The sequence below is a fragment of the Geotrypetes seraphini genome, chromosome 19, assembly GCF_902459505.1.
Source record: "Geotrypetes seraphini chromosome 19, aGeoSer1.1, whole genome shotgun sequence".
Classification (NCBI taxonomy): Eukaryota; Metazoa; Chordata; class Amphibia; order Gymnophiona; family Dermophiidae; genus Geotrypetes; species Geotrypetes seraphini.
The window spans coordinates 31884146-32028324 of record NC_047102.1 but is presented as its reverse complement, the minus strand read 5'-3'; the positions used below and the strand labels follow the sequence as shown (position 1 = coordinate 32028324).

At 42.4% G+C, this 144179-nt stretch overlaps 1 protein-coding gene and 1 long non-coding RNA gene across 5 annotated transcripts; one reads left to right on the top strand and one right to left on the bottom strand.

Moving 5' to 3' along the window:
* Positions 1-38523: 38523 nt before the first annotated feature.
* Positions 38524-124597, bottom strand: LOC117352293. Of its 2 annotated transcripts, none has more exons than XR_004537642.1 (4): positions 124475-124597; positions 95574-95993; positions 91570-91651; positions 38524-38631 (listed from the first exon to the last, which is right to left on the bottom strand). It is a non-coding gene; the product is annotated as an uncharacterized LOC117352293 (long non-coding RNA). The 2 variants fall into 2 exon arrangements; XR_004537641.1 differs by lacking the exon at positions 38524-38631 and adding an exon at positions 90805-91056.
* A 284-nt stretch (positions 124598-124881) lies between these two features.
* Positions 124882-130769, top strand: POLR2L (RNA polymerase II subunit L). 3 transcript variants are annotated; one of them, XM_033928677.1, is made up of 3 exons: positions 124882-125023; positions 128658-128768; positions 130348-130769. In XM_033928677.1, exons 2-3 carry the CDS (start codon positions 128674-128676, stop codon positions 130454-130456), a joined length of 204 nt encoding a protein of 67 aa, XP_033784568.1. In that variant the 5' UTR covers positions 124882-125023; positions 128658-128673; the 3' UTR covers positions 130457-130769. The 3 variants fall into 3 exon arrangements, with proteins under 3 accessions (XP_033784568.1, XP_033784569.1, XP_033784570.1); XM_033928678.1 differs by lacking the exon at positions 124882-125023 and adding an exon at positions 125258-125392; XM_033928679.1 differs by lacking the exon at positions 124882-125023 and adding an exon at positions 125543-125587.
* Positions 130770-144179: the final 13410 nt, after the last annotated feature.

Sequence of the window (144179 nt, the reverse complement as noted above, 5' to 3'; positions counted from 1 at the left end):
ATCAAATAACTAATTTTCTGAAGGAGTAGTAAGATGAAACACATGGAATAATTTTACAAAGCCAGTCGTTCATTTTGATTGCCTGAAAAGCAAGAGTTCTACCAAGAAATCTGTTAAAACGACAGGATTTTATAGTAGGATATGCAAATAAATGAACTCTACATGTTGGAATAATTGTTGGAATAATCCAGGAAGAAAGAATTGGGGTAGTGCCACAGCAATTAAGATGGAAACTCCACAAAACATGGCGAGCCTGTCAGTGCCTTCACATGGGTAGCAGTGATCTCATCAGAAGTCAAGGCAGCTCTTGAGGTGATTCTAGATAAGCGACTTCTGCCATTGATAAAAACATAGAAACAAGATGGCAGATAAAGGCCAAATGGCCCATCCAGTCTTCCCATCCACAATAACCATTATCTCTTCATCTTTCTAAGAGATCCCACGCTTTCTTGAATTCAGTCACTGTCTCCACCATTGCATCCGGGAGACTGTTCCATAAATCTACCACCATTTCTATAAAACAGTATTTCCTTAGATTATGCCTCAGCCTATCACCTCTTAACTTCATCCTCTAATTCCAGAGCTTCCTTTCAAATGAAAGACTCGACTCACGTGCATTTATGCGCATAGGTATTTAAACATCTCTATCATATCTTCCCTCTCCTGCCTTTCCTCTAAAGTATACGTATTGAGATCTTATGATGAAGACCACACACCATTTTAGTAGCCTTCCTCTGGACCGACTCCATCCTTTTTATATATTTTTGAAGGTATGACCTCCAGAATTGTACACAATATTCTAAATGAGGTCTCAAAAGAGGCATCAATACCCCCTTTTTTCCTACTGTCCGTACCTCTCCCTATGCAACCTAGCAACCTTCTAGCTTTCAATGTCACCTTTTCAACCTGTTTGGCCACCTTAACATTATCACATACAATCACACCCAAGTCCCCCCTCTTCTATCGTGCACATAAGTTCTTCCCCCACTAAACTGTACCGTTCCCTCTGGTTTTTGCAGCCCAAATGCATGACCTTGCATTTCTTAGCATTAAATTTTAGCTGCCAAATTTCAGACTATCGTTCAAGCTTCGCCAGGTCTTTCTTCATGTTATTCACACCATCTGGCGTGTCTACTCTATTGCAGATTTTGGTATCATCTGCAAAGAGGCAAATCTTGCCTAACAACCCTTCAGCAATATTATTTATAAAAATGTTAAAAAGAACAGGCCCAAGAACAGAATCTTGAGGCACACTGGTAACATCCCTTTCCTCAGAGCAATCTCCACTGATCACTACCCTCTATCGCCTTCCATTGAAACAGTTTCTGACCCAGCCCGTCACTTTGGGACCCATCCCAAAGGATCTCAGTTTATTTATCAGACGTCTGTGTGGAACACTGTGAAAAGCTCATCTCATCTGACCTTACCAAGGTAGAACAATGGACTACACATTCTAAATTAAAACTGAATCCCCAAAAAACAAGATTTTTTTGGCAAGTCCCAATAACAAGATTGTGAACACCACCTTGAGATTAAATGGGTCAGACAACCCAATTAATCCTACAACCAAAATCCTTGGCATCAACCTGGACCGAAGCCTGACTTTTGAAGATCACGCTAATGCTCAAGTCAAAAAATGTTTTCTTACTTTATGGAAACTTCGTACCATTATACATTACTTTGATTTCTTCTCCTTTTGACTGCTGGTTCAATCTCTGATCTTAAGTACCTTAGGCTATTGTAATATTATATTCTTGGGATCCCTCAAGAAAACTATCAAATGATTGAGAATCGTCCAAAATGCTGCAGCCCGTCTCATTTTTGGCCTCATAAAATTGGACCATGTAAGACTACAAAAAACTACATTGGCTGCCTGTGGAAGCAAGGGTCATCTTTAAGTTTGCTTGCCTTTGCTTCAAAACCATGACAGGTTCATCCCCAACCTGTCTCATCAATTCAAATTTCCAGGCACAACTAATACACGCAGTGCCTACTTGTTCGCTTTTCCATCCCTAAAGGGCTGTACCTACAAGAGATACCTTGATAGAACATTATCATTCCAAGCAGGCAAATGGAACAAATGTTTAACCAACTTTATCTCAAACGTACTCCCGTGTCAAACTTTTAGGAAGTCAATCAAAACTTATCTCTTTGACAAATTTCTCTGACCCCACTTCAACCTTGATGTACTTCCAAATAAACTTGACTAATCTTAACATGCCAATGTAATTTCAAAAGTTCTCTGTAATGTCACTGTCTGTATACAGTCTCTTCCCCTGTAAACCGCTTTGAACTGCTTGTGGTATGGCGGTATATAAAAATAAAGTTATTATTATTATTATTTTCTAGTCACAAACCATTCTTTCAGTAGGCAAAATGATGTAGCAGCCAGGAAGTTAAAAGCAAAATTCTGTTGCCTGGCACTGATGTTAAGACACTCCAAGCTCGGGAAGGGCATCCTATGCAGAATCGGGCCTAAGCCCACCAAAAATAAACCCGATTCTGTACCGACATCCATGTTACAGACGCCGGTTACAGAACCGGGTTACTGTAGACGCGGCCGCTATACTTATCGCCATAGGAGGGTCTTAGGCGCCTGGGCCAATCAGATCCTGGGCTCCTGTGGGTTGGGCAGGGGAGGGGTAGGCCTGCCTCATTTGGATGGAGTCTGTGCAATATTCTAAATGAGCGTTAAGCACATCAAGAAGAAGCATTGCTCACTACTTCTCTGTGAATGCAAGCCACTTAAATAATAATAAAAATTTATATACCGCAGGACTGTGAAGTTCTATGCGGTTTACAATGATTAAAGATGTTACAGATTGAGTGGAATAAACAAAGTACAGACTTAGTGATTAACAGTTCTAGAGATCGTTTGTTGAGGACTAAGATTGTATAGGTTGGTTTCCTAAGTATTTCAGGAACAGATGTGTTTTTAGGCGTTTCCTGAATTCCCTATAAGTAATAGGCACTAGTAATTGTTCTAGATCTTTACCCCATAGTGCTGCTTGATGTGAGAAAAGATGTTGGTGATGACTTTTAAATTTACAACCTCTAACCGGTGGAGAAAATAATGGGGTCCTGGTGCTTCAGATAACATGGCTCACAAGATCTCAACTATAAGCAATGCATTTGTTGCTACATATGCATAAAAGAATCTATTCTACTTGCAAGCATACTCAAAGGCTGATTATACACTACTATTTAATGCCTATAAAGCCTCTTCCTAGCTGCATGTACCTGCTTATGGTAGACTGTACAATAAAGATTAACCAAATGACTCAAAATAAATTAGTCCAGATTTTTCCATATAATCAATCACATTATAAACATATAGTTTACACAAATTCATTCTCAAAATCCCGAGACAAGATACACATTCTGGCACAATATTGCTGATATGGTCATTTAACCCTTTTTTTTAAACTCTCCTTTTAATGGCCAGCAGAATAAGAGGTATGAAACTGACTGGAAAAATAATGAATTAAAACAGGTCCTATAAAAAAAAATAAATAAAGTTAACACTTTCAGTACATCCAGATTTATCATTGCACAGCATTTTGGCTTCAGATATGGAGCTTTCCTCAGTGCCCAGTACCTCATTGAAGAAAAGGGGACAATCATTTGCGCTCCTGACTGACTAAAGTAAACCATTATACAAAATCTAAAATTGTTTTTATTATCGATATTATCAGCCCTCAAACTGCCTGTTACAGAGACAGACTGCAAGGTATAGGCGGAATAGAAGTCCCTAATGTAATGTAAAGCCTAGGCTCAACATGTACCTGGATCCAACCATGAAACAGCCTCATTGATGGCCATCAGTAAACAACATAACATTCATCACATTTTTCTTTTTTTTGTTTACATATATCAATTATTTTGAATTCTCCATCTGTTATCCAGAAGTGACATTGCAGGGGTTATTGTAAGCAAAAGTCTGAAGGATACTGTAGAAGGAATCATCCTGTACTATGCCAGGAATGCATACCTCAGCTGCCTTGCATGCCTGCAGTATGTGCCAGCTGCTGGGATAACACCATGAGCCATCCTCAGGCACTCGGAATATCCCATCAGCTGATTAACAAATGACATCATCACAACCAGGCAGCTCGACTTAACCTCTAGACTCAGAAGCATATTCTCTTCATCATTCCTTCTATTTATAGATAATTCAACAGACCTCGAACTCTACATAAGCATCCATGCAATATCATTTGTTACTTTAGACAGAAGCAAGCCTATGTTATAGCTTTCTTATTTAGCTGGTTTCAAACTGGGATTTGAATTTTACTGAAAACACATTTACACATACTATTGTGAGCTCTGGAATTAGAGTGATGAAAGGTGTATACATAGAAACATGACGGCAGATAAAGGCCAAATGGCCCATCTAGTCTGCCCATCCGCAGTAACCATTATCTCTTTCTCTCTCCAAGAGATCCCACATGCCTATCCAAGGCTTTCTTGAATTCAGACATAGTCTCTGTTTCCATCACCTCTTCCGGGAGACTGTTCCATGCATCTACCACCCTTTCTGTAAAAAAAATATTTCCTCAGATTACGCCAGAGCCTATCACATCTTAACTTCATCCTATGCCATTGCATTGCAGAGTTTCCTTTCAAATGAAAGAGACTCGACTCATGTATTTATAATACGTAGGTATGTAAACGTCTCTATCGTATTTCCCCTCTCCCGCCTTTCCTCCAAAGTATACAAATTGAGATTTTTAAGTCTGTTTCCATACGCCTTATCATGAAGACCACACACCATTTTAGCAGCCTTCCTCTGGATCGACTCCATCCTTTTTATATCTTTTTGAAGATGTGGCCTCCAGAATTGTACACAATATTCTAAATGAGGTCTCACCAGAGTCATATACAGAGGCATCAATCCCTTTCGACGTCACCTTTTCAACCTGTTTGGCCACCTTAAGATAATCACATACAATCACACCCAAGTCCCGCTCTTCCATCATGCACATAATTTCTTCACCCCCTAAACTGTACCATTCCTTTGGGTTTTTGCAGCCCAAATGCATGACCTTGATTTCTTAGCATTAAATTTCAGACCATTCTTCAAGCTTCACCAGGACTTTCTTCATGTTATTCATACCATCCGGCGTGTCTACTCTATTGCAAACTTTGGTATCATCCACAAAGAGGCAAATCTTACCTGACAACCCTTCAGCAAAATCATTTATAAAAATGTTAAAAAGAACAGGCCCAAGAACAGAACCATGAGGCACACTACTGGTAACATCCCTTTCCTTAGAGCCATCTCCATTGATCACTACCCTCTGTCACCTTCCACTAAACCAGTTCCTGACCCAGCCCGTCACTTTTAGACCTATCCCAAGGGCACTCAGTTTATTTATCAGACATCTGTGTAGAACACTGTCAAAGGCTTTGCTAAAATCTAAATACATCACATCTAGTGCACATCCTCTATTCAATTCTCTTGTCACCCAGTCAAAGAAATTGACCTCTAGTGAATCCATGTTGCTTCTAGTCCTGTAATTCACAGGATTCCAGAAACTTGACCATTCTCTGTTTTAAAGGTGTTTCCATTAATTTGCTTACCACAGAAGTCAGACTTACCGGCCTGTAATTCCCTACTTCTTCCTCACTTCCACTTTTGTGGAGAGGGACCACATCCACCCTTCTCCAGTTCTCTGGTACAACTCCTGACTCTAGAGACTCATTGAAAAGGACAGTCAGCGGAGCTACCAGAACTTCCCTAAGTTCCTTCAGCACTCTTGGTTGTACACCATCCAGCCCCATCGCTTTGTCTACATTTATTTTAGTTCCTCACGAACACAACCCTCTGAAAATCGATCAGGGTCTATTAATCCTCCATCCCTATTCCAAGTTTGTCTTCTGTGGTCCCACTCCCGGCGCTTCAGCCGTGAACACAGAACAGAAATATTTGTTAAGCAATTTGGCCTTTTCTTTATCAGCTTCTACATATTTCTCCCCTTCACCTTGGAGTCTCACAATGTCACTTTGGCACTTCTTCCTATCACTAATATATCTAAAAAATATCTTGTCTCCCTGTTCTTCCATTTGCATCTTTGCTTTCCTGACTACACGACCAGCCCCTCTTAACTTTTCCAGATATTTTTGCCTGTCTTCCTCTTTCTGCGATCTTTTCTAGTTTATGAAAGCTTACCTTCTCAGCTACTACTTTTGAGAACCAAAGTGGCCTTCTTTTCCTCTTACTTTTACTTATTTGCCTCACAAAAAGGTTTGTCGCCCTTACAATCGCTCCTTTCACTTTTTCCCACCGCACTTCCACTCCTTCCAGATGTTACCATCCAGACAACAATTCCTTGATATAAACCCACATCTGAACAAAGTCAGCTTTTTTTAAAGTCTAAAACCTTTGCTTTTGAATGAGCCCTCTCTATACCCATCTTAATATTAAACCGTACCATGCAGTGATCACTGGATGCCAGATGATCACCCACTGTAACATCAGAAACACTTTCCCCTTTTGAATGCACTAAATCCAGTATGACCCCATCCCGTGTAGGTTCCATTACCAACTCCTGAAACAGTTCTCCTTGTAGAAAATCCAGGATCTCCCTACTTCTAGAAGACCCCGCAATAAGGATGCCCCAATCAACATCCGGCATGTTGAAATCACCTATTAGGAAGACTTCCCCTTTTTAGAGATATTTTGAATGTCTATTATTAAACCTCTATCTACTTCTTCCATCTGTGAAGGAGGCCTGTATATCACACCAATGTAGATATATTCACCATTCCCTCTTTCCAAATTGATCCACAATGCCTCTTCCTTGCCCTGCAGATCCTGCAATTGTGTGGCTTTAATATGATCTTTAACATATAACGCTACTCCCCCTCCTTTTCTTCCTACCCTATCTTTCCTGAACAGATTTTAGCCCGGTATAACTACATCCTAGTCATAGTTCTCCTTGATCGCCACTATATCTAACTCCTCTTCTTACATCACAGCTTCTAGATCCAGAATCTTGTTTCCCATACTTCGAGCATTAGTATATACTGCTTTCCAGAAATTGCCCCCTTTTTCCATCAGTGTAGAGGTATTCAGTGATTTACTTACCTGAGGGCTTATACTTGATCACCCTGCCCCATCACTTCTAGTTTAAAGAACCTCTTCAGTAGATTGGCCAGTCTGCCGGCAAAGACACTTCTTCCCTTCTTTGACAGATGCACACCATCCCTGCTCAGCAGCCCTTGGAAAATCATCCCATGGTCCAGGAAGCCAAAACGCTCTTGACGACACCATCCATGTAGCCATGCATTCATCTCCAGGATGCAAGTTTCTCTGCCCTAACCTTTACCCTTGGCAAGGAGGATGAACGAGAATACCACCTGTGCACCTGACTGCTTCACCTTCTCTCCCAGAGCCACAAAGTCACTTTTGATACATTCGCAGGGGTACCTGGCTGTAGCGTTAGTGCCAATGTGGATGAGCAGCATCGTATAATAGTCATCAGACTTGATGAGTCTCAGCAAGCTCTCCATAACATCATGGATTTTGGCACCAGGCAGACAGCATACCTCTCATGACATCATGTCTGGTCTGCAGATGGACGCTTCTGTACCCCTTAGAAGGGAATCGCCAACTACCACAACCTTACACTTCCTAGTGGTCACGGATCCAGTAATTATTAGGATCTCAAGCTTTAGTCCTTCCTCTCTTTGGGATGCTCTTATCTCCTCCACTTCCAGGACAGCATACCAGTTCTTCAATTCAAGGGCGGGGAAAGTCACAGTACTAATCTTGCAGTGTTCCATAATCTGAGTCCAGCTGCCTTCCCTCAGCACAGCCTCTTCCTTCCCCACTGCTGGAAATCTTTGACGCCTCATGAACCATTTCATTGATGTACCTCTCATTCTCACAGATGCTTTTTAGTCTTGCCACCTCCTCTCTCAGTTCTTTAACTTCCTTCAAAAGGAATTCAAGCTGAAGACAGCTTGTACATGGAACTATTCCCTCTGCCTGGGTAACATTTTCTGTCTGCACAGAGACAGAAGTTGTAACCTGAGCAGCAGCTTTGGTGATACGATGTTTCGCAGCCATACTGTGGTGTAGAAGCACTTACACCTGGAAGAAAAAAAAAAATAAGAAAGGGCAGAAAAATCCTACCAAAGTAATTCCCTGTTCCTGGTTGGCTGGAGAGCCTATAAATCAAAAAGCTCTGCCCTGGGATGGATGGGAGGGAATTAAATTCCTCAACAGCCTTTCCTCAACAGCTATTTGTGTCCTAATCTGATGTTATGCAACCTAAATCATTAATCTAGGCAGATAGTTCACAGGTATGGTCCTTCATAGACCCCAGCATAGCCCAATCCCATAGCATCATGCATAGTTTGGTTCTGAAGGGTTTAGACCTTGTTTGTAACACTTTTGGGGGGGAATACTTGTGTATTCCTGTTGTGTGATTTTCAGTTCATATCTTCTCACTATACTAGGTAGGAAGTACACTCACTCACTGCACAGGGAAATTGGCGGGGGAAGCCTGTGTTATCCTTGCTTATAACTTTAGACCAGAATATGCAAACCTTTTGGACAGAGGGCCACAATGAGGGCATGATTGGATCGGGGACCAGTGGAAGTCTGAGAAACCCTAGGCAAATATTAAAGAAGTGGTGGAGAACTGAAGGAAAGAATAGTGAACTTTCTTGAATCCAATGCTAGAGCCAGGGCAACATGGCTCTACCAAAGAAAGATTGAGCCAAAAGAATCTGACCAATTTTTTTGACTGGGTGACAAAAGATCTAGATCAAAGGTATGCACTGGATGAGATCTATTTAAATTTCAGCAAAGTCTTTAATACTGTTCCTCATAGAAGGCTCATGAATAAAACAAGCAGCTTGAGGACAGGACCCAAGGAGGTAAACTGGATCAGAAACTGGCGACAGAAGGAAGTGGTAAATGGAACTCACTCAGAGGAAAGAAAGGAGAGTAATGGAGTTCCTTAGAGATCTGTCCTGGAGCAAATTTTGTTCAGCATCTGTGAGTAATATTGCCAAAGTGTTAGAAGGAAAAGTATGCCTTTTGGCGGATGATTGAAAGATTAACAACCAAGTTGACACTCTGGAGGAAATGAAAAGCAAGAGAAGTCCATCTATGAAAATTAGAAGCTTGGGCTAATGCTTGCTTGGCAGTTAAACTTGAATATAAGAAATGTAGAATGACATAGTTGGGGAGCTGAAATCCAAAGGAGGTGTATGTGATAGGACTCCTCGGAGTGATAATGTCTGAGGATTTTATGGTGACGAAACAATATGACAAGTTGGTGGCCAAGGCTCAGCTGTAAGGAGCACAAAGAAGGTGATAATGCTCCTGTACAAATCACCAGTGAGTCCTCACTTGGAATACTGTGCTCAGTTTTAGAGGCTATATCATACCAAGGACATAAAAAGATTTGTACACCATTTTGATTCTCAAGTTTCAAGTTTATTAGTGTTTTTGATTAATCGCTTAATCATACTTCAAAGCGATGAACATACATAAAAAAAACATTTAAAATTACAATATTAAAAAGTAATACAATATTTAACATAAACATAAAAATAAACTAGACTATATACAAACTTAACAAACAAGAAAAAAAAAGGGCGAAGGGGATTTGAACTACAAATTATTATAGAAAGAGTAGTCGGGGAAAAACACAAGGTCGGGGATATAAGATGCAGTTTATACATTTTTTAAAATAAATAAATATAAATATGTATACCCAAGAGCAGTGTTCTCAACTTGGTCCTAGAGTACACCCTTGCCAGTCAGGTTTTCAGGATATTCACAATGAATATTCATAAACTTGATTTGCATACACTGCCTCCTTTGCATACACTGCTTCCTTTGCATGCAGATTTCTTTCATGCATATTTATTGTAGATATCCTGAAAACCTGACTGGCAAGGGAGTACTTCAGAACCAAGTTGAGAAACAATGCTCTAGAGAAAAGAAGGGACAGACGAGAAGATATAGACATTTAAATACTTGGAAGATATTAATGAACAAATAGATAATTACCAAAAATTGGAGGGCTCTAGTACTAGAGACATGAAATGAAGTGGCAAGTAGTGAAACCTAAAAGCAACATAAGAAAATACTTTTTCACAGAAAGGGTGGTGAATGCCTGGAATGCTCTTTCACAAAAGATGGCATTCACATAAACAGTGACAGATTTTGAAAAGGCATGGGATAAACATCAGCAAGAATATGAAATACAGTATAGAGCTTTTCCATTCAACCTAAGACTAAATAACTTTCACAATTTTATAAAAGAATAGAGAGAAGTAACCTGCACGGAGCGACTGTATATCAAGTTTAGTTTCAAGTTTCAAGTTTATTCCGGTTTTTGATTAAACGCTTGTTCAAAATGCAAAGCGATTTATATCCCAAAAACTAAAAAGGGGAGGAGGCAAGAAGATTCCTTTCTGGGCAAACTAGATGGGTTATGCTAGTCTATCTACCATCATTTACTACATTACTATGAGTTGGGAGGTGGATGAAATCCAAAACCTGAGAAATGAGGGTATGCAGATTGTAAATCATGGTTTTTAACACTATCACAAATTCCCTAGCATCCTTCTAGCTAGAGTCATCGCCTTATCACACTGTTTAAATGCCTTTAGATCCTCAGACACAATCACCCCATGTCCCTCTCTCCATCTGTGCTTATCAGCCTCTCATCTCCCAGTACATATGGTTCCCTCAAATTTCTACCCCATAAATGCATTATTCTGCACTTCTTCACATTGAATTTTAGCTGCCAGACCATTCTTCTAAATTTTGCAGATCCTTTTTCATGTTTTCCACTCTCTCCGGGGTGTCCACTCTGTTACAAATCTTGGTATCATCTACAAAAAGGCTAACCTTACCTTCTAACCCTTCAGCAATGTCACACACAAACATATTGAACAGAATCGGTCCCAGCACCAATCCTTGAGGAACTCCACTACTCACCTTTCCCTCCTCCAAGCAAATTCCATTAACCACCACTCTCTGGTATCTGTCCATCAACCAGTTTCTACTCCAGTTCAGCACTTTGGGACCTAACTTCAGTCCTTGGAGTTTATTTAAGAGCATCCTATAAGGAACCGTATCAAAGGCTTTGCTGAATTCTAAGTAAATTACATCTAGTGGATGTCCTTGATCCAATTCTCTGGTTATTCAGTCAAAGAATTCAATCTGATTCGTTTTGGCATGATTTAACTTTAGTAAACCCATGTTGCTTCAGATCTTGTAATAAATTAGATTAAGAATTTCAATATCCTTTCCTTCAGCAACATTTTCATTATTTTTCCAATAACTGAAGTGAGGCTTACCGGCCTGTAGTTCCCCGCTTCATCTCTGCGACCACTTTTGTAAAGAGGGACCACATCCATTCTTCTCTAGTCCTGTGGAACCTCTCCCATGTCTAAAGTTTATTGAAGAAATCTTTAAGAGGACCTGCCAAACTTCTCTGAGCTCCCTCAATATCCTGGGATGGATCATGTTCGGTCCCATAGCTTTGTCCACCTTCAATTTTTCAAGTTGTTCATAAACACTTTCTTCTGTAAACAGCACAGTATCCACTCCATTCTCAGGTGTAACTTTGCTAGCCAATCATGGCCCTTCTCCAGGTTTTTCTTCCATGAACACCAAACAGAAGTATTGGTTTAGCATGTTTGCATTGACCTTATCACTCTCCATATGGTGGTTCATACTTTCTTTCAGTCTCGTAGAGGATGAGGCTCAGGTGGCAGAGGTGGAGGACGTGTCACAGGTGGAGGCGGACCATGAGCATGTGGTTGTTGAGCAGGGAGCATGGGAGGTCCCTGATCTCTGAGGACATGCCCCCACTTGAAGGGGATGAGGAGGTGATCATGGAGACAGCAGCCCCGGCCCCATGCTCTGATGTGCATCTAGAGGCCCCAATAGTTACTCCCCCCCCCCCCCCCGAGGCATATGGAGAGCTGCTGAACATAGAGGGGCAAATGCAAAGTGAACTGCAGGAGGGGAGGAGGGAAACCATGCAGGAGATTGTGAGTCTTCTGAAGCAGCTGGTTGCCATTTTTAAGGAGCCTGTGTAGGTGATGAAGGGTCAAAAGTTAAGGGCATGCTGCTAATGGGCCATTGAGGCCCCAATCATGTTACCAACAGTGTCCCTGACAGTTCACAATTAGTTGGCAGAAACCCAATGACTGAAAGGACATCACACAGCCTCTCCTTCACATATTCAGGAGACTTTACCTACTGCATCTCATTGGGACATACTTGGATGTTGTCAACCTACTTGATGTTACTGACTGTTGTGTACAATGCTGTTACCATATTCTCTGCCAATGATTGCAAGTGTTCTGATGTGATGTAGAGATGCAAACTGTACAGTGATGGTTAAGGTGTGCAATAGTTGCACTAAATGTGTGTTCAAATCCCATGACTAGGGTAGGAAGACATGCATATGGTGGGATGTGGACGTGCTTGTCAATAAAAATGTCTAACTTCATATTATCAAATGTGTAGGTACTTTGACACTATGGCTCCCAAACCAGTCAAACCTCTGTCCCGAAAGCCAAACTTTTCCCAGGCTGAGACAGAAATGCTGGTGCAGGAGGTGCACACACACACCACCAGCAGCTCTTCTCACCCCAAGGAGAAAGACTTGAGGCATGCTCCAAGAGCAAAGTCTGGGCGGGAATAGCTGAGCGCCTAAATGCAGTCCACCGCCATAACCGAGATGTGGAGGACTGCAAGACAAAATGGAGAGCCATCAAAAAGGAAGTCCGAGCTAAGGTGGGCAACCAGCCTCCAGATGCTGACATGGAGCCCCATGGAGCAGCTGGTGCTCACCTTTGTGTCACCAACCTCCACCTATGGTGTGAGTACACAGGATACATCAGCTGCCGCACCTGCACAGCCTTCTAGCATGTACTTGTCTTAATCCGCAGTCTCACAGCTATGTCCCATATTCTGAAAGACCTCTCTTTCATCCTTCTTCTCCTACTCCTCTAATGGGGCAGTGAGTACACCTGCTGTTCAAACCTTTAAATAATACCTGTTTGGTACTGCTCCATGTGCTGGTGCCAGAGCATGTTGATGGATGGAATTAGATTCGTACACCCTTATACTGACAGTTTGGAACATTTGCTATGATCAGCAGGTGTGCTCAGGCAAGGTGTCTGTACATACACTCCTTCCATCCCCTTCATAATGTCACCAACACACCTCCCTATGGTAGCTGGGTATGTAGTCACACACCTTTGGGATGCATGCTACTGCCAACTCATCTCACCTAGACACAGGTAGCGCACCTGGAATGTGTAGGACAAACTGTGGTATGCTATGACTTCCATATGTGCTTTTCCCCTATGCAGATGGCAGCTCCGAAGAGGATCAGCCAGGATGTAGTGCCATCAACGCACTAACTGTGCAGGGACAGCAAGATGAGGCAGGTGTGCAGGCAGCTGCAACACTCATCCAGCAGGAGCCTCACGAGTCCCAGGACACCCAAACACAGGAGCCTGCCAATGGGGATGAGGACCTGCTAATTCTCCCACCGCCTCAGCAGTTTGCTGATGTGGCTGCGAATACTGAGGAGGGCAGTGAGGGAGCACAGCCTGGCTGCTGGAGGGCATCCAGTTGCCAGCGTCGCCACCTACTTAGGCTGGCCAAGAAGCTACTGGGCACAACCCCAGACCCTAGAGGAATATCGGCAGCAGCAGCTCCAACTGCTGAGACAGGGTGTGGAGGCAAAACAGCAGTCATTGGAGGCCCAACATTGGAGAGCAATGAACTTCAGAGGCAGCTTTTGCATGCCAACACTGGCATCGTTGCAAAGCTGGAAGGCCTCCAGAGTGAGCTCAGAGCTAGGAACCGTCCTCCCTCCACAAGCCTGCACACTCATCAGGTGCCTGCACCACCCTCCAGCATTGGCTCAGTGGCAACACGACACAAAGCCACGGAGAAAAGAAACCACCCCCAGATCGTGGGGCCTGTTCCACGCCTGCCTTCCTCCACTCCAGTAAAATGGTCAGCTTTTGTACAGCAGGCACATCAGGACAATGACTCCAGCAGTGATAGTGTCAGCTCAGACACTGTGGCCCCAGTTGATCCAGAAGCTTCAGCTCTATCTAGAGAGAGAGCTGGGAGGGCTGTCAGGGACCATGGGAGACCACGTGTGTAAGGGAAGGGGAAGTAGGTAAGGGGCTTGTGTTGTTGGGGTATTTGGGTGGGGGTGGGTTTGGTGAGGATGTGTGTATGTAGGGGTGGTGTTGTGCACAAAATTTAGGAAAATAAAGGTGTTGGTTTAAAAGAACCTATTGTCCATGCTGTTTACCAGCTTCAGTTTATCTACACTGAAGCTGACTATTTTCCATGCTATTTATCAGCTTCAGCTTATCTACACTGAAGCTCACAATAGTGTGTGGTGTTTTTGCAGTCCAGTTAAGTAGCACTGAACTATACTGTTAGGTGGCTAGGGTAGTGTCCATTTCACATGAAGTGGGTCTGTATTAAATGGTGCCTGATGTTGACCCCTTCCTGAAAGGCTCTCTGCTCGGCTCTGTGCTTTGGGGGTTGGGGAGGCTCTTCATTGTCGGTATGAGGTGGCTGCTGAAGATATTGCTGTGGGGGATCTGGCAGTGGCTGGTGTTTGCGTACTGCAAGGTGGTTATGCAGCATGCCACCTTCTCGGAGTTGTACAGCAGCTGGCCCCCTGATCGATCCAGGCATCAAAATTGTTTTTTTAACTGGCCAAACATCCGCTCGACGATGCTCCTGGTGACTCTGTGACGGCGATTGTATTTCTCCTCAGCTGGAGTGTGAGGGTGGACAATTGAGGTCATGAGCCACACTCGCTAAGGATACCCCCTGTCACCTATGAGAGATACAGAAACAGAGAGAGAGAGGGAACAATGATGAGTGGCAATATTTGCAGGTGCAGGAAGAGAGTGTTGGGATGGAAGGGAACAGGGTAGCTGTGTCCCTGAGGTGCTTACCGAGAAGCCAACCGCCATTGAATTCACCCTGGATTACTCTCCTGTGGAGGTCAGAATGCTGGAGAATGTAGGCGTCGTGTGTTGAGCCAGGGTATCTGGCACATACATCCAGCATCTCTCCCTGTGCATTGCACACCACCTGCATGTTCATTGAGTGGTAGGCCTTTCTATTCCTGTAACTGGCCTCATCTGCCCGAGGGGGTCTCTGATGGTAATATGGGTGCACTCTTCCACCCCGATGACAGAGCGGAATTGGGCCACATTGTAGAACTGCTTCATACTGCCCTGTAGAGCCTGGGGAATAGTGGGGAGGGAGATGTAGTCATGGGTTAGGAAGGTACGAAGAAATTGGGTGAGGCAGTTTGAAATGGCAGGCTGAGTGAGCCTAGTGTTGGCTCCCATTGGAAGCTCCCAGTTGCCAGGAAAGTAAAGGCTGCTGTTACTTTTAAATGGACTGGGATTGGGTAATTGCACCGAGTGCAGGCCTGTAGCAGAGGGTACAATTGGAGGCAGAGATCCTGGATGATGGCTTTGTCAAAGCGGTATCACTCCAGGCACTGCTGGTCCGTCAGGTCAAGGAAGCAAAAGCGAGGTCTAAAGACCCTCCTGTGGTGGGCTCGGTGATGGTGCCTCTCATGCTCCCACTCCTCTTCCTGCAGAAGGATTTCCACCGCAACCAAAGCATTGAGCCCTTCCATTGCCCACAGAGGTGCAGGCCACTACCACTTGCCAAAGAAAACAGAGGTCATTAGAGTCTAAACAGGCCCCAGCCAGGCAGTCACCTGATACCCCCCTCACCCCCCCAGGGATTAAGCCAGATATTGAAACAGAGCACTCACTCCTGTGCAGCTCCTGACATACGATAGAGACCACAGTGAATGAATAAGATGGAAGATAAAGAGCTGGTGATGCTGATAGGAGGTAAGTGGGATGAGAGAGGATTTTTTTCAGAGGTCAGAGAAATGTGGGGAGACAAACGGCAGTGAGAAAATAAGTAGGGAGGTTCAGATAGAGATGTTCAGAGTGAGGGGCTACACACACGAAATTGCACACTCTTCCATTACCTGTACAGAGGACTCACTCAGTAACAGCTTAGACATTTTGGAAGTAGGTCTAAGTGGAAATGCTACTTAGAACGCATAGAGCAAACTGATTTAGTTTTGGTTATCGTATTTGTATATTTGTGGCCTAAACCCGCTCTCGGGATGCCCACAGAACACCTCCATGTTGTATGACTTACACTGGACGTATTGTAGCATAGGAAGTACAGCTGGTCGACTTTTGATTATGGCCGCTTGTACGTTTTGCTGGGTAAAACGTCCAAACTCCGACTTGTGCGGGTTTTTCTGACATCTTTGCTTTTTAATTATGAGCCCCTTAAGGTTTAGTTTAGTTTTGTCCCAGGTTGCATAGAAATCAATTGGGTCAGAGAATTCTTCAAAGTTTTTGAATTTGGCCCAGAAGGAGGATAGTTCAATGTGACTCCTTGTAACATAGGTTTTTATTGATTAGGGTACAAGTTGTTTGGCTTTCTTCCATAGTGAGTTAAAACTGAACATAAAGTAAGCTAAAACTGAACATGAAGTAGGAAATATAGAGTCAACTTCCAGAGTGGTCTAGGTGATGGCCCTTCTGGTTCGTGTGTGTCGGTGTAGGGACATAGAAAATTGAAGAGGTTCTTAATAGCCTGGGAGTATGTGAGTTCCAGGTGTAAATTAATATCCCCTAGCAGAAGGCAGTATGAGGAGGACAGTGAGTTTGTGAGTATGAAGTCTAAGAAGTCATGTTGGGCCTCTGTCCACTTCCTGGAGAGGAACATAATATAGGATGCAAGTGAGTTGGTCCTTCAGTGCATTATCCTTGAGTTAGCATGATAGAATTTCCAAATTGCCCGTTTATACGGAGTCGAGGATTGTGAATTTGAAAGAGAGCTTGAATACAATGGTCAGCCTCCTGCTCTTTTGTGTTGCCTGCACAGGAAGATTATCCTTAAACGTTGATAAGTCTAAAGTCATCACCTTTCCATTCAAAGAAGGATTATCCATACAGACCCCTTTTGAAATTTGATTATTCACTCATAAAATCTGTACCTTCATTAAAACTGTTAGGGTATCACTTTAGATAGCAAATTTTCTTATCATCTCCATATTAATACGGTTGGTCCAGCGATGTTTTCATCGGCTAAGAATGATTAGATCAATTTCTAAACTTTTGGATACTGCATCTTTGAACATCCTAATCCATTTCCTTGTTATTTCATGTATAGATTATTGCAAGGCCCTCATTAAAGGAATAACAAAAAAAGAACTTAGGCAACTTCAGATTGTGCAGAATACAGCAGTAAAAATCATTTATAATGCAAAGAAATAGGACCACGTTTCCCCTCTTCTGCATAAGGCACATTGGCTACCTTACCAAGCACCAAATCAGTTACAAACTTCTTATTTTAAAACCTTCAAACCCAATTATACAATCAACCAGAATTTATTGATAAACTACTTATTCCATATAGCCCATCCAGATCTCTCCATTCTGCAGCTCACAATCTCAACATTCATCCTTAAAATATATTAATACTTTAAGATCCAATAATTTTACCGTGACAGCACCTTCCCTTTGGAATTCCATTCCCAACTATATAAGGGAAGAAACTTCCGTAGACCCTTTCAAGATTAAGTTGAAGACTTTCCTATTCATAGACGCTTTTGAGACATAACTGCCCTCGTTAGGGCAACAATTTCTTTGTTATTTTTCAGGTCAACCCTTTCCTTATTGTTCTTCCCTTATTTGTTCTTTTCTTTACTGATTGTAGTTCTCCCCTTCTTCCTCTTGTTACTTTTGTTTGGCTGGTGTATGTACATTTGTTTTTACTGACATATGTTTTTACTGACATAGCCCCCATAATGATATGTTCTGTTTTTAATCAATTGTTTTTATGTCATTGTATGCTGATAATGAATTTTATTGTACACCGCTTTGAATTTCAGATTAAGCGGTATAACAAATTTTTAATAAACCTTGAAATCTTGATCCTAGGGGGCAAAATTCTCTAATTAGAGGGTCGTCTGGGGATGGAAGCCAAGCTTCTGTTAGGAACAGACAGCCCAGTTGTTCAGTTATGAGCGTCTTTCACCAAGGTTGCTTTTTTTCCTAATAGACCAAATGTTGATGTAGGTGCAGAGGAGTGGGATAGCCTTGCGGTTGAGAATACATCTTAGTAAATAAGAGCTCCTTTTACAAAGCTGCAGTAAGAATTCTCACATGGTAAATGTGACTCAGCTGTCTGGTTTCTTTTTCAGCAGGCCCATAGGAGACAATGCGCAGGAGAGTCAGCAGGGACATGTGCGACTGGTCCTCAGCAGTCGCTTCTTTTGTGATCGGCCAGCCCAGTCAGTCTTCCTTAATTTTTTTTGTGAATCTCTGCCTTCCTACTTTTGGATGCTCTTCCCCTCATTTGCATGCATGGATTGAAATCGGATCATGAGAAAAGTTAGTGAATCGGGTCCGGGATGCAAAGGGGTCACTAAGTGGTCGGGACTTGATTGGTGGGCTTAGTGAATCTAGCCCTTTTTGCAGACTGGTTAAACGTTTACTTGAAAGAGAAAACTCTGCTTACTTTCTACTTAGCAGACTTGCCAGTTTATCACTTTCAATTGTTCAGAATGTAGTTTTAATATGAAAGAACATTAACATTATTATCCTGAAAATGTAAATGCTTTTAATTTGTTAGCTGGTATCTTTGAAAGATTTTTTTTTTTTTTTTTTTGCTATTCTTCTCCAGCTATCAGACTCAGTCCAAACTGTGACAGCATTGATAAAATAAATTAAATCATGTTTCATTACCTTTAAATCTCATTAGAATTTGAGCCACATTTGGTATCCCTTGATATTTTTGTTTCCAAATTAACTGTAGACATACTGTATGTCTGTTTAGATGTGTATATGTGTGTATAGTTGCAAGCTGATCACTCTAGATAAGGATCTCAGGAAAATCTCAAGACATTCTTATATTTGTTTACAAAATTAGGTGGGTGCTTCACCATGAACTTCTATCAACAACTTTCACCACTAACATTTATTCCCTCGTGCCACTTAATCCAAAGTAGAATTCCAAATGGGCTAAAAAGATGTCCCATCTACCAGTTCGCCTGACCTTTAACAGTACAAACTACTGCCTATGGGCTTTAATATACCATTTAATTTCATTACTTCTAATATACAGATCTTGGCTTGTCTGTTTATACAAAGAACAGAACTTAACCTTTCAACATTAATTTATCAGCAGAAAATTTCTTCCTGGACTCCGTGGTCAAGTTTCCAAATCACTGTACAACTGTCTAGCACAACTTTAATAAAAGATGTGTTTCTAATGGTAATGAGATTATCTCTTTCAGCTTGTCTGACTTTCTACCAGTTTAGCACTGTTCCCTCTAAATTGAGCGGGAGTCCTCGACCTGGTCCTGCCAGAGGGTGGTACTCTTTCACTATCACATTTTCAATAGCGAAGGACAGGCAAGCTCTGCAGGACTCCAGGGAACTTGCTTGAAAACACAGTAATAAAGCAGCAAACACCATTGGTAGCAATGCAATTGAAGGACTCTGGCTCAGCTTAGAGCAGGGGTATCAAATGTCAGTCTTCAAGGACCGCAATCCAGTCAGGTTTTCAGGATTTCCCCAATGAATATGCATGAGATCTATTTACGTGCATATTCTAATAGATTGGGGAAATCCTGAAACCCCAAATGGATTGTGGCCCTCGAGGACCGACCTTTGACACCCCTGGCTTAGAGGGAACAGTGCAGTACATGCTTTTCTTCTCTAGTAGTTCAATATACATTGTGGATATACTGTTATGGTTTCTAATAAAGACCTTTCTAAGCAAATGAACTTTCTACTAGCTTTTCAAAACACTGACAGCTTCTTAATTTATTAATATATTTTACAGCAGCATTCTATCTTTCAAGCTCCTTGTAAGGGAATGTATAGGATGCTGCTACATTCCCTTTAGGATACTTCTTCACATTGTCAAAGCCACCTTAAAACCCATAGTCCCATGCAAGGAGGAAGTGACACAGGACATGTGAAGCCAGAAGGGCATGATCCAGGAAGTATAAAAGACTGGGGCTTGGCTAGGTTAAAGAAGCCTAGAAGGAAACAGCAATGCCCAACTGCATTTCCCTCCATCCCCAAGTGTGACATGCAACTGCTATAGTAAGGTAGGCCAAGTTCAACTTGGTCTCTTGCAACTTTTGATTTTAACTCAAGTAATTGCTAGAGTCTGTGTAACTCTGGGAAGCCAGGCCAGAGACAAGTAAAGTGTACTGCCATGCTGAGAAACAGAACACATATGTCATAGCACCAGCTGTTACCGAAGAAGGTCCTGGAAAATAACCCAGACGTTTTCCTGATAGATTTTGAGAGAACCGCCTACCTTGCTGGTTGGCTGAAAACAGCTGACTGACTGGTAGCAGCCAAACTGTGTTTCAAGTCATTAACTCCAGAGAGACAGCCATCTAAGGTGGAAGTGAATGCTTTCATCCTGGAAAGGGCAGGCTGCACCTCAAACACCTACCAGCAGTGATTTCAGAAGGGGTCCTTACACTTTGAAGAGAATCTCCAGAATTTCTTTTGCAGGCTCAACAGGTAGCCTGGAGATGGCTCTAACCAGAAGGCAAGACTGGGCTGGAGATATCAAGAGTTGTCCTCCTTGAACAATTTCTTGAGGGACTACTCCCATCAATGAAACAGTGGGTAAAGTGTCTCTCTCTAAGTCAGGGGTATCAAAGTTGGTCCTCAAGGGCCGCAATCCAGTCAGGTTTTCAAGATTTCCCGAATGAATATGCATGAGATCTATTTGCATGCACTGCTTTCAATGCATATTCATTGGGGAAATCCTGAAAACCCGACTGGATTGCTGCCCTTGAGGACCGACTTTGACACCTGTGCTCTAAGTTGATAGTAGAGAACACTTTGGAAGCTGCTGAAGCTTTTTACTAAGCACAACCAAAATATGAACCCTATAACCCTGATGTAAACCGCTTTGATGGCTGTACCCTAGGTAGTCAATAAAGTAAATAAACCTTGAACTTTGAACCTTGACAAAGAGAGGAAGTGAACTTGGATTCCTGGGAGAAGAGAGACCCAGAATACAAAGACCAGAAATTGTCTTCTAGCCCAGTGGTTCCCAACCCTGTCCTGAACGACCACCAGGCCAATCGGGTTTTCAGGCTAGCCCTAATGAATATGCATGAGAGAGATTTGCATATAATGGAAGTGACAGGCATGCAAATCTGCTCCATGCATATTCATTAGGGTTAGCCTGAAAACCCGATTGGCCTGGTGGTCCTCCAGGACAGGGTTGGGAACCACTGTTCTAGCCTACTGTCTCTGAGGAAATGGTTGGAGCAATGGATCTTTTCTTGACCCTACACCAACCAAAGCAAACCCTTCTCTTTTTACTATGCCCCTCACATCCAGTCTCTTCAGAACATTCATCTGTGGGAACCAGGGTTCATTTTTTACTAAGAGTTTGATAGAAAATCACAATGGGTATGTGGGTCTTTTCCATTATTTGAGATGGTTATCACCTCAGATTCATCATCATGCTCTAGATTACCCGCTATAAGGGACAAAACCTACTTTGAGCCATCTAGCTCTGTTACAGAAAAAGTAATGGTTAGGTATTGCCTACAGATACAGGAGCACATGGCTTTATCTGTACTCATAATACCCTTAGCCTGCCTGAAATTCTAGCAACCTCAACGAGATCTCAAGTTCTAGCAAAATTGTATCCACTTCTTGGCTTTGCCTTATGTTAATTTGGTAAATGCCAGACCCAACCTAGTAGTAAGAATATAAGAATTGGAACAGACTGAAGATCCATCAAGCCAGTATCCTTTTTCCAACAGTGGCCAACCTAGGTCCTAAGCACCTAGGCTCAGGGCTGTCCAAGTCCGGTCCTTGAGATCTACTGGCAGGCCAGGTTTTCAGGATATCCAGAATGAATATGCATAAGAGAGATTTGCCTGCACTGCCTTCTTGGTATGCAAATCTCTCCCATGCAAATCTTTCCCATGCATATTCATTGTGGATATCCTGAAAATCTGGCCTGCCAGTAGATCTCGAGGACTGGACTTGGGCAGTCCTGACCTAGCTAGATCTCAAGTAGTAAAACAGATTTTATGCTGCTTATCCTAGGAATAAGCAGTGGATTACCCCAAGCCATCCCAATACTGGCCTATGGACTTCTCTTTTAGGAAATTATCCAAGCCTTTTTTAAACCCCACTAAGCTAACTGATTTCACCACATTCTCTGTCAATGAATTAGAGTTTAATTACATATTGTTCGAAGAAATATTTTCTCCAATTTGTTAGTAGCATCCTCACAATGCCTCTAGTCCTAGAATTTTTGGAAAGAGTGAACAAGCAATTCACATCTACCCTTTCCACGCCACTAAGTATTTTATAGACCTCTATCATATCACCCTTGAGCTGTCTCTTCTCCAAGCCAAAGAGCCCTAGTTGCTTTATCCTTTCCTCATAGGGAAGTCATCCCAAACCTTTTATCATTTTTAGGACCCTTCTCTATACCTTTTCTAATTCCACTATATCTTTTTTGAGATACGGCGATCAGAACTGCACATAGTATTCAAGTTGCAGCTGTACCACAGAATGATACAAGGGCATTATAACATTTTCATCTTTGTTTGCCATTCCTTTCCTGATAATTCCTAAAGCACAGTTACTTATCGTAACAGGTGTTATCCAGGGACAGCAGGCAGATATTCTCACACATGGGTGACATCATCGAAGGAACCCCGGTACTGACACTTGAAAAGTGAATCACAACTTGAAAGTTTAGAAAGTTTGCAATCAGCCTGCACCGTGCATGCATGAGTGCCTTCCCGCCCAACCTAAGCGCACAGTCCCTCAGTTAAGCCAGCTAAGAAGCCAACTAGGGGAGGTGGGTGGGTTGTGAGAATATCTGCCTGCTGTCCCTGGATAACACCTGTTAAGGTAAGTAATTGTGCTTTATCCCAGGACAAGCAGGCAGCATATTCTCACATATGGGTGATCTCCAAGCTAACTAGAATGGTATGGTGGGAGTACTGGTCTTTAAGAAAATAAATTTTGTAATACTGACTGGCCGAAATGCCCATCCCATCTGGAGAAAGACTCCAGACAATAATGCGAGGTGAATGTATGAACTGAGGTCCCGGTGGCAGCTTTACAGATTTCCTCAATAGGAGTAGATCTAAGGAAAGCTACAGAAGCTGCCATAACTTGGACTTTGTGAGCTGTGACACGACTCTCCAGGTGCAGTCCAGTCTGAGCATAACAGAACGATAAACAGGCAGCTACCCAGTTGGAAATTGTTCTCTTGGAAACAGGATGCCCCAACTTATTAGGATCAAATGAGACGAACAATCAAGGGGAGATTTCTTTGTGGAGATTTCTGTCGATGTAATAGGCCAAAGAACATTTACAGTCCAGAGTGTGCAGCGCCGGAAGTACAATCAACTGGTTGAGATGAAACTCCATGACCACTTCTGGTAGAAACTTTGGATGGTGCGAAGAACCACTTTATCATGGTGAAAAACTGTGAAGGGTGAATCTGCCACCAATGCTTGTAACTTCCTAGCAGAAGTGAGCGAGATAAGAAGAACTTTCCAGGTGAGAAACTTGAGATGAGCTGTGACCACTGGTTCAAATGGAGGCTTCATTAACCTGAAAAGAACCACATTAAGGTCCCAAACCACATTAAAAAGTCCTTTCATAAATCTGGAGACCAAAGGATGAGCAGTAAAAGGCTTTCCCTCTACTGGCAGGTGAAATGCTGTAATAGCACTGAAATGGACTCTAATAGATTTGAGACCAGAGTCAGACAGATGGAGTAGATAATCCAACAGCAATTCCACTGACAAGGAAGTTGGATCGTGATGATGAAGGAGCCACCAGGAAGAAAACCGAGTCCACTTTTGTTGATAACATTGTTGAGTGGCTGGTTTCCTGGCGGCGTCAATAATATTGCGTACAGGCTGAGAAAGATGTAACTGAGACGGATTCAGCCTGAGAGAAACCAAGCTGTCATACTGGCATAGGAGGAGAGAGCCCATACCTCCTTGCTTGCTTATGTAGTACATTGCTACTTGATTGGCTGTGCGAAGGAGGAGTACTTGAAGACTCAAATGATGTTGAAAAGCCTTGAGGGCATAATACATCGCTCTGAGCTCTAGGACATTAATGTGAAATTTCCGTTCCCTGTTGGACCAATGACCTAGATTCTGAAGACCTTCCTTATGTGCTCCCCAAGCATAAGGAGATGCATCAGTCGTGATCACCTTTTGATGAGGAAGTAAATGAAAAAGAAGACCTCTGGGTAGTTTGGAGGAGGTCATCCACCAGTGAAGCAACTGCAGAAGATATGATGTTACAGAAATATGCTGTGAGACACGATCTGTCGCTTGAGACCACTGAGACGCAAGGGTCCACTGAGGAGTACGAAGATGTACTCTTGCCAGTGATGACACATGTACTGTGGAAGCCATGTGGCCCAGGAGAACTATCATGTGCCTCGCCGAGATGGTTTGAACAGAGAACATCTGTTGACAGAGGCTGAAGAGAGCTTGTAGATGGATCTAAAGGGAGAAATGCTCTCATGAGAATAATGTCTAGGACAGCCCCAATGAACTGAAGACATTGAGACAGATTGAGGTGGGACTTAAGGAAAATGACTTCGAATCCCAAAATTTGGAGAAAGGATATGGTCTGAGATGTTACCAGAGCCACCTCCTGAGCCAAAGAAGCTTTTATCAACCAGTTGCCCAGGTAAGGAAAGACTTGAAGACCGTAGGATCAAAGAGATGCAGCTACCACTATCAGGCACTTCGTGAAAACCCTGGGAGAAGATGCCAGTCTGAAGGGAAGGACCTTGTACTGATAGTGACATTGATTTACCAGAAAACGGAGATACTTCCTGAAAGCCCGATGGATTGGAATATGTGTAAAGGCTTCTTTGAGATCCAGCGAGCATAGCCAGGTGTTCTGATCCAGAAGTGGATAAAGAAGAGCTTATTTCGCTTTTCTGCATTTAGCAGCCCTCCATACCTTTGAGGCCAACCCCTCCCCCACACTCTGCAAACTCCACACTGCAAGGTTCTGGGGCTTCCACATTACAACATCCTCATAAGAAAAAGTAGGATCCAAATGATAGGACTGTACCTGAGTCTTGGGTGAGATGACTGCTTGCTGCTTTCCCGCCCTATGCTGGAATAGACTTTCTTCAGAACCATTCAGTCTGTAGTTGGGAGCTAGGATGAGCTTTCCCTAGGTGAACTCCCTGCTCCCTTTAGTTCCCTGGGACTGATTAGCATTCCAATCACCTGAGCTCCCCTGGCTCAGGATATCCACACTCAGCATCCGAGCAGCTTGAGCTACCCATTCCAACCCTGGAGTATGCTGGGCCTGGTAGTTCCTGCCTTTTCCCTATGGTTTGCTATTTAGGGAAAGCACTTGGGATAATTAGACTACCCACTCCAGCCTTGGTTTGCCTTGATCCCATCCTGGGACATTCTGGGACTGGTAGTTCATGCTCTTTCCGTTAGCTTTTTAGGGAGATTAGAACAGGCTTTGACTAACTTATCAGTTTTAGAACTGGTGGGTAAAGAGTTCTGCTGGTACTGCAGTGCTCTGTACCTAACTCTGGGGACAGGTATTGCATCTCTCATAGTCCAGTCCGTGTTTCCATCCCTGTTTCTTGGGCTCTGCAGGGTTTCCTTTACCAGCACAGGGGTGACACTGTGGCAGAGTGCAGCGGCTCCTTGCGCCTGAACTGGAAGCCTTCTCTCTGATGTTGCAATGTCAGAGGGAAAGTTTCTAGATGAGGTGCGGAACACGCAAGGAGCCACTGCACGCGGCTTCATGCACACTGTGGCTGTGAGGAAGAGGGAGCCAGCCACAAGATAACACCAAGTGCATCGGACCACGGGCCACATAAAATGGCCAGGTGGGCCGGATTCAGCCCACCAGCCTTGAGTTTGACACCTGTGCTTTGAACGGAAAAGGATGGAGACCACTGACAGGGCATCCAAGCCAAACAGACACATATTTAATATTCTTTTTATTGAAATCAAGGAAAAGTACAAACATCCATAGAACAATAATTTCTGTAACAATGAATCATGCCCACCATGTCCCCAAACTCACAACCCCTACAGAACCACACTTCCCCTCGGTCCCCCCCCCCCCCACTCCCTTCCCAACCCTCCTGTCATCTAACAAAAAAAAAAAACAGTATAGTAACCCATACACATAACCCAAGAAATCAAATTACAAATTGTTCAAGACCTGACTTTGACTTCTCGGAGCCAGCAAACAGACACGTATAGTGCTGATATTCAAGATCTTTGCTGCTTCTACATATAATTTTTCATATAAGTTACAGTAGTATATCCAGCAGCATAGAAACATAGAAACTGACGGCAGAAAAGGGCCACGGCCCATCTAGTCTGCCCATACCACTGTTCCACCCCCTAACTCCCTCCGTGAAGAGATCCCATGTGCCAATCCCATTTTTTCTTAAAATCTGACACGCTGCTGGCCTCAATTACCTCTAGTGGAAGAGTATTCCAGCGATCAACCACTCTTTCGGTGAAGAAATATTTTCTGGTGTCACCATGAAATTTCCCAACCCTGAGTTTCAACGGATGCCCTCTTGTTGCCATGTGACCTTTAAGAAAAAAGATATCTTCCTCCACCTCGATACGGCCCGTGACATATTTGAACGTCTCGATCATGTCCCCCCTCTCTCTGTGTTCCTCGAGTGAATATAGCTGCAACTTATCCAGCTGTTCCCCAAACGGGAGATCCTTGAGTCCTGAGACCATCCGGGTGGCCATTCTCTGAACCGACTCAACTCTCCGCACATCTTTGTAGTAATGTGGCCTCCAGAATTGTACACAGTATTCCAGATGGGGTCTCACCATGGATCTGTACAAAGGCATTATGACCTCGGGTTTACGGCTGACGAAGCTCCTACAGATACAACCCATGATTTGTCTAGCTTTTGATGAAGCTTTCTCTACTTGATTGGCAGACTTCATGTCTTCACTAATGATCACCCCCAAATCTCGTTCTGCTACAGTCCTTGCTAGGGTCTCACCATTCAGAGTATAAGACGTGCATGGATTTTTGCTGCCAAGGTGCATGACCTTGCATTTTTTGGCATTGAAACTTAGTTGCCAGGTCCTTGACCAATGTTCCAGTAGGAGCAGGTCATGTGTCATACTGTCGGATATTGAGCCTGTGCTTTTGTCTGTTGTGCTCTTGCCCACTATGTTGCATAGTTTGGCGTCATCGGCGAATAACGTAATTTTACCTTGAAGACCCTTAGCCAAGTCACTTACAAAGATGTTGAATAGGATTGGGCCCAAGACCGAGCCCTGTGGCACTCCGCTGATCACCTCCGTCGTTTCTGAGGGGGTGCAGTTAATGTGTCGCCTAATCCCATCAAACTCATCTTGTTCAATAACCTGCGGTGTGGGACGCTATCAAATGCTTTGCTGAAGTCCAAGTACACGATGTCTAGGGATTCCCCCGTATCCAGCTTTCTTGTTACCCAGTCAAAGAAGCTGATCTGATTGGATTGGCAGGACTTTCCCTTTGTAAATCCGTGTTGATGGGGATCTCATAGATACTCCTCAGACAGGATCGTGTCCAATTGACGTTGATTAGAGTTTCCATTAGTTTGCTCACTATCGATGTGAGACTCACCGGTCTGTAGTTCGCAGCCTCCATCTTGCATCCCTTTTTGTGGAGCGGGACTCTTCCATTACTTAGGGAAATATTGAAGAGTGCGGATAACGGTTCTGCCAGGATATCACTCAACTCCCTGAGCACCCTGGGGTGTAGTTTGTCTGGTCCCAGAGCTTTGTTCACCTCGAATCTTGATAGCTCATAGTAGACACTGCTGGGCATAAACACAAAATTTTGAAATGGGTCTTCCATGCTTTCCCTTGTCTGCAGCTGAGGGCCGGATCCCAATGCCTCGCAAGTGAAGACTGAGCAGAAGTATTCATTTAAGATTTTGGCTTTATCGGAGTCTGATTCTACATAGTTCCCCTCAGGTTTCTTAAGGCGTACTGCTATTTATATGCAGCTGCTGAATATAGGAATAATCTGAAATATCTACATTAGATGTTTCACGTCTCCAAAGGTATTTTACTGAAAATTGACCTGCTGTTTATTTTGCAGATAGTTAAGGCTCTTTGAATAACTACTGCTTATCAGTGTTTGTGTGTCACTTGTGCCAGTGGAATCAAATACAGTCAAACCTCGGTTTGCGAGTGTTTTGCAAGACGAGCAAAACATTCTCACAAAGCTTGTCTCGCAAACCGAGTGTTGACTCGATTTGTGAGCACCCCCTCCCCCCGATAACAAACATCGCTCCCCCTGCTCGCAAAGGGCCCCCCCACCCAAACAACTTGAACTTACTCCCCCTCCCGGTCTGGCACCGGCACGCAGCCCACAGGACGAGCCGGTGCCACTAGAAGATCTTCCTACCTCTGCCGGGCCTTGAGCATGCATCTACGCATGCTCAAGGCCTTCTAATACTCGGCGAGAGGGAGAATTAGAAGGCCTTGAGCATGCGCAGATGTATGCTCAAGGCCCGGCAGAGGCAGGAAGATCTTCAAGCGGCACCGGCACGTCCTGTGTGCTGCGTGCCAGACGGGGGGGTAAGTTCAAGTTGTTCGGGCGGGGGGTGCCGGTTCAAGCAGGGGGGGGCTTTGCGAGCGGGGGGGGGAGCAATGCCGGTTCTTGGGGGGGAGGTGCTCGCAAATCGAGTCAACACTCGGTTTGCGAGACAAGTTTTGCGAGAATGTTTTGCTCATCTTGCAATACACTCGCAAACCAGAATACTCGCAAACCGAGGTTTGACTGTACATATATTTGTGCACATGAGGAAACATCAATGCCAAAAAGGCACAAAACCAGAGTAGAAGATTCAAGGTAGGCAAGGGAAAAAGTTAGAAAAATATAAGGGGAAGGGGTGGTTCTGATTTATCTAATGAAAAGCTATTTTTTTACACCAAGGATGGGGGTTTCATCAGCATTTATCAGTTAAAATCTAATATCATAGCTTCATCCATTCCTTATTCTTATTTCTATTTATGGAAGAAGCTGGAATCTCTATGTAGCCTAGTTTTAATCACTGTATTTCCTTCTCCAAGTGAGTGTGGAGAGCTATGGAGCCAGAGTGAAAAGTTAATAGCCTACAGGGAAAACCAGAGCTCCAGAAATCACTTGAGATCCAAGAGGCTGGAGAGCATCTCTTGTCAGCTCTTAGTGACAAAAAAACCTCATCTCCTTCTGCTAACAGTCCCAGAGCTGCAGTTTATGGGCCAGTAAAAAACTTTAAAATTTATGAGTTAACGAGAACATTTCCCTCTGAGAGAGACATAAATTCCCACACTGCAAATGTTTATATACCATAAATAAGTGCATTTTGTCCTTTATGTTTCAGTATTTGCTGCAGTGCTAATGTTCCCTCCTTTGACTAAACATGCCATGTACAAGTTATGCCCCTGTTACACATGCCACTATAGGCAGATTTATTTATCTGCTTTAGGCAGCTAGTATGCCCTGAACAATCAGATAGCCTTAAGATTTTTTTTTTTTCCTAGCGCCACCGGGCCGGCGTGGGAGCCCTGCTCCGCCCCCCCGAACCCGCAGGAGGACTACATACTTAAAAGGACACTACAACAGCACTCGCCATTTTCCTAGCGCCACCGGGCCGGCGTGGGAGCCCTGCTCCGCCCCCCCGAACCCGCAGGAGGACTACATACTTAAAAGGACACTACAACAGCACTCGCCATTTTCCTAGCGCCACCGGGCCGGCGTGGGAGCCCTGCTCCGCCCCCCCGAACCCGCAGGAGGACTACATACTTAAAAGGACACTACAACAGCACTCGCCATTTTCCTAGCGCCACCGGGCCGGCGTGGGAGCCCTGCTCCGCCCCCCCGAACCCGCAAGAGGACTACATACTTAAAAGGACACTACAACAGCACTCGCCATTTTCCTAGCGCCACCGGGCCGGCGTGGGAGCCCTGCTCCGCCCCCCCGAACCCGCAGGAGGACTACATACTTAAAAGGACACTACAACAGCACTCGCCATTTTCCTAGCGCCACCGGGCCGGCGTGGGAGCCCTGCTCCGCCCCCCCGAACCCGCAGGAGGACTACATACTTAAAAGGACACTACAACAGCACTCGCCATTTTCCTAGCGCCACCGGGCCGGCGTGGGAGCCCTGCTCCGCCCCCCCGAACCCGCAGGAGGACTACATACTTAAAAGGACACTACAACAGCACTCGCCATTTTCCTAGCGCCACCGGGCCGGCGTGGGAGCCCTGCTCCGCCCCCCCGAACCCGCAGGAGGACTACATACTTAAAAGGACACTACAACAGCACTCGCCATTTTCCTAGCGCCACCGGGCCGGCGTGGGAGCCCTGCTCCGCCCCCCCGAACCCGCAGGAGGACTACATACTTAAAAGGACACTACAACAGCACTCGCCATTTTCCTAGCGCCACCGGGCCGGCGTGGGAGCCCTGCTCCGCCCCCCCGAACCCGCAGGAGGACTACATACTTAAAAGGACACTACAACAGCACTCGCCATTTTCCTAGCGCCACCGGGCCGGCGTGGGAGCCCTGCTCCGCCCCCCCGAACCCGCAGGAGGACTACATACTTAAAAGGACACTACAACAGCACTCGCCATTTTCCTAGCGCCACCGGGCCGGCGTGGGAGCCCTGCTCCGCCCCCCCGAACCCGCAGGAGGACTACATACTTAAAAGGACACTACAACAGCACTCGCCATTTTCCTAGCGCCACCGGGCCGGCGTGGGAGCCCTGCTCCGCCCCCCCGAACCCGCAGGAGGACTACATACTTAAAAGGACACTACAACAGCACTCGCCATTTTCCTAGCGCCACCGGGCCGGCGTGGGAGCCCTGCTCCGCCCCCCCGAACCCGCAGGAGGACTACATACTTAAAAGGACACAGCGCCAACGGCGCGCCGCCGTTCGGCGTGCCGACGAAGGCGCACGACAAAGGCGCATGCGCCTTAGTGGGCGCCTTCGTGGAGCACCTGAGAGGAGCACCGGAGAGGAGCACCAGCGAGGAGCACCTGAGAGCAGCACCGGAGAGGAGCACCAGCGAACCTTAGAGTTGCGAACACATACGCCCCGGAGACCACTCCACCGGACCTCCTGCCTACCTCCACTATAAGGTAAGGAGCGAAAGATCCCCCGCTCCTCCCCCTCCAACCAGGACTCTAAGAGAGAAACACTCCCTCTATCTAACAACACAAACACTCCAAACCAGACATCAAACATGAAGCCCTCCCGAAACACATACAAAACAGCCACCATCCTGATAATCCTCCTCATTTCTAGCTGGAAAACAACAGCAAACAACCAACCCACCACAACCTCAACCGCAAGTACAACCAACTTCCAAATCCCCAACAGAAGAATACTCACACCAAGAATCCCAAACCACCACTCCAACACTCAACACCCCATCACTGTTTTCTGGAGAAGAAGATCAACACCCCCGAAAACAAAATCTCACACAACCCCCACAACACTCATTTACCCGGAAACAACCTACAGTCCACAGACCAACACGACCTCCCTTACATGTGCCTATGTCAACATCAGATCTCTAGGACCCAAAACAGAAAACATAAAAAACTGGATAATAACAGAAAAACTTGACTGCCTATTCCTCACTGAAACCTGGCTAACCTCAGACACAGACCCTAGAATAAAAGAAGTATGCCCACCGGGATACAAAATAACAGTAACCTGCAGAGAGAAAAAAAGAGGAGGTGGACTAGCAATAATATTCAAGAACTCCCTAACTCTAAACACACTTGAGAAAGTATCCACTCCACAATTGGATTTCCTAGCATGCCAACTCACAAACACAACACAAAAAAACTCCCTAAACTGCCTGCTCTGCTACATAACACCAGGAAACTGGACCACAGTGAGACCCGAATTTGAAAACTTCATCTACCAAAACTCATTAACAGCCGATTTTAACCTCATCCTAGGAGACCTAAACCTACACCTAGAAGACCCAACCTCCACTCCAGCAAACAATTGTCTATCATTCCTCAATGCATTATCCTTCCAGATCCTAAACCCACAAACCACTCATGAAAAAGGTCATCAACTAGACATTGCAGCATTCATGTCTCACAATCCATCCAATCAAGAAATCCAAACCCCTAACGGAACATGGTCCCCATCCCTATGGTCAGACCACTACATCTATAACTTCAACATCAAATGGACCAAAACCAAATACACACCTCAATCAAAAAAAACCACATATACCTCACGCAAACACATCGACCCAACCATCTTCTGGTCACATGTAGATGAAAACATCCAAGAAGGCGACCCAAAAAACTTCATCTCCCACTGGAAAAATGAATCCACCAACGCCCTTGACAATCTGGCACCCCTACAAACCAAAACCAGAACCAGCAGGAAATCAGACCAATGGTTTGACAGTGAATTACTCCAACTCAAAAGACAGTGTAGAAGATTAGAAAGAAAATGGAGAAAAAAGAACCAAGAACAAACAAAAACCGACTGGAAAAAAATCAACAAACAATACAAAAATCTACTAAAAGACAAAAGGAAAAGCTACTACACCAATCTCATAGGCACAGAAACACAAGATTCCAAAAAAATATTCCAAATCCTGAAAGAATTAACAGACACCAAACCATACACTAACTCCACGGACACACCTCCACCATCACCCACCATCTTAGCAGAACACTTCAAGAATAAAATCACCAATACCAGAGCCACTCTCATCCTCAACCCATCCAATCTAAATCCTATCACAATCCACCCTACAGGAAAAGAGGCAACCGCAGCAGACAGAATCTGGACTAAATTCCCAAACATACAATGGGCAGAATTCAACAAACTCTACAAAAAATACAGCCATGCCTCCTGTGACCTCAACCATTGCCCCTCATATCTCCTTACCACCTCTAGTGTAAAGTTCCGCACCATAACTCTACAATGGATCCAATACACGCTCACAGAGGGCACATTCCCTAACAACCTCAGCGAAATTGTCATCACCCCAATACAAAAAGATCCAAAGGCACCACAAAACCTCCCATCCAACTACAGACCTATAGCCTCAATCCCGCTATATGTCAAAATTATAGAAGGCCTAGTAGCCAAACTCCTCACCAATTACATAGAGGACCATAACCTACTCCACCCCATGCAATCAGGATTCAGAACAAACTTCAGCACAGAGACATTACTAGGCTCCCTCATGGATACCGTCAGACAACAACTTAGTACAGGGAAAAAGATGCTACTCATACAACTGGACCTATCGGCGGCATTCGATCTAGTAGACCACAACATCCTTCTTCAGATCTTAGATGCAATAGGCATCTCAGATAAAGTATACTCATGGTTCGAAGGATTCCTAAAACTCAGAACCTACAGAGTAAAATCAAATAACGAAAAATCAGAATCCTGGTCAAACCCCTGCGGCGTACCACAAGGATCTCCACTATCCCCCATCCTCTTCAATCTATACACTGCCTCTCTAGGAACTCATCTGGATAATCTAAGTATAACATCCTATAGCTATGCGGATGACATCACCATCCTCATCCCATACGATCACTCCAAACCTACCATGACAGACGAACTTCACCAAACACTGGAAGCAATCACAACCTGGATGGAAAATCACAAACTTAAACTCAACCAAGACAAAACCAAATTCATCCTCCTAGAAAATGACAAGATCCAAACCACAACCACCCTAGACATAAACGCAACCAAATATCCAATCCAAACAACCATAAAACTACTAGGCATGACCATAGACAGACGCTGCACAATGCAACCCCAAATAAACAAAACAACCCAAAAATCATTCGCAATCATGAGAAACCTGAGACAAGTCCGAAAATTCTTTGAAAGTACACAATTCCTACTTATAGTACAATCCCTAATTCTAAGTATATTGGACTACTGTAACATACTCTTCCTCCCATGTCCGGCAACCACGATAAGACAACTCCAAACAATCCAAAATACAGCCTTAAGACTCGTCTATTCATTGAAAAAACACGACCACATCACTGAGGCCTTCATCAACTCACACTGGCTCCCAATCCAAGAAAGAATCCAATTCAAATTCTACTACATTTTATTTAAAACCCTACACGGAGACAGTCCATCATACCTGAACAATCGCCTCATACAAGCAACCAATACCAGACACAGAAAAACGCACTCCCCATTCATACCCCCCCCATCCAAAGAAGTAAAAAGAACTAAACTACATGACGGCCTCCTAGCCACACAAGCTGCAAGACTGGACAACCAGATCACCAACCTTCTGATGACCACTCCAGACTACAAGACTTTCAGAAAAGAAATAAAAACCACCCTTTTCAAGAAATTCCTAAAACAACAATAACAACACGACCTCTAAAAACCCTTAAGATCTACATCTTACCCCTCAAGCTATTCATTATAACTCATATAACTCTACAATCCTGCAATTCTGTAATTCGGTAATTCTGTAATTCACTGCAACTCCGCTATCCTGTAATTCTATAATTCATTATAATTCTGTTCTTTAATTTAACCTTTTGTAATCCGCCTTGAACCGCAAGGTAATGGCGGAATAGAAATCCCTAATGTAATGTAATGTAATGTAATGTAATTTTGCCCAAGACATACTGGCATACACATATGTGGAAATCCTAATGTTAATCTAAATATTTATGTACAAAATGTCCCCGGGGTATTAAATGCTGCTTTTGACCAAGCTCACACATGTGAAGTATTGCCAATCTAATGATTTCATTCAGCAGGTAAATTTGACAAGACATAATAAATCTCTCATTTTCGACATTCCTTGGTACCTTATTTACTCCTCATTTGCTAGATGGTTTTTGCTTCATGTGATTCTTTCTCATATGTTTTGCTCTTGTATAAGACTTTTAAATTATTGCTATAAGATTACTGCTTATTTTAGAAGAATAATTGATAACCATATCACATATAGGAGGTAGTACATTACTAAATGTGTTACTGTAGCTAGAATGTATATTTTGCCTTGTTGAGGAATCCATATCCTCTTATGGTGGTACAGTGGAAAAATGAGATTTATCACCTAGTAAAATGGTCTTTATCTGTCATCATGTTGCTACCCTTAATTTCAAAGTGAATTTCAACACAAGATGAATATCCTCAATAATTATAGCCACATTTTCGTGTGGCTATAGTTACCCTTAATTTGCCATCATGTTTCTATATTTCAATTATAAGATATGACCTAGAACCTCTTAAATTACAGACACAACTTAGTCTTCAACAATTTCCAAGGTCAGGGAGTTCAGTGGCCATAAGGGGTAACTTAACACTAGCAGTAAACAGTGGCTCCAGAAGCCAAATATTTACCTAACAAGTTTCCAAGTTTATTGGTTTTTGATATACGTTTATCTAAAATTGGCTAAACGGTTTACAATAAGTTTCATAAAATCTAACTTAAAATAAGCATAAAATTAAAGGCATATCAAACAAAAAAAAGAGTTACAAGACAGACATAACGCATATGACTAATAAGGAAGAACAATATGGAGTAAAAATTACATCGAGATGAAAAATAAAATAAAAGGGAGGGAGGGGAAGGGGAGGGGGAGATACAAGAAGGACGGTGGGGGTTACTTCTTTGTGGATCTCTGCCAAAATGTTTATACTTATCAGGAGAAGAAAAAGGTTTCAGGTATTAAGGCGTCTTCGAATAGAAATTTCTTAACTTTGGACCCATATTTGTCTAAGATAATTCTAATTTAGGGGGTCTTTTACAAAGGCATGCTAGCTGATTTAGCATGCGCTAAATGCTAACATTACATTACATTACATTAGTGATTTCTATTCCGCCTGTGCCTTGCGGTTCTAGGCGGATTACAAATTAGAAGAGATCTGGACATTACCGAGAGAATTACGTAACAATGATTACCACAGAATATAATGGGCGCGTTAGCATTTAGCGCACACTAATATTTAGTGCATGTTAAATCAGCTAGCGCACCTTAGTAAAAGACTCCCTTAATGTGTAATGGGAGAGAGTTCCAGAATGAGGGAGCGGTGACTGAGAAGATAGCCTTTTGAGTAGTGTCATAGAGTTCCTGGACTGATGGAATTACTAATAGGTGATGGTGGTTGGATCGGAGCGTTCGAACGGAAGAGTATGGAATCAAATGTTTGCCAATGAAAGCTGAGATATGTGAGTGTTTAGTTTTGTAGATGAGGAGGAGTATTTTAAATGTGTTACGGTGTGTAATGGGAAGCCAATGGGCATCATGGAGAAGGGGGGGGTGTCGTGATTGAACTTTTTCGCTTTGCAGATGAATTTTCAGCTGTATTTTGTAAAATTTGGAGTCGACAAATTTCTTTCATTGTAATTCCTTGGTAGTTATAGTAGTCAATATGTGAGATGATTAGTGAGTGGACAAGGAAAAAACTTTTGAACGACCGAACTGATCTGATTATAGAAGGTAAAATTATTATCCAAGATTATTCCTAGTAGTTTAAATTTTGATTCCATTTGAGTTGATGTAGTGTCTATGCAGTTTGGGAATGTGAGGTCTTCTTTGTCAGAGGTTGGAAATAGAATGTCTTTTGTTTTTGAGATGTTTAGGGCCAGCATGTTCTGCCGTAGCCAAGCACTGATTTTAGTTGCCCCAGGTACATTAGGTAGATTGTGAGTCTGCCGGGACAGACAGGGAAAAATGATTGAATACCTGAATAAATTCATGTAAACCGTACTGAACTCCCCTGGGAGAACGGTATAGAAAAATTGAAAATAAATAGTTAGTTTTAAATTGATTTCTTGGATTTCTTCTTTAATTTTTGGGTTGATAGGGTGAAGAAATTGGATATCATCTGCATAGGCGAATGCAATGAAAGCTGCTGTGAGGTCTAGTGATATCAGTAGGACTGATTTATGATGGTCTCTGAAGTAGTGGATAGTGATTATTAGCAAATGTTCTGTAGAACAATGTTGTCAGAAGTGGAGAATGCACCAGTGATAGAATGGTTAACAAGCTTGTTATCCTACTATATTTCACAGATATTATAACTATACATTATTATCCTTTCATACTATTGTATAAAAGATTTTATACAATAGTATGAAAGGATAAGAATGTATAGTTATAATATCTGTGAAATATAGTAGGATACTAATTGCAGTTATTCACAGAGTAATATTGTATATTTCCCAATTATTGTTCAGTTTAACAAGCTTGTTAGGCATGATATCAGAAGTTGTCATGTAGATACACCTTATTAGCAGGTATTCCAAGTTTCCAAGTTCATTTATAGTTTGATATAACAACCATCTACATGTATCTGGTCAGTTTACAATGCTAAAAATTTAGATAATAAAATGAAAAATTAAAATGGTTGGGGTGACTGACACAGATAGATACGAGAGGGGTTTGGGTAGGGGAAGTTTTGAAATTACATCAAAAAATAAAATTAAAGGGAGGTACGAGGGGAAGGTGAAAAACAGAGAGGAGAAAGGGGTCGCTTCATAGAAGCGGTTCTCATGGCTAGGTAAGCTTAAAGGAACATAAGAGGTTCAGTGGTGAAAGTACTGCAGTCTCCAATTTCTTTTATGTTGTTATGGTTATCTGCCACCTGGCTATTACTAGTTATTAAGGGTGAACTTTACCACATGATAATATTCCAGTGTACAGCACCACTGGCTGCAAATTATATTCCCCCTCCCAGTATCACTTCAGCATACAGCACTGCCAGTTCCAAGTTTCCATCCTCCCACCACCTCATCAACAAGCTAGTTTATAGCCCCACCGTTTCCAAGTTTCAGTGATTCTTTAACATTCAGATCCCAAATTACACAAACATGGAGACACATCATCCACGCTACAAATTATATAAATACCCACAAGGCAGTTCCCAAAGTGCTATGCGACACACACACACACTACCCCCATCCCTACCCCTGTAGTCCCTCAGCTTATGGCCTCATGAGTTTGATCTCTCGCATGAATTTCTACTGGAGATTTGTTCACATCACAAATCCAGCATTAGCTTCTGCCTTGAAAATCAAAAAGAAAAAATTATAATCAAGTCCGTTTATTTCTAGAATCCTCTGAAATTAAGTAAGTAAATGTCAATACATTGGAAAGCTTGCTCTCTTTTCTTTAAAAACCCAAATGTCTTATCTGGACTTTCTGAATCACAAGCAGCATAGAACCATGTCATCGTGCTTTCTGAAACATAAAGCCACCTGTATCTCTTTCTAAGGCAGTAGGATTTATACGAGTATATGAGTTGGAGACGGCACATTTTCTGGCTTGAGTCAGAGAGATTTTTTCTTTTTTATAAGCTCTGTAAGAAAGGCATTTAAAGCACATTTTAGAACCTTGGAACACTAGAAACTGAAGTGTGTACCTGTAGTCCTTGAAGCTAGGAAGGCTGTCTTCTGCTATAAGTACTTCACGCTGTACCGTAGTGGAAAAACAGATTCAGCCTGTTCACAGCCAATACCTATTAAAAAATAAACATGCCTAAATCTCAAACCACCAATGCAGTTAATTAAACCTGATTACCAAAATAAACTATCAGAAACAATTACTACAGCAGTCCCTGTTAATGACTTTATTGCACTGTGTTATAATGTATGACACAAACATTTGGGGGATTCTTTCAGTAGTCACAGAAAAGGGATTTTATACAATTATTCCAGATGTGGAGAATTTGAGTGTGTGGTGCAGTGGTTAAAGCTACAGCCTCAGCCCACGCTGTTCCCTGTGACCCTGGGCAAGTCACTTAATCCTCCATTGCCCCAGGTACATTAGACAGATTGTGATCCCACCAGGACAGACAGGGAAAATGCTTGAAGTACCTGTATGTAAACTGCTTTGAGTGTGGTTGTAAAACTACAAAAAGGCAGTCTACAAGTCCTAATCTCTTTCCCCTTTCCCTAAAAAAGCACCCAGTGTATGGCTAATAATCTATTATGAAATTCTTCTCAAAAAAATGGTCCAGATCATTTTTAAATTCAGCTGTAGTACCAGCCTTGATCACATTCCCTAACAACAAATCCAATAAATTTATTGAGTTAAAAATATTTTTCAGAACTTGAATTAAATCTGCATCTTATTAGTTTGACAAAATCTCCTCTAACCTTAGTTTTGCTGACAGAGAAAATAACCATTCCCCATTCACTTGTCCTGCAACATTCATGCTTTTGTGCATTTACAGCATGGGTCCCCTATCAGTCAACTCTGCTCCTACCTAGACTCCTACCCTATTCAGCCTTTCATCATAAGAGCTGCTCTATTACCTTTTGCCCTTCTCTGCGGATTTTTCAAGATGAGATGAACAGAAATACACAATACTCAAGATATAATTGCAGGGCTACCCTTTGGGGGGGTTGGGGGTGTCCAGCAGGAGAGACTAGGAATCCCTCCTGCCGGCAAACTTTCAGGAGGAGTGGGGGGTTTTCAGCAGGAGAGATTGTTGCCGGGGGGGGGGGGGGGGTCGAGGCAGGTTCTGGCAGAAGTCTTCGTGGGGGAGAAGAGGGGGCATGGGTTGCCTGGGATACTAAACTGATGCTTTAGCAATTGGAGGAATTGATTCAGATGATATTTGCAATGTCTCTCCCAGATATTTCTTCAATATTTCTTTTTTTTTTAATTATTTATTTATATTTTTCAATTTACAATTCAAGTTATCACTTGTACAGAAAAATAAAGATAAGCCAATAAAGTACTAATATAAACATTTCTGCTCCCAAACTTGTTACAAGAAAAATCATTATAGCTTAACTTCAACTCTAGTCCACTATATGGATCCAAGGCATACATAGAGGATGATTAAAGTAATTTTAACAAACTAAGTTGTTATATAAAAGAAAATAGGCCCTTTAGGCAGAGACAGGTCAACAATAATCAATTATCCTCTTATTCCCCCTTAAACCTGAGGTGCTGTAGACAAAAATGTTGTCAATTGGCTTGGATCAAAGAAAACATATTTTTTCATACTATATTGTATAACACATTTACAAGGGTGTCGAAGATAAAAAGTCGCCCCCAAAGCTATAACCCCTGGTTTTAGAAGAAGAAATTCACGTCTCCTTTTTTGTGTTTCTCGAGCCAGATCTGGAAAAATCAATATTTTAAGTCCCATAAATTTCTTAAGTCTATTTTTGAAGAAAAGCCTAAGCAACCAGTTTTTATCCAGTGTCGCTGGAGTAACCATTTCTATATCAGAACGCTCCAATATTGCAGTAACATCTAACGGTTGCTGGTCCTTTTCTTGTAAGCGCTGCTGTTCCTCTCTTTTAATAGGTAGATAATAAGCCTGCGTAAGAGGTGGCAACATATCTTCAGAAATTTCCAATATTTCCATCATGTAACGTTTCACTATGTCTCTCGGTGATATTGTTGCAATCCTCGGAAAGTTAATTAATCTGAGGTTATTATTTCTAGAGGAATTTTCTAAGGATTCCAGCTTCCTTCTCAAGTTAGTATTATCTTTTATTAGTGTTTCTCTAATTTGTTTAGAAACTTTTAACTCCTGATGAATATTTTCTATGGAGCTTTTAGACTCATCAAATTCAACTTTTAAATTCCCCATTGTAACCTCTTGAACTTTAAGTCTTTCTTCCAACTGGCTCAGTTGGGGTTTCACAGATTTTGCCAAATCTGCCACCAGATCCCAAAGAGAGTCCAGGGTTACCTCTCTGGGTTTTTCAATATGAAATGCATTAATAAAATGAGAAGTCTCACCAGTTGAAGTTGATGTTCTTTCTTGAACAGCATTTCTCTGGTTCCAAATTACCCCTTCAGTTGTTGTACTCTCAGTCTCTTCCAAACTCTCCTGAAAAGAAGAGTTAGTCTCCAGTCTCCCCTCTCTGATATCTGTGGCCTCCGGAGGATAGCACTGCTCATGCTCCAACAGCACTTCCTCTCGTGGGGAGCTGGTAACCTGAGGCGGAGGGGGAGGTACTCTGGCGTCGGGGCTTAATGTTGTTTCTAAGCCCAAGGAGTTGGCATCCGTTCCGCTCCGGCGCGACTCCAGCGGGACCCTCGACGCCCGGGGTGTCTCCTGCATACGTCGGAGGATCTCCTCAATGTTGCCGAACACCGCTGCACCAGGCTGCCGCGAGGCTCCAGCGGCACTGCGTCCTCTTCGTTTCGGCATGAAGAAGGGAGCAGATATCTCGGGCAGCGGATTAAAAGTTGTTGGAGGTGAGACTCTTCGGCGTGTTACTCAGCCGGTAGGGTCTGCGGCCATCTTGGATCTGTCATTTCTTCAATATTTCAACAGGCGATAACATTGGTGATTGTGGAAAATTCAATATCCTCAAGTTCAATCTGTGTTCACAATTTTCCAATCTCTCCAATTCTTGATGAATATTCAAATTATCTTTGATAACAACTGATTGAACAGATTGCTGGGCTTGATGGACCATTGGTCTGATCCAGGAAGGCTGTTCTTATGTTCTTATCATATCACCCCTGAGCCATCTCTTCTCCCAGCTGAAGAGCTCTAGCCACTTTAGCCTTTCCTTTCAGTTGTAGGCACTGATGGTTTCTTCCTGCAGGATCACAGCAGCACAGTGGACCAGATTTACCTGGGATATCATTATACTTCAGACATGGTACACACAGATCCACAACATAATTACAGTACAATGAATAATAAATCTTTATTTTTATACTGCAACACCTCTCAGTTCTATGCGGTTTTCAATAAAGAGAAGTTGTACAACGTAGTGATAGTACATCAGTAACATGAAAATTCAATACAAAATCGATAAAAACATCAGACAAATTTATCAAATAGTCAAGTCAATGTAACACACACAAACACTGCTCCCCCTGAAGGATAGGGGGATTGAGGGGTACAGATACAAGTAGATATAGATTAGGAAGAGTATAGATAGAAGAAAAAGGGTATTAAAGGGCTAAGTCAAGGAACACTTGACAGGTCATGGACCTGATGGGCCGCCGCGGGTGCGGACTGCTGGGCGCGATGGACCTTTGGTCTGACTCAGCGGAGGCAAATTCTTATGTTCTTATGTTCTCTCCAAACACTACTAAAATGCAATATTTGAAGGTGTAGCACAGGTCACTTGAAACAGCTACAGTTAGGGCAGCAAGGCGGCAAAAACATTATTAAAATAAAATAAATACAAAAAACTGATATGCATGACTTGAGGCAAAATTCATAAGCTGGTAAAAAGAATAAAACTTGTTATAGTCATTAACAATGGAAGATCAGGCTTATCACTCTTTCTGGCATTTAATTAACCAGTAGTTTAAGAGGGACATTACCACACTTATGAATAATCCACAGCCTTCCACCATATAGCAATATTCTTAATTTTATCACTGCTATGTGCATAAATTTTGAAAGACGTTATTAACAAAACAAAAATTACATCTTTAGCATAAAACAAAATTATGTTTTCATACCTTTTAGCCAAATGAAAAATGGTTATAATGAACATGAAATATAAATGCATTTATTTTTATAAGTTCTAATGCTGCTTTTGCAAGGTTAGAAATATAATTCTGGCTGTTATGTTTGTTTACTTAATGTGCAAGCCTCTGTCAAGCACAATTGGAATATTCAGGAATAGGTAGAGATAAACATACATTCTGTTCTTTTTTTAACTGATGGGTGGTTATGGAGATAAAAAGCCACTACAAAGGATGTAACCAATAGCAAAAATGTGGAACTCACTTCCCATTGTAATTTGCACATGAAACTGTTTCTCAAAAATTTAAAACATGGATTTTTAAGACATACCTACCAGGGATTCAAAAAGACTTGAGCCAGATGCACTAAAGCCAGTGATCGTCGCTAAACCTGTTTTAACAGTTTTAGTGACAAATGTATTTGTCGACCCGATGCAGAAAATGGCTTACCGCCTGGATTTCTGCATGATCGCTTATTCCTAAGGTGACCATACGTCCCGTTTTACACGAGACTGTCCTGTTTTAGATTCCCTGTCACATTGTCCCCACACATAGCTTCGGGACACCAAAATGTCCAGTTTTCAAGGACAGCATCCCAAAGCTGTACACGGGGACAACGGAACAGGCAATCGTTTACCATCCCTTCCTGCCGCACACAAAAAAAAGCCTTCCTCCTTCCCTAATAAGAACATAAGAATTGCCGCTGCTGGGTCAGACCAGTGGTCCGTCTTGCCCAGCAGTCCTCTCACGTGACGGCCCTCAGGTCAAAGACAAGTGTTTTAAATGAGTCCAGCCTCACTTGCGTACGTTCCAGTTTAGCAGGAACTTGTCCAACTTAGTCTTGAATCCCTGGAGAGTGTTCTCCCCTATAACAGACTCCGGAAGAGCGTTTCAATTGTCTACCACTCTCTGGGTGAAGAATAACTTTCTTACGTTTGTACGGAATCTATCCCCTTTCAGCTTTAAGGAGTGCCCTCTCATTCTCCCTACCTTGGAACAATCAGTCTTTATCTACTAAGTCTATTCCCTTCAGTATCTTGAATGTTTCGATCATGTCCCCTCTCAGTCTCCTCTTTTCAAGGGAGAAGAGGCCCAGTTTCTCCAATCTCTCACTGTACGGCAACTCCTCCAGCCCATTAACCATTTTAGTCACTCTTCTATGGACCATTTTGAGTAGTACCATGTCCTTCTTCATGTAAGGCGACCAGTGCTGGATGCAGCACTCCAGGTGAGGATGCACCATGGCCTGGTACAGCGGCATGATAACCTTCTCTGATCTGTTTGTGATCCTCTTCTTTATCATTCCTAGCATTCTGTTTGCCCTTTTCGCCACCACCGCGCATGGCTTCATCAACTTGTCAATCAGAACTCCCTCCAGTACGGTAGCCTCTCTCCTTGCCTCCCTCCAGCGCCGATTCAACAACACCCCCCTCCCCCACTGCTGCTGCTAATTGCCACCCAGAAGCCTTCTTCCCAATGTCAATTCCGACATCGGAGAGGAAGTTCCGAGCCAGCCAGGCAGCCAGGCTCCGATCTGATTCCCACTCACCTACTCAGTGCTATCTCGCCCTCTGTCATCCCTCCTATCTGTCACATCCTCAACCTATTGCTCTCCACTGCAACTGTCCCTGATGACTTCAAACATGCCATTATCACACCCCTCCTCAAGAAACCCTCACTGGGCCCCACATGTCCATGCCACTATCGCCCCATCTCCTGCCTCCCCTTCTTATCCAAGTTACTTGAACATGCTGTTCACCGCCATTACATGGACTTCCTCTTATCCCATGCTATTCTGAATCCGCTTCAATCAGGCTTTCGCCCGCTGCATTCCACAGAAACTGCCCTTACTAAAGTTTCCAAAGACCTGTTCTTAGCCAGATCCAAAGGCCTCTACTCTTATCGTCATCCTTCTCGATCCATCTGCCGCCTTTGATATTGTTGATCATCACCTTCTCCTCGATACGCTGTTCTTGTTGGGATTCCAGGGTTCTGCCCTCTCCTGGTTTTCTTTCTATCTCTCACATCGCACCTTCAGTGTATGCAATGGTGGTTCCTCCTCCACAGCCTGCCCACTATCAATTGGTGTACCTCAAGGCTCTGTCCTGGGACCACTCCTTTTCTCAATCTACACTTGCTCACTTGGAGCGCTGATCTCCTCCCATGGTTTCCAGTATCACCTCTATGCTGACGACTCCCAGATCTAACTCTCTGTGCCAAATATCTCTACTGAAACCCAGACCAGAGTCTCAGCTTGTCTGTCCAACATTGCTACCTAGATGTCTCGTTGGCATCTAAATTTGAATATGGCTAAAACAGAGCTGTTCATCTTCCCACTTAAACCCACCTCTCCACTTCCCTCATTCTCCGTCTCTGCGGACAACACTCTCATCATTCCTGTTTTGTCTCCTTGTAATCGTGGGGTCATCTTTTACTCCTCTCTCTCCTTCACCGCCCAGGTACAACATATTGTTAAAACCTGCCGCTTCTTTTTCTATAATATTACCAAAATCCAACCCTTCTTCCGTGAGCTCATGTTACCCCTCTCCTAAAGTCACTTCATTGGCTTTCCATCTGTTTCAGACTACAATTCAAACTCCCCTTACTGACCTACAAATGTCCTCATTCAGCTGCCCCTCACTATCTCTCTTCACTTATCTCTCCCAATGATCCACCCCCATTAGCTCCGCTCAGCTGGTAAGTCCCTCTTATCTGTGCCCTTCTCTTCAACTGCCAACTCCAGACTCCATCTCTTCTGCCTTGCTGCGCCTTATGCTTGGAACAAACTGCTCAAGTCCCCACGGCAGGCTCCATTTCTGATAGTGTTCAAGGCCCAGTTTAAAGCCCACCTTTTTGAGAGTGCTTTCAACTCCTAAATCCTTTCACCTTAGGTTCTGTATCCCTAACCCTATATGTCATGTCTGTCTGTCCAAGTTTGGTTGTAAGCTCATATGAGCAGAAACTGTCTATAAATGTCAGAATGTACAACGCTGCATGTGCCTTTCAGCAATATATATAAGTGATAAGCAGTAGTAGTAATAGATAATGCTTTCTACAAACCCACAAATAAAGGATAATAACCCACTGGTTTAAGACTCATATGGCTTTTGCACTGGAAACACTGCTGGACTCAGAGTTCCATTTATAGAACAGCACTCTGTGCAGATTTCTTTCAGCACCAGTTTTTGAGCACCATTTACAGAATCTAGTCCTGTGTGTGTGTTGCCGTATTCAGCATAAGTAAATGCAATAAAGCGTATTATAGAATGTGTTAAAATTCATTCAATTTTTTCATATCCACTATGGTTTGCATTTCAATTAAGGAAAAACCTAAGGGATTATTTGGTGCATTCAAAGGAATGGTTTCCTCTGAATATCCCATTCACAAAACCTGGCCATTACAAGTCTGTTAACTGCATAGTATATCCTCATGTGATGGAAATTGTTGAATGTACCTCTCCAAATTTAAAATTTACTTATAGACAAGGGATTCTCAATGCAATCCTTGGGACAAACCCAGTCATTTGTTTATCAGGATACCTACAATGAATATGAATGAGATAGATTTACATATCCGCCTAGAACCGCAAGGCACAGGCGGAATAGAAATCCCTAATGTAATGTAATGTAATGTAATAAAATGTAGGTAGTGCATGCAAATTTATCTCAAGCATATTAATTGTGGATATTCTGAAAACCTGACTGGGTAGTTGTGTCCCACGGACTGGGTTGAAAACCCCTGTTATAGACTGTATCTACTGGCATGGATAATTTGTCCCTATAATAAACGTTATATTGGGAAAACTACTCAACCAGTTAAGCAGAGTATTACAAAACATTGTTCAGCTTTATGAATGAACAAGAGCATGTTCCTTCACTACAGAAGTGGATACAGACCTTTCAGACCATTGCTGAAATAGCTTTTTTTAATGATCGAGCAACAAACTAATTGGAAGTGAAAATTTATCCTGCTGCTTGTTACAGTGAGAACATGAATTACTTTATAGATGGAAAATTGTGATCCCAGTAACTTAAAACCAAGAGAATGAAGTGCATTTTATTAAGAATATGAGTTAGCCCTGCTATATTTGAATGAGAGCATTCATAGCATTGTTAGGGTAAAGCCATGCCACCCTAGAGTGCTATACAATGAAGGAAATTAATGTGCATATCCAAGCATGCATTGTGAAAAGAGTGCCATATTGAAAAAGTATTATTCTAATGAGTGATCTATGGCAAAGCTGCTATGCAATTTTATTTGAATATTTTGTATTTCTTGGAGAATGTTCAAAAATATTATCTTCTTTTTTTCAGTATGAAAAGTCCATGAAAAAGCCTGAATATTTAGTGAGCAGAAAAACAGCAGAAGTCCATAAAATCCAAAGGCAAAATAAACACAGTGAAGAGACCCAGGAAGGGTATGCCACTGTCCTTCCTGGTAATCTCTATCATGTGTGTTCTGCCTTTTAATATTTAGTGAAACACCCAAGGTCAGATGCAAATGTCAAGACATTGTTTATGTGGATTATGATTATAAACAAGTGTTTTTGCTGTTTTTCATCAGTGACCTAAAATCATCATGTTTCTCTTAAGGGAAAGGATAAGACAGTTCTTCTAGCTTATGCAGAATGCTTTGGATTCATTATTAAGAGTTGGTAAAGTGCTTTGTGAGTTGCGTGAACAGCATTCTGGAACAACATCTTCCCAGGTAAATAGAGGGTATGTTATCCTTCCCTCTGGGCACCAATAAGTGTGATCTCTTCATCCTGGCCTTTTTGATGAGTTGATCCAATCAGCATGAGTGTTGTTCAAATTTGGAACCCTTCTGGATTCTATACATGGAAAATACCTTCTTACATTCTCCCACATTCTCATTTACATATTCTTCAGGATCTTTTCAACAGCACCATCATGCCTTCTGTTTTTGGTTTAAGTTGTCAGAGCAAGCTCAATATCTCTGCCTTAGGCTCTTCCTCCTTCCCCAGCTGAGAAAAAATTATCTCTTCCATTTCCTTTCAAACAGATCAGTGAAGAACAGATTTTCTGGAGGAGACTATCTCATTTAATGCAGAGGAGATAGATTAGATGGGAGGTCCTTGGACAACTCCAGGACCTCTGAGACTCTGCATCATAGTACTGAGATTTAAAATTTTTGAGTTTGGAGTCAGCTAGTAGACAAGGTCTCTGTGGTGATCTCCTCTACAGTAACCAGTATTTCAGAAGAATTGCCTCACCTAATGCTTTAAAATTTGCTGGCTTATATCAGCATTGTGCCTCTTAACAGCAACAAAGTATCCAGGATATGTTCATTGTCCATACAGTTGGTGGCAGTGTAAGTACCAAGACAGAAGATATTTAAAGACCACAGAATCTTACATCCTATATAATAAAAGGCTAACTCGCGCATGCGCACTCCTATTTGTGTGCTTCCATGATCAGTAGTTCCGTGGCCTCATGAGTGCGCATGCGCGAATCCCCAGCACTTCCCTACACTCGCCGGAAGGACTGCACTGTATGAGTCCCCAGCACAAGCGTGTGGCCGACCCAGGATCGCGAGAGGATGCACCGTGCAAAGTGCTGCACACTACTGGAAGGGGAAGGACATACCGGCACAAACCTCCCGCCAGAGAGGAAGGGCTGAAGCCAGCAACAGCAGCGAATTGTAAACGCTGCTGTTGCCTGAAGCACCCGAGGCAGACGCTTCTCTCCCAGCGAGATGACTTTAATATCAAACCTCCCTCCAGCATTGGCAGCCGCAGCACGCTAAACAGGCTTTCTCCTGCAGTTGAGTCCCTCTGTTGCGTCATTCATGATGTCATCAGTGACGCGGCAGAGGGACTCAACTGCAGGAGAAAGCCCGAAGCAGCCTGTTTAGCGTGCTGCGGCTGCCAACGCTGGAGGGAGGTTTGATATTAAAGTCATCTTGCTGGGAGGGTCGCAGAGTCAGCGGGGGTTGGGCTGGGAGGGGAGAGAATCGTCTGCCTCGGGTGCTTCAGGCAGCAGCAGCGTTTACAATTCGCTGCTGTTGCTGGCTTCAGGCCTTCCTCTCTGGCCGGTCCTGCCTATTTCCTGCTTTCATGAAGACAGGACCGGCCAGAGAGAAAGACCTGAAGCCAGCAACAGCAATGAATTGTGAATGCTGCTGCTGACCAATTAAGTAGTTAAATGAGGAAAGGGAGCAGAGGGGGAGAGAATGGCTTGGAGGGAAGGAGGAAGGTATGCCAGACCAAGGCAAAAGGAAGGAGGAGATGGAGAGAGGCCATATGGAACAGAGAGAGAGAGAGAGGGCGGACACTGGATGGAAAGAGAAGAGAGGGGCAAGACAGAGGGTGAACAGTAGATGGAAGGGGTAGAGAGAGGGAGACACACCGAATGGAAGTGTGGAGGACAGGGGGAGCAGACGTTGGAAGGAGGGGGCCAGGGAAAGACACAGACAAAGAATGACAGCGTCCAAGGAGAGAGAGACAAATTAAAAAAACCAAAACAGACAGACAGACATCTACTCTAGCACCCGTTAATGTAACGGGCTAAAACACTAGTAATAATATAATTGCCATACTGGGACAGACTGAAGGTATATCAAGCCCAGTATCCTGTTTCCAACAGTGGCTAACCCAGGTCCCAAGCACCTAGCTATATCTCAAGTAGCATAACAGATTCTGTGCTACTTATCCTAGGAATAAGTAGTGGATTTCCCCAAGCCATCTCAATAATGGCCTATGGACTTCTCTTTTAGGAAATTATCCAAACATTTTATAAACCTCACTAAACTAATTGATTTCACCACATTCTCTGGCAACAGAATTTAATTACACATTGTGTGAAGAAATATGCTTTAAATCTACTACTTAGTAGCTTCATCACATGTCCCCTAGTCCTAGCGATTCACATCTACCCTATCTACTCCACTAATTATTTTATAGACCTCTATCATATCACCCCTGAGCCATCTCTTCTCCAAGCTGAAGAGCCCTAGCTGCTTTAGCCTTCCTCATAGGGAAGTCATCCCATCACTTTTATCATTTTTTTCACCCTTCTCGGTACCTCTGTAAGAAACTGAATCAAGATCAGAAAGACTACAAGGAGGGTTATGTGTATAGTTGAATGAAAACTAAAGTTGATGATGCAGGCAAAGGAGGATCTAAAAAAGTTTGGGTGGAACTTCAGAGGGTACCAGTGGATATGATGAGGAAAGTGATAAAGAGGGGCAAGCAACTTTACGAGAAAGGGTTATTCAGTCCCATGGGCTCAATAGTAGCTTAAAAATCCAGAATTGTTCATGTTGTTTATAGCTCAGAAAACTTGGTATTCTGTTTTCCACAAAGAAAATCTTCAGGCACATTTTTCTTTATGGTTTCAAGAATCTAGCTATATTGCTTCTATTACTTAAAATGGTCTATTAGTAAGTAGTATATTTGGACATTCAGGCATCACTACTGCAGTCACAGTTGCTGCCTCAGTTATCAGAGCAGAAAATTATTCTAAATGTTTCAGGATCCCTAAAGGCCAATAAACTTGACAAGACAAACGGTAGAGCCAAATGACATTTTGGGAAAGAAAGGAACCCAGATGCTTGCTATTTGTTAATGACCTGTCCATGAGTAGCAAATGATATTCAGGTATAAAATAATAAAATGAGAATCAATGAAAAACAAAGCCCAGATGTTGTCTTACTATATGATAAGAATGATATCACATATATTAAAGTGAGAACTGCAGAAGAGAGGGCTGGTGGTATCCCAAGTCATCTTTTGTGTTTCTGAATCAATGATCTAGAGATAGGAGTAACTAATGAGATAATCAAATTTGCTGATGACAAATTCTTGAAAAAGATAGGTCTTTAGGTATTTTTTGAAACATTTAACATTAGATTGCTGGTTAATATTAGTTGTTAATGCTTTCCACAGTTTTGCTGCTTGATGTGCCCATGTAGAGTTAAAAGTTCTATTGTATCTAATGTTCCTAATAACTGGATACCGAAAAATATCATTGTTTCTTAGGTTCAAAGATGGGTTATTAGAAAATTTAATGAGATATGGCATAGGATCAGGAGTTTCTCCAAACCGTACAGCTCCAAAGTATGTCTGCACCTTGAATACTTTGTACAATTCTGGTTGCGGCATCTCAAAAAATATATAGTGGAATTAGAAAAGGTGCAGAGAAGGGTAATAAAAATTATCAAAGGGATGGGATGGCTTCCCTATGAGAAAAGGCTAAATTGGCTTGAGCTCTTCAGCCTGAAGAGACAGCTCAGGGGAAACGTGATAGAGGTCTATAAAATATTGAGTAGAGTGGAGCGGGTAGACATGAGTTGTTTGTTTCCTTTTTCCAAAAATACTTGGACTAGGGAGCATGTAATGAAGCCACTAAGTAGTAGATTTAAAACAAACAAGAAAATATTTCTTCACTCAATGTTTATGTTAACTAAAATCTTTCTATACTGCCTATAAAGCCAAAAAGGATCAAAGCAGTTTACATCACAACTTAATCATATTTAAGAAAGGAACTCCATTAGAAAATAGGAAAGGAAAGAAAAGAAAGGAAAGAAATTAACATTTCTAAAACATATCCACTAAAACTGTTATTTGAAATAAATAAATCCAAATCAACACAAATCAGTACAAATTAATGCAGATTGCGGTCCCCATTCCATTATTCAATTTGAGAGAGCCATTTGAAAAAAAAATGTGCTTTTAGATGTCTCTTAAAATTTTGAAATGATTCTTCCTTCCTTAACTCTACTGGTAAATTGTTCCACAATATTGGAACTAAGTAGAAAAATGCACCATTTCTGGTTGAGGCAGGGTGAGCCTTTGAGATATGGGGGAACAGCTGCTCTATTGTCATTTAAAGATCTCAATGAACGACTAGGTGTGTAAAATAACACTAAATTAGAAAGATATAATGGTTGTATCTCAAATAATGCCCTTTGTATCAGCATCAGGATTTTAAATTTAATTCTAAATTCCACTGGTAACCAATGGTATTTCAAATATAATGGAGTTACATGATCATAGATGTGTGCGCGACCTAACAGCAGAATTGCCACATTTTGTACAATTTTTAAACATTTCAGTTGCCCAACTGTTATTCCCGCATATACCAAGTTGCCATAATCCAACTTAGATAGAACAAAAGCATGGATTAAAGTATATAACAATTTCTCATCCAGGAAATCTTGAATATCTAAGTTGTCTTAATGCCCCAAATCCTTTCGCAACTGTAGATGAAACCTGCTTCTCAAAATTCAAATGACAGTCAATTATAATTCCCAAATACTTAAATGATCTACTATCTCTATTCGCTGATGGTGTAGTGAAAGATCGAGTTGTGGTATTACCTTGTCACTGGAAATACAACATGCTACTTTCTTTTCCCTTCCCTCATGTATCCGAGTCTGTCTGTTTTGTCAGTCTGTTTTTATCCCCTTTTAAAGTTGTATAACGTATATTTTACTGTTACTCGCTTAGTATTTAATAAGCGATTTATCAAATTTAAATAAACTTGAAACTTAATACTAGTCCATGTTCCCCCAACCATTCTTCTATCCTATCCAAACCATCCAAAAGAGAGCTCAGTTCCAATGTGGAAGGGAATAAATCATTGACCAACAAAATATCATCTGCACAGATATATGTACCGATTCCTAATTCCTGAATTTGTCTTGCAAGAGGACTCAAAAATATATTAAATAGAATAGGTGAAAGGGCTGAACCGGGTACCCCACAGTCCAATAATCTATCTCTGGATGTTGACCCAACCGTAACTACTTTAAAAGTATGATCCTGGAAAAAGGCTGCAAACCAATCCCAAACCACTCCTATTAAACCTATCTCATGGAGCAATCTCAACAGAAGTTCATGGTCAACTAGATCAAATGCTGAGCTCAGATCTAAAGATACTACCTTGAATTTCCCGTGATCCAAGATAGAGTGAACTTCACTAAGAAAACCTGCTGAAGCTGTCTCACTACTGTGTATAGTTAAAAATCCTGCCTGTCCTGGATTTAGAACCTTTGATGACTTGATATAAGAGACTAATTGCTCTAAAACTATCCACTTTGTCAGTTTTGCTAAAAAGCAAAGATTTGAAACTGGCCTATAGCTAGCTGGATTAAATATATCTAGATCTTTTTTCTTCATAACAGGTTTAATAACTCCCTTTTTCCAGCATACTGGGACCTCACCCTTATTTAAACTGTTATGTATCATATTTAGAGCCAAAGCCCATAACCCATGTCTAGAGCATGATAGCCATTGTGACGGGATGGGATCTAACTCACAAAAAAGTAACATGCATTTTACTCAAATGTTTCTCTAGTTTCATCAATGTAGGTAGTTGAAAAATTGACCAATTTGATTTTCCTAGTTTTATACTATCCTCTTTTGATTCATCCCTATCTAACTCAACATTATTTGATGTTCCATTTTTTCCCCTTGACTGTAAAACTAAAATTTTTGAGAGAGTAAAATCAACTAGCACATCTTCCTCTGGCATTATTCTAGTTCTATTATTTGACTCCCCCTTTTTTAAAGCTGATACTATAGAAAGTAGTTGTTTAGTTGGAATTCTTGCATGTTTTATTTTCCTTAAAAAATAATATTTTTTTGCTTTATCTCCCTATTAAAAATGCTTTGGATATTCTTACACCGACCTAAAGCTGAACTCATTTTTTTCTATTTCCAAATTCTTTCTGCCCTTCTTAACTGTCTCCTAAGTAATCGCAATCCCTCATGAAACCATTTATTTTGAGTCTTTGTTTTTCTTTCTCTCAGTGGTGCTAGCTCATCTAATACTTCCTGTAAAACCTTATTCCAAATATCTGCCTGATCCTGTAATAGAGCTTCCAGAAAATCTGAGGGAAACTTAAGGAAAAAAGGGGATACCTCATTTAATTGAATAGAATGCAATGGCCTACAACATCTTATCTTTGCTGACCCACTATACTTATCAACTTGATTACCAAACATTATATTCCAACTGATTGCATAAGATCACTCCACTAAAGAGGTTCAGTCTCTAGACTCACCAAATTATAATCAATATTATCAGAAGTTAACACTAAATCTAATGTATGTCCCTTTTGATAAGTTGCCACATTAACCCACTGTTTCAATTTTAAATCGGCTAATAAAAGGTAAGAACAATCTAGTTCTATATTCATTTAACTGCATGTCAATCTAAACATTAAAGTCTCCAACTATTAGAACATAAGAAACGCCTTCACCGAATCAGACCTTTGGTCCATCTAGTCCGGTGACCCGCACATGCGGAGGCCAAGCCAGGTGTTCCCTGATGAAGACCTTGTTTACTCTAGAATATCTGTTATAGTCTGATATATATTATCCCAAGTTTTTACTGGTAATCCTGGGGGCAGTAAAACACTGCCAAATAGGTTGGGCACTTCCTCCCAATCTGAACCGATAATACGGCTAGATTCACTAAGCAAACCGATCGTGTAGCGATCCGTTTGCGAGGCGTTTGCAACCAAATTTCCCATCAACCCCATTCACTAAAGCATTTAGCGATCCGATCCCGACCCTCCCATGCAAATTAGCAAAACCCCATGCAAAATAGCCAAGCAATTGATTCACTAACAATTGCTTAGCTATTTCAAATCGGGTTTTACTATTGACAAACCCGACTGCTGTAGACCTGTCAGTAACTGAGTTACCGACAGGTCTGCAGGTTTTTTGACAGGCCTGCTGTCTTTTTAATTAATTTTTTTCATGGCACAGATATTTTGCGTGTCTTACACACGCAAAATATCTGCCCCATAAAAAAAATTAAAAAAACACAGGCAGGCCTGTCAAACAAACGCGCCCCCTCCCAAAGAAAAAAGTAAGAGGGATGTCAATTCCCTCCTGCCATCAGCGATTAAAAAAACCCAAAACCATTCCTGATGCTGCCCCCCCATCCCGCACGAATATGGCAGGAGGGATGCCAACTCTCCCTCTTGTCACCCGCCCCCTCCCAACTGGCATGGCCCTCGCCCCCTCCCGGCACAGCCCCACAAAGTCCCTCCTGCTCCGTAGTCCTCCCACCCCACCCGCTGCCCGGCTCAGCCCCCCAGTACCTCTATGTTGGGAGCAGGAGGGGCACTCAATCCCTCCTGCTACTCCGGGTCCAGCAATGCTTCTGCTGGGCATTAGGCCTCACCTCGGTGCATCATGTGATGCACAGAGAGGAGCCTAAGGCCCTGATTGGCTCAGGTGCCTTGGGTTCCTCCCCCTTGGGAGGGACCTGAGGCACCTGAGCCAATCAGGACCTTAGGCTCCTCTTTGTGCATCACATGATGCACTGGGGCAGGGCGTAAGGCCCAGCAGACACGTCGCTGGACCCAGAGGAGCAGAAGGGATTGAGTGCCCCTCCTGCTCTCAACATAGAGGTACTGGGGGGCCGGGCCAGTCAGGAGGCTTTTTTTCCTTTTTTTTTTTAATAGGCCTGATATTTTGCGGCCTATTAAAAAGAAAATGATAAAAATGCCGGCAGACCCTGGCAGCAGTGGCAGGAGGCTGCTTCTCCTTTCACTACTGTCAGGGCTCAATCCGATCTGTACAGTCTGTTGGGGGCATGCCTCCAATCACCTCCATTTGCATGAAGATGGTTGGTGAATCGGTCCGCCTGCCACCAATCGCACACGGATAGGACACGGATCAGAAGGTTAGTGAATCTAGCCCATAGTTCTTTATATAGGAAAGACATTGATTTAAGTTCAAACAACTGTAAAGAGGATTTATAGCCTATGGCTATCCCTCCCCCTCTCTTATCAGATCTTGAATGAGAAAAAAGTTCATAGTCTGAAGGAAGTGCCTGAAATAATCATATCTCTGTAAAGCATATAATCTCCATAAGAACATAGGAATTGCCGCTGCTGGGTCAAACCAGTGGTCCATCACACCCAGCAGTCCGCTCACGCGGCAGCCCCAAGGTCAAAGACCTGTGCCCTAACCGAGACCGACCCTACCTGCGTTCATTCTGGTTCAGCAGGAACTTGTCCAACCTTGTCTTGAATCCCCGGAACGTGTTTTCCCTTATAACAGACTCCGGAAGAGCATTCCAGTTCTCCACCACTCTCTGGGTGAGGAAGAACTTCCTTACGTTCGTACGGAATCTATCCCCTTTTAACTTTAGAGAGTGCCCTCTCGTTCTCTCTACTTTGGAGAGGGTGAACAACCTGTCTTTATCTACTAAGTCTATTCTCTTCATTATCTTGAATGTTTCGATCATGTCTCCTCTTTTCAAGGGAGAACAGGCCCAGCTTCCCTAATCTCTCACTGTATGGCAACTCCTCCAACCCCTTAACCATTTTAGTTGCTCTTCTCTGGATCCTTTCGAGTAGTACCGTGTCCTTCTTCATGTACGGCGACCAGTGCTGGACACAGTATTCCAGGTGAGGGCGTACCATAGCCCGGTACAGCAGCATGATAACCTTTTCTGATCTGTTCATGATCCCATTCTTAATCATTCCTAGCATTCTGTTTGCCCTTTTCGCCGCCGCTGCACATTGCGCAGACAGCTTCATTGACTTGTCGACCAGTACTCAGGTTTCTTTCCTGGGGGGTCTCTCCAAGTACCGCCCCAGACATCTTGTATTTGTGTATGGGATTTTTGATACCGACATGCATTACCTTACACTCATCCACGTTGAACCTAATTTGCCATGTCGCTGCCCATTTCTCGAGCGTGGTTATATCATGTTGCAGGTCCTCACAATCCCCCTGCGTTTTCACTACTCTGAATAACTTCGTATCATCTGCAAATTTAATCACCTCACTCGTCGTACCCATTTCCAGATCATTTATGAATATATTGAAGAGCACGGGTCCAAGTACCGAGCCCTACGGCACCCCATTGGTGACGTTCTTCCAGTCTGAGTATTGTCCATTTATCCCCACTCTCAGTTTCCTTTCCGCTAGCCAGTTTTTAATCCACGCAAGTATTTCACCCTCTATTCCATGACTCTCAATTTTTCGATGTAGTCGTTCATGTGGAACCTTGTCAAATACCTTCTGAAAATCCAGATATACAATGTCGACCGGGTCACCCTTGTCTATCTGCCTGTTTACCCCCTCGAAGAAGTGCAGCAAGTTCGTCAAGCAAGATCGTCCTTTGCTGAACCCGTGCTGACTGGTCCTCATCAGATTGTGTCCATCAAGGTGATCAATGATGCAGTCTTTTATCAATGCCTCTACCATCTTTCCCGGTACCGAAGTCAGACTCACTAGTCTGTAGTTTCCCGGATCTCCCCTCGAACCTTTTTTTAAGATCGGTGTAACTCGCCACCTTCCAGTCTTCAGGAATCCTTCCCGATCTGATAGACAGATTGGCTATTAGTTGAAGCAGTTCAGCTATAGTCTCTTTCAGTTCCTTAATGACCCTCGGATGGATGTCTTCCGGTCCCGGGGATTTGTCGCTCTTAAGCCTATCAATCTGCCTGCATACTTCTTCTAGACCAGGGGTTCTCAACCCTGTCCTGGGGTGGACCTTTGGTTTGAATGAACATAGTATTCCTTAATGTTCTTATTCCTGCTAGTACTGCTGAGGATATAACCCATTTGCTAGCCATAGAGCCTGACCACCCTTATGGTTTCACTCGTTATCCAAGACAGTCTTTGCTTTTCTTCTTTGTCAGCCATAGATGTAGCCGAGCACAGGTTCGCCATTAGAGGCTTTAGCAAGAACTATCTGCTTATATCAGCTGGAAACTAAAGAGAACATTTCTGCCTGTTGGCAGACATACAGAGATCAGATTAAGGAAGCTTTCAGTGCAGTAGTAAAGGTGTGAGAGACAGAATGACTTGAAGTGTGCAGCGACTGTGACTCAGGGAGAATACTAATTCATAATATGTAGGACTTTGGGGACTGCTCAGCACAGATGACAGAGTGTACTGTAAATCAACTGCAGATAGTGTGGAAGGAATTGGCTACTTAGATGAAGAAAACTGCCTTGCACTTAATTTGCTGAAATCATAATTGACTGTCAGGGGTGAAAAAAGAGAAATATCTATTTGTAGCAGATTTTGCTGCATTTTTACCTCTCCTCTCACACTTGGCTCTTAACATATTAATTAAACTCACTATGGTGCTCTTGTATTGGTATGATTTTTTTTAAACATCCTTAATAATGTCTTACAAGAATGTAAGAGCTGCCATACTGTTTCTAACAGTAACCAACCCAGGTCACAAGTGCATGGCAAAATCCCAAATAGTAAAACATTTTATCCTGCTTATCTTAGGTAGGAGGAGTGGATTATCCCACATCTATCTTTATTATGGGTTATAGACTTATTTTCCTCTGGCAGAAGACCACCGCAAGGGGTCTCACAGCACCCAAGCCACCGAAAATGAACTTTTAATTGAAAAAAAAATTAAGAAAAAGATGCAAATCAGAAAGACTTATGCACCGATTGCTTGCAGAAATTGAAACTTTAGGGAGTCCCAACAGAGAGGTTTCAATAAAGGTGAAAGAAAGCCAAGAGTGTTTAAGAGGGAAGCAGAGTAAAGATGTCAAGTTATCCCCGACATCTTCTAAGCAGCCTATAGATACAAGGAAAAAAACACAATTTAAAGTGTCTGTTTACAAATGCTAGAAGTCTAAAAAAAATAAAATAGAGGAGTAGTAGAGTATATAGAACTGAATGATGAGGTAGATATAATAGGCATCTCAGAGATCTGGTGGAAGGAGGACAATGAAAAGGGCAATGTGTTACCTGGGTACAAATTATATTGCATTCATAGAATGGATCAAATTGGAGGGGAGAGTTGCATTATATGTTAAAAAGGGAATTGAATCTAACATAATAAACATTCTGCACGACACAGATAGCAGTGTGGAATCCATATATGGATAGAAATTCAATGTGTGAAGGGAAGAAATATAAGGGTAGGGTTATACTACCATCCCCGGAACAGAATGAGCAGATAGATGAAATGTTTTTAGAGATTAGGAAAGCTGGTAAATTGGGCAACAGTATAATAATGGGTAATTTCAACTACTATCTATTCCTCAAGAGACCCAAGTGTGTTCTCCATATAATCAAACAACAAATTTCACACTGAGTACATATATTGAAAAATGTTGAATGTCGAGCCTCTACCCAATAGTCAGTACCATTCAAAAAATACTCCCACTGTTTCAATTACTCCTGTACAATCCAACGAAACAGAACAGAAAAAAGAAAAAGGAATAGAGAAAATAATTCTTAAAAAAACTCCACTCCTCATAATATAGACACAAAAATGTGTATGGCATACACTGGGGAGAAAGCTCAAAAAGTCCAATCAACATTGTATAGATTGAAAGCATTGACACAGATCGACAAAAAGTACTCTGCTTTATCAGTAGAGAGTTTCCATTCAAAGAAACCACATTCACTGCTTCAAATCAATGCTGCAAGTCCCCCTGTTCTGTTTTGTTGGATTGTGCAGGAGTATTTTTTGAAGCCAATTAGTGCCAATAATTGGGTGTTAATCAGCACCCTTGGGTTGTGGGTTCAAACCCCGCGCTGCTCCTTGTGACCCTGGGCAAGTCACTAGTCCTCCATAGCCCTAGGTACGTTAGATAGATTGAGAGCCCACAGGAACAGATAGGGAAAATGCTTGAGTACCTGATTGTAAACTCCTTAGATAACCTTGATAAGCAGTACATAAAAACCTAATAAACTCCAATTTGTATTTGCATGCACATCTTGTTACATGCTATTCTATAACAATGTACACCCAAAATAATTCATGAAAAGTTGGGCATGTCCAAGGTTAGTGCAAGATGGGTTCCAAGAATGCTGATGCCAGTCATGAAGCTCCAGTGCTGTTAGGAGAACTTGGAGGTACTCTGTGAAGATCAAGTGAATTTTTTTCATCATTTGGTGACTGGAGATAAGATTTGGGTTTATTGCAGAAATCCTGAGTCCAAAATGGAGTCAATGCAGTGGAAGCACAAGTCATCCCCTACCCCCAAAAAGTTCAAGACAGAAAAATCTGCAGGCAGTCAAAGTCAAGGCAACTGTCTTCTGGGATGATGAAGGACTTTCATGCCACACGAGGAAAACTCATAGCAGGCGTGCTGCTTCTTCACAATGCGCCGGTGCACATGTCACGACAATCACAGGCTGCCATCTGAGAATGTGGGTTTCAGCAGCTGAACCAACCACCCTACAGTCCTGACCTGGCTCTCTCGGATTATTTCCTGTTCTGAGTTTTGAAGAAATTTCTCCGTGGACAACAGTTTTCAAGTGATGAAGATGTCAAAGAAACAGTGGAGTTCTGGTTTTAAGATGAAACAGAAGAATTCTTTACAACGGGGTTAAAGTCATTGGAGGAAAAGTGGATGAAGTGGATGGAGCTATCAGGGGACTATATTGAAAATTAAAACAAAAAAATTTTGAAAACTCTTCTCTTTCCTACTGAGGTAGATAAATTACTGAACGCCCCTCTTAGCACTAGACTCCCTTTGCTTTGATACCAACTTACTTTAAAAAAAAAAAAAATCCCTTCTTTTTCTAACCCTATTCTATAAATGCTGCTCCCTCTTCCCACCACTCCTTGCAAATGTCATTTACAGGCTGATATTTAATTTTCCTAATGCAAGCTTTCAGCTCTGAGGCACTATGCTCAAGCATAAACTGAGTAAATGATTGAAGTTTAATTTTGATATTCATATTGTACTCTTTTAATATGAGAGAGTTAAGACTACTCACAAATATCATACTGACACTAATTCAGCCCCTTTGTGTGCAATCAGACTATGGAACAGATGGCAAGTTCTCTGTCCATTAAGGCTTCAGCAGTACGAGTCTAAGTTATCACCTCTTAGTTTCATGGATCTCTTTTCTTTATTTGCTTTTATTCATAGTTCTGTATGACCCCAATACAATTATTTTAATAACAGATCAGATCTTCAGTGACAGCAATGAGCTTATTAATATAAATGTTATACAGGTGAATACAGGAGTACCTCCTGCACTCCACCCTCCCTCTGCTCCTTTACTATATGACTAATGCCAAGGGAGGTCAGACACATTTTCAGCCCAGCACAATCCATTTGGGCTTTTAAAATCTGGCAGATAGTGGAGTTAATATTACTATTATCATCCTGTGCAATGTGTAGTCAAGCCAGCCCACAACAGCCTCATCAGCCCTTTGAAGTGCTGCTAAGTCATTGTCCAGCCAGGTCAGCAGACAGGAGACAACAAATAAGACACTGGGGCTCGGATACAGTATAGAGTGCCCATTCTCAGAAGCTGCCTAAGCAGCTATTGAGAATCGCACACAGTTGCCCTATACAGAATCGCTTTAAGCCGCCTAACCACTACTCTAACTGGCGCCCATGTTACAGGCACCGGTTAGAGAATCGTGTTGCTGCTGAACTGATGGTGGCAAGGGATCTCCCTGCTGCAATCAGTTTAACGGTCGTGGCCCATCCCCCCATGAACTACAGGTAGGAGGGATGCCCAGTCCCTCTTACCAGGACCCCCGAAGCCGTCCCACCCCTACCCCCAAATGTCCACAGCAGGAAGAGTGACAAATTTCTCCTGCCGCCATAACAACTGACATATACTTCAGCAGGAGAGATGCCCAGTCCCTCCTGCCAGACACCCCCCACCCCATGTAATGACCGCACCCAAGAAGAACACCCACCTTCCACGAAGGTTGCTGAACCCCCAGCTAGACAAAAGCGCGCGACGACAAAGGCGCGACGACAACCCAGCGCAGACAACTGAACGCAAGGCGGAAGCGCGCCGAAGAAAAACAGTATTTTAAAGGGCTTCGATGGGGGGTGTGGGGGGGAACCCCCCCACTTTACTTAACAGAGATCACGCCGGCATTGTGGGGGGGGTTTGGGGGGTTGTAACCCCCCCCACATTATACTGAAAACTTCACTTTTTTTTTCCTAAAAAAGAGGGAAAAAGTTAAGTTTCCAGTAAATGAGGGGGGGTTAAAACCCCCCAAACCCCGGCACGATCTCTATTAAATAAAATGGGGGGGTTCCCCACCAACACCCCCCCCGTCAGAGCCCCTTAAAATACTGTTTTTCTTCGGCGCGCTTCCGCCTTGCGCTCAATTGTCTGCGCTGGGTTGTCGGCACGCCTTTGTCATCGCGTGCTTTTGTCTATGAACCGTGAAAAGCAAAGGGATAGGGAAAGGGAGGACAGAGTTACCAGACTATGGGGATGAAGGGAAGGAGAGAGATGCCAGACCAGCGAACGGATGGGGAGGAGAGGAAAGGAAAATCACAGGGAGAGAGTAGTAGAGATATGCTGGACCTTGGGGATGGGGAAGAAAAGAAAAAGAAGAGGGAAAGGAAGAACAAAGATGCCATACCACGAGAAGAGAGAAAAGGAAAGAGAGAAATATACCAGACCAGGGAAGGGAAGGAGGGGAGAGAGAGAGAGAGATTCCAGATGAAGATGGGGGAGGGGAAAGGAAGGACAGAGATGCCAGACCATGAGAAGGGGGAGGAAGGAAGTGAACAAGGGTAGAGAAATGTCAGACCGTGTAAAGGAGATGAGAAAGATGCCAGACCATAGGCGGGCAAAAGAAGAAGATAGATATCAGACCATGGGAAAAGAAGGGAAGAGAGAGGGAGGAAATGTTGCACAGGAATGGGAGAGATGGATGAAATGTTTATGGATTGATGGGAATGGGGAGAAGAAAGAGGGAGGAGAGGATTCACATGGATGGAGGGGATTGGAAGGACAGAGAGAGGAAGGAAATGGTGCACATGGATAGATGGGAAGTAGACAGGGAAATGTAGAGATTTGAAAAGAAAGCAGAAAAATGGAAGAAAGTTGAATTAGATTTTGAATGTACTCAATAAAAATGATTAATATAAAAATTCTAAGGGCTCCTTTTACTAAGGTGCGCTAGCGTTTTTAGCACTCACAGGATATTACCGCACGCTACGCAGCTAGAACTAATGCCAGCTCAATGCTGGCGTTAATGTCTAGCGCGCGCTATTCCGTGCGTTAAAGCCCTAACGCAGCTTAGTAAAAGGAGCCCTAAGAGTCATATAGCACTTCCTCTTTTTATCTTTATATTCTATAATATTCAGTCAATGCTGTTTTGATACACCATAATTTAAGAAGAAAGGCTATAATGATCACTGGAGATTTGCTTCTCTGATTCCTCCATTTTCTTGAAGCCCAAAGTTCAAACCTGGGTTGCCTTGAGAAAGGAAAAGGTTAAGTTTGAACCAAGCAAGTGAAGATTGCTCCTTCACCGTGGGAAAATCAAGCATTACTTTTCTCAATCTCACAGTCTGTCAGGTTTGTAATAATGATCGACAAGCACTGAATGAATCTACATTGCCCCTAACTCATGTATAATGTTGTTCTTTGAAGGAAGTTTTCTTTCATGCCCTATTTCTATTTGTATAAAGGTTCTAAAATATCTTCTTATAATGGATAGAAGTAAAACTCTGCGCTGCAAAATATTAATCTCTGTATAACGCTATGGGCCCTTTCAACCTGCTAAATCACTAATTTGGAAGATATTTCTGAATCTATTGAAGGGTCTGCTCTATCTGCTTGTGTATTATTTAATATCTATTTGCAGCCTTTGGGGATAATTCAACTTGGGTTGAATTATCACATATATGCTGATGACATGCAGTTCTTCTCTGTGCTTTCTGACAATGGGGAGTGTGTGGCGCAGTGGTTAAACCTACAGCCTCAGCACCCTGAGGTTGTGGGTTCAAGCCCATGCTGCTCCTTGTGACACTGGGCAAGTCACTTAATCCTTCCCCCCATTGCCCCAGGTACATTAGATAGATTATGATCCCACTGGGACAGATAAGGGAAAATGATTACGACCTCACATACAATTTTAAACAATATCAGAATGCCAACTCAAGTCATTTGCTGTTTTACCCCCTTAATAAATAGAATTCATCAGTATTCTAAAAACATGATTTATTTTCTAACACCTAAATAATTTAATGTTTGTTTGTCACAATAGGAAAAGTTGCAAACACACTTCAATCAATCAGGTACTGAAAAGTTAATTACACTATGGATCCTAAAATATTGCTGCATCACAAAAGCAGGCCACAGAGCTCAGTAGCTGGCAGAATGGCAGAGCTGTAGCAAGTGATTCATTTTCTCAGTGTGAATTATTTTGATTCTGATTTTTGCACACCTGGTATTTTAGAATTTGAAATAATAGCTCCATTCATGTGAACAGCGGCCAAAAACATTTACCAAAACTAGGAACCAGAAACTTCATGCAAAACTGCAAAATATTAATTTATAAAAACATTTATAGATTTTCTTCCTTGACCAATAAATAAGAACCATCCACAGCAACACAGAACAAGATACAAATCACAATCTATAACAATTTATATTTGCAAGCTAAAGCATAAAATCAATGGCCCAAACAACATTATGTTCTTCCTCAAACCATCAGCCCAACCAGTCAACCAACAGGTACATTACTAAGAAGAAAACAGTCATGTCTGTTGACAGCAATGTGGAGGTTTCAGTATTGGAATAGTAGGGGTTCTGTAAAGCAGGACAGCACAGTTACTTACCATAATGGGTGTTATTCAGGGATAGAAGGCAGATAGATATTCTCACATGTGGGTGAAGCCCGGTACGGACAGTGTCAAAGTGGTCTGCCACTTTAAGCTTTAAAACTGCCCGCACAGTTCATGTGTGAGTGCCTTCCCGCCCGACACTGGCTCGCGAGGTTGTCGGTTCTATGCCCAAGTGAAAAAGCCAACTAGGGGAGGTGGGTGGGATGTGAGAATATTTGCCTGCTGTCCCCAGATAACACCCATTACGGTAAGTAACTGTGCTTTATCCCAGGACAAGCAGGCAGCATTTTCTCACATGTGGGACTCCCTAGCTTACGAAATGGGTTGGAGGGAGAGCTGGCCTCTAAATAAAACACAAACATGTAGGTCTCTGCCCAAAAAGTAGATATATTGTCCAATTCGAGCAGGCAGAGCACAGGAAGGAAAATAAATGAGAATAATTGGAGGCATGCAACCGTCCTCAGAAAGAGGAAAAGGCAACAATATAAGAAGAGCAATGTGCAGGGAGGCTCTAAAGAAGGAGATGACCTCAGAATGGCAGGCGAGTTTGAGTGTAAGTGAGGGAGATGCTAGAAGGACTCAAGGAGAAAGTAGAAAGGGCATGTACGGAAGTGCCACATGAAGAATCCCACAGAGCCATTTGTTTCCCAACTTTAGAAGACAGGAAATGAAAGGGAAAACCCAAAATGAAAGGTGGTTCCCACTGAATAAATGAGACCGGGAACATAAGCCTAAAAAGGAGAGAAACTCCAAACTATGGAGGGTAGAATAGAACTGAAACGAAAGTCTAGTTGACTGAAGATTAAGTCACATACAAACAGCTCTTCCAGGGGCTATGTGAGAGCTCTGGAATGTCATGTAAAGAGAAGAGAGCCAAAGCAGGAAAAGAGAGAAGAAGCATTTGCTCTCATTGAAAGAAAACAAAGGGGATCCAGTTGAGAAGTGACAGAAGGAACAGTGAACAGGAGATAAAAACATGAAATGCTCCCGATAAAATAGGAAAGGTATATCCAGAAAGAAATGTAGGCCCATGGAAATGAATTCCGGAGTGACCAGATAGCTGGGAAAAAAGTTACGAGAGTAGAAAAGAATCAGACAGGAAAGGCTAAGCCTGTGGGATGGGAAAATATGTATGTACAAGAAGTGACCTGGAACTTTAACCTTGGATGTCTGGTTCCAATACCAGGACTGTATGTCTAAGTGAAGCTTCAGAAACAGAAAGAAGGGAAAGCACAGGGCATGAACTCACAACCCAAGGAGCCAAGGCTGGAGTTCCAACCACAGCACCATACTGTTGTCACTTGCTCGTACGTTAGAGGTGCTTTGCAAGTGGTTGTGTAGAAGCAAGAGAGGAAAGGCCACCAAAGAATGAAGTGGCTATGAAGAAATAGAAAAGTGAGAATAACCTTGCCATCAGAAGGAAAATTTAAAAGGCTACCAGGAGAGGAGCTCGAACCCATGTGAGCACATCTCCACTGGATGTTAAATCTAACGCTGAACCACTTTGCCATCCTAATGGCTTTGGTGAAGCGAGAATGAGGGTGTACCCGAAAGCAGAAGATAGAAATAGTAGCGGTAAAACAGAAGTCCACTAGCGCAGCTGGAAAAAAGTGGAATGAGGAAAGAAACCATTTTGTTGTTTGAAGAAATAGAAAAACAGCACCACGGAAATTACATCCAACATAGCATTCGTTGGAGATTTGAAAAAGAAGTGCCGAGAAAGAACGGAATGTATGGCAGGTTGTAAGTATGAAGGAGGACATACCGTGTATACTCTCATACTAGTCGACCTGAATATAAACCGAGGTAACCTTTTTCCCTTCAAAAAGGAAGAAAAAAAGATTGACTCGAATGTAAACCAGGGGGCGGGGGTGTTAATATTCAAGTACCCTTCCCGGCTCTGCGCCCAGCCCCACTCATTTCCTCCTCTGCCAGGCTCTGCACCCAACCCCCCTTCTTTCCTGCCCGGCTCTGCACCCTGTTTCCCCCTTCCTCCCTGCCCTGTGCCCTCTCCCTCCCGAAGCCTTGCAGGCCCCTGCCGGGCCTACCATAAGACCTGGAGGGCCAGGACAAAAGAGATCCCTCCTGCCCCAGCTGACAGAAAAAAAAAAAAAACAAACAAAACTTTTACCCAGCCTCCCAACTCCTCTGTGTACCTTTAAAATCCATGGTGGTCCAGCATTGTGCTGGGATAGGAGGGATCCCTCCTGCCTCCTTTCCCAGCTAACTGTGCCTTCCTTTACCGCCCTCTCGCCTCCTCCATGTACCTTTTACAATCCCTAGTGGTCCAGTGGTGCAAGCTGTTGTAACAGAGGTGAACTGCGAAAGAAAAATAATCCATTTTATAGGCTCTACACCACTGGTCTCAAACCCTCAGCCTGTGGGCCACATGCGGCCCGCCAGGTACTATTTTCAGGCCCTCGGTATGTTTATCATAACCACAAAAGTAAAATAAAACAAGTTTCTTGATCATATGTCTCTTTAGCTATAAATTACAATATTATTATTAAGATTTAGCCAAAAGGAAAGATTTATAAACTATAAAGAGTTTTACCTCATGCAAAATTGTCATTTCTTCAATAAGACATTTTTTCTTCAGCCCTCCAAGTACCTACAAATCCAAAATGTGGATTTGCAAAGGGTTTGAGTTTGAGACCACTGCTCTACACCCAGAGTGGAATCCGTTGATAAAAAGTAGTGATGTCAACAGAGACAGAGTCAAATGATGGCCAAAAGTGTTACAAAATAGACGAGGAGCTCTAAGCTTAACAGGCTCTATACCTAGTGGATCCTTCTGTTTAAAAGCTTGATATGGCGAGAAGCAGATTTGTTATGATGTGTAGAACAGTCAATCTATCTTTAACAAGTTCTACACCCCTGAAGGATTCCTGTAGGAAGTATAGTGAGAGAGAAAAGCAGAAGAAGTGTTCCATGGCTCTACACCTATGAAGGAACACCTCTGATGTACAGGATTGTTCATGAGAAGCAATCCAACTTTGAAAGAGACTAGCCATAGTGGATCCTTCCTAGTCCAGAAATTCTGGCAGGCAGACAAATGGAATATATTGCTCAAAATCAGCCAACTTCTGCATGAGCTGTTTGAGATAAAAGGACATATAGAAATTGACATGAGAACTCTGTTGTTCCAGAGAGGTTTAGTAAAGATAGCGTCTAAACTTATCCATAGCACGGCCGTCACGTCCTGATGGTACAGCAGCATAGTCTCTGGAACTGAAAGACTTTCAAAGAGTGAATTTAACCCAACAAAGACTGATGTAACCAAGTCCAGGACAAGATTGTATCCGGAGTACTCGATGGTCCAGACCAAGACACTGAAAGTGTCTCGCAAGAGTTATTGAAATCAACATGGATTGATGAGCTATGGTGTGGAGGAACCTGTACGTAGGCTGATGACCATATGCTGAGGGTAGGCTGGTACCGAGGGAGAAAGTGGAAGCACCAGTATTGGTTGTTGAATTGAAGTTACAGGAGCAGCAATGGTATTGAGATAGAATGTTGCATCGTTACCAAGCCTCAATATAGGCAAATAACATAAAATAGGGAAGGATCGGTACTGAGAAGAATATGATACTAAATAAGCTGTATCAGTACCGAGGAAAAAAAAAAAAAGGAGGCATCGAGCTAAATTCATTGTGATCTCATAGCCAGCAATGCAGTGCCCCTGCATATGGTGGGAAATTGCACCAGTACTAAGGGCTGCAAAGCTGACTTTGTAGGTGCCACAGGGCGTCAAACCATTAGGAACCCCAAGGGGAAGTGCACTTCAGAAGTGACAACATGCATTGATGAACGATGGCATCGATGATAAAGCATGCATCGAGAGACTTGATGCTGAAAATGCCTTTGACGCTGGTGATGATAGCGATGAAACAGTCAATGCTCACCAGTACCGAGGGGAATCAATACCACCCAGAAGATCAATCTGAGAAAGGAGGCACTGGTACTTCAACAGGATGCAGCAGGGTGTCAAAACGTTAGTAATCTCAAGAAGAGGCACACTTCAGAAATGACAGCCTGCATCGATGGTATCAAGGAGAAGCATGCATCAAGAGACTTGATGCTAGATATGCCTGTGATGCTAATAATCGATGTACAAGTTTAATGTTGAAGATCGATGCAATGGTACTGCTAGGACTCGATACCACAGAAAAATCCAAGTTGCTGGGTGCCTGTAGAAAGAAGATGCAGGAACAAAAAGAATAAAATATTTGATAGGCATTCTTCTTCTTGTTCTTTTGTTTTTTGGGTTTTGGTTGTTTTTTTTAAATTTAGTTTTGTTTTTAGCCCTGGAAAATCAGGAAGAAAACCAGCAGGAAAGAGAAAGCAGCATGGGTCGAGTGAAAAAAAGGCTAAAAAGACATCAACGCCGCCAGTGGGGGCAAAGACTTCAAAAATGCCCACAGGCTCCAAAAGTGAATATTAAGAAATTTAATTAAAATTTGAAAGGACTTAAAAGAAAAAACAACTAGAAGAAAAATTGAGAGAAATAATGGAAAAAATGAAGCAGGAAGGCAAACTCAACTAGACAAAGTCCAGATACTAGTACATAGTCTTCACTCTGTGGAAAATGAAAAACTGACAACCTCATGAGCCGGTGTCGGGTGGGAAGGCACTTGCGCATGTGCGGTGCAGGCAGTCTTAAAAGCTTTCAAAAGCTTAAAGTTACAGTAAACTTTGACACTGTCTGTACCAGGCTCTGTGGATGATGACACCCACATGTGAGAATATGCTGCCTGCTTGCCACTACTACTACTATTTATTATTTCTATAATGCTGTAGATTTTAACATAGAATAGACAGTCCCTGCTCAGAAGAGCTTACAATCTAATTTAGACAGGGGTGGGGAGATTATGGTAGAGGAAACAATACAGTGGGTATAGGTATCTGACAGCAGTGAGTGGGAGTTAAGAGTTGAAAGCAGTTTCAAAAAAGTGGACTTTTAGCTTGGATTTGAATACTGCTAGGGATGGAGCATGACATATTGATTCAGGCAGCCTGTTTCAGGCATACGGTGCTGCAAGAAAGAAGGGATGGAGTCTGGAGTTGGCAATGGAAGAGAAGGGTACAGATAAGAGGGGCTTGCCCGATGAATGGAGATCATGGGGAGGAACATAGGGGGAGATAAGTGAAGAGAGATATTGGGGGGCTTCAGAGTGAATGCACTTGTAAGTCATCAAGAGGAGTTTGAACTATATTTGGAAATGGGGAGGCAATGAAGTGACTTGAGGAGAGGGGTAATGTGAGAATAGCGGCTCTCACAGAATATGAATCATGAAGCAGAATTCTGAATGGATTGAAGAGGTGAGAGATGGGTGTGTGGGAGGCCTAGGAGAATGAGATATATTTCCAGAATTGTGGAGAAGGGGCAGATCTAAGTATGGGATGCTGCAGAGAAGGATTCAGGTTGGTTTTGGACACCTGTGTGTATGGCTTTCAATTCTAGAATAGCAGAAATTGCTGCATGGCAAGATTAAAAAAGGAAAAATAAAGCTTTATTGTACAGAATGGTTTTCCAGAGACTTGTCTGCTGTTTGCTTGACAAGAACAAATTGAATCTTTATTGCTGATTGCTAGTCCCTTCTAAATAATACCCTGCCCCCTTCCTTTGCATTTATTAGAGTAAATAAATCACAAATTCCATTTTGTTTTATATGTGGGGCCATAAATCGCCAGCATCAGGGATGATTAATTTGTCTTGAACAACCTTGTTCTGACTCCCTTTCTGTATGTGGGGATGTGACAGAGATAAATCTGCAGTTATTTTATAGTCCATGCAACCTTTCAGTGTTGGCAGGGCACTGCTATTGTGTACTGTGGTTTCTGGAAATATCAACCATGCGCGCACACACCCACGCATGCACACACCAGCACATTCCGTTATCTTTATGAGGACACTGCACTGATATCCATTAAAAGCACATTTATTATCACCACCACTCTAAACAAAGCTAGAATTTGTATTAAAATGTTTTAAGACATCAGCTTTGGAGTTCAGCAGCATAACACGCTTTTCCTGCTGCCTACCAAGACCAAAGTCCAAGGAGGGCTGAAAAAAGCACGGAAAAGTTCCCAAGACAAGAATTCCTGCAGGGAAAATTCTTAATGAATTATTGATTTGACCAATAGCAGTTTAGGGTACTTAGCAGGTAAAAAGGCAATTTGTCCTTATATAGAAAGCTAATCCCTAGCAGTTGTATTTCAAGACTAACTCTAGGAGTTACTGCTACCATTTTGAACCCAAAGCCAGATGGGGCAGGAGTGGAAGGGAACTGCTCCTGCCCCTTCCTATTAGACTACAGGGATCACCTGGTAAATAACAAGAGTGCCTAGGGATTTTAGCAAAGGGTGAGGAGAGGGATTAGGGAGCCATGGGAGGAGGGGCTAAACCGGGATAGGAGTTGTGGAATCAGAGCATCAGCTGGCAACCCAGATGTTAGGCAGGTATTAGCCCATATTCAGTGCTAGCACCCACATAGCTAAGTGGTCAAAGATGCCTTTTGTGTAGTGTCTGGTTTTTATTTTGTTTGGCCTTTTGTGTAATGACATAAGGACATCAGAATAACCATACTAGGTCAGACCAACGGTTCATCAAGCCCAATATCCTGTTTCCATACTGACCAATCCAGATCAAAAGCACCTGCCAAAACCCCAAATAATAGCAACATTCCAGAACCCCAAATAGTAGCACCATTCCATGCTACCAATCCTAGGGCAAGCATTGGCTTTCCCCCATATCTGTCTCAACAGCAGACTACGGACTTTTCCTCCAGGAACCTGTCCAAACCTTTTTTAAACCCAGTACTAGCGCTATAGAAATAATTAATAATAGTAGTATTTTGAGACAGATTCAGAAGAAACAGCAGCAGTTTCTTTTGCCTTGGCCAAATGTCTTGTAATTGGGGGGGGGGTTATATTCCCTATAGTTTCCGTGATAAAGCAAAGTAAAATATAATGCTGAAAACTATACACTGGGGGGGGGAGCGTTCACGATGGCTGATTGACTGATACGCTGCTTGGGACCTCCAAAAGTATTTGAATTTTTGCCTTTATCTTAAACCATAATGAAGAGGAAGAGTAGAAGCTGGATTTCCCCTCTGATCCTGACTCTTATTTCAGATGCAATTGGCTCTCTATTCGGAGCTTTGTCAGCATTAACCAGGCAAAAGTTGTACTCACTGTGGGAGGTGGACAACAGATCAGCTCCCCTTTGGGTGGTGAGATATCACAGAACCAGATACAGTCAATCTGCTGCCTACCCTGCATTGCTTGGAAAGAGTTCAGCCAAAAAGTGCAGGATGGATCTTTTACTGATGCTACGGAAAGAGGCATTATCGATGTTGGATCCAGCTTCTTGGCTGGCTATGCACCTAGAAGAATTGATGGAACGAGGTAGTGAGGAAGGTGCTGGGATTGCGAGTGAATTGGGAAGACTGCCTCCTCTATTGAAGTTGTCTCCATTGATCTGACCGGCTGAGATGCTACTACTATTTATTATTTCTAAAGCGCTGAAAGGCATACGCAGTGCTGTACATTTTAACATACAATAGACGGTCCCTATGGAGAACTCTAAGGAGGACATATGGTGAGTGATGAACTCTATTCATGAGGTCTGTTAACTTTTTGTGTTAAGACCCATCTAGGAAGATAGAAGGCTTGGAGCAGGCATTGGTATCACACAAAGCTGTTATACCCAGAAAACAGAGAATGTTGTGAGGAATTTAAATAGTCAAGTGTAGCACAGTGGTTAGAGCTACAGCCTCAGCACCCTGAGGTTGTGAGTTCATACCCTGGTGCTGCTCCCTGTGACCCTGTGCAAGTCACTTAATCCTCCACTGCCCCAGGTACATTAGACAGACTGTGAGCCCACCAGGACAGATAGGGAAAATGCTTGAAGTACCTGAGTACCGGAAAAGTCCCTATGGACTGGAAAACGGCTAACGTTATTACACTGCACAAAAAGGGTTGCAGGACGGAGGCTGCGAATTACAGACTGGTGAGTCTCACCTCAATAGTGAGTAAACTCATGGAAAGACTTATTAAACACAAATTAGATACGATCCTGACCGAGGAGAATCTACAGGATCCCCACCAGCATGGATTCACAAAGAGAAGGTCCTGCCAATCCAATCTAATCAGCTTCTTTGACTGGGTTATAAGGAAACTGGATATGGGGAAGTCTCTGGATTGGACTTCAGCAAAGCTTTTGATAGCGTCCCGCACCGCAGATTGTTGAGCAAGATGACATCGATGGGATTGGGAGCAACATTGACGACATGGGTCAATGACTGGTTAAGCGGTAGACTCCAGAGGGTAGTGGTTAACGGTACCCCCTCCAATACATCGGAGGTGACCAGTGGAGTGCCACAGGGCTCGGTCTTGGGACCGATCCTTTTCAACATATACATAAGAGACCTGACTCAAGGGCTTCAAGGTAAAATAACATTATTCGCCGACAACGCCAAACTATGCAACATAGTAGGTAACAGCGCTTTGCCCGACAGTATGGAGCAGGACCTGCTCTTATTGGAACATTGGTCCTCGACTTGGCAGCTAGGCTTCAATGCTAAAAAATGTAAGGTCATGCACCTTGGCAGCAGAAACCCGTGCAAAACTTACACTCTAAATGGTGAGACCTTAGCTAGGACTAGGGCAGAACGTGATTTGGGAGTGATCATTAGTGAAGACATGAAAACTGCCAATCAGGTGGAGAAAGCTGCATCCAAGGCTAGACAGATGGTGGGATGCATCCGTAGAGGTTTCGTCAGCCGGAGATCCGAAGTCATAATGCCCCTGTACAGATCTATGGTGAGACCTCATCTTGAATATTGTGTCCAATTCTGGAGACCACATTATCAAAAAGATGTGCGGAGAATCGAGTCAGTTCAACGAATAACCACCAAGATGGTCTCGGGACTCATGAACCTCCCATATGAGGAAAGACTGAATAAACTGCAGCTATACTCGCTCGAGGAACGTAGAGAGAAGGGGGACATGATTGAGACGTTTAAATATATCACGGGCCGCATCAAGGTGGAAGACGATATCTTCTTTCTCAAAGGACCTTCGACCACAAGAGGTCATCCGCTCAAAATCAAAGGCGGGCAATTTCATGGCAACACCAGGAAGTATTTCTTCACCGAAAGGGTGGTCGATCATTGGAATGAACTTCTACTGCAGGTGATTAACGCTAGAGCATGCTCGATTTTAAAAAGAAATGGGATATGCATGTGGGATCTCTAGCGGGGTGAAGTCTGGGGGTGGGTCATTAGCGTGGGCAGACTTGATGTGCTATAGCCCTTTTCTGCCGTCATATTCTATGTTTCTATGTACCTGTATGTAAACCGCTTTGAGTGTGGTTGTAAAACTATAGAAAGACAGTATACAAGTCCCAATTCCTTTCCCTTTAAATATCTTCTTGTACTATCTCTTTCTTCCAAAGATCTTCTTTATTGATACTAGAAGGAGATATAGTCAAGGCAGAAAACTTTAATACCTCCTTTAAATAACATTTACTAAGTTCCATCAACCAAACCCAATAAAGGGACTGGAGGACTATCTGAAAATTCTCTGGATGTCTCTTACTTTACTCTCCCAGGGTGGCAACTCTACAATCCCTATAAAGAGGCACTGCACGTGCACAACCAGCTGTTATGAGGTCTTGAGAATCTGTCGCTCCTGCCCCCTCTCCAAAAACAGGAAGTTTGAAGGACAGAAACAGAGAAAACATAGAAATATGATTGCACATAAAAGACCAAATGGCCCATCCAGTCTGCCCAGATTCTGATAGAAGCTGACGTGCAAATAAAAAATAATAAACAAAAGAAATAAAGCTACACAAGGCACCAGAACATAATCCCAATGCACCCAACTGCAATTTAGATTTTGCCACTCGCTGCTTATTTCTAGGATAAGCAGCATAACATCTGTTTTACTCTTTTCGGATCTTGCCAGGTAATTGTGACCTGGATTGGTCATTGTTGGAAACAGGATAATGGGCTTGATGGACCTTCAATATGTCCCAGTATGGCAACTGTTATGTTGTTATGGCATGCAGCACATTATACCAGTTTCAGAAGTAGAAGATACGAGACTCTTATTTACAGAAATATTTTTACATTACATTAGTGACTTATATTCCGCCTTTACCTTGCAGTTCTAAGTGGATTATAGTATAAGACAGCTGGACATTTCCAGGAAGTTACAATTTAGGGGATGCTTACAGTTCTAAGCGGGATATAGAGCAAGATAGCTGTGATTTTCTGGAAGTTACAATTGGGGGATGCTTACACAATTGATAAGGGGAATTACAATTAAGGAGACGCTTACATAGTAGATGCAGGTGGATTACAGTTTAGGGAAGGTTTAATGGAGGAGGCAGAGGGGAGAAGTTGGGGAAGGGAGAATTGAAGAATACTAGAAGGGAAGAAGAGTTTAGGGTTGGTTACTTGTTAGGGTCGGTGGGGAGGTTGTATAGTTTTTTTGAATAGTAGGGTTTTGATTTCTTTTCGGAATGATTTAAAGTCACTTGTAGTTGACAACAAGTTGGAGATATAGGGGTCCAGTTTCGCTGCCTGTGTCGCTAGGAGGCCGTCGTACATCTTCTTTCGCTGAGTTCCCTTGAGCGGTGGATAGGCGAATAGGTTCTGGGTTCTTCTTATTCTGGATGTGCAGTTGAAATTTAGACAGTTGTTGAGGTAGGTTGGTGCAGATCCATTCATTGCTTTGTATAGTAGACAATAAAATTTGAATTGGATTCGAGCACGTATTGGTAGCCAGTGTGAGTCAAGGTAGGCATTAGTGATATGGTCGAATTTTCCGAGTGAGTAGATCAGCCTGAGGGCTGTGTTTTGAATGGTCTGCAATTGGTTTATCAAGTTTGTGGGGCATGGAAGGTAGAGGATGTTGCAATAGTCCACTAGTCCTAGGACAAGGGATTGAACTATGATCATGTAGTGGTCTTTTTCGAAGAATTTTCTTATTTTTCTGAGGTTGCGCATGGTGATAAATGCTTTTTGAGTGGTTTTGTTTATTTGTATCTGAATTGTACAGCATCTATCTATCAACACTCCAAGGATTTTGAGAGAAGTCTGTATGGGGTATTTGGTGACGTTTATTGCTAATTCTGTTATGGATGGGTTTTTGTCTTTTTCAAGTAGTAGGAATTTTGTTTTGTCCAAGTTCAGTTTCAGTTTGTGTTTTAGCATCCATTCTTCCACTACTTCCAGTGTTGTTTTTAGCTTGCCTAGAGAAGTGGAGTCTTGGGTGTCGAAGGGGAGGAGTATGGTTATATCGTCTGCGTAGCTGAAAGATGTTGCGTTTAGGGTATCTAGGGTGAAGTCAAGGGAGGATATGAAGAGGTTGAAGAGCATAGGCAATAGTGGTGATCCTTGTGGGACTCCACAGGGGTTAGACCAGAGTTCCGATTTATGGTCGTTTGACTTGACTCTGTAGGTTCTTGATTTTAAGAATCCTTGGAACCAGTTGTATACTGCTCCTGAGATCCCTATGGCATCTAGTATCTGGAGTAGTATGGTGTGGTCTACCAGGTCGAATGCTGCTGAGAGATCGAGTAGAATTAGTAACATTCTTCCTCCTTTACTAAGGTGCTGTCTGGCTGTGTCTAGTAGCATTGCTAATAATGTCTCTGTACTGTAGCTGGATCTGAAACTTAATTGAGAGGGGTGAAGTATGTTATGGTCTTCTAGGTAGTTGGTGAGGTATTGTGCTACTAGTCCTTCTATTAATTTAGCGTATAGTGGGATTGAGGCGATGGGTCTGTAGTTAGAGGGGATATCTATTGGACCTTTGAGATCTTTCAGTAGAGGGATGATTATAATCTCACCTAGTTCAAGTGGGAATTGACCTTCCGTGAGTGTGAATTGAATCCATTGCATGAGGTTGGCTCTGAATTTAGGGGTAGCGTTTGTTAGGAGGTATGAAGGACAATTGTTTAGGTCACATGATGCTTTGCTGTATTTTTTGTATAGACGGTTCATATCCGACCATTGAACTAGAGGGAAGGAGGTCCAAGTCCTGTCGGCTGCTATGGGTTCTTCTGATGTAGGTTTTGATATAATCTCGTCAAGGTAGGCTGATGAGTTATTGAAGGTGGATCTGGTTGAGATGATCTTACTTCTGTAGTGGTCAGCTAGCTGGGAGGCTGTTGGTGGGTGGTTTCCTTGAGTGGCTAAGAGAGGCTTGGTGTTAGTAAGGTTTTTTACTAGTTTGAAGAGCATTTTAGTGTCTGGAGTGGTAGGCTTTCCGTTTTTCTTTGAGTTTGATCTTGTACTGTTTTGATTAGTTTTCTCCACTCGGCTTTGGTTTGTTCATGGCTCTGCTTTTTCCAGGCTCTTTCAAGTTGTCTGCAGTGCCTTTTTAGTTGTAGAAGTTCATTGTCAAACCATTTGTCAGATGGCCTGCAAATTCTGTTTTTGGGTTTTAGTGGGGCTAGATCATTCAGTATTGTTTCGCTTAAGGTGCGCCAGTGGCACATAAATTCCTTGGGATCTGCGGGGTCTATTTTGTCCCAGAATGTGGTTGGATCGATTTTTTGGCGAGTTGTGAAGGAGGTTTTTTGGGGTGCGGGTTTGTTGCTACTTTGTGCCCAATTGATGTTGAAGGTATATTTGTAGTGATCTGACCAGAGGGAGGGTTGCCAGGTACCACTGGAGATGCGGATATCTGATGTGTGGGAGTTTTGGATTGTGTATACTGCAATATCCAGTTGGTGGCCTTTTTTATGCATGGGTTGGGGGTTAAGGATTTGGTAGGATAGTGCATTGAGGTATGAGAGTAGTTCTTTGACTTGTTTTGAGGTATGGTCTTCTAGGTATAGATTAATGTCTCCGAGGAGTAAGTTATGAGTTGAGTTTAGCGAGTTCTGGAAGTCGAAATCTTCGAGTTCGTGTTTGGAGGTGTTCCATTTGCCTGGTGTAATGTAGCAAAGAAGGCAGGTCAAGGTACCTGCGAGTGTGTGATCGGATAGTTGGCAGACTAGAAGGTCCAGGTGGGGGAGGAGCGTTTGTCCAGGACTTTTAGGTTGAGATTGTTTTTTACTCATCCAGTTCCTACAAAAAAAACCCTGCTTTTTTAAATAAATACTGCTGTGCTAAGATATAAAAGGACCATGTTCTGAGAATTACCCTGATATTCTTACAATAGGAATGAACATACAGTATACAAAACAGAATCAGCTTCTTAACAAAAAGGAGAAAATTGGCCACAAGGTGGCACTATAATATAAGAAATGAAAAAAAAAACATTTTTCATTCTAAAATCTACTGCACTGGGATATGGAAACTCTGGTTTCCCCCAGGGTCTCCAAAATAGCTCCCACCAACACATTTTACTATCACTACAGCACTATTCATAGTTCCAGTTCTAGCTAGAGGAAAGAGCCCCCCCCCAAAAAAAGGTCCTTTGTCAAGGGCTGCTACTTGAATTTCCCTTCTCTCACAAGAACATAAGAATTGCCATATAGAACAGACTGAAGGTCCATCAAGCCCATTATCCTGTTTCCTAAAGTGGCCAACCCAGATCCTAGGTACTTAGCTAGATCCCAAGTATTAAAACAGATTTTATGCTGCTTATCCTAGGAATAAGAAGTGGATTTATTCAAGCCATCTCAATAATAGTCTATGGACTGCTCTTTTAGTAAATTATCCAAATCTTTTTTAATCCCTGCTAAGCTAACTGCTCTCACCACATTCTCTGGCAAAGAACTCCAGAGTTTAATTGCACACTGTGTGAAGAAATATCTTCTCTGGTTTGTTTTAAATCTACTGCTTAGTAGCTTTATCATATGCCCCCTAGTCCTAGTATTATTAGAAAGAGTAAACAAGTCATTCACATCTACCCTTTCCACTTTCACATCTACCCTAGCTGCTTTAGCCTTTCCTCATAGGGAAGTCTTCCCATCCCTTTTATCATATTCAGTGTCCTTCTGTGTACCTTTCCAAATTCCGTTATATCTTTTTTGAGATATAACGACCAGAAATGCATCCAGTATTCAAGGTGCGGCCAACATTTTCATCTTTGTTTTCCATTCCTTTTCTGATAATTCCTAACATTCTATTTGCTTCTTAACTACTGCCGCACATTGAACTGAGGGTTTCAATGTATTCTCAACGATGACACAAAGATCCTTTTCCTAGGCAGTGACTCCTAACGTGGAACCCAGCATCCCAAAACTATAGTTTGGGTTCCTCTTTCCCACATGCTCACATTAAACATCAGCTGCCATTTTGATGCCCAATCACCCCAGTCTCACAAGGACCTCTTGCAATTTTTCACAATCCTCTTGTGATTTTAACAACTTTGTGTCATCAGCAAATTTAATTATCTCACCCCACTATTTGCATTACATTAGTAATATTACCTTGCGGTTCTAGGCGGATTACAAAAGAGGTATCCTGGACATATCCAGGTGAATTACAGGAGTAGGAACAAATAACGGGACAATTACATGTTAGTTTTTTAACCGGAAAGTTGTACGATCCCAGAATAGATTGAAATGATCAGATAGGGAATTAGTTTGTCCTGATAAAGTTCTTGAATAACAAGGTCTTTATTTCTCTTCTGAATGTTTTATAGTTTAGTGTTGTGATCAGTAGGTTGGAGAGGTGGTGGTCTAGTTTCACTGCCTGTGTAGCAAGTAGGCCATCGTACATTTTCTTGCGCTGTATACCTCTGATTGGGGAGTGAGTAAATGGTGTCTGGGTTCTCCTTGGTCTGGTAGAGTTGGTCCAGATAAGGCGATTGTTCAAGTAGGTTGGGCCATTGCCATCTGTTACGGATATCTGCAAGTTTTACAATATTTGGATTTAATTCACACAACAGAAGTAGATTTAGCAAAATGTGTTTGGGGGTTTTCTTTTTTGTTGTTTTTGGTCGAGTTGGGGTTTTTCTCTCATGTTTTTCCAGGAATATCTTAGATGTCTGAAATCTATGATCAGACTAGTTGTTCTGAATGAAGATTATATACTGTGTTTCCCCGAAAATAAGAAAGTGTCTTACATTAATTTTGGTCCAAAAAAAGCACTAGGGCTTATTGAGGGGGAATGATGTCTTATTTTTTTTCATGTACAATGATCATCATCTATAGTAGCATTTGAACCATGCACAATCCTCTGCTCTAACCATTAGGCATTGTAGAAATTGCTCGCCTCATTGACTTAAATTGTTTCATTCATTTGCATTATTTATCCAAAAATGCACACTAAATGGCTGATTGATTAAAAAATGAACCAAACTAGGATGCAGGTTGTACAATTTCCAACAGCTTTCCAGTTCCCTACACACTTGTGGCCTCTATATAGCAAGCATCCATTCCTAGCCTCCTCACACCACCAAAACAGCAGTGGGGGGTGCTGCAAGGCAGAAGTGCAGTTGTACTGACAGAGCTGTAGGTGTGTATTGGAGGAGAGGACTCTGTACTAGAATAACAGGTAGTGTTTAGGATCAAAATTTGCACTAGCCTACCTGTTTTGGACTAAAGTAAACTGTTGCAGGGGTGGGAAATTTCATGGGGACATTAGGAAGTATTTCTTCACCGAAAGGGTGGTTGATCATTGGAATAATCTTCCACTCCAGGTAGTAGAGGCCAGCAACGTGCTAGATTTTAAGAATAAATGGGATAAATATGTGGGTTCACTTCGAGGAAGTGCTTAGGGGGGTGGGTTATTCGAGTGGGCAGACTTGTTGGGCCGTCGGCCCTTTTCTGCCGTCATACTCTATGTTTCTATAAGAACTGCCATCTCCAGATCAGACCTTCGGTCCATCAAGTCCGGCGATCGCACACGCAGAGGCCCAGACAGGTGTACACCTGGCGTAATTTTAGTCACCCATATCCCTCTATGCCTCTCATAAGGAGATGTGCATCTAGTTTGCTTTTAAATCCTAGAACGGTGGATTCCGCAATTACCTCTTCTGGGAGAGCATTCCAGGTGTCCACCATTCGTTGTGTGAAGCAGAACTTCCTGATATTTGTCCTGGACTTGTCCCCCCTTAGCTTCAGTCCATGTCCTCTTGTCTGCGTCACATTAGACATTGTAAATAATTTTTTTCCTGCTCTATTTTGTCGATTCCTTTCAGTATTTTGAAAGTCTTGATCATATCCCCTCACAGTCCCCTCACAAACCTAAAAGCAAAATTCACTGAACACAGTAAAGCAGAAATCTTGAGGATAAAGTTTTAAATTTCTTACTAATAAGATAAACAGGCTCTTTCACATTCTCTCACGGAGGATTTGATTTAAATCACTAGTCAGAAAGACTTGGGGCTCCTTTTACTAAGCCACGTTAGGGCATTAACATGTGGAATAGCATGCGCTAAATTGCCAAGCACGCTAGACACTAATGCCAGCATTGAGCCAAAAAAGGCCCAAAATTAGGGGTTTGATTTCTATTCAAGCCACCATCCAACCACCGGCACAGTTTTCCTTCCTCCTCCATTCAACCCCCGATTTCCACCAATGCTGTGCACTGCCAGATTGGCAGATGGTGGCACAGAAGCTACAACAGTGGCATCACATTTATCAGCTCACTGCCCTCCAACATGGTAAGCGACATGGCTATGATTATATCTGGAGGAGCTTTGTCTTGCGGACTTAGACTTTGGGGGAGTGGTTGGGGTTGTAGGGGGATTAAATGTAATCATTTTTGTTCACTCACTAAGCGTTAGAGATTTGGATGGGAAGTGTGCTGGAGAGGGTGGAGTATATTTTGTGTATATTGTGGAGGGGTATAGCAGCTAAAAAGGAGCTTTTTGCTTGTGACCCTTGACTATTTAATAGGCAGGTTTGCTTCTGTAAAGATGTTATTGTAGTGCTTGCCTCCATAATCTCAATTTGTATTGTTGTGCATTTCTAAATAAAAAGCTTTTCAATTTAAAAGAAAAAACAGAAGAAAAAGGTGAGAGAGATTGAGAAACTGGCTAGTCATGGAAAGTAAAGAAGATTATTCAGACTAGCCTACAGCGTTTTGCTGGAAGATGTTATGTTTTGGGCCTTTTTACCTGAAGAATAGAGATTGTGTTTTTGTGCTAATAAAAATAATTCATAATATTTAAAGTTTAAAAAACTGTGTTAAAACTCATGGCAAGGATGTCTAGTCTTTGTAGACTTTCTCACCAGGATCACCCAAATTTCTCATCTTGGTTTGAGTCTACCTTTTTTTCCTCCCTTTTGTGGGGGGAAAAAGGTTACCTTGATTTATATTCGGATCGGTTTATATTGAACTATATATGGTAAATCATGCCCATAACATTATGAATGGATTAATGAAATTCATTTACCAAAAAATTAAACTTTGCATAAGTATATAGCCTCATACTACATTAAGTAAAAACTAATTCTTATTTTACGATGAATAACTTTTGGACTCTAATGTATCTTTAACCCTTTATTTGGCATTGTTGCTCAGAACCAACATGTGTCTTCTATGGATGGGGGTTGGTCCCCCCTCTGCTCCTCCTTCGTTGGGGATGGTGGACACTCAGCTCCGGTGTGGCTCCCCTGTGCTTGTCGGTGGAGCTGTGCTGCATCTGACAGCCGCACTGATAGCTTCCTCCCTCTGTAGTCTTCTGATCCTATCGCCACTGATGCAGGTAGTTTGTCGCTCCTCTGCTGTTGGGGATCATGTTGCTGCTGGCTGGACGTGCCCTTCACTGATGCCTCCTTCAGCTCTTCCGCAGTGCAGTTCAGTCTGTCGGGTCTGTTTGGATGGTAGATCATTTCTTCAGCCGCTTTGGGACACTGCTATCGGATGGGGACAGACTTTTGCAAAGACATCCTTGCTGTTCAATAAGATCGTCCTTTGTTAAATTTAATTTTGTTAAATTTTTTTTCCTTCACTTCTTTATTTTCGTTTTCCTATTTATTTAATCTCAATTATGCATTTTTTGTGTGTTTTTATTTTTACTCTTTTTACTCAAGTACCTTATAGTTTTATACAGGTGCTTTAGCTAGACTGTGAGCCTGTTGGACAGATAGGGAAGTTTCAAAGCACTTAATATTAGATATTTTATTGTTTGTTAACCACCTTGATTTGACTATACTGTATTTAAGAAATGTGGTATATCAAGTAAACTGTAACTCTTAGGGGAGATCTGCATCTCCAAATGCCTGTTTAGTTGGCACTTTTGCTCTCGTTCAACATCACGTTACATAAAGAAGTCATTTCACCAGCTGCCAATTAAACGGTTAAAAAGAAAACTTTTTTTAAAAAAAAAGCTTTTAAAAAAAAAATCAAAATTGATTTTTATCCACACCTTTAAATCAGAGTGGCAATCTTCCTCCGTATTACACAGCACGAACAGCCAGAAATGCACATTAGCCAGAAAATAATGAATTCCTCCCTCTCAGTGCAGATCCAGAATTGTGTGCCTGCAACAGCTGCTGCTCCTCTATCAGGCCGTGGAATCCCCAAAGGCCAGAAGCTTCCAAGTCACTCATTTACAGTATCAGATCTGTTTCTCTGGAAGGCTGCTACTGCTGTGGTAATTACCAAAAGCAATTAATCAATTACTGTTTTCACTGGATAAAGCAGTCTGCTGTTTATACTGCTCCCCAATGTGAGCATCCAGTAGCACCTTTGATAAATAAGAAGCTAATGCCCTTCCCCCCTCAAAGCATTTTCCCAATACAGCATGCTATTACAGAATCACTCTTATAGAGCCAAGGCTTAACAGTAATGACATAATATTGAACAGTAGTTAAGTAATAGATAATGGCAGAAAACCACCAATTACTATATCCAGACTGCTCATTTAATCCTATGAACATTGCTAAAGATATCTGCAGCTGCCAGCCATGATTACATGTAGACATCACTCCTTATCCAAGGCACTTTCCATTAGCTTCTTCCACTGTTCACCACCCATTCTTTTTAGTCAAGCTTGCAAGTTCCATGTTCAGTTAACATCTAACATCTCTGCCTCTCATTCAATCAAGTTACCACAATAATGCAAACTGACACCGATACCAGCCCAGCATCATGACAATTTCTCTACTTCCTCAATCCAGGTAATATGACGTGCAAATAGTTTGCAGGGAGACTTGGCTATTGCAGTAACAGCATCTCCACTTACACTTCTAGTTTTTAGTTAGTATTGGACTTGCAGCCTGCCAAACAGACTTCACTGCTAATTAATTTTCTCACCATCTCTTATTACCATGAACCTCTTTGATATATACAGGGCTGGATTAAAATGTAACCTAGGAAGGCATGTGCTTCGGCCCAAAAATATCAGGGGGACCACCAGTGCGGTGCTATGACAAGGGCCGGTGTTAAGGGAAGTCAATCAGGACAGCTGCCTTAGGCCTCACAGCTCCAGGGGGTCCCACAGTCCAGGTATTTCTTCACCTTGTTGGCCCATCTCCCTCCCTTCCTCTCACCTTTGCAGTTGCCTTTCAGTTTCAAAATGAACGTTTTTATTTTTCAGACAGGCCCTGGCATGGCAGCTGTTCTCTTAAGTTGCAAGTGGTTGCACAGCCCAAGCTTCCTCTCTGATGCAGCTTCCTGTTTCCGCCTGGGCGGCTCGGGTCAGAAGGGAAGCTTTGGGCTGAGCAACCACTTGCAACTTAAAAGAATGGCTGCCACGCCAGGGCCCATCTGAAAAAGAAAACATTCATTATTAAACTGAAAGGCACCAACGAAGGTGAGGGGAAGGGAGGGAGATGGACCAACAAAGGGAAGAGGTTAAGTGGTGCTTGATGTTCATCTTGTGCTGTCAGGAACATGTAGGAAAGCAGCAGCAGCGGTGGGGAGGTGAGGAGGCAGGATAACTCGATGGAATTGGGGTGGAAGGGGAGAAAGGGGCAGATGATAGAAGTGGGGTGAAGGGAGAGAGAGAGAAGATGTTTATTAAGATTTGATATACCGCTCCCGCATTTTACTGAGCTAAGCGGTTTACAATGTAATTAAACTAAACTAAACCTTAAGTTTATATACCGCATCCTCTCCACGGAAGTGGAGCTCTGCACGGTTTACAAGAACTTAAAATATAAGAAGAGAAAGGAAAAGGTTTACATGAGCTTATATATAGAATGGAAGAGTAAGGGGAAAATAGAATTACATGTTAAGAGAAGAGCCAAGTTATCAGTTGCTTGCGGAATAGTTGGAGAGAGCCCACGTTCCGCAACGGGATAGTAAGGTCGTTCCAGAGACCTGTGATTTTAAAGAAAAGAGATTTTCCCAGTTTACCTGCATAGAGAATACGGCATAGAGAAGGGAAGGATAGTTTATATCTTTGGGCGGGTCTGGTGGAGTCAGGACTCGAGAAGTTAAAGGATAGTAACAATTGAATAATGAAAGGAACTCCATTGAACATATTCAGATAGGAAAGATAGAGACAAGATATGTATATCCCAACAAGTATTCAGTGAGGATAAAACAAAGATTATCTTAAAAACCTTAAGAAGATGGCAGGCAGATGTCAGTTGGGAGGGGGGAGAGAGGGGGGGGCAGATGCTGAATGGAAGTGGAGAAAGAGAACACATATTGGATGGAAGGAGGGGGATAAAAAAAAAGAGCATATGCTGGATGGGGGGAGAAGATATACTGGAGGAGGTAACATAGTAGATGACGGCAGATAAAGACCCGAATGGTCCATCCAGTCTGCCCAACCTGATTCAATTTAAATTTTTTTTTTTTTCTTCTTAGCTATTTCTGGGCGAGAATCCAAAGCTTTTACCCGGAACTGTGCTTGGGTTCCAACTGCCGAAATCTCTGTTAAGACTTACTCCAGCCCATCCTCCTCCAAACGGCCATACACAGACCGTACAAGTCTGCCCAGTAACTGGCCTAGTTCAATCTTTAATATTATTTTCTGATTCTAAATCTTCTGTGTTCATCCCACGCTTCTTTGAACTCAGTCACAGTTTTACTCTCCACCACCTCAGGAAAGCTGTGGGTAAACACAGTGAAAAGAGAAATAACTGAGGACTGGACAGTAAAAAAGAATTTAATTTAGACAGAGGCAGAAAATAAAGAGGGAAGACCAGGGAAGAAAAGGAAAGGGAAGAGAGAGAGATGCCACAGATACCAGATCTGAGCAGAGGAAATGAGAAGAGAGAGAAACAGGGGAGAGGGAAGGAAAGTGATGCTAGACTATGGGGGGAACTGAGAGAAGAAGATGGATGCTAGACCAATGTAGCGGGAGGAGGAGAGATGGAAGGGGGAGGCAGACAGTTTCTGGAAGGGGCATAGAAAAAAGAGCAAATGCCATATGAAAGAGGCAGACAAAGAGCAGACAGAGGATGGTGATGTTAATTTACACCTCGAACAGGAAAATAATTCCCATGTAACTGATCTACTTTCCTTCCTTACATCATTGGGTTTCTCTAAACCATCTCCAACTAAAACCCGTCAGAAATGTCACCATTTAGATTTGATTACATAAGAACATAAGCAGTGCCTCTGCCGGGTCAGACCAGAGGTCCATCCCGCCCAGCAGTCCACCCCCGCGGCGGCCCAACAGGTCATGACCTGCCTTAATCACCAGAAGGGGCCCCCTTGCCCACTAGGTTTCTCATCGAAGACCTATCTTCCCATCAATGTCCTAACCCTCCGGCCTTGCACCTGCAAGACCTGGTGAGCTGTCTATACTTATGCAACACCCCAGCACCTCCCTCAGTACCCCACGATCCCCTTTTCCCTCAGGAATCTGTCCAATCCCTGTTTGAATCCCTGTACTGTACTCTGCCGGATCACTTCCTCCGGGAGCGCATTCCTCCGAGCGCATTCCTCCGGGAGCGCATTACATTTCTTTCCAATGCCACAATTACTCCCAGTGTAAGTTTCAAAGGTGAAACTTGGACTAAACTAAACTAAACCTTAGGTTTGTATACAGCATCTTCTCCGCAATCGTAGAGCTCGGCACGATTTACAGGGCTAAGATAGAAGGGAACTCCAAAGAAGGGTTACAGGATTAAGTGGAAAGAAGATATAGAGGGTTTTAGGGTGCCAGAGAGGGAGGAAGTGTTACATTTTTGAGAAAAGCCAAGTTTTCAGATGTTTACGGAAGAGTTGGAGGGAGCTCGAATTTCGGAGTGGGGATGTAAGGTTGTTCCAGTGCTCAGTGATTCTAAAGGGGAGGGATGTATCTAGTTTTCCAGCATGGGATATACCTTTTATAGAAGGGAAGGATAGTTTTAATTTTTGGGAGGATCTGATGGAATTAGGATTAGAGGAATTCCAAGATAGTGGAATAACGGGAGCAAGAATGCCGTGTAGGATCTTGAAAGTTAGGCAGGACATTTGAAGTGGACCCTGGAGATTACTGGAAGCCAGTGAAGCTTGGACAGAAGTGGTGAGACGTGGTCAAATTTACTTTTTGTGAAAATAAGCTTAGCCGCGGCATTCTGAATCTGCTGGAGTCTATGGAGGCTTTTCTTAGTTAGGCTTAAGTAGATAGAGTTGCAATAGTCTAATCTGGAGAGGATGATGGATTGTACAAGGACGGCAAAGTGTTTTTGATTGTAAACAATTTTTATTGACATGAAAAAACAGCAGAAATGAAGAAAACAACAAGTGTCCGAACAGAAGGAACAGAGGCAATATCCGCATAACCAAGTACAGTATGACAAAAACATGTGTCAGTTATACCCACCCAGAAGCCCCAACCTCACCTAGTTCCCCCCTACCCACAAGCCATACTCACTATCCCCCCCCTTCCCATTCTTCTCCCCCCCCCCTCAGTTTGGCAAAGTGTTTTTGATGGAAACAGGATCTCGCTTTCCTCAGCATAAGAAGGCTAAAAAAGCATTTTTTTACTAAGGAGTTGAGGTGGTCATTGAAGGATATTGAAGAGTCCATGATGATGCCCAGAACTTTGCTTGAGAACTCAAGCTGTAGTGTGGGGCTGGAGGACAATGGAATGGAGGTGGGTAAATGGTCTAATATTGGACCAAGCCAAAGTAGTTTTGTTTTGGACTCGTTTAGTTTCATTTGTACAGTGAGGGCCCAGGATTGGAGGTTCGTTATACATGAGGATATGTTCTCTGAGAGGTTAGTGAGGTTCGAGTCGGTCTCGAGGAGGACAAGGATGTCATCAGCATAAGTGTAAAGTGTTTCTAGGGGGGATAGATGGAGGAGTTTCAGAGAGGACATATAGATATTGTAACATAGTAGATGACGGCAGATAAAGACCCGAATGGTCCATCCAGTCTGCCCAACCTGATTCAATTTAAAATTTTTTTTTTTTTTTTTTTTTTTTCTTCTTAGCTATTTCTGGGCGAGAATCCAAAGCTTTACCCGGTACTGTGCTTGGGTTCCAACTGCCGAAATCTCTGTTAAGACTTACTCCAGCCCATCTACACCCTCCCAGCCATTGAAGCCCTCCCCTGAAAAGAATAGGAGATAGAGGTGAACTAATACTCCTTGGTCAGACCTTATTTTATGTAATTTTGCATTATGCTGGATTAAAAGAAAACTTAAAACGAAACCAAGGAACAATTTTAAAAAGAAAATTATTTATACCAGAGGACACCTGAACCCAGTAGAATTCTGGTCGCATTATAGCTTAACATCTAACTCAATATTTGATCCAAATTTCATTTTAGGATGGAAAAACTTTAGCGATAGGTTTTAAATGATATTGCACCTTTGAAAGAACATAGGAAAAGACAACATCCATCAGACAACTGGTATGATACCAACCTAACGACTTTAAAGCGAGAATTACATAAACTGGGAAGAATATGATGCAAATCAGGGAAAGACAAGGATAGACATATTTGGTGTCTAAAGGTTAAAGAATATAAAAGAATGATTAAAGAAAAGTGTTGCAGGTACTAACTACTCTCAAAAAATTAATTCTCCTACTTTAAATAGTAAAGAACTTTTCAAAATAGTCAACTCTTTATTTGACATTGATTTACATAAACGTTCTAATTCAGATTTTCCTCCCTCTGCTGTGAATTTAGCCAACTATTTTGCTACAAAAGTCCTTAAATTGAGATCGTCTCTTGTAGGTTCAAGCACAGATTTACCAATCACTAATTGCCTTAGAAAAAGAAAGATCATCTGTCGACATGATCTGGAATCATTTCAAAAATCCAGATTGGAACCAATTTCTTTACAAAAAATATGTAAAATTTAATTGCCTATTGGACAGTTGCCCACTGACTTATGAAATCAGCTCCTACCCCCTTCAAGACTGAACTTTTCAATTGGGTTTCTTCATGTATGTGCACTGAAAAATTTCCGGTGGAACTTGGGTCACATCCTTGTGACTCCTACTATTAAAAATTCTAAGGAGTCTATTTCCCTGACGGCCAACTACAGACCCATCACCAACATACCATTTTTCTTAAACTAATGGAAGGTCTGGTTAACATCGATCTCATGAAATATGTAGAGAAATTCCGCATTCTACATAATTCCCAGTCTGGCTTTTGTACAAATTACAGTACCGAAACAGTTTTAGCTTCCATGACTGATCATCTTTTCCATTTGTTTTCCCGGAGCAAAAGCGCCTTTGATCTCGTTTACCATGACACTTTGCTTAGATGCCTTGACTCCATCGGTATGTCTGGTCAGGTTGGTTCACAGGTTTCCTAAAAAAAGTTCCTACCAGGTTTAGAGTGAAGAAACTCCACTTTTTCTAGATCAACTACCGATTCCTTACAGTCCCACAAGAACACTTCATTCTACATAACAAAATCTCCTAGTTGTACCTTCTCTGCGCTACAGGAAGGCACCAGCACATGCACAGTATGGACAGTCTTGAGACCTTAAAAAAATTTAAAGTGACAGTACACTTTTTATACAGTCCGTACCTGGCTCAATGGATGACACTATCCACATGTGAGAATATACCCCCTGCTTGTCCTGGAATAACAGGGTCATCTCTATCTCATGTCTACTGGGCTTACCACCACCATGCTTATGCTCTCTCTTTCCCTTTATAATAGATCTAACCCACAATTCTTTTTTCTTTTTTTTTTTTTTAACTCACCCTTTCTACCAATAGTCATGTAGGGTCATGAAATGGTTAACTGTTGTTTAAAATATTGCTCTGGCCTACATAGCTGAAGAAAGTTTACAATCTATTGACTTCATCTGCCTAAAATGTATGTCCCTGCCTTACCACATTGTAAGCTAAATAGATAAGAGTTTGAGCCATGATGTACCCTGCCCTTCTGTACATTTAACATTTAGAACTATAAGAGTTAGATAAGTGACCTGCTAGTGTGAGCTTAGGACCAATAATAATTGTAGAAAGTTATAGAAGTAACAAATGAAAATTGTAGTTTTTGCATATATTAGTTTGCGAAAAGGGCATAAAAGTCCGTGTATTTCCTGTTTCTGACAATCTAGTAGGCAGGCTATTAACTGCACTAGAGTCCGGTATACCGTAATAAATCTCGTACTTTCTTCACGCCTCTGACTTGTGTGTCCAAGTGACCTTTCAGTCAAACTAAGAAGAAAGAACAAGGATATTTCCTCAGGTCATCATGGCCACAGAGGAGACCCCAGTAATGTGGGGTCTCCTCTGTGGGCATGATGACCTGAGGAAATATCCTTGTTCTTTCTTCTTAGTTTGACTATTGGTAGAAAGGGTGAGTTGTTGGTTTGTTTGTTTTTAATAACTGTGGATTAGATCTTTCAGACAGGAAGTGGTGATTAAGACTATAGGAAGAATTCAAAATCTACAGACCTCGCTCACTTTTGAATACTGACATTAAAATATACATTGGAGAAAGTTATGCCCTCTAATCACACAGGTTTCACTCAAATAACACTGCAATGAAAATAAGGAGATTGACACTTGCAATAGACAGAGCTGGAAAGGTGAAGCTATCAAGCTGCCATAGTGAGCTCAGATTCCAAGAAGGCATTATGTGACATTGCAAAGTTTAGCATTTCAAGTCAGTTCCTTAATAGGGCACAGATGTTATAAATTAATCTTATGAAGCAAATTTAAAGAGGAAAACGTCAGGTGAATTTCAGCTAGAACAAGCTACAAGGCAGTATTGCCCCTTATCTCGCTATTCATTAATCTTAGTTTAAGTTAGAGCCTGTGGAGATGCACAGCAATCAAGATTCATTATAAAACCTTATATACAAGTGATTACCATAAATGAAACCTTTATGCACTTGATATGCTTCTGATGGCTCCAGATCAGACAGCTGACCTTGGCCTGAGAAATTATTCAGTTATATGGAAGCTTTTCAGACGACCTTTGTTTAAGTATAGAAAAATCAGAAGAGAAACTTGACAAAGGATAAAAAGCAATGCTAGGGAAAGGTATGCCATTACAATAGGTAAGATTCTTAAGACAAGTGCACAACATAAATGCTCTTCCTGCACTAAGGCTCGGATTCTTTAATTGATGCCGATTTTTTTAGTGCCAGTAGGTACCCAAGCTCAAACGATGTTTTTAATTGAGTTTTAAGGTGCCTTAAAAAATCAGCACTGGAATTGCACCCCCATAGACATTTTAGGTCACCTAATGTCACTATGAGTGTGGGTCGCTCTTCTCTGGATCCTTTCGAGTAGTACCGTGTCCTTCTTCATGTACGGCGACCAGAGCTGGATGCAGTATTCCAGGTGAGGGCATACCATGGCCCAGTACAGCAGCATGATAACCTTCTCCAATCTGTTTATGATCCCTTTCTTAATCATTCCTAGCATTCTGTTCGCCATTTCGCCCCTGCACATTGCGCAGACAGCTTCATTGACTTGTCGAACAGTACTCCCAAGTCTCTTTCCTGTGAGGTCTCTCCAAGTACTGCACCGGATAGCCTGTATTCGTGTATAAGATTTTTGTTACCGACATGCGTCACCTTACACTTGGATAGAGCGGAATTGTCCTAATCAGAATGATGTGCACAAAGAAAGTGTCCTTCAACTGATCTGATGAATTCAAATACCTTTATTCATCCACATGTTTCGGCCTAACCGGCCTGCCTCAGGATTCTACAAGTACATACATGGACATAAATAAGTTAAAAACATACAAAGTGCATCAGATCACAAGCTAAAAAACATATATAAATATATAATGACAAACAGTATAAAAAAAATATATATATTAACAGCCAAGAAAAAAATATATAATAAACACATGAGCATACATATGGACTAACACTTGAAATTACCACATAAGTGTAACCAAGATTATTTTTTAAAAACATTTAGCTACCAACTCATTAATTATATAAAGACAATGATGTCAATGAATATTTAATAATTAAAATTTAATAAATACATTTTAAAAAATATCTATTAATAAAACTTTTAAAATCACAGCAATATACATTTAAAAAGGAGTAAGATATTGCACTATATGCTGCTCAAAAGAGAACAAAACCCTATATTTGAAATATAAACGACTAAGGAGGACACTATTGTAAAAATGGATATTCATGTAAAAACAATCGTATAACACCTAGCATCACTTATAAGAAACATTTTTAAAAATGTGCATACCTTATGAGTCTTCAACAGGTGTATCCAAAACCATATAACCATAAATGTAAAGATGCACAACCCACTAAACACGGCTGCCAAACTAAAGATAAAACAGAAAAGTAAAGGAAAAGAAAATGATTACTGAATAATGAAGTTCAAACAAGGGCTGTAAATTTAAAAAAGATTTCAACATCTGCTGTCCTTTCAAGTGGAATTATGGGATAAGGATCTGATTTTCTTAATTATGTCGACTGACTTATCTACAATTTTCAAGGTCTTAAAAACATATCTTTACACTGAATATTTGGAAAATTAGGTATACTTTGCCTTTTTCTTCATCTTTTGTACTCAATCTTTTGTGATCCGCATAGAACTTAGCAATATTTACATTACATTAGTGACTTCTATTCAGCTCGTACCTAGGCGGATTACAAAGAAGCTAACTGGACATTTCCAGGAACATTACAGTTTAGGTGTTAGGATTACAATGAAGCTAACTGGACATTTCCAGGAACATTACAGTTTAGGTGTTAGGATTACAATGAAGCTAACTGGACATTTCCAGAAGATTTGCAAGTAAGGTAGTGGAATACATGGTTGATACTTAGGAGAGAAAAAATTAGAAGAGGGGGTGAGACTATTACAAGGGAGGAGAAGGACAAGGGGAAGAGTTAAGATAACTGAATAATTTTTTGAATAGCAGAGTTTTGATTCCTTTTTGAAATGATTTGAAGTCGCTCGCTGTTGTCAGTAAGTTGGAGATGGGGTGGTCAAGTTTCACTGCCTGTGTCGCTAGTAGGTTGTCAAACATCTTCTTGTACTGAGTACCTTTGAAAGGGAGGTAAGTAAATGGGGTTTGAGTTCTTCTTTGTCTAGTCGTAAGATTTTGATTTAGGCGGTTGTTTAGGTAAATGGCAGCAGTACCATTTATAGCTTTGAATAATAGACAGTATAGTTTGAATTGAATTCGTCCTTGTATTGGTAACCAGTGTGAGTCCAGGTAGGCAGCGGTGATGTGGTCATATTTACTCAGCGAGTAGATTAATCTGAGAACTATGTTTTGTACAGTCTGTAGTTGTTTTATCATGAATGCAGGGCATGGTAGATAGAGGATATTGCAATAGTCCACTAGACCTAGGACTAGGGATTGGACTATGAGCCTATATTGCTCTATGTCGAAGAATTTTCTTATTTTTTGTAGATTTCTCATGGTTAAAAATGCTTTCTGGGTAGTCTTGTTAATTTGGGCCTGCATTGTTCAGCATCTATCTATCAGCACTCCTAGGAGTTTAAGTTCGGACTGTATAGGGTATTTGGTGGCATTAATTTCTAATTCTGAGATGGAAGGGGTTTTGGCCTTTTCGAGCAAAAGAAATTTTGTTTTGTCTGAGTTTAATTTCAGTTTGTGGTCTATCATCCATTTTTCCACTGCTTCTAGTGTTTTTTTAGTTTTTCTGTTGAGGTGGGATCTGGAGAATCAAAGGGGAGGAGTATGGTAATATCGTCTGCGTAGCTGAAAGATGTTACATTTAGGTTATCTAGAGTGGTCCCAAGGGAGGATATAAAGAGGTTGAAAAGTGTAGGCGACAGTGGTGACCCTTGAGAAACTCCACAGGGGTTGGACCATGGTTCTGATTTAAGATCGTTTGATTTTACTCTGTAAGTTCTTGATTTAAGAACTCCTTGGAACCAGTTGTAAACCCTGCCTGAGAACCCTATGGTTTCAAGTATTTGTAGTAGTATGGAGTGGTCAACCAGGTCGAATGCAGCAGAGAGATCAAGTTGAATTATCAGCATCCTTCTGCTTTTGCTAAGGTGCTGTCGGGCTGTGTCTAGTAGGGTTGCTAGTAGTGACTCTGTGCTATGGTTGGATCTGAATCCTGATTGTGAGGGATGAAGTAGATTGTGACCTTCCAGGTAGTTAGTGAGGTATTGGGCAACTAGGCCTTCTATTAGTTTAACATAGATTGGTATTGAAGCGATGGGTCTGTAGTTGGAGGGGATATCTATTGGGCATTTGTGATCTTTAACAATTGAGGTGATTATGATCTCTCCTAGGTCTGTGGGAATAGACATTCCGTGAGCGTGGTTTGTATCCATTGCATGAGGCTAGCTTTAAATTTGGGGGAGGCGTTTGTTATCAGATATGTAGGACAGTTGTTCAGGTCGCATGAAGCATGGCTGTATTTTTTATAGAGTCGGTTCATGTCAGACCAATGTACTACTGGGAAGTTGGTCGAGTATCTGTCAGCTGCTATGGCTTCTCCTATTGTAGGGTTTGTTATTATTTCGTCGAGATGGGTGTGTGTGTTGATGAAGGTGGTCCTGATCTTGTTTTTGAAGTGGTCTGCAAGTTGGGTTGCTGTTGGTGGATGGTTTCCTTGTGTGGCTAGGAAAGGTTTGGTATCAGTGAGGTTTTTTACTAGTTTTTTTGTGTCTAGAGCCTCCATGCCAACCAGTTTAGAGTAGTAAGCTTTTCGTTTTTCCTTGAGTTTGACTTTATATTGTTTTATTAGGCTTCTCCATGCTGTTTTAGTGTGTTCTTGGTTCTTTTTTTTCCAGTCTCTTTCCAGTTGTCTGCAATGCTTTTTGAATTGGAGAAGTTCAATGTCGAACCATTTGTCAGACGGTCTGCAGATTCTGTATTTTGATTTTACTGGTGCTAGATCGTTCAGGATTGTTTCACTTGAGGTTCGCCATTGGGATATGAATTTTTTGGGTTCTATGGTATTGATTGCAAGGTCTGCTTTGTCCCAGAATGTGGTGGGTTTTAAAGGGAGTTTTGTGGGGGTTGATGTTTGTTATTGCATTGAGCCCAGTTGATGTTGAAGGTGTTTTTGTAATGGTCTGACCAGAGGGAAGGGTGCCAGGCCCCGTTCGAGATGTGAATTTCTGGTGTGTGAGGGTGTTGGGTCATGTATGCAGCCTTTATCATGTGTGGGTTGTGGGTTAAGAATCTGGTAGGTTAGTGCTTTGAGATACGATAGTATGTTTTCAACTTGTTTGGAGGTATGGTCTTCTAGGTGGAGGTTTATATCTCCAAGGAGCAGGTTGTGTGTTGACGTTAAGAAAGTTTTTGAAGATGAAGTCTTCGAGTACTTGTTTTTTGTCGATCCATTTGCCTGGTGTTATGTAGCAGAGAATGCAGGTCAAGGTACCTTTGAGTGTATCGTCGGCTAGTTGGCAGGCTAGAAGATCCAATTGGCGGGTAGAGTATTTGTCTAGAACTTTTATGTTGAGGTTGTTTTTGACTAGGATGGCCAAACCTCCACCTCGCTTTTTTTCTCGGCAGACCATCTCTAATTTATATCCCTTGGGGCAGAATTCTGTTATGCAGGGGTCTGAATTGGAGGTAAGCCAGGTTTCAGCTAGGAATAGGCAGCCTAGTTGTTCTTTAACTATCCAGTCCTTTATTAGGTCTGCCTTAGGGCCTATCGATCTAATGTTCATATATGCACAGGCTATTGAGGAGTATTTTGTATGGGGATTGGAAGTGTATTTTGGGTGGAGGAGGTTTCTTGGTTGTGGGTGGGGGAAGTGGGCTGTTGTCCTTGGCTTGGGAGGAGGTCTTTTTCCCCAACTGGGAGGGATGGTTTTATGGGTAAACGTTGAACAGTATCAGATTTCTGGGCAAGTGGAGTTTCCTGGATGGTTGAAGATGTCTGTAGATTTCTGTCAAAACTGGGATAGGGGAAATATAGTATTTTCCAATTTGTTAGAACCAGAAGAGTAGTACGAGGACTTGCATAAGTTTTGTTGTATGGGGTGTCATTTTGTTGTTCTGAGAGAAGGAAGTACTGTCTCTGCCTGGGAGCTGGACACGGGGTATGGGCTCCTGAAAGGTCTAGAACTATGTTAGAGGTTATGGAGAGGGGGAAGAAGTCGGTTCCATTCCTTTCTGCCCTACTGGGCTGGGAATGTGGCTGTGCTCTCTTGAGGGCTCTTTGAGGGGTTGGGCCTGAGGTGGTTTTTTTTTGTGTGTTAGTGTCTGGGGAGGAGAAGAGTAGAAGTCGTCTCCTTACCTCTCAGCTCTTCTAGGCTGGGACAGTAGCTGAGTTCTCTTGATGGGTTTAATGCAGGGCTGGTGAGTCGTCTGTGGAGTAATTCGTGTTTTCTAGGTCAGCGTCCTCTGTCTCTTCGCGCTGTCGCTTCGCAAAGGCGCATGCTAAGGTGTACGTGTCTTTGCCGTGCGCCTTAGCTGGCGCACCGAACGGCTGCACGCTGTTACTGCTGCTCGAATTTAAAGAAGAAAAGTTTCCTCTCCCGTCTGGCTGTGGGGAGGAGGTGGAGCGGAGCTCTCCCAGCTGGTTGTGGAGAAGAGGCGGTGAGCAGGGCTTGATGGCCTTCCTCCCTGCAGCGGCGTGGTCTGGGCTCCCGCCACTCGAATTCAAAGAAGAAAAGTTTCCTCTCTCGGCTGGCTGTGGGGAGGAGGTGGAGCGGAGCTGTGGAGAGGAGGCAGTATAGAAGTGAGTTTTATGTTAATTCTTGCCATAAGCAAACATTTTTGCTACTTAAATACAAATGTAGCACAAAAACTAGCAACTGCGTTTTTTTTAAAGCAATTTTTTAAAAAACCATCAAACATTCAACACATATGCCCCAAAGCCTTCAGTTTTTGTTTTAGAAAAGAAAAGTGGAGGGGAACTCTAATCGCCTTTTAATATCTAAGGGTTTCTATAAAGCCCTTTCTCATATTCTGGGGAAAAGATCAGATGTAAAGTAGTTCCTGTCAAGTTTTCTTATTTGGCAGATTAGAGAGGTCATCTATTAGACCAGAATGTAAAACAGAATCATTAAATGTTCTGTAACATGCACACAGCTGCAGCACTGTGCCAAGGGCTGTTTAAGTAAGTGCTCTTGAATGAAAGGCCTGGAGGCCAATGGTGGCCCCTGAAGACCTCCGAGTCATAGAACGTAGCAAAGAAGAGCTGCAGATTCCACTCAAGGTGGTAATGAGGAGCAGAAAAGGTCAGAGGGCTGGAAAATGGCAAAGAAATGCAGATTCCACTTAGGTTGGCACTAAGGAGCAGCAAAGGATGTGTTTATCTCTTGTCAATAGCACAGAAAGTTGAAGTACTGAAGAAGTTTGATGAAAGTATGCCTATATGACAGCTGACTGTGGTGCGAGAACAACAACCATATATAACTTAAAGAAACAGAAAGACCAGAAATTAATTAAAATCAGAAAAACAATGCAAAGGGCAAAAAAATTAAGATTTAGATTATGTGCTGAGTAGGTTTGGCAAGGAAGGTGTGAATGCATGACAGTGACTGGTCTGATGGTAATGAAGCAAGCCAAAAAATAGCATGAAAAACTGAACTGTACACATGTAAATTCATAATCCTTTTGTCTATGCATTATGTGTCAACCCTGTAACCTGTTCTGAGCTCGTTGGGGGAGGACAGGATATAAAATGAACCAAATAAATAAATTCTTAAAGGACAAGGTATTCCTCAATAGACAAAAAGAATGTATTTGGAAATGACCACCTCCTTGAGAATACACACAATAAAAAGTGTGAAGTTTGGCTGGTGGGGTGGATGTCACTGACAAACACTGAACAACAGTTGTTGAAGCCTCTCATGGGAAAATATTTGGTGGTTCTTGTTCAGCTCATTTGGATCCAAAGTAGCCCTGACATAAACATTAATGAAGAGCACTGTCTCCTTTCATTGGTAGTAGCAAAGAAGGCAGGGATGGGGTGGGGCATAGGGTGCAATTATAACTCGATATGGTCTTGCACATGCAGGTTTGGGGTAAAAACATCTTTCCAGATCCACAATATTCAAATACAAATAATGTTTATTATTACTTTTTATACCACCTACTGTTACATCGTCTATTTAAAGTGTTCACGTAATAATCTTAAAAAAGCTTCAAACACTACAAACACAGAAATTAAAATATATGTCATGCTCGAAAATATGATCACGTCTCCCCACTACTACAAACTCATCATTGGCTTCCTACTGAGCAACGCACACTATTCAAGCTAGCACTTCTTACCTTCAAAGCACATAGAACAGGTCTGCCAAACTATTTAGCAATTCATACTATCCCTTACAGCCCTGCTTGTTTATTACTTTCCATAAATTATCATCGTTTAGTTCTTCCAAATCCTAAACAAGCCCATCTAGAATCTACCAGACACTGGGCCTTTTATTTTGCTGCACCTAATTTTTGGTATTCACTTCCATTAAATATACAGTACACAGAGAACTATCTTTTAAGAATTTCAAAACAGCTTACAAATTAAAACCATGAATATATTCAGTCTTGGCTGGCTTCTGTTCAGACCTATGCTCTAATCCTTTATCCTTTTCCATCTTCCTAGTTTTCACTTTCCTTTCTTCAAATCGTATCTATTTTTCTTTGTGAGTTTGACTGTATTGTTTCCTGTAAACATTGCAGTTTCTTTTTGAACTTTTAATTTTTGTTTTAAGGATGGTAAACTGCTGAGATCTATTGTATATACTTTAACTAGTATAGTAAATTTTAAATAAACTATAAACCTATATATTATGTATATCTAGGCGGTATACAAACTAAAATATAACAAACAAGAAAGGGGACTCCATAAAACTGAAAGGTGTAAAAAAAAAAAAAAAAAAAGCAAGCAAACCAAAAAACCCCAACAACATTTACACAAGACCAAATACACTAAAAACTGTCAGAAAAAATATATTTAGAACAGATTGTCTGGTAAAGGGCTCGGTCTTATTTTATTTCATTGCACGGACTACCTTGTTTATGTTAAGGAAATATGTGATCCTTCCCTTAACCTCCTAAAACAATAAACATTTCAGGACCAGAGATTTGCAATAGGAACATTCTGTGCATACATCTACACACGCTGAGACTCTGCTGAAATCCCACCCTCCCTGGTTTCATTACTTTCTCTACAAACACCAGCACAATCGCCTGGACTTTAATTATTTGGGCATCAGTTCCCTCAAACAAAATTGCTGACATGCTCCATTTTATGTTTCGCACAAAGCCACATTAGAATAAGTGTTAAGAGAAACTTTTGAACACTACCTGGGACCACCAATACATTCATTCAACATATGAACAACCATACAGTGCTCTCACAGAAAAACACTCACCCAAATTAAAAATAAAAGTCTCCACAGTTGAATAGTCGCAGTGTTCACAAGACACAATAGCACTCTATTTCAAAACAGAGCATGAGTAGTTGAAGAGGAATCTTAGGGAAAGAGACAGCAGTACCTTGAAACATACAAAATAAAAATACAGCAAAAACAGTTAAGAGACCTCAGGTTAATAACTTAACCTTAGCTTAATAAGTGCAAATATAATGTAATGTAATGTAATGTAATTTATTTCTTATATACCGCTACATCCGTTAGGTTCTAAGCGGTTTGAAGAAAATATACATTAAGATTATAAATGAGAAGTAAGAAGGTACTTAAAAAATTCCCTTACTGTCCCGAAGGCTCACAATCTAACTAAAGTACCTGGAAATTAATAAAGAAGAGAAAATAAAGATGGTTGAAAAAAGAAAAATTCTATGTGAATAATATGTATCAATTTCCCATCCCCACGAGTTTTGTCATTGTCCTATTCCTGTAAGCTTTGCCTTAACCATAGAAGCCTCAAACAGTTATGATTTTAAAGTGTTTGAGGCTTATGAAGATGAGGACAGAGCTTGCAGGAATGGGGCAGGGCCAGGAAAAGAACTCGCCAGGATGGGAAAATGAGTTCCCGCAGAGACAGGAAAAAAATTTGTCCCCATGTCATTCTCTAATCGAAGGTAAGAGTAAGGAAAGTGCCTGATGCATGTGCACAAGGGTTTCACAGTTAAATGTACATGAGCCAGACAAACTTTGAAGTGAAGCACACATTGGTAACATAGAAACATAGAAGATGACGGCAAAAAATTTGTCCCCATGTCATTCTCTAATCGAAGGTAAGAGTAAGGAAAGTGCCTGATGCATGTGCACAAGGGTTTCACAGTTAAATGTACATGAGCCAGACAAACTTTGAAGTGAAGCACACATTGGTAACATAGAAACATAGAAGATGACGGCAGATAAGGGCCATAGCCCATCAGGTCTGCCCACTCTACTGACCCACCCCCAAGTCCCACTCCTGGTGACAGGTTCCCTTGGCTTAACCCTCTAAGGCAGTGGTCTCAAACTCGCGGCCCGGGGGCCACATGCGGCCCGCCAGGTACTATTTTGAGGCCCTCAGTATGTTTATCATAATCACAAAAGTAAAATAAAACTGTTTCTTGATCATATGTCTCTTTAGCTATAAATTACAATATTATTATTAAGACTTAGCCAAAAGGAAAGATTTATAAATTATAAAGAATTTTACTTCATGCAAAATTGTCATTTCTTTAATAAGACATTAACTATTTTTTTTTGAGGCCCTCCAAGTACCTACAAATTCAAAATGTGACCCTCCAAAGGGTTTGAGTTTGAGACCACTGCTCTAAGGGATCCCACATGGGCATCCCATTTGCTCTTAAATTCTTGCACGCTGTTTGCCTCGATCACCTGCACCAGGAGCTCGTTCCAAGGATCAACCACTCTCTTGGTGAAGAAATATTTCCTGGTGTCGCCATGAAATTTCCCGCCCCTGAGTTTGAGCGGATGCCCTCTTGTGGCTGAGGGTCCTTTGAGAAACAGAATCTCTTCTTCCATCTCGATACGGCCAGTAATATACTTAAACGTCTCGATCATGTCTCCTCTCTCCCTACGTTCCTCAAATGAGTACAGCCGCAAATTTTTCAGCCTTTCCTCGTACGATAGATCCTTGAGCCCCGAGACCATCCGTTGCACCGACTCTACTCTCAGCACATCTTTTCGGTAGTGTGGCCTCCAGAATTGCACACAGTATTCCAAATGAGGTCTCACCATGGTTCTGTATAATGGCATTATGACTTCAGGCTCCGGCTGACGAAACTCCTGCGGATGCAACCTAACAACTGTCTTGCCTTAGATCAGTGGTCTCAAACTCGTGGCCCGGGGGCCACATGCGGCCCGCTAGGTAGTATTTTGAGGCCCTTGGTATGTTTATCATAATCACAAAAGTAAAATAAAACTGTTTCTTGATCATATGTCTCTTTAGCTATAAATTACAATATTATTATTAAGACTTAGCCAAAAGGAAAGATTTATAAACTATAAAGAGTTTTACCTCATGCAAAATTGTCATTTCTTTAATAAGACATTAACTATTTTTTTTCTGAGGTCCTTCAAGTACCTACAAATCTAAAATGTGGCCCTGCAAAGAGTTTGAGTTTGAGACCACTGCCTTAGATGAAGCCTTCTCCACATGATCAGCAATTTTCATGTCTGCGCTGATGATCACTCCCAAGTCTCGTTCTGTTGAAGTTCTAGCTAAGGTCTCACCATTCAAGGTGTAAGTTCTGCACGGATTTCTGCTGCAGAGGTGCATGATCTTGCATTTCTTAGCGTTGAAGCCCAGCTGCCAGGTCGAGGACCAAAGCTCCAACAAATGTAGGTCCTGTGTCATACTATCGGGTGAATTGCAGTCTCTCACTATATTGCATAGTTTGGCATCGTCAACGAATAACGTTATCTTACCTTGAAGCCCCTATGAATATGTTGAAAAGGAGCGTGCCCAAGACTGAGCCCTGTGGTACTCCACTGGTCACCTCCGATGTTAACTACCACCCTCTGAAGTCAGCCACTCAGCCAGTCATTAACCCATGTAGTTAGTGGCTGAATGGCAGACTTCAGAGGGTGGTAGTTAATGGTACCCTCTTTAAAACATCTGCACTTTTAAATACAGTGGAACCTTAATTTACAAGCATAATTCGTTCCAGAAGCAAGAAATGTGATCAGGTAGGTGGGTGGGTGCGACGCAAGCGGGGGGTGCCGGATCGCGGGGGGGAGGGGCACTCGTAAATCGAGGCACACTCGGTTTCCAAGGCGCCAATTTTGGAAATGTTTTGCTCATCTTGCAAAACACTCGCAAACCGGTGCACTCGTAAACCGAGGTACCACTGTATAAGCTTTTCAATTTTTTTTTCAACTTGAAAGGTTTATATTTACGTGCAGAAAACAAGTGTCAATGTGTGCTTTCACTCAAACTCATATGGCCTCCTTCCATTTAAAAAAAAAAAAAGAAAATCCAAACATTTTAAAGAGAAAATCACATGAAATCTTTTCTTGAAACCCCCAAAGCCAGCTCTGAGCTGGCGTTATCTTTGTGTGATTTTCTTTGAGCATTGGGGTGGGGGGGGGGGGAGCATGCACACAACCTCATTAGCCTGCATGTGACTATATTTAAATACAATTTGCAGTCTTCTCTGGTGCACATATTATTACATTACATTGATGTCTTCTATCCCGTCAATATCTTTCAGTTCGAGGCAGTTTACAAGAAATTAGCCTGGGCATTCCCAGGGAGATTACAAGGTTGACAGCTACAGTATGCATCAGGGTCTGGGAATGGTCGATACAGTTTGGTTAGATCATTTGACAAATTTCTTGAATAGTATGGTTTTCAGTTCTTTCCTGAATGTTTTGTAGTTGGGCGTCGTGGTTAGCAGATTTGAGAGGTGGTGGTCTATTTTTGCTGCTCTGGTGGCTAGTAGACCATCATATTTTTTTTGCTATGCATGCCTTTGATTGGGGGGTGGGTAAAGTGTGCTTGAGTTCTCCTTGGCCTGGATATGTTTTTCCATTTCTGGAGGTGCCATCTTTTATGTCCTGCATTAAAGCCCTCTGAATATTCTGCACATATTAACACTGGCGCTAGTCCAGCACTGTTTGGAACCAATACTCAGAGCTACGAGATGGAGGGAGATTCTCAAACTTTTATGTATATAATCTCTTTCCAACATCAATTGGGTAGTGAACAATAAAAATTGGCACAACTATCAAACTCACAAGCACAGGCACCAGTTTGCAAGGCTTCAATCACTTGCATTTTTTTTTTTTTTTTTTAACCAACTACAAATGCTTACCAGAGATGTGTAAAATAAGTAGCCAAAGTTGAAACCTTCAAAGACTGGCACAGCAGCCCAGGAGTTTCACACTTATGCTTATACAGCCAGATTTTCTGAGTGCATACAGAATGGTCTCCTGTGCTAGCAATCCTTTTCTCCACTTATCAGGAATGATGGATTTGGTTTCACATGAGAAGTACCTTCTGATATAAAACCTGGCCTTAGGGGAATAAAAAAAGTGTTCTGAGATCAGATTTATGGCCCCAGTGAATTGTTCTGAGAAAAGCTTTACAGAAAATAAAAAATGTTCCCCGTTGCACTAAACCAGACAAGAGGATAAAGGAAAAGAAAAACTCAGCAATTACGTAGAAAAATCTATGAAAAAGATATTAACACACAAAACTGAATGGGCATTTTTGGGAAAGAGGAAACAGAAATCCTCAGTAGAAGCAGTATGCAAAAATATTAGTTAATAGCATGATAGCAGCAGCACAAACAGCCACACTCAGATGCCTCAGTACCACGTCAATATATGTGTTGCGAATGTGGATACAAAAGGAGAATACATTAGGCATGCAATTCTGAAACGCATACAAGGATAAAAAGTGTTTTGCCCATGAAAGTTTCCCTTCCCAAAGGCATGTAATTTTGCTGATTGGTGTGAATCTGCGAGTATAGTACACACTATGGGCTGGATTCTCTAAATGGTGCCTACATTCCAGTTGTCAATCAACTGCTAGGCACTGCTTATATTATTCCACCTAGTGGCGTCCTAGAGTTGGGCATCAGTATAGAAAAGGGGATGGGACTTGATATACTGCTTTTTCTGTATGGTTACAATCAAAGCAGTTTAAAAATTTTAGACAGGTACTTATTTTGTATCTGGGGCAATGAAGTGTTAAGTGACTTGCCCAGAGTCACAAGGAGCTGCAGTGGAAATCGAACTCAAAACCTCAGGGTGCCGAGGCAGCTGCTGTATCCACTAGGCCATTCTTCCAGGTTTTTCTTGGCCTAATTTACTGGCACCTAACTCAGACACCTAGCGATACCTAAGTCAACCACACTCATCCATGTTTAACCATGTCTACTTTTCAGAAAAGGCATAGTTAGGTGTCAGAGGGCATCTTGACTTAGTGGAGACGGAACGAGGCTACTTGCAAGCAATATGAAACCAGAAATTGTGACGTTTTTAAACTAAGAAGAAGGGGAAAGCTAACAGTCGATGGTTTGGAAACGGTATACCCAGAGGATACCATGGAAGAGGATTGTAGGGAAAACTCATCGGGTCATAGGCATGATAGAGATCCCAATGGGTTGAAAGGACGGAAACATGGAAGACAGAAGGAGGAAGGAAGTGCAAGAAAGTAACAGGTTGCAAACTTAAGTGTATGTACATAAACGCAAGGAGCCTAAGGAATAAAATGGGGGAATTTGAAACTATGGCACAAAAAGATAACCTAGACATCATCAGCATAACAGAGACATGGTGGAACGAGGACATCTGGGACACTGTGCTACCAGGATACAAGCTATACCGTAGAGACAGAATAGGACAAAAAGGAGGGGGTATCACCCTATACATAAAAGAGGGGATTGAGTCTACCAAAGAGAACATGCCGGAAACTAATAATAAAGTAGAGTCTCTATGGGCCAAAATACCAGGAACAAATGGAACAGATACAAAGATTTGCATCTACTACCGACCTCCAGGGCAGTCCGAAGAGACTGATGGAGAAATGATGGACAAGATTAAACACGAATGCAAGGGAGGCAACACAGTTATCATGGGTGACTTCAATTATACAGGGGATAGATTGGAACCTAGGCAACTCCAGCTGTAGTAGGGAGACCAAATTCCTGGATGCTGTAGGCGATTGCTTCCTGGAACAACTTGTCAAGGAAAATACGAGAGGAAATACAATTCTGCATTTAATTCTAAATGGGCTACAAGGACCGGCACAAAATATAGAAGTAGAAGGGACACTGGGAAACAGTGATCACAACATGATCCACTTCAACCTAGACACAGGAACAAAAAAATCGATCCAGAATGACTGCCACGGCACTGAACTTCCGAAAAGGGAACTATGAAGGGATGAAAGTCATGGTGAGGAAGATTAGGAAGAGAATAAGCACTGTAAATACGCTAGAGTAAGCACGATTCTCCAGCAAGCTGATGACATGGGGACCATTTCAGAAATGTTTAGTCTGTAAGCGCAACAGCATATCCCACTAAGCTTTCATCATGTGGGTTTACAGACGTGTCAGCCATGGGTCAACTTTCTTGTAGTGGCTGGACTGTGGTCTGTGGACCTTAATGTTTTTCTTTCTGTTCAATAGTTGCAACGTACTTTGAATTGACCTAGTGTTCTGTATTGGAAACTTCAACTCAAGTTTGTTCTTCGTCTCTATATCTCACCGACACGAGCATATCATATGCAGATTACTCCATCGCATAGTTGCCTTAAATGGGACATCAATTTTGGAGTTGTTCCAGAAATTTTTCTTTCTGGACCCAACTGGGTCATTTTATCTCTCTAATAAGAAAAAGAAGGTGGCCGCCCACTCCATGAGCACTTTTTGGACATTTTAATACTACAGCTCCAAAACCTAGAGGCACATCTTTTGTGGCTCGTTCAGTGTTTGGTAAGAACACTGCTTGGTTAGCTTGACTGCTTGGTTAGCTCCAAATCCACCATCTAATCATCACTGGCACTCCTTAATGATTGTTCAAGCTTCATTGGAATGATGAAATTTTGTGGATATTGACTCTATACAAGGTCGTTATTTTTGTTGGGTCTGGGAACCCTTCTGGAAGGAACTCACACAGTATGCCGAAGCAGAATATTGAATACTTGATTTGTATTTTATATGACTAATATTTCTTTGTTTAGCACAAGTGTACTGTAGGCTATGGGTGGGGAGGGAAGGGTGGTCATTATTGCATTGGCTATTTGCAGTTGTAACTTTATTGCACAATGTACTTTTGTTTTTATTGTGAAATTCAATAAATATAATTAAACATATAACATGGGGACAGTTGTTCAGCATGCATGGAGTAGACATGCTGGTCAGCCCGAAATGCAACTTGGAAAGTACATTCTTTTACTTATGCCTTTCATGGTTACTTGCCAATAAAAAAATTATTGGAAAGCAATAGTAGGTTACCTGGAGGGTGTGTTCCGTTGCAGGATACTTTTTTCTCCAGTGGGTTTTTTTGCTGGACAAATTGGAGCCGTTTGTGCTGCAGAGTGGAGATGCTCAACATGTGATTCAAAGAGCAGGGAAAAAAAGTTATTTTAACAGCATGGGTGCGTCCTGACCCCTCCCCCCTTTTCCTTATTGGTCCTGGCACAATAATCTAATGTTTATGCAGCAGAATCAAGTCAGGGTCTCGCAGAAGCAGAAAAGTGCTGCTTGGCAGTGTGGGATCTCTATATTCAATCTTCGTCTCCTAGGACTCGAAGCTCAGTCCTCAACATTTTTTAGGCACAATATTTATTTGGGATGGAGGGGTTAGGGTTGGGAGTGAGGGGTTGGGGAGGAATCAGTCTTTATAGTTACATAACATAGTAGATGACAGCAGATAAACTTTAAATTATTTTTTTAAACAGAGCCATAAGAAAACAGCCTCTCATGAAATGTTTACTTACTGATTCTGATATACTAGTGAATCACATTAATGACTGCTCTCTAATATTAATGTGTGTGGGGAAGTGGGGGCAAAGATTACAAGGATTGTGCATTACAAGGGTTACAAGGATTGTGCATTTTGAATCGTGTAAAGCAAACACCGTTAAGTCTGATGGATTAACAAGTTTTATACTCAGTTCAATACATAGTACGTTGGGGGAGGGGGATTTTTTAAGAGCCAAAATGTTAGAAGGTTAAAAACAGAGACAATGAGACACTGTATGGTAACATCTATATTTATTGCATATTTTTCAATAATGATTTAAACAAAAAGAGACCACTACTGAGCTTGGAAATACAAGACCAGAGAGGAATTCATGAGCAAAAGTTTCCTACTTAGAAGTGTTTTTCTGTAGTAAAAGTAAGGAACAATGGAAAATCATGACCTGTATAATAATACTATTTGTGCCTTCCTAGTAACAGCTTTCAACACGTCCACTTTTAAAATTTATGACCAGAGTTTTTGTGGCTGATCTTTAGCAACCATGACACTTTGTCAGACCCTGTTTCACATGCAATAAATAATCTATATTACTATGCACAACAGGAAACTTCAGAGAGGCAGTAGGAGCGCTGTACAAGAAGGATAAGTGCCTGTCAGTGATCAGCTTCAGGTAAACTTCAGATATGTCGACAGGCATTGGAATGTAATAAATCCCTCACCCCACACCAGCATCAAACATCTCCAGATTCTATAAATGGCAGTAGGATTTAGGCACTGAAATTTGCATGCAGATCAGAGATCAATGTGCATTTGACAAGGTTCCGTATGAACAACTGCTTCGGAAAATTGCGAGCCACAGAATCAAGAGTGAAACACTCACGTGGATTAAAAACTGGCTGGAGCATAGGAAACAGAGAGTGGGGATAAATGGACAATACTCGGATTGGAAGAGCGTCACCAGTGGGGTGCCGCAGGGCTCGGTGCTTGGCCCCATGCTCTTCAACATCTTTATAAATGATCTGGACATTGGTACGACGAGTGAGGTGATTAAATTTGCGGACGATACGAAGGTTAATACATAACAAAAACAAAGAGCACATAAAATTATACCTTTTATTGGATAATACACTTTTGACTGTCTTTTGGGAGGTAAAACTATCATCCTCAAACCTCTTTCCCTATTGAAAGATAAATCTCACTGCTGAACATACTACGTAGCTTTAATCTTGCTCCAGCAAGAGCAGTGATACTTAAAACCAAAATTAATCCTCCCTCTTTCCTAAGCTAAAGGCCTTGAACATCAATACGCTTTATAGCCCTCATTCAGGCTTAAAGCGATATTTCTTCATCTAAACAGATGGAATACAGCACAGCCATCTGATGTTAAAACTACTATATACCAAATCCTCCTTTAATTCGCCTCTCTGTTCCTCTGATAAATAAGGAGAGCAGCAGACTACACTAAAGCAGGGCAAACCCTGCATAAGCTTTTAGCTGAGATGAGCTTTGAGTTCTGGCAGGAGCCAAATAGAAGTCAAATCAAATAGAATTCTGCAAGGAATCAGAGTTCAAGTTTCTTCCTGCTAGGAGTCAGGTAACCTGCAAAAGTCAGGAGTTGCAGCTCTAGTGAGACAAACATTCTGCTAGCTTATAACTAACACTGAGGGGTTCAGTCACAAAGCAGGCTTCTTGCTGGCCTTCATAGTATGATCAGTAGGATCACCCTTCTATTGATTATAAGTTCTGCCTCTTCATAAATTCATACATTTACTACCTAATTTTTAGTCATTCTTTTTGGGGGGAAAGGGTAGTCCTATCTGCTTGTTAGTATGTGACCCTTTCAGATTGTAGCTAGCCAATGTATTACTCCTCGCAGAATTCTGTGCAAAAAAATGTGAAAATTTTGAGCGCAATTGTTCATAATTCTGCAAAGATTATTATTTGTAGTGTTTTGCACAGAAGTCCCTTAACTTAAGGCCTGAAATTCCTTCCTACCTTTTCTTTCTCATGTTCTAGCCTCCTCACTCCAACTGCAGTTTTGTCTCCCTCTAAATCTCACCCTTCTCATCACTGACTAATGGGCACTAATGCAGGCTGATGCATGCTGGCTCCATCCAGCCGAGGGGCATTTCAAGAGGATGATGCTGAGGGAACCAACAAGACAGGAGGGCCCTGGCCCAGGACACAACCTACAGGGAGGCCATCAAGGACTTCAATACCTGAAGGCAATGCCAAGCTGTGGGGTTTGGAAGCACCACGAGATCCAAAATCTGTTTCTAGAGCTTCTGTTTCCATGGCTTGGGAAGAAAAGCACATCTTTGGATCGTGTCGAACTAAACTCCCAGATATTCCAGCGTCTGAGAAGGTGTGAGCTGGCTCTTCTTGAAACTGACAATTCAGCTCAGGCGCTGCAGTAGAAAAACACCACCATCTTCACTGCCTGCTTGCACTCCAGACTGGACGAAGCCCTGATCAACCAGTCGTCTAGATAGGTATGAATTTGGACCCCCCATTCTGCAGAGGTGCACTTTGATGAAGGTGTGTGTGGGGGGGGGGGGACAACTGCTAGCTCAAATGGTGGGGGTAGTGCGGTAGTAGTAGCTGAAAACTGGAAATGCTACTGAAGAACATGAAATCTGATACTTCCAGTGTCCCGGGAATATAGAGATATGAAGATAAGCTTTTGTCAGAGCCAAAGATATGCCAGAAATTCCCCTAGAGCCACTGAAGCATCAAATGTACTATCACCATACAAAAGTGCGAGAACTTCAGAAAGGCATTGACTACAATGTCTATGGGGTCCCCTTTGACCATTTGTTTGTTAATTCCTTTGAAGAAGTGCAATAAGTTTGTTTGGCACAATCTTCCCTTGCAGAAGCCGTGCTGGCTTGTTTTCATCAGTTTGTTTCTTTCTAGATGCTGTCTTATCAGCGCTTCCGTCATCTTCCCTGGAACCGAAGTCAGACATACCGGACTGTAGTTCTCCGGGTCACCTCTTGATCCTTTTTTAAAGATAACATTAGCTGTCCTCCAATCCTCCGGGATCACGCCTGTTTTCAAGGATAGGTTACAAACCTGCTGTAGTAGTTCCGCTATTTCCTCCTTTAGTGCCTTCAAAACCCTAGGGCCCAGAGATTTGTCACTTTTTAATCTATCTATCTGCTTACCTCCATTGATGTTAATTTTTCTGCTTGATCTCCTGTGAAGATTTTTTCAGGTTCCGGTTGGATGTATCCTCTTTTGTAAATACTGACGAAAAGAACATGTTTAGTCTATCCGCCACTTCTTTCTCCTCCTTCACCACTCCTTTCCTATCTCCGTCATCCAGCAGTCCCACTTCCTCCCTTGCCGGCTGCTTCCCTTTAACATATCTGAAGAACGGTTTGAAATTTTGCACTTCCCTGGCTAGCTTCTCTTCATATCTTTTTGCTCTTCTGACTACGAGGTGACATTCTTTTTGATGCTTCCTGTGCTCTTTCCAGTTCTCCCCGGTTTTGTCCTTTTTCCATTTCCGGAATGAATATTTCTTGTCTCCTCTCGCTTTCTTCACTTCTTTAGTTATCCACGCCGGGTCTTTAGTTCGGTTCTTTTTGCATCCTTTTAAAGATTGCATACTGTGTTACCTTTTTCTGATTTTATTATGTTAAAGCTTACAATCCTGACATAATGAAGAAAAAGAATCTCACGGGGCATTAAGATCTAGCTTATGTTGTCTCCTGACATCCATCCTAGCAGAATTAACTGCCTATACGGAACAGTATAATAAAACCAGAATTGCTACTCTTGTATGGCTCGTTGTCTAGCACAGCTGATTAGAATGAAGGTTAGCGTGTTAGCATGTCACATTTTTTCAATATTCACTCTGATTTTCCCAGTTCAAGTCCCACTGAAAATAATATATTATAAATATCCTTTTAAAGAGGGTATACTGTGTTTTAATTATCCTTTTAAAGATGGTATACTGTGTTTATATTATGTTAAAGCTTACAATCCTAAAATAATGGAACAGAATCTGTAAAACACATTTTTACATATAACTAATTACATTGTAGCGACGTCCACCTGGAAAAAATCATTTTGGAGATGCCTATCGTACGTCTAAGTAACGCGGAGTGCGCCTTGCGCTCCACGGATGTCTAAACCACGCCTAAAGTTAGGCGCAGTTTGCAGAATCGGGGCATAAGTGTCTCCTGTAGACATACAAAAATAGACAGCATTTAGCTAGCAAGAATCAGAATTAGGTTTCCCCTGGAAGTCTGAATAAACCCTTAAGTTGTAAGATTCGAAGTGCATGCCCAATGGAACTGAAGTCATATGAGTGCACAGCATGTTAGAAAATAATGGCAGCTGCACCAAGGTTACCTGAGAAATTTTCAGAAATGTAGTCTGTTAGAAGCATTACTATTTTCTCCCATGAGGACCAGCAGTGACAGCTGATTACAGACAGCATCCACCACTGGAGGTCCTTAAGATAGCTCATACTTTCATTAATACATAATTCAAGTCATGTCACATGTTGCGGGTGACTAACAGAAAAAGTTCAGAGTTGTATTATAAGTAATTGCACATGGCCGAGCGCGATGCTGTCTTACAGATTGGTGAATAGGCATACACTGAATGAATGAATGTTCCTTTCAAGAGTTTGGGCACCAGCTGACACTACACAGACCACAAAGTGCTTCTGAAAATTGATCTGATATCATCTAAAAAACAGCCATAAGTATTAAATTGAAATTCTACTGCTGTCTGACATCCAGACCACATTTTGTAATAGACACATTTGAGGCTCTGAAGCATTAGCCCATGCTTCACAAGGCTCCTTTAGAAAGGACTACACCTCCCCCCAAGATAGCTCAATGTAATTTTCACAAGCCAAGCTTTGCAATTGTGGCAAAAGTAATGCCTGCAATTGTGTGCAATTTTTTTGCAATTTAAGAAATTGCTGAAGACTCATCTATTTTTGCAGGCATTTTCCAATATGTAATGTTTTTATATAGTTGGATGCAAAGGAAAAATAAAAAAACAGTTAAGGTTTTTTTTCTCTTGTTTAGTAGTGTGTTTGTCTTAGTGTTTGTTTGTTTTTACTGTGAGCCACCTAGTTATAGGCAAGCTACACTAGTAAAGTTATAAACAAACAAGTACCGTAGTCTTCCTGAAGATGCATTTGGAACAGCCGATTCATTTTGACCCTTAAACTTTGTGCATCCCAAAATACAGCAATTGCTGTTACACCAGGTTGTATACAAACAAAAAAAGAGAAAATCAGAAGGAGCGGGAAAGATAAAACTCATCCGATGAAGAGATTTTTAAAAACAGGTTTGAGGGAGAACTTGGTTATTTGTGATGGATATTTTCTACCATAATTGGTGAGCAGATGTTTTTTTCCTGAATGCAGATTTTCCAATTACCGTATGCTATTCATTCCCTATCAATAAACAAACAGAATGTTAACCCATCACTAGAAAGACTGAAAACTGTGCATATAAGGACTGGAGGGAAATCAACTGTACTGGACTTGTCTGCATTACAATGTAATCTCCTACCACATTAAGTCACATTTTATTTCATATTTTCCACAGGTCTGCTGGCTTCTGGAAATCTGCTCAAAACCAGCCACCTGCCCACTCATGAAGTAGCAAACACGCCAGCCTGTGTTTTTAAGTGATAGGAATACTACCCCTTCCCATTTTGTGAGATGTAGAGCAGAAACCTAAGAGAATAAAAAGGAACACACACATCTTGATGTGTACATTCAGCTGTTTATGCATTTTCAACTGCTAACACTTGCATAGTCCCAGTCACCTGACACCTTTCAAATCCAGAAACATGTATCTGCCAAATCACCTGCACACCTGCCAGAAATGCTTATACAAAGAGGTACATACACAAACATTTCTTCTATGCAATCTATTATGCCTGAAACTAATATTATGAGCTCCACAGTCCCATTCAGCTGTGAAAGCAAGAAGGAAGCATAATCTGTTCAATCGCTTCCGAGGAAAACTAAACAGGGCTTTAGAAATCCAGAACAGCAGGTCACGCAAAAATCTGGCAGAATGACCACAGAGCCAGTCTTGATATTAGACCGAGTAGGTATCCACCTAGGGCTGTAGAGTGTGAGCAGGTGGCAAGTTCCAGTGCATGTAAAAGCATTCCTCATGCTGTGACTGCTGCACTCTATCCTTTTCCTCCACCTGTCCCAAGTTAAAGCCCTGTAAGTACAGACCCATGTGGAAGTGCTGCAATGTCCCACTCCCTCTGAAGACGACTTCCTTCTCAGAAGGACAAGATACAACAGCAGATGCCATGCAGGCATGTACTTACAACACCTCCACAGTGTCCAATCTTTAAATCCAGGCTGGCACATGAGGACTCAGAAGCAGCCTGGAAGCAGAGGAGGAAGAGGGGGAAGATGAGATACTAGGTACAGAATGACACAGGTTCCCACAGCAAACCACGGGAAATTTGCAAGAATGGGAAAAATTTTGCCCGGTTTACCGCAAGAATGGGAGCAATGCCTTTTACCACCCTGCAGGAGTGGGAAAAAGCCTTGCTCCTGCAGTAAAAAAAAAAAAATTGCGCCCACATCAGCAATGGCATCTCTGGTTTCACAGAAGTTATATCAAGGAGAGACTGGCCGAAGGAAGGCCCCAGAGCAAGACTCTGATTCTTCTTCTCCATGGTGTGGCTGAGGTCGCTCCTGCTGCGATTCTCCTCTAGACCACCAGGGATACTAAACGTATGCGGGGGAGGCAGGAGAGAGGTAAAATTTTTTAGAATTGGCTGGGACAGAAAGTGGGAGGGATCCCTTCTGTCCTGACCACTGCTGGACCACCAGGTCTCACAGCAGGTCCGGTAGAGGCTTTCAAGTCATCGGGAGGGAGGGGGGGGGACAAGGTACAGAACCTGGAAGGGATGGAGTGAGGCTGGGTGCAGAGGGTGGCAGGGGAGGGAGTGAGTAAGGGGGTTGGATGCAAAGCCCAGCAGAGCAGCAAAGGAGGGAGGAACAGGGTGCAGAACCTGGTAGGGCAAGGCAAGGTACTTGAATATTAAACCCCCCCCCACCCCGATTTATATTCGAGTCAACCTTTTTTCCTCCTTTTTTGGGAGGAAAAAAGTTACCTCGGCTTATATTCGAGTATATACAGTAAATTAAATTATTTCAAATATAAAATCATAACTATTCAAGGCTTGTGCGGATGATATCAAAGTTCATGGGGATGGAGACAGAGTTCATGGGAACAGGGACATACTTTGTCCTCTGCGTCATTCTCTAGGTATAGAGAGGACATGGAGACATTGGCAACTTGAAGAACACAGTAAGAGAAGTTAGCCAACTTGGAGGGTGTATGGTTGAAGTTTTACCTAAGGCATCCAATACCTTTATCACCAGTTATGACATTAAGTGCAATGCTCCACTCCTATGCTCATCTCACAGTCTCAAGTATCACAAGACCAGCCAGTCAATGACAGGGCAAGAGCCACAACTATTAAGATGAAGGGGAGAGGTAGCTGGCTGTAGTCTGACTAGGAGTGGAGGAGAAGAGGGGTTACTGACTGAAGGGTAACTAGATATGGTTGGATATGGATTTTAAATTATTTACCTTACCAACCCTCTGATCAAGGCAAGTTACAAACTCAGGTACAATTAGTAGGCCCCTGGCCCAGATGGCTTATAATCTAAATTATATTTCTCCCTCCGTATTCACTGTGATAGGGGATTAACCAAACCGCAAATACAGAAAAACCGTGAATAACTTTTTCATATGTTATTCGCTGTTTTCTATTAAAAATCATTGTGAATATAGTGAAACAGCAAATAACATGGTGGGAGACCTGGCCTATTCCTGAAGGACGGGCAAAACACAGTGAAGAAAGTGCTGGGAATCAGCAATTTTCTCTGTAAACATTTGGAATCGGTGATTTCACTATGCAAGCTGATATAATTTGGGGGGAGGACCCAGCAAGCTAAAAACGGTGAATAATCGAAACCGCGAATGCTGAAACCATGAATACGGAGGGAGAAGTGTACCTGAGATAATGCAGGGTTAAGTGATTTGCCCAGGGTCACAAGGAATATTAATGAAGAAAAGCAGATCTGAACCCTAGCATCTCTGTTTCTCAGTTCACTGCTGTACCTACTAGGCTATAGAAGGAAGCAGAAGGCAGACATGGCTGAATATAGAGAGAAGTCCCAAGATGTTGCAACCCAGGACTTGAGCCAAAAAAGCCTCTGATCCAAAACCCCCTTAACCAGGAACTCTGATCCAGTAACCTCACTGGTCTGAAATTCTTGGTGATTTAGTAAGTAATTAATTATCCTTCCCCTTTCTGCAGGTACAAGTGTAAAACAAAAAAATAGTGCCCTGGTGCAAATTCTGTCCCATCCCTTCAAGTCCTGTTTTAGAACATGGGGCAATGTGTTATAGGATCTACCCCCCTCCCCATCCAGCCCCAACTCACCCCAAGTAAGTGGTTTTCAGCAGAAGACAAATGTATTCCACTATTCCTCCAACATCACAGCTGCTACCTTCCAGAACGTCTTCTGATCATAGCTCAGGGTTACCAGGCCAAAATCAGAGCCATACCACCTTCAATTGTATTAAACTTATTTATTTAACGTTGCTACTGTTTTTAAAGAACTTCCTAATGGAAATGTTTACTAATCTTAATGTGCATTTTGACTTAGCAGGGTGTTTATTTAAACACCCAATACATTAGCATAACATTAGCTTAATGCATTGAGCATTAACAAGTTTTTCAGTGCGCAAGTAAAATAAATTACTCTATTTTTCACTCCTTAAGACACACCTGACGTTAAGACACACCTAGTGTAGAAGAGGAAAAACCAAGAAAAAAAAAATTCTAAAGCAAATGGTGTACCCTGCCTGCCTACCACTAGGCCTGCCCTGTACCCTGCTCCCCTCTGGTGGTCTAGTGGTAGGCCGGGACAGGGTACAGCAGGCCTACCAGTAGATCTCGAGGACCGGACTTTGGCAGCCCTGCCCTAGAAGAAAGAAGTGACATGGGAGATACGATTCAGACGTTCAAATACTTGAAAGGTATTAACGTAGAAGAGGAAATAATTTTAGGTTGAGGGGAGGTAGACTCAAGAGTAACGTTTAGAAATTCTTCTTTACAGAGAGGGTGATTTATGCGTGGAATGCGCTCCCAAGGGAAGTGGTGGAGAGGAAAACAGTGACAGTTTCAAACAAGCGTCGGATGAACAGAGGATCTCTTATCAGAAAATAATGTGTATACATTGAAGGAACTAAGGGCAGTACTGGGCATGGTCTGTGGCTCATATATGGACATTAAGTTGAGGACGGTCTGGGGGAGGGCTTCGATGGTTAAGATGGGTTGGAGTGAGCTTTGACGGAGACTCCAGTAGATAGAAGCTAAGCACACTACCAGGCAGGGCTCTGGGTGTCTGGCCCAGAAATATCTAAGAAAAAGGACCATTTAATTTAAATGATTAATTTATGGAGAATGTATGGTTGGGCAGACAGAATGGACCTTTCAGGCCTTTATCTGCCTTCATTATGTCTCATTGGAGACACACAAGATCAGCATACCAAGGACAGTGAGACTAGTCTAGGGCTACTAAGATCACAAGTCCCAGGTGAGACGCGATTCTACGCATGACCCGATCCAGCAGGGCCATGGGGGAAAGCACATATAAGAACATAAGAACATAAGAAGTTGCCTCCGCTGAGGCAGACCAGAGGTCCATCTCGCCCAGGGGTCCGCTCCCGCGGCGGCCCATCAGGCCCATTGCCTGAGCAATGGTCCCAGACTATCCCTATAGCCTACCGCTACTCTTATCTGTACCCTTCAATTCCTTTATCCTCTAGGAACCTATCCAAACCTTCTTTGAAGCCTTGTAACGTGCTCCGGCCTATCACAGCCTCCGGAAGCGCGTTCCATGTGTCCACCACCCTCTGGGTGAAAAAGAACTTTCTGGCATTTGTTTTAAACCTGTCTCCTTTTAATTTTTCCGAGTGCCCCCTTGTACTTGTGGTTCCCCGTAATCTGAAAAATCTGTCCCTGTCTACTTTTTCTATACCCTTCAGGATCTTGAAGGTTTCTATCATGTCTCCTCTAAGTCTCCGCTTTTCCAGGGAGAACAGCCCCAGCTTTTTCAGTCTGTCAGTATATGAGAGGTTTTCCATACCTCTTATCAGTTTAGTTGCTCTTCTCTGGACTCCCTCAAGTACCGCCATGTCCTTTTTGAGGTACGGCGACCAATATTGGACACAGTACTCCAGATGCGGTCGCACCATTGCACGATACAGTGGCAGGATGACCTCCTTTGTCCTGGTCGTGATACCCTTCTTAATGATACCCAACATTTTGTTTGCTTTTCTTGAGGCTGTGGCGCACTGTGCCGACGCCTTTAAAGACGTGTCCACCATCACTCCCAGGTCTCTTTCAAGGTTACTTACCCCTAGCAGTGATCCTCCCATTTTGTAGCTGAACATCGGGTTCTTTTTCCCTACATGCATGACCTTGCATTTCCCTACATTAAAGTTCATTTGCCATTTTTTGGCCCATTCTTCTAGCGTCGTTAGGTCCCTTTGCAGATCTTCGCAGTCTTCCATGGTTTCAACCCTGCGGTAGAGTTTGGTGTCATCCGCAAATTTAATAACTTCGCAATTTGTTCCCGCCTCCAGGTCATTAATAAATATATTGAACAGGAGCGGTCCCAGCACCAACCCCTGCGGAACTCCGCTCGTGACCCCATGCCAGTCTGAGTAATGGCCCTTCACTCCAACCCTCTGTTTCCTGTCTGCCAGCCAGTTTTTGATCCATCGGTGGACCTCCCCTTGCACCCCGTGTCTCCACAGCTTTTTAAGCAGTCTTTCGTGCGGTACCTTGTCAAAGGCTTTTTGAAAGTCAAGGTAAATGATGTCAATGGATTCCCCTTTATCCACCTGTCTGTTTACCCCCTCAAAGAAGTACAATAAGTTTGTGAGGCATGACCTACCCTTGCAGAAGCCGTGCTGGCTCGACTTTAGCTGTCCATTGTTTTCTATGTGTTCACAGATACTGTCCTTAATCAGTGCTTCCATCATTTTTCCCGGGACCGAGGTCAAGCTCACCGGCCTGTAGTTCCCTGGGTCCCCCCTTGAACCCTTCTTGAAGATGGGTGTGACATTTGCAATTTTCCAATCCTCTGGGATCTCTCCAGTTTTTAAGGATAGGTTACATATTTGGCGAAGTGGCTCTGCTATTACGTTCCTTAGTTCCTTGAGTACCCTTGGGTGAATGCCGTCCGGACCTGGCGATTTGTCACTCTTTAGTCTGTCTATCTGCCTGATGACATCCTCTTGGCTTACCTCTAGTTGGACCAGCTTTTCATCCCGATCCCCATTTACGATGTCCTCCGGTTCCGGAATATTGGATGTATCCTCCCTCGTGAAGACTGACGTGAAGAACTTATTTAACCTGTCTGCTATCTCTTTTTCCTCTTTTACCACTCCTTTTTTGTCTCCATCATCCAATGGCCCCACTTCTTCCCTTGCCGGTTGCTTCCCCTTCACATATCTGAAGAACGATTTAGAACATAAGAACATAACATAAGAACTGCCTTCTCCGGATCAGACCTTCGGTCCATCAAGTCCGGCGATCCGCACACGCGGAGGCCCTGCCAGGTGTACACTTGGCGTAATTTATATTCCACCATATCCTTATATGCCTCTCTTAAGGAGATATGCATCTAGTTTGCTCTTGAAGCCTAGGACGGTAGATTCCGCAATAATCTCCTCTGGGAGAGCATTCCAGGTGTCAACCACTCTCTGAGTGAAGCAGAACTTCCTGACATTAGTCCTGAACCTGTCCCCCCTTAGCTTCATTACATGTCCTCTAGTCCGTGTCAAATTGGACAATGTAAATAATCTTCTCTGCTCTATTTTGTCGATTCCTTTCAGTATTTTGAAGGTCTCGATCATATCCCCACGCAGTCTCCTTTTCTCAAGGGAGAACAATCCTAGTGTTATAAGTCTGTCCTCGTATTCCAGTTTCTCCATACCCTTCACCAGTTTTGTTGCTCGTCTCTGCACCCTCTCCAGCAGTTTTATATCCTTCTTTAGGTAGGGAGACCAATGTTGGACGCAGTATTCCAAGTGTGGTCTGACCATTGCCCTATATAGCGGCATTATAACTTTCTCCGATCTACTCGAGATTCCTTTCTTTATCATGCCCAACATTCTATTTGCCTTCTTTGCCGCTGCCGCGCATTGTGCCGACGGCTTCAGGGTCCTATCTATCAGCACACCCAGGTCCTTTTCTTGTTCACTCTTCCCCAGAGTTGCACCTGACATTGTATACTCGTATTCCTTATTTTTATTGCCTAAATGCATTACCTTGCATTTCTCCACATTGAATTTCATCTGCCATTTCTCCGCCCGTGTTTCTAACTGACACAAGTCGCTCTGGAGTTTCTCGCTATCATCCTGCGATCTGATTGCCCGGCATAGTTTTGTATCGTCTGCAAACTTGATGATCTCACTGGATGTTCCTTCCTCTAGGTCATTGATATAAATATTAAAAAGGATCGGCCCAAGTACCGAGCCCTGGGGCACACCACTAGTCACTTTCTCCCAGTCGGAGAACTTCCCATTTATGCCCACTCTCTGCTTTCGGTTTTCCAGCCATTTGCCTATCCATCTTTGTATATCCCCCTCTATGCCATGGCTATGTAGTTTCCTGAGAAGTCTTTCGTGTGGAACTTTGTCAAACGCTTTCTGGAAGTCCAAATATATTATGTCCACCGGCTTCCCACTATCGATTTGCTCGTTCACGGTCTCAAAAAATTGGAGTAAATTAGTCAAACATGATTTCCCTTTCCTGAATCCATGTTGACTGGGTTTCATTAAGTCATATGCGTCCAAGTGCCGGACTATGCTATCCTTGATCAGTGCTTCAACCATCTTGCCAGGGACAGACGTAAGACTCACAGGTCTATAGTTGCCCGGTTCCCCTCTCGATCCTTTTTTGAAAATTGGGGTGACGTTCGCTATCCTCCAGTCGTCCGGTATCTGTCCAGTTCTGATTGTCAGGTTTGCAAGTTTTTGCAATAACTCTCCGATTTCAACCTTCAATTCCTTTAAGACTCTCGGATGAATCCCATCCGGTCCAGGGGATTTGTCGCTTTTAAGTTTGTCGATCTGAAGTTTGTTGCTTCCCCCGCCAGTCTCTCCTCATATTCCCTTTTAGCTTTTTTAACCACACGGTGACACTCCCTTTGGTGTTCTTTGTGTTCCTTTTGGTTGTCCTTTGTTTGGTCCTTTTTCCATTTTTTGAACGATGCTTTCTTGTCCCTTATCGCCTTTTTCACTGCAGTTGTTATCCACGCTGGGTTTTTTGTTCGGTTTTTTTTGCACCCCTTCCTGAATCTGGGGATGTACAGGTTCTGTGCCTCTTGCACCGTGCCCTTGAGTAGGGACCAGGCTTTTTCTACAGACTCCATCTTCCTTTCGCTACCATTGAGTTTCTTTCCCACCAGTTTCCTCATGCCATCATAATTCCCTTTTTTGTAGTTGAGTGCTGTCGCTGTGGATCTTTTCACCTTTGATGGTCCAATTTCCAGCTTGCACTGGATCATGTTGTGATCGCTGTTTCCTAGGGGTTCTAGCACCGCCACCTCCTTTGCAGGTCCCCCTAGCCCATTGAGGATTAGATCGAGAGTTGCATCCCCCCGTGTTGGTTCCGTGACCAGCTGTTCCATGAAACAGTCCCTCATGGTTTCCAGGAATTTGGTCTCCCTTGTGCAGTTTGAGTGTCCAATACTCCAGTCTATCCCAGGGTAGTTGAAGTCTCCCATCACCATCACGCTTCCGCTTTTGCATATCTGCCTCAGCTCAGCCTCCAGGTCCTGGTCGAGTGCTTCCGTTTGTCCAGGTGGGCGATAGTACAGGCCCAATTTTATGTCTGCTCCAGCTCCTCCAGGTAGCTTAATCCATAGTGATTCCAAGTCGTCCGCCCTTACTGTTGTTTCTATCCTGGTTGAAGGTATGGAGTCCTTTATATAAAGCGCTATTCCTCCACCCTTCTTGTGTGTCCTGTCCCTCCTGTAGAGTTTGTACCCTGGTATGGCCACATCCCATTTGTTGTTGTCAGTCCACCACGTTTCTGTGACTCCTATTATGTCCAGGTCCTTTGTACTGGCTATGACTTCTAGTTCTCCCATTTTGGCTCTTAGGCTCCTAGCATTAGTGTATAGGCAATTTAAGTCCTGGTTGTTTGCCTTCTCCGCTGGTTTTCCTCGTGGTTTGGCGCCCCTGCCAACCTCCTCATTGGTTGCCAGCCCCGGAGCTTTGTTGTGTTCATCCCCATCCTGCGGTGTGTCTATGTTGTCCTCAGCCTGCTCCCCCATGTTTGGATGACCCTCTGGCTCCTGTTGCTCTCTCTTAATTCTGCTTGCTAGGTTCGTTTGTGCATTGGCTCCCTGCATTGCGTCCTTGTGTCCTTTTCCCAAAAGTTCCCTCTCAGTCCCGAGCCCTCTTTTACAAATTTCTGGTTCAGTATCCTTGTTTGATACTTTGGTCCGATGTGTCGAGGTCAGGTCGACTGTCGGCTTTCCTCTTCTCCTCAGTTTAAAGCCAAGTCTATGCTGCTCTGGACGTTGCGTGCCAGCAACCTCGTCCCAGCCGTGCTCAGGTGCAGTCCGTCCCTCCTGTAGAGCTTGTTCTTCCCCAAAAAAGTTGTCCAGTTCCGTACAAAGTGGAAACCCTCCTCTTCGCACCATCTCCTCAGCCAACCGTTTACTGCTTGCAGCTCGGTCTGTCTCTTAGCATCTGCCCTCGGTACTGGCAGGATCTCCGAGAAGGCTATCCTCCTTGTCCTCAGCTTCAGTTTCCTCCCCAGGATCCTGAACTGCTCAGTTAGTGTAGTCCTGTTGTAGCTCTTCCTGCTGATGTCGTTGGTTCCAACGTGGATTATCACCGCTGTCTCCTCTGTTTCAGCTCCGTCCAGGATTCTCTCTATTCTGTCAATGACGTCCTTCGTTCTCGCCCCCGGGAGACAAGTCACTAGTCGGTCCTCTCTCCCTCCTGCTATGTGACTGTCCACTTCTCTCAGGATTGAGTCTCCCACTACAATTGCAGACTTCCCCTTCCTTGGTTGTCTCTCTGGTCTCAGGTCCGTGTCGCGATCCGTTAGAATTTCCTCTGGGTTCGGTTGGGTCACTATCTCCTCTGTCTGTCCAGCCTCTTTTTCAGCCAGGATTGAACCAATGCGTCCAACCCTAAGCTTCCTGGTTCACCTCAAGGGTGTAAAAATGTTTCACCTTTACATTCTTGGCTGATGTCATCAGGTCCATCTCTGGCCTTCTCCAGTGTTGCACAATGGGGCTGAAAGCTCTTTGGGACAGGGACCACTCCCCTGGGTCTAGAGGTTGCCTGCTGAGAAAGTTGACCTATACCTTTTCCACTCCCACGGCTGCTGAGAGTGCCTGAAGATGGGCTTCTGCCTAGAGAATGACACGGGGACCATTTACCGCGGGTCTCCGCAGGAATGGAGACATTTGCAACTGGTTTACCGGAGGAATGGGGGACAAGACCTTTCACCGCCCCGCAGGAATGGGGACAAGACCTTTTACCACACCGTGGGAACGGTGAAAAGTCTTACTCCTGTGGTAAAAAAAATTGCGCTCGTGTCAGACTCGGCATTTTCACCTTCAGGAGCCAGCCATGCCACGATGAAGAAAGAATGAACCTAAAACCAAAGCCAATGTGATTTGAAGAATAAAATTACCAGACAACAAAAAGAAAAAAAATAAATTTTTTATTTTGTGATTAGAATATTTCAGATTTGAAATATATATCCTGCTAGAGCTGGTATTAGACATAACTGTGTGGACCGCAAAGTCCAGGCTGTACTTCTTTAGCTTCCAGCTGGCTTAGGGCTCTTTCTCTGACCAGGGGGCAGTTGCCCTAGTTGCACTCCCCTAACATTATTCTTGCCATGTGTGACTAAAGTATTCTGTTAGCTTGATTTTTCTATGTAGCATTCTGTAGTAATTTGGTTTGTTCAGTTTTCACAATAGTGAAGGGGATATTTGTGAAAGGGAGGGGAGATGGGTTTTGTTGAACTTTGCTCTGTTTTATTTGTGTTTATAAAATGACAATTGTCCGAGGAGAAGCTTCTGCCCACACAAACGTGACTGTAGGGCGGCAGGCTTTGCCGGCATCAGTTTCTTTTCTAAAGCGCAGCGAAGGTAAGGAGGAGAGAGGGAGGGAGATAGATTTGGCCAGAGGTAGGGAAGGGGCTGCGCGCCTTTCCTCCATTAAGTTTCTTTACGCCACAAAGGTAAGGGTGAGGGAGGGAGATTCTTGGGCCGCTGAAGGGCGATGAGGTGGTGAGAGGGAAGGATAAATGCTGAGGGGACGGGGCGGTGAAGGGGACAGGGCAATGACGGGGACAGATTTCCCCCCCCCCCCCTGAGTCATTCTCTACTTCTGCCCACTGGAACATCCAAGCCTTCAGATGTAAGGAAGCACTTCAGACTCAAATCTTTGTCAAGCAGTCCAGACTTGGAAACCTTTCAGCTGCCAGTCAGACCTGAATCAACTAAAAGCTCAGCCCCCACAAATCCTCACAGTGTAATAGGGGGAGAATAAAATGCAGCCAGCTCCCTGAAACCCGAAGGGATTAACAAAGGGGCTTGTATTTAGCCCTCTAACAAATCAGAAGGAGAGAAGGCTCTTGGGGGAACAGACTTTGAGTCTCAAAGTAACACAAAGCAGGTTGGCTCATCAGATACACCCAGAAGTTGGCCTGTGAGCTACAGTCCGCCTTCATGGAATCTGCATTCTTTCCCAGGCAGAGTAGTCCCAAATATAGGGCCTCTGGCACCAAAGCCTCTCAAGTAAAAAGACCAGAAAATAATAAAAACCAAAACAGAGCAGATCAGAACACCTCTTCTTGGTTCACTTGCAGAAGGAACAACTGAAGAGGGAGCTAAGTATACTCCCACTGGTGGAAGAGGAAGAACTGAAAGATGTGATTGACACCCTTCTGCAAGTGGTTCACAAGCATGGTTTGATCTCCTATGTATATGTAACAGAAGGGAAACATTATCACATGACCATCAATATAAAAAAATGGAAAATCAGCCATTTGACATCTGGAGTAAATATGGCCTTAGTGTGTGGGGAAAAAAACCTGTGCAAGGGCCACTTTTTATTGCAGCTTAGTAAAATGATCCCCAAGTCAACCTGCAAAGTATGCATCTTTATTACCCAAGACAACTTATGGTCATTTTTAACATCTTATCTGAATCTGCTTGTTAGCTGATGCAACTATGAGTTCTTTTGTTCACAGAAAACTTAAAATCTTTACTGCCCCAAAATGAACTTGTCTCAGAATAGACTTCTGAGGCATTTTTAAGGCCCACTTGAGATTTTCAAGCACAACTGCATGGAATACTCACCAGACCCAGCAATGTCCCTAAAGGGCCAAAGTAAACATCATGGAGCCTCAGGAAAAAGGGGCGTCACACACCTGGCCAGTTATTTTCTCTCCAGCACTGCTCAGACACTCATGCAGAACCATCGGCTCAGTTGTGATGATGCGATATGTGTATACTGTTATACTGTATGCACTTGTATTGGAAGGCCTTGCTTGTATATCAAGTTAAAATTTAATCAAATGTTTTGCTTGTGTTGCAAAACACTTGCAATCCAAGGTTTTACTGAATTTGATCTTAGCCAAAAGGCTGTGAAGTTGTGACTGACTATATACCAGCCTTTCAGGAATATTAGTGCATAGCTTTGTAGCAGGAGCAGTAAACCTGGATTTCCAAATAGAGACATATGGTACTGCTATGCAGAAAACCTCTTGTGAACACCATGGATAAAATTACAATACTCATATCTACAGATACATTAAGAAAAAACTTGAAGCTGTTGTCTTACAGAGCAGTTGTTTTTAAAGATTTCTTCAAACATATTGGAAAGCTTATTTCCTCCCTTGACAGCTGGTACCACAGCTCATACCTTGCTAATTCAATGGCTCTTTGTGTTTATGTCACCCCTCAAATGTGTACCTTCTTTTCAGCAACTGATGCAGACGAGCCTTCTGTGCACTTCCTCTGGTGCCTTATGGGAGAAAAGGTGCATTTATTCCCAGCCTTCTAATACCAGCTGCTTTTTACAGTCTCAAATTGGAAAACTCAAAAAGTTGGGGGACCCCAAGTGAAAACCAAAAGAGCAGCTGATGCAGAAAGTCGAGCAAAGTAGAAAAAGGTTCAGTGGAGAAATTCAGGTCTTTGGGACCCAGAATACAAACAAACATTCGCGTTATCGTTTCGAGAGGTGCAAAATTCCTCACCTACCTTTGCCACTTTGTACTTCAGCCCCCGAAGAACCGCCTTTATTTTCCTCAAACGTTTCCCACCTTTGCTCAACTTCTTGCTCGCCGCTCAAGCGCCTTCGACTCGGACGCAGCTGTTTTCCTGACCACTTTTTCTCACACGTGTAGCCCCAGCGTAACCTGTCGAAGCCGAGACAAGCGCTACAGGGTTGGTCGGTCTGTTTGTTTGTTTTTTCCAAAACACTTACATTTATTTCTTATATACCTGCCTGCCGTGGCGCGCGCCGCCCGCCAACCCTCTCTCTCCACACAGCGTTCGGACGGCTCGCGCTGCCTGGCGGGGAAAGGCGAGAAGCCCAGCGCGCGCCGCAAGCTCAACGGCAGCGAAGAGGCACGCGCCCGCTCCGCGAAGCAGCGCTGCGCGCATGATCTCTCCGAGGCACCGTAACCTCCTGCAGTCCAAGCCTCAAGCTGGTGCGCCACGAGCCGATTTCGTCGCGAGCCTCGCTCCAGTCTCCCAATAGCCTCTGCCGTTCTATTGTGGCCGACTCTGCGCTGATCCTTCTCGCGGGTAAGAAAGGAAATGCAACGGGGTCCTCGGGTTCCCTGGAGTCGCTGGCAGAGGTTTAACGGGCTTTAAACGTTGGCCGCTGCAAGGCTGGGCCTTGGGCGAGAGCGGAGGGGTCCGGCCTTGTGCAAGGGGGTTTCGAGTCGGTTGGGGTTGGCGGCTCCGGGAGCTGATCAGGTCCTTAGTTAAGACTCGGTGGTTGCTTTTAGACCTGCTGGCGCCCAGGGCACCAGTTAAGAAGGTCGCCCCGCCCGCCCCAATCTCTCCACGTGCTATTACTACCACACCTGATACAACTTTAAATGATTTCACAGCAAAACCTAGACTGTCAGCACGGGTTCAGCCTCACCAATTTGCTTGACTTCTTTGAAGGTGTGGATAAACAAATGAGCCAGTTGATATAGTGTATCTAGATTTTCAGAAAGCTTTTGATAAAGTTCCTCACGAGAGGCTCCTGAGAAAATTAAAGAGTCATGGGATAGGTGGCAAAGTTCAGCTGTGGATTAGGAATTGGTTATTGGATAGAAAACAGAGGGTAGGGTTAAATGGTCACTTTTCTCAATGGAGGTGAGTAAACAGTGGACTGCGGCAGGGGTCTGTACTGAGACCGGTGCTATTTAACTTATTTATAAATGATCTGGAAATTGGAACAATGATACTAAACTGTTCAAAGTTGTTAAAACGCATGCGGATTGTGAAAAATTGCAGGTGGACCTTAGGAAATTGGAAGACATGGCATCCAAATGGCAGATTAAATTTAATGTAGACAAATGCAAAGTGATGCATATTGGGAAGAATAACCCAAATCACAGTTACCAGATGCTAGGGTTCACCTTGGAGGTTAGCCCCCAAGAAAAGGATTTGGGTGTCAGTGTAGACCAGTGTCCTGTAAGCTTTCTCGAGCCACAGCACACTAAAGATAGTGGCCATGGCTCCTGGATAGTGGCCATGGCACGGATGTTGCCATGATGACATCACATGCATGCATGATGTCATCATGTCAATGTCCGCTTGTGTGTGAAGGCCCTCCAGGCAGGCCCTGAGATGCCAGTGGGGAGTGCCAGAAGGAAAGAGGGCCAGAGAGGATAGGTGCTGGCGCCCACTGATTGTCTTCAGGACGTGCCCCTCCTCCTCCCCAGTGTGTCATGGCACACCTGAAATCTTAGGAGGCACACTAGTATGCCTTGGAACACAGTTTGAGATACACTATTGTAGACAATATGATGAAACCTTCCACCCAATGTGTGGTAGCGGCAGCCAAAAAAGCAAACAAGATTCTTGGAATTTCTTAACAAAGGGATGGTTAATAAGATTAAGAATTTTATAATACCTCTGTATCGCTCCATGGTGTGGCCTCACCTGGAGTATTGCATTCAATTCTGGTCTCCTTATCTCAAGAAAGATATAGTGGTACCAGAAAAAAGGTTCAAAGAAGAACAACCAAGATAATAAAGGGGCTCCTCAGCTTGGAAAAGAGTCAGCTGAAGGGAGATATGATTGAAGTCTACAAAATCCTGAGTGGAGTAGAACAGGTACCAGTGGATCGATTTTTCACTCCCTCAAAAATTACAAGAAGTTACAGGGAAATACTTTTAAAACCAACAGGAGGAAATATTTTTCACTCAGAACAGTTAAACTCTGGAATGCATTGCCAGAGGTTGTGGTAAGAGCAGATAGCGTAGCTGGTTTTAAGAAAGGTTTGGACAATTACCTGGAGGAAAAGTCCATAGTCTGTTATTGAGAAAGACATAAGGGAAAGCCAATGCTTGTCCTGGATCGGTAGCATGGAATGTTGTTACTCTGGGGTTTTGCCAGATACTGGTGACCTGGATTGGCCACCGTGAGGATGGGTTACTGGGCTTGATAAACCATTGGTCTGACCCAGTATGGCTATTCTTATGTTATGACCTTTACCAAATAGAGAACAAGGGATCACAAATAGAAATTGAACTGGGAACTCCAAAAAATTATAATAACTTTATTTTTATATACTGCAATACCACAAACACTTCAGAGCAGTTTACAGAGGAAGAGACTGTATACAGACAGCGATATTACAAAAAAACTTTCAAAATTACATTAACATGGCAAAATTAATCAATTTTTCCTAGAAGTGTTTTAGAAATACATCATGGTAGAAATGGAGTCAGAGGAATTTGTCAAAGAGATAAGTTTTGATTGACTTCCTAAAAGTTTGATAAGCAAGTATTACAATGATGGAGAAATAAAACAGATATGCACTTTTTTGTACTGAACACACAGGAGTCCTGGGCCCAGATCCACCAAAAATTACCCCCCCCCCCCCTATTATGGCTGGTGGGGATTCCAAAGCCCTGCCAATTGAAGACTACCTCCTCCGGTCTGGCAGCCAGAAATCTCCAATCTCTGTAGTTAGTGGCAGTGTCCCTAAGCTGCCACCAGCTTCAGAGCTTGGATAGCTCTGGCTGCTGGACTGGAGGAAGAGGTCTTCAGCTGGCAGGGCCTTGGGCTCCCCCACCAGCTTAGGTATTTTTTTTCCATTTGGGCAGGAAAAAAAATTTAATTCCCATCCACTTTGGGCTCAGGGCCACTGCCCACCCAAAGCCCTCACTCCCCCATCAGCTGTCTGGTACCCCACTAGTTACACACATCCCAAAGCTAGCATACTTCAGGTAATAAACTTAAAATAACACTTTTTCTACCTCTGTTGTACGGACATTTTATTTTTCCAACATGCTAGTCCCATTTTGACTCTTCTGCTTTGTTTTCCAGTGGTTGCTGTCTTTTCTCCTCTTGCCTCATTCCCTCACTATACCTGCCTTTAATATACTGATCTTTCCTTTTTTGCTCTTCCTTCTTTTTCTTTTCTGCATCTCTATCCACTCAATGTCACCCTTTCCTTCTTTTTACTTTTCAGCTACCTACCAACTTCTCATCTCCCTTTCTCATGCTGTAGCTCTCCCATTTCCCATCTCACACCTTCCCCAGTCTCCTATATCTTTCAATCTTTCATTGTCTCCTCAATACCACATCTCTACTTCTCGCTCCCTCTCCTCTTCTCATTCATCTCCTTGCCACCCCCATCCCTTGGTCTTCCCCATGATTCCACAATTTCCAGTATATCCCCTCCCTCCATTCTTGTAGCGAGCCTAAATTCTGGTGCACTTTATTGACTCTAACCCTATGCAACTTGTGCACTTACATTATTGAATACCATTGTGTATATACATAACACTTATGCATATAAGTGCTATTATTCTATAATAATAGCATGCCAAATAGCACTTACATTTTGGCATTAGTATTATGGAATTAGGGGATAGTTTTATAATAAGCCAGGGTGCTAAACCATGCCCAGTAGTTTTTAAGATGTTATAAATTTGTGCATGTATTCTTATATTTCATATCATGTTTCATGTTAGATTTATGTATGCACATTTCTGATGTTCCATGTGTAGGCTCTTTCATGTACTTTTTATGAACATATTCCATTGTATAAATTTTATAAGAGCTTTTTTCATATTTAAAGTAGGTTTACATGCTGAAAAGGCTTTACAAAAATACCCTCGTTAATTACAATTCTATTAAGGCTTTGTCTGGTCTGTGTGGTGTATGTTTTAATCGCTACCTTTTAATTATATTCTTTTGTTTTAAACAGCTCTTCTGGTGGAAGAATGATTATCCCAGTTCGGTGTTTCACATGTGGCAAAATTGTTGGAAATAAATGGGAGGCTTATCTTGGTCTTCTGCAGGCAGAATATACAGAAGGGTATGAAATTTTTGATATTGCCATGATAATTTCAAAAGATGCTTTACAAAGGGTCCACTATTAATAGCAGTTAACTAACATGGGAACTAAGGGGGCCGATTCTCCAAACGGGTGTCACGATTGTAGACGTCCTACCATGGTCTGACTTCTGTGGTAAGCAAATTAATGGAAACTCTTCTAAAACAGAGAATGGTCAAGTTTTTGGAATCCTCTGGATTACAAGATCAGAGGCAACATGGATTCACTAGAGGTAGGTCTTGTCAGACAAATCAGAACAATTTCTTTGACTGGGTTACCAGAGAATTGGATAGGTGCACTAGATGTGGTGAATTTAGATTTTAGCAAAGCCTTTGACAGTGTTCCACACAGACATCTAAATTAAAATGAGTGGCCTCGGGATGGGTCCCAAAGTGACAGATTGGGTCAAGAACTGGTTGAGTGGAAAGTGAAAGAGGTTAGTGATCAATGGAGATATTGCAGAAGGATTGTCGGGTAAGATTTGCCTCTTAAGTAGGCATGTCAGATGGTGTGAATAACATGAAGAAAGAACTGACAAAGCTTGAAGAATGGTCTGAAATTTGGCAGCTAAAATTTAATGCTAAGAAATGTAAGGTCATGCATTTGGGCTGCAAAAACCCGAGGGAAGAGTACAGTTTAGAGGGTGAAGAACTTATGTGCACGACAGAAGAACGGGACTTGAGTATGATTGTATGTGCTGATCTTTAGGTGGCCAAACAGGTTGAAAAGGTAACGGCAAAAGCTAGAAGGATGTTAGGTTGCATAGGGAGAGGTATGGCCAGTAGGAAAAAGCAAGTATTGATGCTCCTGTATAAGACTTTGGTGAGAGACCTCATTTAAAATATTGTGTTCAATTCTGGAGGCCGCACCTTCAAAAAGATATAAAAAGGATGGAGTCTGTCCAGAGGAAGGCTACTAAAATGGTGCATGGCCTTCATCATAAGGAGTATTGGGACAGACTCAAAGATCACAATCTGTATACTTTGGAGGAAAGGCGGTAGAGGGGAGATATGATAGAGATGTTTAAGAAAAAATTGAATATTTCATGGGGTGTCCTAATTTTTTCACATGACTGTAGTTGTGAATATTCCATATCACTGGTCTCCGCATAGATTTTTTTGTGGCATATCAATTTCCTTCATTTGGGGATGGGGGAAAAGGCAATTTAGTCCTGCCATTCCTTCCTGTCTTTGTCAGTTTCTTGAAGGAATTCATACCTTTCTCCTTATTTTGGGTTTTCAGCCCAATTAGAACTGGGTTACAGCACCATGAGCCTTCTGGGTTATGGCACCAGCCTTCATAATTGTAAACAATCTAGAAACGGAGTAAAGGAGATGGAAGAGTTTTGCTGCTGACCTAGAATAATTTTACATAAATATAGCCAGCACTAGTGGTATAAATGATGTACAATATTTTTTTTGCAGTGTAGGTGGTACAGAATATACCACTCTCCAGCATTTGGTTTTAGTATTCCAAATCGTGGCTGCATTATCTGTTTGTTTATATTCTTTTTTGCTAATCAATTTTTTTAGGACTATATATCACTATCTTTCCTTTGCAGTGACGCTCTTGATGCCCTGGGTTTGAAGAGATACTGCTGCCGTCGTATGCTTCTGGCACATGTGGATCTGATTGAGAAGCTCTTGAATTATGCCCCGCTGGAGAAATAAGCATGTAATACAATCATGTGGACCATGATGCTGCCATTAAGTTAAAATTGAGTTTAATGTGTATGTACAGTAGAGAGGACAGATAAGAATGTCCTCATGTAAGAGACCATGAATTGAGAATGAATTTGTGTACTAGACAGTCCACCTATTTTTAGAGACAAGTACAAACCGTTGGCATTAGATGTCCTTGTGTTTAGGGCTATAAGTTTTCAGTTTTAATGCATGATTAATTTGACCACATTGGCTGTACTTTCCAGTCTGTACATTTTTGAGAAATTTAAAACCTATGTAATAAAGATTTTATTTTACATATTACAGGTTTAAATTACAGTTTTTTAAAGATTTGTAGAAATATATCTTCATGATACAGATTTAAGGATATCTACAAAGTTAACTTTAATCATTTTTATTGAGCACATACAAAATCTATCAATACAGAAAGAATATCAATGTAAATAACAAATATAAGGCTCAAACTATTTTCAATGTCAATCTCTAATCCCACCATACCAACCCACCTCCTTCCACCCATCTAACCTCCCACCCAATATCCAGAACATATGTATTTAATTATTTAAACATTTAAACAATTTATATTAACTAATTATATAACTAATTTCTCCCCTCCCAGGACTGTATTATTAAAAAAAAATAATAATAATTCTTAAGGTCTTCCTAACAAAACACGACTTCGAGCATTGGGAGTCAATGATTCTAAAAATGGTTGCCAAATTGTAAGTAACACTCTTCCCTGTTTCATATCCCAATCAGAAATAGACATAACCTCCATAAGTACAAGATGTAACATTTTAGCTCTGCAATGACCATAAGTCAGACCTGTAGGCCCTATCCATAAGCAGAGAATAGCTTTTAAGCCCGAAAGAATCACTTGTTTCAAAAATTTTTTATAACCTGTAGGTATATAGGGTATCGAATATCAAAAATCCAAAATAAACTGTAGCTATTACAATGCCATTTAACCTGCCACATATGACTTGAGAAAAAATTACTGACCAAAATTTACGAATCAAGGGACATTCCCAGAACATGTGAGCTAAAGTCCCTTTAGGGCAGTGGTCTCAAACTCAATCCCTTTGCAGGGCCACATTTTGGATTTGTAGTTACTTGGAGGGCCTCAGAAAAAAATAGTTAATGTCTTATTAAAAAATGACAATTTTGCATGAAGGAAAACTCTTTATAGTTTATAAATCTTTCCTGTTAACTGGCATTTCTTCCTCCCCCTCCATGGTCTGGTATCTCCTCCCATGGACTTGGCATCTCTCGTTTCTCTCCCTTGTCTTCTCTTCTCCCTCCTTCCTTCTCCCCCCAATTGGGTGCAGCAGCAGCAGCATTTCCCTCCCCCTCCACTTCCCTGTGCAGCAGCAGCATTTCCCTCCCCCATTTCTGGCCGGCTCCCTTGCTGAAGTCATTTTTCAGTTCAAGCCGGTGGCGGCTCCTCGCATGATCCTCGCCTGCGTCAAAAGCCTTCTCTCTGACGTCGTGAGAGGAGCCGCAGTTTTGAACTGAAAAATAACTTCGGCAAGGGAGCCAGCCTTCAGAGAGGCTTACAACACAGACCCAGATGCACGAGGAGCCATCACCTCTGCCTGCAGCTTTGAACTGAAGAATAACTTCAGCAAGAGAGCCTGCCAGACCGCGAGCTGCAAAATAGTACCTCGGGGGGCTGCATGCGGGCAAACAATATGGCCACGCTGAGAGAGGAAAAAGCTGTAAATATATGCAACAATAATTAAATACTGTATTGCTGTGCTAGGAAAAAGAGAAACTGACTTGGAAGTTTTAAATAATATTGCCACGCCAAGGAAAAGAGGTCTGTAATTGTGTGCTGCTAAAGAAGTTTTGTACTCACTTTGCTGCTATTGCAGGCCTCGTATCTTGTTTATATGAATACTCCGGGAGAGGGGCAGATAAAAAAATATTGCTACAAGGGCAGCCGTCATGATAACCGAAAGTAAAACCGTCGAACCCACCGCAAGAGAACAAGAAAGACACCTACTGTCGACAATTATTTTCTTTCCTATTGGGGTAGATAAATTATTGAACACCTCTGGTCTACAAAGGAGCATTCCTCAAACTGTGCACACTTTAGATGTCAGTTCTTTTTGCTTAAACTGTAGAAAATGGATCTGTTCAGTTTGGGGTTTGGTAAGTCTATAAGACCCTTTACAAAAGAAATAAAATGGTAATTCTAAACATTTTTAACAAACAAAATTGGGCATTTTTCTTTTTCTTTCACTGTAAGTTTGGGTGGAACCTGTTTGCAAACAACATGCAGTAAATATCCTAAATGCAGTTTCATATAATTTTTAACATAATATGCTCAACAGCCCATCAGGTGTATAGCTTCAGCTCGAAGCCTCAGTCACTCGTAAGATATCACATTTAGTGCATGGTTTACTTGCTTTCCACTAGTGTTGGACCTGTCTAGGTATGGCTTTGCTTAAAAGGCAATTATTTTATTGTGACCAGTTTAATCAGAGACCAGTTCTACTGCCACTCCTGAGCAGGATGATCTGTCTAAAGCAATGATCAATACCTTTGTGACCTGGCAGTCTTACTTCTCCTTCAGACTTCCAATTCATTTGGAACTGGCTGCTGTATAAATCAATATAAAGTGGAGGAAAACCACTGCTCACAGTGTCAAATTGTGACATTAGACAAGCTGTATATCAATATTGTACCCTGCTATATAAAGGTATCAGAAAAACTGTATCTTGAAAATTAAAAGAAACTGCTTTGGATAATTTTTCTTAGTGTGGTACAATATTGATATACAGCTTTCCTGATGTCACATTTTGACACATATATGATCAGTGGTTTGTATTTAATTCAATATGATTTATTGACTGTTTTCTGTGGCTCTATTTTTTTTTTTTTAGTTGGTGGTGTGTGAGTAATATAAACATAAACCTTCATGTCTAATTAGCAAGAGCTTTCTCCCTATTCCATAAATCCTCACCTACTCTTTGTAGTAACAATTCTTTGACCCTGGTATGTAGATATCCCCAGTGACAAATTAGATTCTCTCTCTCTCTCCCCCCAGTGCTGTGATTCATCTGCAGTATCCCCGGCCAGCCCAGAGAGCAGAAACCTTCAGATGATGAGGGAGAGTGTGCAGCATGCAAGAAGAATAGGAAAAAAACAACACGGGAAGGCAAAGAAGTAATCAAGGATAGTTAGTAGTGATGGGGGATAATGAATTTTATATTGGCAGAGGGTCAGTTATTGTTAGAAAAGGGTCAGAAAGCTGTTTAATTACAGTCTGACCACTCCTCTTTGTTTGATTTAGGTGGAGAGTTATTTTGCCCCCAGACAGATGTTCTCGACCCCTTTTGTAAAATTCTTCCCAGCTTCCGTTGGGCTGCAAAGAATAATGGGACTAAAGCTCTAATATTGACTAGGAACCAGTAGGTCCAGTTTACATTCTGGTGCAGTCTCACAGTCCTCTATCCACCTCAGACTTTCCTTCTGCTCCTGTGCACTCTGGCCTTGTACCAGGCTGTGCTGAATTCTGTTAACAATATTAGCCCTGCGGTACAGCTGCTGAAAGGCTCATAATTCATCCATCACAACTATTAAGATCTACTTCCTAAATGTCACTCCTCGGCCTCTCACTTTCAGCCTGTTGCAGTGTCTTGGCGTTCATATGTTTCTGCACACTAATTTCCATGTAGGTACAGGTCCTTGTCCCAGTGAGCTTACTCTAAGAAAGTAGCTGAAGTAACGTAAATGATGGTTCTACTCAACAAAGCAGCTAGAGTTGTACCTGCTGCTCCTTGCAGGTCACCCCCTCTATGCCCTGTTTAAAGTGTGTGTGAAGGTCATTTTATTTTTGCTTTGAATCCATCGTTTCAGTTGGTTTACATTGGGGAGAGTGTGGCACGATGGTTAAAGCTACAGTCTCGGCACCCTGCAGTTGTGGGTTCAAACCCATGCTGCTCCTTGTGATCCTGGGCAAACCACTTAATCCTCCAATTGCCTCAGGTACACTAGATAAATTTTGAGTCCACCGGGACAGGCAGGGAAAAATAATTGAGTACCTGAATAAATTCATGTAAACTGTTCTGAGCACCTCTTGGAGAACAGTAAAGAAAATTTAATTTAAAAAAAATTAAATTTTGTTTGGAGCTTCTCACTTGCATGCAATTTATTCATTGAGCTTTTTGAAAGATGACATTACTAGTTTATGTAGTAAGAAGGTATCATCCACATGTATGCCTAGATTTGTTATTTAAGAACAGAATAGCTTTACTGGGTCAGACCAATGGTCCAGCAAGCCTAGTAGCCTTTCTCACGGTGGCCAATCCAGGTCACTAGTACCTGGTCAAAACCCAATAAGTAGCAACATTCCATGCTACCAAACCAGGGCAAGCAGTACTGCTATAAATCTTTCTCAATAACAGACTATGGACTTTTCCTCCAGGAACTTGTCCAAACCTTTCTTAAAACCAGCTACACTATCCGCTCTTACCATATCCTCTGGCAATGAGTTCCAGAGCTTAACTATTTTATTTTTACCACAGGAGCAAGACTTTTCACCGCTATCTTTATTGTAAACCGTTTCTATCCCATGTACTGTCAAATGTATCTTTATTGTAAACCGCTTCGAACTTCACGGTATAGCGGTATATAAGAAATAAATTATTATTATTATTGCCCAGGTGCTGAGGCTGTAGCTTTACCCACTGCGCCACACACTCCCTGCTCTGCTTATTTCTGTCTTAAGTGTAAAAAGTACTTTCTGAGTCAGATGTACAGTCCATTAACTTATATCTGCTGTGAAGCATAAGAACAGGGAAAGCAAAAATTCCTTCAACTGCAGACATTGAATCTTCTATATTGCTGCAAGGTTTTACAAAAAATGCGTGTGTTAATTTTGAAAATGAGCTCTCTCCTTAAGCAGACTTCTTAGACTTAGCCGAGTCTATCATTTGATAAATCATCATCTCCTTTATTTGCTATATAGATTTAGCTGCTAGATTGGCAAAATATGCAGGCTTTTGTCTTCATTTCCACACTATTTTTTTGCATTTTATTCTAATTTAGAGTTATGCTGTATCCTCTTTCCTTTCAATTTTATCTCTTTTTAAACAGTTGACTTGAAACAAATTTGATTTGTTTGCATATGCATGCTAGAAGACTAGAAAATGAATGCACTAGAGAATGACATAGGGACAAATTTGTCCCTGACCCTAGATTAGGGGTCTCAAAGTCCCTCCTTGAGGGCCGCAATCCAGTCGGGTTTTCAGGATTTCCCCAATGAATATACATGAGATCTATGTGCATGCACTGCATATTCATTAGGGAAATCCTGAAAACCCGACTGGATTGCGGCCCTCAAGGAGGGACTTTGAGACCCCTGCCCTAGATGAACTTAATTTCCCCGTCCCGTACCCACAAGTTTTGTCGCTGTCCCTGCCCCATTCCTATAAGCTCTGCCTTAACTGCACAAGCCTCGAACATTTATGATTTTAAAGTGTTTGAGGCTTGTACAGATAAGGTTGGAGCTTGCAGGAATGAGACAGGGACAGGAAAAGAACTCGTGGGGACAGGACAGGAAAATAAGTACCTGCAGGTACGGGGCAAAATGTGTCCCCCATGTCATTCTCTAGAATGCACCAAACGCAAATATAGATAAAATAGGGATCTGAGAGATCTGGTAGAAGGAGGATAAGTAATGGGATGCTGAGAGACCAGGACAGAAATTATATTAATATACCAGAGCAAATTAATCCCCTCCTTTTACTAAGCCATGGTAGAGGTTTCTACCGTGGCCCAAAGCACTAAATGCTCCGCCGCTGCTCTGACGCTCATAGGAATTCTATAAGTGTCTAAGCAGCGTCAAAGCATTTAGCACTCTGGGCTATGGTAGAAACCTCTACCATGGCTTAGTATTAAGGGGGAGGGGTAAATTGGTGGTGGGGTGGCTTTATTGTTAAAGATGGCATATTTTCACAGTATAAAAATTCTGCAGGAAACAAAGGGGCCCTTTTACTAAGCTATACCGGGTAATAACATGCGCCTAAAACAGCTTAAAATGGCATACTGTGGAACACGCCCAGGCATTGTGTGGTAACTTATAAGAATTGCTGCTGCTGGGTCAGACTAGTGGTCCATCGTGCCCAGCAGTCTGCTCTCGCGGCGGCCCTTAGGTCAAACGCTAGTGCCCTGATTGAGTCTAGCCTTACCTGCGTACGTTCTGGTTCAGCAGAAACTTGTCTAACTTTGTCTTGAATCCCTGGAGGATGTTTTCCCCTATAACAGCCTCTGGAAGAGCATTCCAGTTTTCTACCATTCTCTAGTTGAAAAAGAACTTCCTTACGTTTGTACGGAATCCCCTTTTAACTTCAGAGAGTGCCCTCTTGTTCTCTCTATCTTAGAGAGGGTGAACAACCTGTCTTTATCTACTAAGTCTATTCCAGTCATTATCTTGAATGTTTCAATCATGTCCCCTCTCAGTCTCCTTTTTTCAAGGGAGAAGAGGCCCAGTTTCTCCAATCTCACTGTACGGCAACTCCTCCAGCACCTTAACCATTTTAGTCGCTCTTCTCTGGACCCTTTCGAGTAGTATTGTGTCCTTGTACGGTATATTGTGTACGGTGACCAGTGCTGGACGCAGTATTCCAGGTGAGGGCGTACTATGGTCTGGTACAGTGGCATGATAACCTTCTCCGATCTGTTCGTGATCCCCCTTCTTAATCATTCCTAGCAACCTGTTCGCCCTTTTTGCTGCCGCAGCCACGCATTGCACAGACGGCTTCGTTGACTTGTCAACCAGTACTCACGAGTCTCTTTCCTGGTGGGTATCTCCGAGTACTGCACCGGACATCCTGTATTCGTATATAAGATTTTTGTTACCGACATGCATCACCTTACACTTATCCACGTTAAACCTCATTTGCCATGTCGCAGCCCATTTCTCGAGTGTGTTTATGTCACGTTGCAGGTCTTCACAGTCCTCTGTGTCTTCACTACTCTGAATAACTTTGTATCGTCTGCAAATTTAATCACCTCACTCGTTGTACCAATTTCCAGGTCGTTTATAAAAATGTTGAAGAGCACGGGTCCAAGCACCGAACCCTGCGGCACTCCACTCATGACACTTTTCCAGTCTGAGCATTGTCCATTTACCCCCACTCTCTGTTTCCTATCTACCAACCAGTTTTTAATCCACGTGAGTATTTCACCCTCGACTCCATGGTTCACAATTTTTCGAAGTAGTCGTTCATGCGGAACCTTGTCAAACGCCTTCTGAAAATCCAGATATACAATGTCAACCGGGTCACCCTTATCTATCTGTCTGTTTACTCCCTCAAAGAAGTGCAGCAAGTTCATCAAGCAAGATCTTCCTTTGTTGAAGCCGTGCTGGCTGGTTCTCATCAGATTGTGTCCGTCAAGGTGATCAATGATGAAGTCCTTTATCAGCGCCTCTACCATCTTTCCCGATACCGAGGTCAGACTCACCGGTCTGTAGTTTCCCGGATCTCCCCTCAAACCTTTCTTGAAGATCGGCGTAACATTCGCCACTTTCCAGTCTTACGGAATCCTTCCCGATTTGATCAACAGATTGGCTATTAGTTAAAGCAGTTCAGCTATAGCCCCTTTCAGTTACTCGATTACCCTCGGATAGATGTCATCTGGTCCTGGGGATTTTTCATTTTTAAGCCTATCAATCTGCCTGCATACCTCTTCTAGACTACTGTCAACCCTGTCAGTTTCCCATCTTCGTTTCCTTCATATAGCCTGTCGGCTTCCGGTATGTTGTGTATATCCTCTTCGGTAAATACAGATGCAAAAAAATATGTTCAGTTTGTCAGCAATGGCTTTGTCCTCCTTTAGCACTCCCTTTATTCCATGGTCATCCAACGGCCCCACCGCTTCCTTCGCGGGTTATTTCCCCTTAATATATCAAAAGAACGGCTTGAAGTTTTTTGCCCCCTTGGCTAGTTTTTCCTTGGACATCCAATAACCCTATGCAAGGGCACACTAAAGCCGCTATTTGCCACAGCTTCTGGATAGAACATTTGTGTAATAGAGCAGAAAATAGCAATTAGGCATACTACCACCATCCATTCAGCCAGAATAAGGAAAAAGATGGACAATGAAAAAGATTAAGATGGACAATGAAAAAGATGGACAACAAATGATGAAGAAAGACCCCACCCCCCTTTGAATTTAGTTATTTGCCATAAGGATGATTTGAAATAGATGTGCTCCTTTGTATCTGGTATTTCCACTGAAAACACTTATCCTTCAAATGCTTTTTCAAGCTCTCATTTTCAGCTTTTAAATTATCTTCAGATGCAGAATGTATGCTTCGCTGAATTAATGCTGTTTTTCTGTTTTTTTTATTACAAGCAACTCTGCCTAGATCACACCAAATACATATTGCCATGTCTGTTGAGAGGTACTAGAGTATTTCTTCACTGCATAAATTGTTTGAAACTTTTCCTCAGACTGTTAGGTTTTCTTCCTTATTCCTTTACAAATAATTCCTCTCATTGTTTTAAGTATGTGACTGTATCAACCTGTTGGAGCATTAGGCTCTTTTAGTCAGGACTTGCTTGAGGTTCCTTCTTTTCATTCAATTAGACTACTATGTTTCAAGAAATGGGACCTAAGCTTTAGAATGGGTACACTACAGTATCCTGTAGGAAAATTATTTCTTTTTCCCAGTTCAAGAAAAAAAATTAAAACAATTCTCTGTGTACAATCATTTGGTATTGAAATTTAGTGATCAGTAAGTGAACAGGTTTTAGTGAATTTTAGATTTTGCTATAGTAGATATGATGTTTTGCTGTAGTAGATATGAGCTCCCCTAGTTTCTCGAGACTATGACAGGAACTCACGGCAGCCATTTTCTATGAGTGATCTGCACGGGGCAGGAACGTAAGAAGATTGCTCCTGGGTTTGGGATGCCGGGAGGGAGGCGGGGAAGGTCCAGAATTAGTTAAAAAAAAAAAATTTGCAAATAACCAAATCCGCAGATACTGAAACAGGTCCCAAGGCAACAAGAGTGGGAAACTTCACAGTGACATCAGGAAGTACTTCTTCACCGAAAAGGTGGTTGATCGTTGGAATGGTCTTCCACGCTAGGTAGTCGAAGCCAGCAACGTGCTCGACTTTAAGAGATGATGGGATAAACATGTGGGTTCGCTCCGGGGAAATGCTTAGGGGAGGGTTCTTTGAGTGGCCAGACTTGGGCCATCGGCCCTTTTCTGCTGTTATACTCTATGTAATCTATGTAAACTGGCAGATGAAATTTAATGTGGACAGGTGCAAAGTGGTGTCTAAAAATGCACAAAATGGAAGAAGGACTTGGAGAAATAAAGATATACAGTACTTTATTGGGAGTTGACACAAAATGCACACTGGAATCTTGCAGTGGTACACAGTGGGAAGAATAATCCAAACCATAGCTACTTGATGTTAGGTTCCACATTAGGAATTACCACCCAAGGAAAAGAGGTGTTATTGTGGACAGTACATTGCAATAGTCTGCTCAGTGTGCAGCAGCAGCCTAAAATGTAAATAGGAACGATTAGGAAAGAAAATAAGACACAGAATATCATAATGCCTCTATGTGGCTCCATTATATGACCCTGCCTTGAGAATTTTGTGCAATTCTGGTTGACATATCTCAAAATATACAGTACTCCCCCAGCGAACTCGCAGTTCAGTGTTAGTAACCCCAGTCATTTGCGAGGTTTTTCCCTCCGCAAAAATATTTCAGTTTTTCATATGACCCCACGTGCTTCTCTCGCCTGCTGCAAATACCCAGCAATCACTGCAGCCACTTTCTCTGAGCGTAGCTTCACAGCTCGCACTCGCCATTGCAAGTCAATACAGAAAGTCACTCTTCAAGGGCCGAGTATTCCTGGGGAAGAAATGCTTTAATTGCTACTGTAAAACTCTAAGCTGGGATGGATTTGGATGTGGATATAGGCATCTCTGAGATCTAAGAAAGCTAGCCAATCCTTTTGATCATGGAAAGTAAGATCATCTTGAATCTCTCTCTTTTCAGAAAGAGACTGACTCCTAAAATCAAGAATGGGGCTGAGACCTAAGGTTTGAGCAGATTCCTGACCTCTGTGATGTGGTGGAACTTCTTCCCCTGTAATGTTCAGTTCTACAGTAAGAAGGGGAAGATGATGGTCTGGAAATTTGAAAGATCTGACATTTATAGGCTGTGTTTTATAAAAAAAAAAAAAAAAAAAAAAAGCATTCAAAATGAAAATCAATACCTAAATTACAATTCATACATATTTCTTCATGGATATCATCCTCTTCCAGGTATTCTCAATAATTCTGTGCTCATTTTGTTTCTTTCTCTCAGCTGTTTTTGTATTTCCACATTATGCTAGTGATCTTTTGAACCTGAGAAAGGTAGTGGTCGGATCTGAAATCTCAAGGAATATATTAAGTTAGTCCAATAAACTGATATCACTTTATATATTTTTCTTTTTATTTAATAACTTTTATTTCCATGTACTTCAGTAGAAAGATTTTATACAAAAGAATGATGCAAACAGAAAGCATATATGCAGAGATACTGCTGTACCATCCCCTTCAGTCGGGATGTTCAGTGTTTACTGAGGTGGAATGGTAGTTAACAGCGCTCTTCCATCCCCACAGGGCATGGGGTAAGAGGCACTGAAACCACCCTCCCCCATCTTGTACAGTGCAAACTTCCATTAACAGATTTCACAAGCAGCTGGAAATTACTTGCATCAAACAAGGCAGGCAGAAGCTGCTTAACTAAGGATGTAGCATACAATTTGGGCTCACCTTCTAGCACCTACCTAGCAAATATACCAAGCCCTTATACTGAAATACAGGCCTAGGTGGGGCATGCACACATAATGCTTTTTGGGAGTCCCAGAAGTGGCAGGACTTGGAGCAAGAGAAGTTCTATACATGAAATACGTATACACAAACTGACTGGCTGCCCATATACAGCATCTTCTAATGTATTTTGGGCCAACAGTTTTTGTCCTACGCTTTTGGGCTTCTTACTCAATTAGAACTGGCCTCAATGGTGCACCAGTACCAAAAGCCTTCATTCAAAACTATTCAGGAGATTTCTCCTGATTTTATCACCTTCCATAGCTCAGCCAAGCACTTTGGAAATTAACTACTTCTACCTCTCCTGGTTTAGTGACAGCGAAAGCTAGAAGGATGCTAGGTTGAATAGGGAGAGATGTGGCCAGTAGGAAAATGGAGGTATTAATGCCTCTGTATAAGACTCTGGTAAGACCTCATTTAGAATACTGTGTACAATTCTGGAAGCCGCACCTTCAAAAAGATATAAAAAGGATGGAGTCGGTCCAGAGGAAGGCTACTAAAATGGTGTGTAGTCTTTGTGATAAGACGTATGGGGACAGACTTAAAGATCTCAATCTGTATACTTTGGAGGAAAGGCGGGAGAGGGCAGATATGATAGAGATGTTTAAATACCTACATAATATAAATGTACATGAGTCTCTTTCATTTGAAAGGAATCTCTGCAATGAGAGGGCATAGGATGAAGTTAAGAAGTGATAGGCTCTGGAGTAATCTGAGGAAATACTTTTTTACAGAAAGGGTGGTAGATGCGTAAAACAATCTCCCGGAAGAGGTGGTGGAAACAGAGACTGTCTGCATTCAAGAGGGCCTGGGATAGGCAAGTGGGATCTTCTCAGAGAAAGAAATTGATAATGGTTACTGCAGATGGGCAGAGTAGATGGGCCATTTGGCCTTTATCTGCCATCATGTTTCTATGTCCTGAGCCTGGTAGAGGAGCAGAGTAGCAGGGAAAAATAAAACAGAGAAAGCCAATGAGGGCTGCCAAAGAGGTCTCTAGGAGACGCCATTGACTCCCAGGTCTTGCAATGAAGACCACTGGCTTAGGATGGCACTTTCTGGGTATGGGGTTGGTAATGGGGTTAAAATTGCAAGAAGGAGCTCGAGTCCAAAAAAAAAAAAATCACCAAGTCCCAGCAGTACATACTTTCACTCGGAGGAATGGCAGGCATGTATTCTGGAAAATGTTCCCTCTCTCTCTCTTAGATCTTTGTAAGAGAAAGGAAATAACCTACAGCCACCCAAGGCTTTAACCAGTGCTGAACACTGAGCACTAATCGACTATGCTAGTATGAATCCAGTATTAAAGCCAGAACTCAGCCAGCAAGAGATTTCATTAAACCTCATTGGGCTGATGCTGTTTTAAAAGTGAGCATTAAGAATAGATTTTTGGTGTCTCCTGGGAAGGATATTCCACAATCATTTTGATTTGTTTCATTTACATTTTTGGATTGGTTTCTGATCAGATGCTAACATCACATATAACAAAGCAAAAATTTTCAAAGCTGTGACCCCCCAGGTTGTAGTCAATCAAGGAAGTTGTCGTTCAAAACCAGAGAAGCGACAATATTGCCATAAATTAAAGTTACATTACATTACATTACATTAGTGATTTCTATTCCGCTTGTACCTTGCGGTTCAAAGCGGATTACATAAGAAGAAGCTGGACATTTCCAGGAGGGTACGTGACATTTAGGGTGAGACATAGTTACAGAATGAGTATAGACTTGGTAACATTGGATGAAAGCAGTTATATTACATTACATATCAAATCTTTTTCCAGGCGTTGGTAGGTAATATGAATCGGTAGGATGAATTAGGGGTTTTTTTTTTTGTTGTTGTTGTATTCTACATAATTGTTGTATTCTACATAATTGTTGTATTCTACATAATACTCACTCAGATATAAGACAGGGCTGGGGCTGTGTAACAGTGCCAGAGTTTCATTCCTGGCTCGAGATGGAAATACAACAGAATCGGTGTTCATGGCCCCTAGTAGAGAGGGAGTCAAGTCATTTGGCAACAGTGGTATCTAGTGACCAGATTTAGTGTTTATGATCAGAAGGAGCCCTAGTGTGTGATCCCTCTCCCTATTTGACAAATGTTACAACAGCTTTAAGATATCACATAATTCTGAAGGAAGGCTTATGGCACCAGAGGGCAAGATGGAAGTACTAGGTTAAGGGGCCAATTCTCAAAGCCTAATGCCAGTGGTAAGAGAGGTTAGCACCTAATTTGCAAACAGATTCTTATGCAGAGAAAGCTCAAAGAACTGGAGTATACAAGTATTAAGATGTGTGCTAAACATTGCTACAAATTTTACTGAAATACATTTAAATGATATGCTTTCCCAGTGGCATAGTGAGGGTGGAAGGCGCCACTCACATCCTCCTCGCCACCCCCGTTCCACACTCACACCACCTTCCCTTACCCCTGTCCCTCTTTAAATCTTCACCAGCGTGAGCAGCTTCTTGAGCCTGCTGCTCACACCGACATTGGCTTTCCCACTGATGTCACTTCCTGGCCCCACAACCCAGAAGTGATTTCAGAGGGGATCCAGGCTGGCGTGAGCAACAGGCTGGAAACGTTGCTTGCACTTGGTGTGATGGGGTAGAGAAGTCTGCCCACACCTCCTCCACCCCTTTCTATACCACTGTTCCTTCCCAATGCTCAGATGGCAGTACTGCTAGGGTTATCAGACATCCGGATTTACCTGGACATGTCCGGGTGTCCGGATGACTTTTCAAAACCTGGCACTTTGTCCAGAGGGTATCTGCACATGCGCGGATGCAACACGGGTCACATAAATGTGTGTGATGTCATCACGTAACACATGGGCAGCCACTCTTGACGTGGCTCC

What these genes read in the sequence shown, in the direction of transcription:
- POLR2L (XM_033928677.1), top strand. Translation starts at nt 128,674, where the DNA reads ATGATTATCCCAGTTCGGTGTTTCACATGTGGCAAAATTGTTGGAAAT. An exon ending in CAGGCAGAATATACAGAAGG is followed by an intron (nt 128,769 to 130,347) that starts GTATGAAATTTT and finishes TTTCCTTTGCAG; the next exon opens with TGACGCTCTTGATGCCCTGG.